The following is a 144,179-nucleotide window of genomic DNA, read 5'->3' as shown; positions in this document are numbered from 1 at the left end:
ATTACGTTATATGGTGTAACATTCCAACGTATTACTTTATATGGTATAACGTTATAACGTATTACGTAATATAGTATAACGTTATGTCGTATTACGTTATCTGGTATAACGTTATAACGTATTACGTTATATGGTATAACGTTATTACGTATTACGTTATATGGTATAACGTTATAACGTATTACGTTATATGGTATAACGTTATAACGTATTACGTTATATGGTATAACGTTAAATGGTATGCCGTTATAACGTATTAAGTTATATGGTAGAACGTTATAACGTATTACGTTATAACGTATTACGTTATATGGTATAACGTTATAACGTATTACGTTATATGGTATAACGTTATAACGTATTACGTTATATGGTATAACGTTATAACGTATTACGTTATATGGTATAACGTTATAACGTATTACGTTATATGGTATGACGTTATATGGTAAGCCGTTATAACGTATTACGTTATATGGTATAACGTTATAACGTATTACGTTATATGGTATAACGTTATAACGTATTACGTTATATGGTATAACGTTATAACGTATTACGTAATATAGTATAACGTTGTAACGTATTACGTTATATGGTGTAACATTCCAACGTATTACTTTATATGGTAGAACGTTATAACGTATTACGCAATATAGTATAATGTTATAACGTATTACGTTATATGGTGTAACGTTATAACGTATTACGTTATATGGTATAACGTTATAACGTATTGCGTTATATGGTGTAACATTATAACGTATTACGTTATATGGTATAACGTTATAACGTATTACGTAATATAGTATAACGTTATGTCGTATTACGTTATCTGGTATAACGTTATAACGTATTACGTTATATGGTATAACGTTATAACGTATTACGTTATATGGTATAACGTTATAACGTATTACGTAATATAGTATAACGTTGTAACGTATTACGTTATATGGTGTAACATTCCAACGTATTACGTTATATGGTATAACGTTATAACGTAATACGTAATATAGTATAACGTTATGTCGTATTACGTTATCTGGTATAACGTTATAACGTATTACGTTATATGGTATAACGTTATTACGCATTACGTTATATGGTATAACGTTATAACGTATTACGTTATATGGTATAACGTTATAACGTATTACGTTATATGGTATAACGTTATATGGTATGCCGTTATAACGTATTACGTTATATGGTATAACGTTATAACGTATTACGTAATATAGTATAACGTTATAACGTATTACGTTATATGGTATAACGTTATGTCGTATTACGTTATCTGGTATAACGTTATAACGTATTACGTTATGTGGTATAACGTTATATGGTATGCCATTATAACGTATTACGTTATATGGTATAACGTTATAACGTATTACGTAATATAGTATAACGTTATAACGTATTACGTTATATGGTATAACGTTATAACGTATTACGTTATATGGTATAACGTTATAACGTATTACGTTATATGGTGTAACATTATAACGTATTATGTTATATGGTATAACGTTATAACGTATTACGTAATATAGTATAACGTTATGTCGTATTACGTTATCTGGTATAACGTTATAACGTATTACGTTATATGGTATAACGTTATTACGTATTACGATATATGGTATAACGTTATAACGTATTACGTTATATGGTATAACGTTATAACGTATTACGTTATATGGTATAACGTTATATGGTATGCCGTTATAACGTATTACGTTATATGGTTTAACGTTACAACGTATTACGTAATATAGTATAACGTTATAACGTATTACGTTATATGGTATAACGTTATAACGTATTACGTTATATGGTATTACGTTATAAAGTATTACGTTATATGGTATAACGTTATAACGTATTACTTTATATGGTATAACGTTATAACGTATTACGTAATATAGTATAACGTTATAACGTATTACGTTATATGGTGTAACGCTATAACGTATTACGTTATATGGTATAACGTTATAACGTATTACGTTATATGGTATAACGTTATAACGTATTACGTTATATGGTGTAACATTATAACGCATTACGTTATATGGTATAACGTTATAACGTATTACGTAATATAGTATAACGTTATGTCGTACTACGTTATCTGGTATAACGTTATAACGTATTACTTTATATGGAATAACGTTATAACGTATTACGTTATATGGTATAACGTTATAACGTATTACGTAATATAGTATAACGTTATGTCGTATTACGTTATCTGGTATAACGTTATAACGTATTACGTTATATGGTATAACGTTATTACGTATTACGTTATATGGTATAACGTTATAACGTATTACGTTATATGGTATAACGTTATAACGTATTACGTTATATGGTATAACGTTATAACGTATTACGTTATATGGTATAACGCTATAACGTATTACGTTATATGGTATAACGTTATAAGGTATGCCATTATAACGTATTACTTTATATGGTATAACGTTATAACGTATTACGTTACATGGTATAACGTTATAACGTATTACGTTATATGGTGTAACATTCCAACGTATTACTTTATATGGTATAACGTTATAACGTATTACGTAATATAGTATAATGTTATAACGAATTACGTTATATGGAGTAACGTTATAACGTATTACGTTATATGGTATAACGTTATAACGTATTACGTTATATGGTATAACGTTATAACGTATTACGTAATATAGTACAACGTTGTAACGTATTACGTTATATGGTATAACGTTATAACGTATTACGTTATATGGTATGACGTTATATGGTAAGCCGTTATAACGTATTACGTTATATGGTATAACGTTATAACGTATTACGTTATATGGTATAACGTTATAACGTATTACGTTATATGGTATAACGTTATAACGTATTACGTAATATAGTATAACGTTGTAACGTATTACGTTATATGGTGTAACATTCCAACGTATTACTTTATATGGTAGAACGTTATAACGTATTACGTAATATAGTATAATGTTATAACGTATTACGTTATATGGTGTAACGTTATAACGTATTACGTTATATGGTATAACGTTATAACGTATTGCGTTATATGGTGTAACATTATAACGTATTACGTTATATGGTATAACGTTATAACGTATTACGTAATATAGTATAACGTTATGTCGTATTACGTTATCTGGTATAACGTTATAACGTATTACGTTATATGGTATAACGTTATTACGTATTACGTTATATGGTATAACGTTATAACGTAATACGTAATATAGTATAACGTTATGTCGTATTACGTTATCTGGTATAACGTTATAACGTATTACGTTATATGGTATAACGTTATTACGTATTACGTTATATGGTATAACGTTATAACGTATTACGTTATATGGTATAACGTTATAACGTATTACGTTATATGGTATAACGTTATATGGTATGCCGTTATAACGTATTACGTTATATGGTATAACGTTATAACGTATTACGTAATATAGTATAACGTTATAACGTATTACGTTATATGGTATAACGTTATAACGTATTACGTTATATGGTATAACGTTATAACGTATTACGTTATGTGGTATAACGTTATATGGTATGCCATTATAACGTATTACGTTATATGGTATAACGTTATAACGTATTACGTAATATAGTATAACGTTATAACGTATTACGTTATATGGTATAACGTTATAACGTATTACGTTATATGGTATAACGTTATAACGTATTACGTTATATGGTGTAACATTATAACGTATTATGTTATATGGTATAACGTTATAACGTATTACGTAATATAGTATAACGTTATGTCGTATTACGTTATCTGGTATAACGTTATAACGTATTACGTTATATGGTATAACGTTATTACGTATTACGATATATGGTATAACGTTATAACGTATTACGTTATATGGTATAACGTTATAACGTATTACGTTATATGGTATAACGTTATATGGTATGCCGTTATAACGTATTACGTTATATGGTTTAACGTTACAACGTATTACGTAATATAGTATAACGTTATAACGTATTACGTTATATGGTATAACGTTATAACGTATTACGTTATATGGTGTAACATTCCAACGTATTACTTTATATGGTATAACGTTATAACGTATTACTTTATATGGTATAACGTTATAACGTATTACGTTACATGGTATAACGTTATAACGTATTACGTTATATGGTGTAACATTCCAACGTATTACTTTATATGATATAACGTTATAACGTATTACGTAATATAGTATAACGTTCTAACGTATTACGTTATATGGTGTAACGTTATAACGTATTACGTTATATGGTATAACGTTATAACGTATTACGTTATATGGTATAACGTTATAACGTATTACGTTATATGGTATAACGTTATAACGTATTACGTAATATAGTATAACGTTGTAACGTATTACGTTAAATGGTGTAACATTCCAACGTATTACTTTATATGGTATAACGTTATAACGTATTACGTAATATAGTATAATGTTATAACGTATTACGTTATATGGTGTAACGTTATAACGTATTACGTTATATGCTATAACGTTATAACGTATTACGTTATATGGTGTAACATTATAACGTATTACGTTATATGGTATAAGGTTATAACGTATTACGTAATATAGTATAACGTTATGTCGTATTACGTTATCTGGTATAACGTTATAACGTATTACGTTATATGGTATAACGTTATTACGTAAAACGTTATATGATATAACGTTATAACGTATTACGTAATATAGTATAACGTTATGTCGTATTACGTTATCTGGTATAACGTTATAACGTATTACGTTATATGGTATAACGTTATTACGTATTACGTTATATGGTATAACGTTATAACGTATTACGTTATATGGTATAACGTTATATGGTATGCCGTTATAACGTATTAAGTTATATGGTAGAACGTTATAACGTATTACGTTATAACGTATTACGTTATATGGTATAACGTTATAACGTATTACGTTATATGGTATAACGTTATAACGTATTACGTTATATGGTATAACGTTATAACGTATTACGTTATATGGTATAACGTTATAACGTATTACGTTATATGGTATAACGTTATAACGTATTACGTTATGTGGTATAACGTTATATGGTATGCCATTATAACGTATTACGTTATATGGTATAACGTTATAACGTATTACGTTATATGGTATAACGTTATAACGTATTACGTAATATAGTATAACGTTATAACGTATTACGTTATATGGTATAACGTTATAACGTATTACGTTATATGGTATAACGTTATAACGTATTACGTTATATGGTGTAACATTATAACGTATTACGTTATATGGTATAACGTTATAACGTATTACGTAATATAGTATAACGTTATGCCGTATTACGTTATCTGGTATAACGTTATAACGTATCACGCTATATGGTATAACGTTATTACGTATTACGTTATATGGTATAACGTTATAACGTATTACGTTATATGGTATAACGTTATAACGTATTACGTTATATGGTATAACGTTATATGGTATGCCGTTATAACGTATTACGTTATATGGTTTAACGTTACAACGTATTACGTAATATAGTATAACGTTATAACGTATTACGTTATATGGTATAACGTTATAACGTATTACTTTATATGGTATAACGTTATAACGTATTACGTTACATGGTATAACGTTATAACGTATTACGTTATATGGTGTAACATTCCAACGTATTACTTTATATGGTATAACGTTATAACGTATTACGTAATATAGTATAATGTTATAACGTATTACGTTATATGGTGTAACGTTATAACGTATTACGTTATATGGTATAACGTTATAACGTATTACGTTATATGGTATGACGTTATATGGTATGCCGTTATAACGTATTACGTTATATGTTATAACGTTATAACGTATTACGTTATATGGTATAACGTTATAACGTATTACTTTATATGGTATAACGTTATAACGTATTACGTTACATGGTATAACGTTATAACGTATTACGTTATATGGTGTAACATTCCAACGTATTACTTTATATGGTATAACGTTATAACGTATTACGTAATATAGTATAACGTTCTAACGTATTACGTTATATGGTGTAACGTTATAACGTATTACGTTATATGGTATAACGTTATAACGTATTACGTTATATGGTATAACGTTATAACGTATTACGTTATATGGTATGACGTTATAACGTATTACGTTATATGGTATGACGTTATAACGTATTACGTTATATGGTATGACGTATATGGTATAACGTTATAACGTATTACGTTATATGGTATAACGTTATAACGTATTACGTTATATGGTATAACGTTATAACGTATTACGTTATATGGTATAACGTTATAACGTATTACGTTATATGGTATAACGTTATAACGTATTACGTTATATGGTATAACGTTATAACGTATTACGTTATATGGTATAACGCTATAACGTATTACGTTATATGGTATAACGTTATAAGGTATGCCATTATAACGTATTACGTTATATGGTATAACGTTATAACGTATTACGCTATATGGTATAACGTTATATCGCGTTACGTTATATGGTATAACGTTATAACTTATTACGTTATATGGAATAACGTTATAACGTATTACGTTACATGGTATAACGTTATAACGTATTACGTTATATGGTAAAACGTTATATGGTATGCCATTATAACGTATTACGTTATATGGTATAACGTTATAACGTATTACGATATATGGTGTAACATTATAACGTATTACGTTATATAGTATAACGTTATAACGTATTACGTAATATAGTATAACGTTATGTCGTATTACGTTATCTGGTATAACGTTATAACGTATTACTTTATATGGTATAACGTTATAACGTATTACGTTATATGGTATAACTTTATAAGGTATGCCGTTATAACGTATTACGTTATATGGTATAACGTTATAACGTATTACGTTATATGGTATAACGCTATAACGTATTACGTTATATGGTTTAACGTTATAAGGTATGCCGTTATAACGTATTACGTTATATGGTATAACGTTATAACGTATTACGTAATATAGTATAACGTTATAACGTATTACGTTATATGGTATAACGTTATGTCGTATTACGATATATGGTATAACGTTATAACGTATTACGTTATATGGTATAACGTTATAACGTATTACGTTATATGGTATAACGTTATAACGTATTACGTTATATGGTATAACGTTATAACGTATTACGTTATATGGTATAACGTTATAACGTATTACGTTATATGGTATAACGTTATAACGTATTACGTTATATGGTATAACGCTATAACGTATTACGTTATATGGTATAACGTTATAAGGCATGCCATTATAACGTATTACGTTATATGGTATAACGTTATAACGTATTACGTTATATGGTATAACGTTATAACGTATTACGTTATATGGTGTAACATTATAACGTATTACGTTATATGGTATAACGTTATAACGTATTACGTAATATAGTATAACGTTATGTCGTATTACGTTATCTGGTATAACGTTATAACGTATCACGTTATATGGTATAACGTTATTACGTATTACGTTATATGGTATAACGTTATAACGTATTACGTTATATGGTATAACGTTATAACGTATTACGTTATATGGTATAACGTTATATGGTATGCCGTTATAACGTATTACGTTATATGGTTTAACGTTACAACGTATTACGTAATATAGTATAACGTTATAACGTATTACGTTATATGGTATAACGTTATAACGTATTACTTTATATGGTATAACGTTATAACGTATTACGTTACATGGTATAACGTTATAACGTATTACGTTATATGGTGTAACATTCCAACGTATTACTTTATATGGTATAACGTTATAACGTATTACGTAATATAGTATAATGTTATAACGTATTACGTTATATGGTGTAACGTTATAACGTATTACGTTATATGGTATAACGTTATAACGTATTACGTTATATGGTATGACGTTATATGGTATGCCGTTATAACGTATTACGTTATATGGTATAACGTTATAACGTATTACGTTATATGGTATAACGTTATAACGTATTACTTTATATGGTATAACGTTATAACGTATTACGTTACATGGTATAACGTTATAACGTATTACGTTATATGGTGTAACATTCCAACGTATTACTTTATATGGTATAACGTTATAACGTATTACGTAATATAGTATAACGTTCTAACGTATTACGTTACCTGGTGTAACGTTATAACGTATTACGTTATATGGTATAACGTTATAACGTATTACGTTATATGGTATAACGTTATAACGTATTACGTTATATGGTATAACGTTATAACGTATTACGTATTATGGTATGACGTTATAACGTATTACGTTATATGGTATGACGTATATGGTATAACGTTATAACGTATTACGTTATATGGTATAACGTTATAACGTATTACGTTATATGGTATAACGTTATAACGTATTACGTTATATGGTATAACGTTATAACGTATTACGTTATATGGTATAACGTTATAACGTATTACGTTATATGGTATAACGTTATAACGTATTACGTTATATGGTATAACGTTATAACGTATTACGTTATATGGTATAACGCTATAACGTATTACGTTATATGGTATAACGTTATAAGGTATGCCATTATAACGTATTACGTTATATGGTATGCCGTTATAACGTATTACGTTATATGGTATAACGTTATAACGTATTACGTTATATGGTATAACGTTATAACGTATTACTTTATATGGTATAACGTTATAACGTATTACGTTACATGGTATAACGTTATAACGTATTACGTTATATGGTGTAACATTCCAACGTATTACTTTATATGGTATAACGTTATAACGTATTACGTAATATAGTATAACGTTCTAACGTATTACGTTATATGGTGTAACGTTATAACGTATTACGTTATATGGTATAACGTTATAACGTATTACGTTATATGGTATAACGTTATAACGTATTACGTTATATGGTATAACGTTATAACGTATTACGTATTATGGTATGACGTTATAACGTATTACGTTATATGGTATGACGTATATGGTATAACGTTATAACGTATTACGTTATATGGTATAACGTTATAACGTATTACGTTATATGGTATAACGTTATAACGTATTACGTTATATGGTATAACGTTATAACGTATTACGTTATATGGTATAACGTTATAACGTATTACGTTATATGGTATAACGTTATAACGTATTACGTTATATGGTATAACGCTATAACGTATTACGTTATATGGTATAACGTTATAAGGTATGCCATTATAACGTATTACGTTATATGGTATAACGTTATAACGTATTACGCTATATGGTATAACGTTATATCGCATTACGTTATATGGTATAACGTTATAACTTATTACGTTATATGGAATAACGTTATAACGTATTACGTTACATGGTATAACGTTATAACGTATTACGTTATATGGTAAAACGTTATATGGTATGCCATTATAACGTATTATGTTATATGGTATAACGTTATAACGTATTACGATATATGGTGTAACATTATAACGTATTACGTTATATGGTATAACGTTATAACGTATTACGTAATATAGTATAACGTTATGTCGTATTACGTTATCTGGTATAACGTTATAACGTATTACTTTATATGGTATAACGTTATAACGTATTACGTTATATGGTATAACTTTATAAGGTATGCCGTTATAACGTATTACGTTATATGGTATAACGTTATAACGTATTACGTTATATGGTATAACGCTGTAACGTATTACGTTATATGGTATAACGTTATATGGTATGCCGTTACAACGTATTACGTTATATGGTATAACGTTATAACGTATTACGTTATATGGTATAACGCTATAACGTATTACGTTATATGGTATAACGTTATATGGTATGCCGTTACAACGTATTACGTTATATGGTTTAACGTTACAACGTATTACGTAATATAGTATAACGTTATAACGTATTACGTAATATAGTATAACGTTATAACGTATTACGTTATATGGTATAACGTTATGTCGTATTACGTTATATGGTATAACGTTATAACGTATTACGTTATATGGTATAACGTTATAACGTATTACGTTATATGGTATAACGTTATAACGTATTACGTTATATGGTATAACGTTATAACGTATTACGTTATATGGTATAACGTTATAACGTATTACGTTATATGGTATAACGTTATAACGTATTACGTTATATGGTATAACGTTATAACGTATTACGTTATATGGTATAACGTTATAACGTATTACGTTATATGGTATAACGTTATAACGTATTACGTTATATGGTATAACGTTATAACGTATTACGTTATATGGTATAACGTTATAACGTATTACGTTATATGGTATAACGTTATAACGTATTACGTTATATGGTATAACGCTATAACGTATTACGTTATATGGTATAACGTTATAAGGCATGCCATTATAACGTATTACGTTATATGGTATAACGTTATAACGTATTACGTTACATGGTATAACGTTATAACGTATTACGTTATATGGTAAAACGTTATATGGTATGCCATTATAACGTATTACGTTATATGGTATAACGTTATAACGTATTACGTTATATGGTGTAACATTATAACGTATTACGTTATATGGTATAACGTTATAACGTATTACGTATTATAGTATAACGTTATGTCGTATTACGTTATCTGGTATAACGTTATAACGTATTACATTATATGGTATAACGTTATAACGTATTACGTTATATGGTATAACTTTATAAGGTATGCCGTTATAACGTATTACGTTATATGGTATAACGTTATAACTTATTACGTTATATGGTATAACCTTATAACGTATTACGTTATATGGTATAACGTTATAACGTATTACGTTATATGGTATAACGTTATAACGTATTACGTTATATGGTATAACGTTATAACGTATTACGTTATATGGTATAACGTTATAACGTATTACGTTATATGGTATAACGTTATAACGTATTACGTTATATGGTATAACGCTATAACGTATTACGTTATATGGTATAACGTTATAAGGTATGCCGTTATAACGTATTACGTTATATGGTATAACGTTATAACGTATTACGCTATATGGTATAACGTTATAACGTATTACGCTATATGGTATAACGTTATATCGTATTACGTTACATGGTATAACGTTATAACGTATTACGTTATATGGTATAACGTTATAACGTATTACGTTATATGGTATAACGTTATAACGTATTACGTTATATGGTATAACGTTATAACGTATTACGTTATATGGTATAACGTTATAACTTATTACGTTATATGGTATAACCTTATAACGTATTACGTTATATGGTATAACGTTATAACGTATTACGTTATATGGTATAACGTTATATGGTATGCCATTATAACGTATTACGTTATATGGTATAACGTTATAATGTATTACGTAATATAGTATAACGTTATAACGTATTACGTTATATGGTATAACGTTATAACGTATTACGTTATATGGTATAATGTTATAACGTATTACGTTATATGGTGTAACATTATAACGTATTACGTTATATGGTATAACCTTATAACGTATTACGTAATATAGTATAACGTTATGTCGTATTACGTTATCTGGTATAACGTTATAGCGTATTACGTTATATGGTATTACGTTATAACGTATTACGTTATACGGTATAACGTTATAACGTATTACGTTATATGGTATAACGTTATAACGTATTACGTTATATGGTATAACGTTATATGGTATGCCGTTATAACGTATTACGTTATATGGTTTAACGTTACAACGTATTACGTAATATAGTATAACGTTATAACGTATTACGTTATATGGTATAACGTTATAACGTATTACTTTATATGGTGTAACGTTATAACGTATTACGTTACATGGTATAACGTTATAACGTATTACGTTATATGGTGTAACATTCCAACGTATTACTTTATATGGTATAACGTTATAACGTATTACGTAATATAGTATAACGTTATAACGTATTACGTTATATGGTGTAACGTTATAACGTATTACGTTATATGGTATAACGTTATAACGTATTACGTTACATGGTATAACGTTATAACGTATTACTTTATATGGTATAACGTTATAACGTATTACTTTATATGGTATAACGTTATAACGTATTACGTTATATGGTATAACTTTATAAGGTATGCCGTTATAACGTATTACGTTATATGGTATAACGTTATAACGTATTACGTTATATGGTATAACGTTATAACGTATTACGTTATATAGTAAAACGTTATATGGTATGCCATTATAACGTATTACGTTATATGGTATAACGTTATAACGTATTACGTTATATGGTGTAACATTATAACGTATTACGTTATATGGTATAACGTTATAACGTATTACGTAATATAGTATAACGTTATGTCGTATTACGTTATCTGGTATAACGTTATAACGTATTACTTCATATGATATAACGTTATAACGTATTACGTAATATAGTATAACGTTGTAACGTATTACGTTATATGGTATAACGTTATAACGTATTACGTTATATGGTATAACGTTATAACGTATTACGTTATAAGGTGTAACATTATAACGTATTACGTTATATGGTATAACGTTATAACGTATTACGTAATATAGTATAACGTTATGTCGTATTACGTTATCTGGTATAACATTATAACGTATTACGTTATGTGGTATAACGTTATTACGTATTACGTTATATGGTATAACGTTATAACGTATTACGTTATATGGTATAACGTTATAAGGTATGCCGTTATAACGTATTACGTTATATGGTATAACGTTATAACGTATTACGTTATACGGTATAACGTTATAACGTATTACGTTATATGGTATAACGCTATAACGTATTACGTTATATGGTTTAACGTTATAACGTATTACGCTATATGGTATAACGTTATATCGTATTACGGTATATGGTATAACGTTATAACTTATTACGTTATATGGTATAACCTTATAACGTATTACGTTATATGGTATAACGTTATAACGTATTACGTTATATGGTATAACGTTATAACGTATTACGTTATATGGTATAACGTTATAACGTATTGCGTTATATGGTATAACGTTATAACGTATTACGTTATATGGTATAACGTTATAACGTATTACGTTATATGGTATAACGTTATAACGTATTACGTTATATGGTATAACGCTATAACGTATTACGTTATATGGTATAACGTTATAAGGTATGCCGTTATAACGTATTACGTTATATGGTATAACGTTATAACGTATTACGCTATATGGTATAACGTTATAACGTATTACGCTATATGGTATAACGTTATATCGTATTACGTTACATGGTATAACGTTATAACGTATTACGTTATATGGTATAACGTTATAACGTATTACGTTATATGGTATAACGTTATAACGTATTACGTTATATGGTATAACGTTATAACGTATTACGTTATATGGTATAACGTTATAACTTATTACGTTATATGGTATAACCTTATAACGTATTACGTTATATGGTATAACGTTATAACGTATTACGTTATATGGTATAACGTTATATGGTATGCCATTATAACGTATTACGTTATATGGTATAACGTTATAACGTATTACGTAATATAGTATAACGTTATAACGTATTACGTTATATGGTATAACGTTATAACGTATTACGTTATATGGTATAACGTTATAACGTATTACGTTATATGGTGTAACATTATAACGTATTACGTTATATGGTATAACGTTATAACGTATTACGTAATATAGTATAACGTTATGTCGTATTACGTTATCTGGTATAACGTTATAGCGTATTACGTTATATGGTATAACGTTATAACGTATTACGTTATACGGTATAACGTTATAACGTATTACGTTATATGGTATAACGTTATAACGTATTACGTTATATGGTATAACGTTATATGGTATGCCGTTATAACGTATTACGTTATATGGTTTAACGTTACAACGTATTACGTAATATAGTATAACGTTATAACGTATTACGTTATATGGTATAACGTTATAACGTATTACTTTATATGGTATAACGTTATAACGTATTACGTTACATGGTATAACGTTATAACGTATTACGTTATATGGTGTAACATTCCAACGTATTACTTTATATGGCATAACGTTATAACGTATTACGTAATATAGTATAACGTTATAACGTATTACGTTATATGGTGTAACGTTATAACGTATTACGTTATATGGTATAACGTTATAACGTATTACGTTACATGGTATAACGTTATAACGTATTACGTTATATGGTATAACGTTATAACGTATTACGTTATATGGTATGACGTTATATGGTATAAAGTTATAACGTATTACGTTATATGGTATAACGTTATAACGTATTACGTTATATGGTATAACGTTATAACGTATTACGTAATATAGTATAACGTTATGTCGTATTACGTTATCTGGTATAACGTTATAACGTATTACTTTATATGGTATAACGTTATAACATATTACTTTATATGGTATAACGTTATAACGTATTACGTTATATGGTATAACTTTATAAGGTATGCCGTTATAACGTATTACGTTATATGGTATAACGTTATAACGTATTACGTTATATGGTATAACGTTATAACGTATTACGTTATATAGTAAAACGTTATATGGTATGCCATTATAACGTATTACGTTATATGGTATAACGTTATAACGTATTACGTTATATGGTGTAACATTATAACGCATTACGTTATATGGTATAACGTTATAACGTATTACGTAATATAGTATAACGTTATGTCGTATTACGTTATCTGGTATAACGTTATAACGTATTACTTCATATGGTATAACGTTATAACGTATTACGTAATATAGTATAACGTTGTAACGTATTACGTTATATGGTATATCGTTATAACGTATTACGTTACATGGTATAACGTTATAACGTATTACGTTATATGGTGTAACATTCTAATGTATTACTTTATATGGTATAACGTTATAACGTATTACGTAATATAGTATAACGTTATAACGTATTACGTAATATAGTATAACGTTATAACGTATAACGTTATAACGTATTACGTAATATAGTATAACGTTATAACGTATAACGTTATATGGTGTAACGTTATAACGTATTACGTTATATGGTATAACGTATTACGTTATATGGTATAACGTTATATGGTATGCCGTTATAACGTATTACGTTATATGGTGTAACGTTATAACGTATTACGTTATATGGTATAACGTTATAACGTATTACGTTATATGGTATAACGTTATAACGTAACACGTTATATGGTATTACGTTATAAAGTATTACGTTATATGGTATAACGTTATAACGTATTACTTTATATGGTATAACATTATAACGTATTACGTAATATAGTATAACGTTATAACGTATTACGTTATATGGTGTAACGTTATAACGTATTACGTTATATGGTATAACGTTATAACGTATTACGTTATATGGTATAACGTTATAACGTATTACGTTATATGGTGTAACATTATAACGTATTACGTTATATGGTATAACGTTATAACGTATTACGTAATATAGTATAACGTTATGTCGTACTACGTTATCTGGTATAACGTTATAACGTATTACTTTATATGGTATAACGTTATAACGTATTACGTTATATGGTATAACGTTATAACGTATTACGTAATATAGTATAACGTTATGTCGTATTACGTTATCTGGTATAACGTTATAACGTATTACGTTATATGGTATAACGTTATTACGTATTACGTTATATGGTATAACGTTATAACGTATTACGTTATATGGTATAACGTTATAACGTATTACGTTATATGGTATAACGTTATATGGTGTGCCGTTATAACGTATTACGTTATATGGTTTAACGTTACAACGTATTACGTAATATCGTATAACGTTATAACGTATTACGTTATATGGTATAACGTTATAACGTATTACTTTATATGGTATAACGTTATAACGTATTACGTTACATGGTATAACGTTATAACGTATTACGTTATATGGTGTAACATTCCAACGTATTACTTTATATGGTATAACGTTATAACGTATTACGTAATATAGTATAATGTTATAACGTATTACGTTATATGGAGTAACGTTATAACGTATTACGTTATATGGTATAACGTTATAACGTATTACGTTATATGGTATAACGTTATAACGTATTACGTAATATAGTACAACGTTGTAACGTATTACGTTATATGGTATAACGTTATAACGTATTACGTTATATGGTATGACGTTATATGGTAAGCCGTTATAACGTATTACGTTATATGGTATAACGTTATAACGTATTACGTTATATGGTATAACGTTATAACGTATTACGTTATATGGTATAACGTTATAACGTATTACGTAATATAGTATAACGTTGTAACGTATTACGCTATATGGTGTAACATTCCAACGTATTACTTTATATGGTAGAACGTTATAACGTATTACGTAATATAGTATAATGTTATAACGTATTACGTTATATGGTGTAACGTTATAACGTATTACGTTATATGGTATAACGTTATAACGTATTGCGTTATATGGTGTAACATTATAACGTATTACGTTATATGGTATAACGTTATAACGTATTACGTAATATAGTATAACGTTATGTCGTATTACGTTATCTGGTATAACGTTATAACGTATTACGTTATATGGTATAACGTTATTACGTATTACGTTATATGGTATAACGTTATAACGTAATACGTAATATAGTATAACGTTATATCGTATTACGTTATCTGGTATAACGTTATAACGTATTACGTTATATGGTATAACGTTATTACGTATTACGTTATATGGTATAACGTTATAACGTATTACGTTATATGGTATAACGTTATAACGTATTACGTTATATGGTATAACGTTATATGGTATGCCGTTATAACGTATTACGTTATATGGTATAACGTTATAACGTATTACGTAATATAGTATAACGTTATAACGTATTACGTTATATGGTATAACGTTATGTCGTATTACGTTATCTGGTATAACGTTATAACGTATTACGTTATATGGTATAACGTTATTACGTATTACGTTATATGGTATAACGTTATAACGTATTACGTTATATGGTATAACGTTATAACGTATTACGTTATGTGGTATAACGTTATATGGTATGCCATTATAACGTATTACGTTATATGGTATAACGTTATAACGTATTACGTAATATAGTATAACGTTATAACGTATTACGTTATATGGTATAACGTTATGTCGTATTACGTTATATGGTGTAACATTCCAACGTATTACTTTATATGGTATAACGTTATAACGTATTACGTAATATAGTACAACGTTGTAACGTATTACGTTATATGGTATAACGTTATAACGTATTACGTTATATGGTATGACGTTATATGGTAAGCCGTTATAACGTATTACGTTATATGGTATAACGTTATAACGTATTACGTTATATGGTATAACGTTATAACGTATTACGTTATATGGTATAACGTTATAACGTATTACGTAATATAGTATAACGTTGTAACGTATTACGTTATATGGTGTAACATTCCAACGTATTACTTTATATGGTAGAACGTTATAACGTATTACGTAATATAGTATAATGTTATAACGTATTACGTTATATGGTGTAACGTTATAACGTATTACGTTATATGGTATAACGTTATAACGTATTGCGTTATATGGTGTAACATTATAACGTATTACGTTATATGGTATAACGTTATAACGTATTACGTAATATAGTATAACGTTATGTCGTATTACGTTATCTGGTATAACGTTATAACGTATTACGTTATATGGTATAACGTTATTACGTATTACGTTATATGGTATAACGTTATAACGTAATACGTAATATAGTATAACGTTATATCGTATTACGTTATCTGGTATAACGTTATAACGTATTACGTTATATGGTATAACGTTATTACGTATTACGTTATATGGTATAACGTTATAACGTATTACGTTATATGGTATAACGTTATAACGTATTACGTTATATGGTATAACGTTATATGGTATGCCGTTATAACGTATTACGTTATATGGTATAACGTTATAACGTATTACGTAATATAGTATAACGTTATAACGTATTACGTTATATGGTATAACGTTATGTCGTATTACGTTATCTGGTATAACGTTATAACGTATTACGTTATATGGTATAACGTTATTACGTATTACGTTATATGGTATAACGTTATAACGTATTACGTTATATGGTATAACGTTATAACGTATTACGTTATGTGGTATAACGTTATATGGTATGCCATTATAACGTATTACGTTATATGGTATAACGTTATAACGTATTACGTAATATAGTATAACGTTATAACGTATTACGTTATATGGTATAACGTTATGTCGTATTACGTTATATGGTGTAACATTCCAACGTATTACTTTATATGGTATAACGTTATAACGTATTACGTAATATAGTATAATGTTATAACGTATTACGTTATATGGAGTAACGTTATAACGTATTACGTTATATGGTATAACGTTATAACGTATTACGTTATATGGTATAACGTTATAACGTATTACGTAATATAGTACAACGTTGTAACGTATTACGTTATATGGTATAACGTTATAACGTATTACGTTATATGGTATGACGTTATATGGTAAGCCGTTATAACGTATTACGTTATATGGTATAACGTTACAACGTATTACGTTATATGGTATAACGTTATAACGTATTACGTTATATGGTATAACGTTATAACGTATTACGTAATATAGTATAACGTTGTAACGTATTACGTTATATGGTGTAACATTCCAACGTATTACTTTATATGGTAGAACGTTATAACGTATTACGTAATATAGTATAATGTTATAACGTATTACGTTATATGGTGTAACGTTATAACGTATTACGTTATATGGTATAACGTTATAACGTATTGCGTTATATGGTGTAACATTATAACGTATTACGTTATATGGTATAACGTTATAACGTATTACGTAATATAGTATAACGTTATGTCGTATTACGTTATCTGGTATAACGTTATAACGTATTACGTTATATGGTATAACGTTATTACGTATTACGTTATATGGTATAACGTTATAACGTAATACGTAATATAGTATAACGTTATGTCGTATTACGTTATCTGGTATAACGTTATAACGTATTACGTTATATGGTATAACGTTATTACGTATTACGTTATATGGTATAACGTTATAACGTATTACGTTATATGGTATAACGTTATAACGTATTACGTTATATGGTATAACGTTATATGGTATGCCGTTATAACGTATTACGTTATATGGTATAACGTTATAACGTATTACGTAATATAGTATAACGTTATAACGTATTACGTTATATGGTATAACGTTATGTCGTATTACGTTATCTGGTATAACGTTATAACGTATTACGTTATATGGTATAACGTTATTACGTATTACGTTATATGGTATAACGTTATAACGTATTACGTTATATGGTATAACGTTATAACGTATTACGTTATGTGGTATAACGTTATATGGTATGCCATTATAACGTATTACGTTATATGGTATAACGTTATAACGTATTACGTAATATAGTATAACGTTATAACGTATTACGTTATATGGTATAACGTTATGTCGTATTACGTTATATGGTATAACGTTATAACGTATTACGTTATATGGTATAACGTTATGTCGTATTACGTTATCTGGTATAACGTTATAACGTATTACTTTATATGGTATAACGTTATAACGTATTACGTTATATGGTATAACGCTATAACGTATTACGTTATATGGTATAACGTTATAAGGTATGCCGTTATAACGTATTACGTTATATGGTATAACGTTATAACGTATTACGCTATATGGTATAACGTTATAACGTATTACGCTATATGGTATAACGTTATATCGTATTACGTTACATGGTATAACGTTATAACGTATTACGTTATATGGTATAACGTTATAACGTATTACGTTATATGGTATAACGTTATAACGTATTACGTTATATGGTATAACGTTATAACGTATTACGTTATATGGTATAACGTTATAACTTATTACGTTATATGGTATAACCTTATAACGTATTACGTTATATGGTATAACGTTATAACGTATTACGTTATATGGTATAACGTTATAACGTATTACGTTATATGGTATAACGTTATAACGTATTACGTTATATGGTATAACGTTATAACGTATTACGTTATATGGTGTAACATTATAACGTATTACGTTATATGGTATAACGTTATAACGTATTACGTTATATGGTATAACGTTATAACGTATTACGTTATAAGGTGTAACATTATAACGTATTACGTTATATGGTATAACGTTATAACGTATTACGTAATATAGTATAACGTTATGTCGTATTACGTTATCTGGTATAACATTATAACGTATTACGTTATATGGTATAACGTTATTACGTATTACGTTATATGGTATAACGTTATAACGTATTACGTTATATGGTATAACGTTATGTCGTATTACGTTATATGGTATAACGTTATAACGTATTACGTTATATGGTATAACGTTATAACGTATTACGTAATATAGTATAACGTTGTAACGTATTACGTTATATGGTGTAACATTCCAACGTATTACTTTATATGGTAGAACGTTATAACGTATTACGTAATATAGTATAATGTTATAACGTATTACGTTATATGGTGTAACGTTATAACGTATTACGTTATATGGTATAACGTTATAACGTATTGCGTTATATGGTGTAACATTATAACGTATTACGTTATATGGTATAACGTTATAACGTATTACGTAATATAGTATAACGTTATGTCGTATTACGTTATCTGGTATAACGTTATAACGTATTACGTTATATGGTATAACGTTATATGGTATGCCATTATAACGTATTACGTTATATGGTATAACGTTATAACGTATTACGTAATATAGTATAACGTTATAACGTATTACGTTATATGGTATAACGTTATAACGTATTACGTTATATGGTATAACGTTATAACGTATTACGTTATATGGTGTAACATTATAACGTATTACGTTATATGGTATAACGTTATAACGTATTACGTAATATAGTATAACGTTATGTCGTATTACGTTATCTGGTATAACGTTATAGCGTATTACGTTATATGGTATAACGTTATAACGTATTACGTTATACGGTATAACGTTATAACGTATTACGTTATATGGTATAACGTTATAACGTATTACGTTATATGGTATAACGTTATATGGTATGCCGTTATAACGTATTACGTTATATGGTTTAACGTTACAACGTATTACGTAATATAGTATAACGTTATAACGTATTACGTTATATGGTATAACGTTATAACGTATTACTTTATATGGTATAACGTTATAACGTATTACGTTACATGGTATAACGTTATAACGTATTACGTTATATGGTGTAACATTCCAACGTATTACTTTATATGGTATAACGTTATAACGTATTACGTAATATAGTATAACGTTATAACGTATTACGTTATATGGTGTAACGTTATAACGTATTACGTTATATGGTATAACGTTATAACGTATTACGTTACATGGTATAACGTTATAACGTATTACGTTATATGGTATAACGTTATAACGTATTACGTTATATGGTATGACGTTATATGGTATAAAGTTATAACGTATTACGTTATATGGTATAACGTTATAACGTATTACGTTATATGGTATAACGTTATAACGTATTACGTAATATGGTATAACGTTATGTCGTATTACGTTATCTGGTATAACGTTATAACGTATTACGTAATATAGTATAACGTTATAACGTATTACGTTATATGGTATAACGCTATAACGTATTACGTTATATGGTATAACGTTATAAGGTATGCCGTTATAACGTATTACGTTATATGGTTTAACGTTACAACGTATTACGTAATATCGTATAACGTTATAACGTATTACGTTATATGGTATAACGTTATAACGTATTACTTTATATGGTATAACGTTATAACGTATTACGTTATATGGTATAACGTTATAACGTATTACGTTATATGGTATAACGTTATATGGTATGCCGTTATAACGTATTACGTTATATGGTTTAACGTTACAACGTATTACGTAATATCGTATAACGTTATAACGTATTACGTTATATGGTATAACGTTATAACGTATTACTTTATATGGTATAACGTTATAACGTATTACGTTACATGGTATAACGTTATAACGTATTACGTTATATGGTGTAACATTCCAACGTATTACTTTATATGGTATAACGTTATAACGTATTACGTAATATAGTATAATGTTATAACGTATTACGTTATATGGTATAACGTTATAACGTATTACGTTATATGGTATAACGTTATAACGTATTACGTTATATGGTGTAACATTATAACGTATTATGTTATATGGTATAACGTTATAACGTATTACGTAATATAGTATAACGTTATGTCGTATTACGTTATATGGTATAACGTTATAACGTATTACGTTATATGGTATAACGTTATATGGTATGCCGTTATAACGTATTACGTTATATGGTATAACGTTATAACGTATTACGTTATATGGTATAACGTTATGTCGTATTTCGTTATCTGGTATAACGTTATAACGTATTACGTTATATGGTATAACGTTATTACGTATTACGTTATATGGTATAACGTTATAACGTATTACGTTATATGGTATAACGTTATAACGTATTACGTTATGTGGTATAACGTTATATGGTATGCCATTATAACGTATTACGTTATATGGTATAACGTTATAACGTATTACGTAATATAGTATAACGTTATAACGTATTACGTTATATGGTGTAACGTTATAACGTATTACGTTATATGGTATAACGTTATAACGTATTGCGTTATATGGTGTAACGTTATAACGTATTACGTTATATGGTGTAACATTATAACGTATTATGTTATATGGTATAACGTTATAACGTATTACGTAATATAGTATAACGTTATGTCGTATTACGTTATATGGTATAACGTTATAACGTATTACGTTATATGGTATAACGTTATATGGTATGCCGTTATAACGTATTACGTTATATGGTATAACGTTATAACGTATTACGTTATATGGTATAACGTTATGTCGTATTTCGTTATCTGGTATAACGTTATAACGTATTACGTTATATGGTATAACGTTATTACGTATTACGTTATATGGTATAACGTTATAACGTATTACGTTATATGGTATAACGTTATAACGTATTACGTTATGTGGTATAACGTTATATGGTATGCCATTATAACGTATTACGTTATATGGTATAACGTTATAACGTATTACGTAATATAGTATAACGTTATAACGTATTACGTTATATGGTGTAACGTTATAACGTATTACGTTATATGGTATAACGTTATAACGTATTGCGTTATATGGTGTAACATTATAACGTATTACGTTATATGGTATAACGTTATAACGTATTACGTAATATAGTATGACGTTATAACGTATTACGTTATATGGTGTAACGTTATAACGTATTACGTTATATGGTATAACGTTATAACGTATTGCGTTATATGGTGTAACATTATAACGTATTACGTTATATGGTATAACGTTATAACGTATTACGTAATATAGTATAACGTTATGTCGTATTACGTTATCTGGTATAACGTTATAACGTATTACGTTATATGGTATAACGTTATTACGTATTACGTTATATGGTATAACGTTATAACGTAATACGTAATATAGTATAACGTTATGTCGTATTACGTTATCTGGTATAACGTTATAACGTATTACGTTATATGGTATAACGTTATTACGTATTACGTTACATGGTATAACGTTATAACGTATTACGTTATATGGTATAACGTTATAACGTATTACGTTATATGGTATAACGTTATATGGTATGCCGTTATAACGTATTACGTTATATGGTATAACGTTATAACGTATTACGTAATATAGTATAACGTTATAACGTATTACGTTATATGGTATAACGTTATGTCGTATTACGTTATATGGTATAACGTTATAACGTATTACGTTATATGGTATAACGTTATAACGTATTACGTAATATAGTATAACGTTGTAACGTATTACGTTATATGGTGTAACATTCCAACGTATTACTTTATATGGTAGAACGTTATAACGTATTACGTAATATAGTATAATGTTATAACGTATTACGTTATATGGTGTAACGTTATAACGTATTACGTTATATGGTATAACGTTATAACGTATTGCGTTATATGGTGTAACATTATAACGTATTACGTTATATGGTATAACGTTATAACGTATTACGTAATATAGTATAACGTTATGTCGTATTAGGTTATCTGGTATAACGTTATAACGTATTACGTTATATGGTATAACGTTATTACGTATTACGTTATATGGTATAACGTTATAACGTAATACGTAATATAGTATAACGTTATGTCGTATTACGTTATCTGGTATAACGTTATAACGTATTACGTTATATGGTATAACGTTATAACGTATTACGTTATATGGTATAACGTTATAACGTATTACGTTATATGGTATAACGTTATAACGTATTACGTTATATGGTATAACGTTATATGGTATGCCGTTATAACGTATTACGTTATATGGTGTAACGTTATAACGTATTACGTTATATGGTATAACGTTATAACGTATTACTTTATATGGTATAACGTTATAACGTATTACGTTATATGGTATTACGTTATAAAGTATTACTTTATATGGTATAACGTTATAACGTATTACGTTATATGGTATAACGTTATAACGTATTACGTAATATAGTATAACGTTATGTCGTATTACGTTATCTGGTATAACGTTATAACGTATTACGTTATATGGTATAACGTTATTACGTATTACGTTATATGGTATAACGTTATAACGTATTACGTTATATGGTATAACGTTATAACGTATTACGTTATATGGTATAACGTTATAACGTATTACGTTATATGGTATAACGCTATAACGTATTACGTTATATGGTATAACGTTATAAGGTATGCCATTATAACGTATTACTTTATATGGTATAACGTTATAACGTATTACGTTACATGGTATAACGTTATAACGTATTACGTTATATGGTGTAACATTCCAACGTATTACTTTATATGGTATAACGTTATAACGTATTACGTAATATAGTATAATGTTATAACGTATTACGTTATATGGAGTAACGTTATAACGTATTACGTTATATGGTATAACGTTATAACGTATTACGTTATATGGTATAACGTTATAACGTATTACGTAATATAGTACAACGTTGTAACGTATTACGTTATATGGTATAACGTTATAACGTATTACGTTATATGGTATGACGTTATATGGTAAGCCGTTATAACGTATTACGTTATATGGTATAACGTTATAACGTATTACGTTATATGGTATAACGTTATAACGTATTACGTTATATGGTATAACGTTATAACGTATTACGTAATATAGTATAACGTTGTAACGTATTACGTTATATGGTGTAACATTCCAACGTATTACTTTATATGGTAGAACGTTATAACGTATTACGTAATATAGTATAATGTTATAACGTATTACGTTATATGGTGTAACGTTATAACGTATTACGTTATATGGTATAACGTTATAACGTATTGCGTTATATGGTGTAACATTATAACGTATTACGTTATATGGTATAACGTTATAACGTATTACGTAATATAGTATAACGTTATGTCGTATTACGTTATCTGGTATAACGTTATAACGTATTACGTTATATGGTATAACGTTATTACGTATTACGTTATATGGTATAACGTTATAACGTAATACGTAATATAGTATAACGTTATGTCGTATTACGTTATCTGGTATAACGTTATAACGTATTACGTTATATGGTATAACGTTATTACGTATTACGTTATATGGTATAACGTTATAACGTATTACGTTATATGGTATAACGTTACAACGTATTACGTTATATGGTATAACGTTATATGGTATGCCGTTATAACGTATTACGTTATATGGTATAACGTTATAACGTATTACGTAATATAGTATAACGTTATAACGTATTACGTTATATGGTATAACGTTATGTCGTATTACGTTATCTGGTATAACGTTATAACGTATTACGTTATATGGTATAACGTTATTACGTATTACGTTACATGGTATAACGTTATAACGTATTACGTTATATGGTATAACGTTATAACGTATTACGTTATGTGGTATAACGTTATATGGTATGCCATTATAACGTATTACGTTATATGGTATAACGTTATAACGTATTACGTAATATAGTATAACGTTATAACGTATTACGTTATATGGTATAACGTTATAACGTATTACGTTATATGGTATAACGTTATAACGTATTACGTTATATGGTGTAACATTATAACGTATTATGTTATATGGTATAACGTTATAACGTATTACGTAATATAGTATAACGTTATGTCGTATTACGTTATCTGGTATAACGTTATAACGTATTACGTTATATGGTATAACGTTATTACGTATTACGATATATGGTATAACGTTATAACGTATTACGTTATATGGTATAACGTTATAACGTATTACGTTATATGGTATAACGTTATATGGTATGCCGTTATAACGTATTACGTTATATGGTTTAACGTTACAACGTATTACGTAATATAGTATAACGTTATAACGTATTACGTTATATGGTATAACGTTATAACGTATTACGTTATATGGTATTACGTTATAAAGTATTACGTTATATGGTATAACGTTATAACGTATTACTTTATATGGTATAACGTTATAACGTATTACGTAATATAGTATAACGTTATAACGTATTACGTTATATGGTGTAACGTTATAACGTATTACGTTATATGGTATAACGTTATAACGTATTACGTTATATGGTATAACGTTATAACGTATTACGTTATATGGTGTAACATTATAACGTATTACGTTATATGGTATAACGTTATAACGTATTACGTAATATAGTATAACGTTATGTCGTACTACGTTATCTGGTATAACGTTATAACGTATTACTTTATATGGTATAACGTTATAACGTATTACGTTATATGGTATAACGTTATAACGTATTACGTTATATGGTATAACGTTATAACGTATTACGTAATATAGTATAACGTTGTAACGTATTACGTTATATGGTGTAACATTCCAACGTATTACTTTATATGGTAGAACGTTATAACGTATTACGTAATATAGTATAATGTTATAACGTATTACGTTGTATGGTGTAACGTTATAACGTATTACGTTATATGGTATAACGTTATAACGTATTGCGTTATATGGTGTAACATTATAACGTATTACGTTATATGGTATAACGTTATAACGTATTACGTAATATAGTATAACGTTATGTCGTATTACGTTATCTGGTATAACGTTATAACGTATTACGTTATATGGTATAACGTTATTACGTATTACGTTATATGGTATAACGTTATAACGTAATACGTAATATAGTATAACGTTATGTCGTATTACGTTATCTGGTATAACGTTATAACGTATTACGTTATATGGTATAACGTTATTACGTATTACGTTATATGGTATAACGTTATAACGTATTACGTTATATGGTATAACGTTATAACGTATTACGTTATATGGTATAACGTTATATGGTATGTCGTTATAACGTATTACGTTATATGGTATAACGTTATAACGTATTACGTAATATAGTATAACGTTATAACGTATTACGTTATATGGTATAACGTTATGTCGTATTACGTTATCTGGTATAACGTTATAACGTATTACGTTATATGGTATAACGTTATTACGTATTACGTTATATGGTATAACGTTATAACGTATTACGTTATATGGTATAACGTTATAACGTATTACGTTATGTGGTATAACGTTATATGGTATGCCATTATAACGTATTACGTTATATGGTATAACGTTATAACGTATTACGTAATATAGTATAACGTTATAACGTATTACGTTATATGGTATAACGTTATAACGTATTACGTTATATGGTATAACGTTATAACGTATTACGTTATATGGTGTAACATTATAACGTATTATGTTATATGGTATAACGTTATAACGTATTACGTAATATAGTATAACGTTATGTCGTATTACGTTATCTGGTATAACGTTATAACGTATTACGTTATATGGTATAACGTTATTACGTATTACGATATATGGTATAACGTTATAACGTATTACGTTATATGGTATAACGTTATAACGTATTACGTTATATGGTATAACGTTATATGGTATGCCGTTATAACGTATTACGTTATATGGTTTAACGTTACAACGTATTACGTAATATAGTATAACGTTATAACGTATTACGTTATATGGTATAACGTTATAACGTATTACGTTATATGGTATTACGTTATAAAGTATTACGTTATATGGTATAACGTTATAACGTATTACTTTATATGGTATAACGTTATAACGTATTACGTAATATAGTATAACGTTATAACGTATTACGTTATATGGTGTAACGTTATAACGTATTACGTTATATGGTATAACGTTATAACGTATTACGTTATATGGTATAACGTTATAACGTATTACGTTATATGGTGTAACATTATAACGTATTACGTTATATGGTATAACGTTATAACGTATTACGTAATATAGTATAACGTTATGTCGTACTACGTTATCTGGTATAACGTTATAACGTATTACTTTATATGGTATAACGTTATAACGTATTACGTTATATGGTATAACGTTATAACGTATTACGTAATATAGTATAACGTTATGTCGTATTACGTTATCTGGTATAACGTTATAACGTATTACGTTATATGGTATAACGTTATTACGTATTACGTTATATGGTATAACGTTATAACGTATTACGTTATATGGTATAACGTTATAACGTATTACGTTATATGGTATAACGTTATAACGTATTACGTTATATGGTATAACGCTATAACGTATTACGTTATATGGTATAACGTTATAAGGTATGCCATTATAACGTATTACTTTATATGGTATAACGTTATAACGTATTACGTTACATGGTATAACGTTATAACGTATTACGTTATATGGTGTAACATTCCAACGTATTACTTTATATGGTATAACGTTATAACGTATTACGTTATATGGTATAACGTTATAACGTATTACGTAATATAGTATAACGTTATGTCGTATTACGTTATCTGGTATAACGTTATAACGTATTACGTTATATGGTATAACGTTATAACGTATTACGTAATATAGTATAACGTTATGTCGTATTACGTTATCTGGTATAACGTTATAACGTATTACGTTATATGGTATAACGTTATTACGTATTACGTTATATGGTATAACGTTATAACGTATTACGTTATATGGTATAACGTTATAACGTATTACGTTATATGGTATAACGTTATAACGTATTACGTTATATGGTATAACGTTATAACGTATTACGTTATATGGTATGACGTTATATGGTAAGCCGTTATAACGTATTACGTTATATGGTATAACGTTATAACGTATTACGTTATATGGTATAACGTTATAACGTATTACGTTATATGGTATAACGTTATAACGTATTACGTAATATAATATAACGTTGTAACGTATTTCGTTATATGGTGTAACATTCCAACGTATTACTTTATATGGTAGAACGTTATAACGTATTACGTAATATAGTATAATGTTATAACGTATTACGTTATATGGTGTAACGTTATAACGTATTACGTTATATGGTATAACGTTATAACGTATTGCGTTATATGGTGTAACATTATAACGTATTACGTTATATGGTATAACGTTATAACGTATTACGTAATATAGTATAACGTTATGTCGTACTACGTTATCTGGTATAACGTTATAACGTATTACGTTATATGGTATAACGTTATTACGTATTACGTTATATGGTATAACGTTATAACGTAATACGTAATATAGTATAACGTTATGTCGTATTACGTTATCTGGTATAACGTTATAACGTATTACGTTATATGGTATAACGTTATTACGTATTACGTTATATGGTATAACGTTATAACGTATTACGTTATATGGTATAACGTTATAACGTATTACGTTATATGGTATAACGTTATATGGTATGCCGTTATAACGTATTACGTTATATGGTATAACGTTATAACGTATTACGTAATATAGTATAACGTTATAACGTATTACGTTATATGGTATAACGTTATGTCGTATTACGTTATCTGGTATAACGTTATAACGTATTACGTTATATGGTATAACGTTATTACGTATTACGTTATATGGTATAACGTTATAACGTATTACGTTATATGGTATAACGTTATAACGTATTACGTTATGTGGTATAACGTTATATGGTATGCCATTATAAGGTATTACGTTATATGGTATAACGTTATAACGTATTACGTAATATAGTATAACGTTATAACGTATTACGTTATATGGTATAACGTTATAACGTATTACGTTATATGGTATAACGTTATAACGTATTACGTTATATGGTGTAACATTATAACGTATTATGTTATATGGTATAACGTTATAACGTATTACGTAATATAGTATAACGTTATGTCGTATTACGTTATCTGGTATAACGTTATAACGTATTACGTTATATGGTATAACGTTATTACGTATTACGATATATGGTATAACGTTATAACGTATTACGTTATATGGTATAACGTTATAACGTATTACGTTATATGGTATAACGTTATATGGTATGCCGTTATAACGTATTACGTTATATGGTTTAACGTTACAACGTATTACGTAATATAGTATAACGTTATAACGTATTACGTTATATGGTATAACGTTATAACGTATTACGTTATATGGTGTAACATTCCAACGTATTACTTTATATGGTATAACGTTATAACGTATTACGTAATATAGTATAATGTTATAACGTATTACGTTATATGGTGTAACGTTATAACGTATTACGTTATATGGTATAACGTTATAACGTATTACGTTATATGGTATAACGTTATAACGTATTACGTTATATGGTATAACGTTATAACGTATTACGTTATATGGTATGACGTTATATGGTATGCCGTTATAACGTATTACGTTATATGGTATAACGTTATAACGTATTACGTTATATGGTATAACGTTATAACGTATTACTTTATATGGTATAACGTTATAACGTATTACGTTACATGGTATAACGTTATAACGTATTACGTTATATGGTGTAACATTCCAACGTATTACTTTATATGATATAACGTTATAACGTATTACGTAATATAGTATAACGTTATAACGTATTACGTTATATGGTATAACGTTATAACGTATTACGTTATATGGTATAACGTTATAACGTATTACGTTATATGGTGTAACATTATAACGTATTATGTTATATGGTATAACGTTATAACGTATTACGTAATATAGTATAACGTTATGTCGTATTACGTTATCTGGTATAACGTTATAACGTATTACGTTATATGGTATAACGTTATTACGTATTACGATATATGGTATAACGTTATAACGTATTACGTTATATGGTATAACGTTATAACGTATTACGTTATATGGTATAACGTTATATGGTATGCCGTTATAACGTATTACGTTATATGGTTTAACGTTACAACGTATTACGTAATATAGTATAACGTTATAACGTATTACGTTATATGGTATAACGTTATAACGTATTACGTTATATGGTATTACGTTATAAAGTATTACGTTATATGGTATAACGTTATAACGTATTACTTTATATGGTATAACGTTATAACGTATTACGTAATATAGTATAACGTTATAACGTATTACGTTATATGGTGTAACGTTATAACGTATTACGTTATATGGTATAACGTTATAACGTATTACGTTATATGGTATAACGTTATAACGTATTACGTTATATGGTGTAACATTATAACGTATTACGTTATATGGTATAACGTTATAACGTATTACGTAATATAGTATAACGTTATGTCGTACTACGTTATCTGGTATAACGTTATAACGTATTACTTTATATGGTATAACGTTATAACGTATTACGGTATATGGTATAACGTTATAACGTATTACGTTATATGGTATAACGTTATAACGTATTACGTAATATAGTATAACGTTGTAACGTATTACGTTATATGGTGTAACATTCCAACGTATTACTTTATATGGTAGAACGTTATAACGTATTACGTAATATAGTATAATGTTATAACGTATTACGTTATATGGTGTAACGTTATAACGTATTACGTTATATGGTATAACGTTATAACGTATTGCGTTATATGGTGTAACATTATAACGTATTACGTTATATGGTATAACGTTATAACGTATTACGTAATATAGTATAACGTTATGTCGTATTACGTTATCTGGTATAACGTTATAACGTATTACGTTATATGGTATAACGTTATTACGTATTACGTTATATGGTATAACGTTATAACGTAATACGTAATATAGTATAACGTTATGTCGTATTACGTTATCTGGTATAACGTTATAACGTATTACGTTATATGGTATAACGTTATTACGTATTACGTTATATGGTATAACGTTATAACGTATTACGTTATATGGTATAACGTTATAACGTGTTACGTTATATGGTATAACGTTATATGGTATGCCGTTATAACGTATTACGTTATATGGTATAACGTTATAACGTATTACGTAATATAGTATAACGTTATAACGTATTACGTTATATGGTATAACGTTATGTCGTATTACGTTATCTGGTATAACGTTATAACGTATTACGTTATATGGTATAACGTTATTACGTATTACGTTATATGGTATAACGTTATAACGTATTACGTTATATGGTATAACGTTATAACGTATTACGTTATGTGGTATAACGTTATATGGTATGCCATTATAACGTATTACGTTATATGGTATAACGTTATAACGTATTACGTAATATAGTATAACGTTATAACGTATTACGTTATATGGTATAACGTTATAACGTATTACGTTATATGGTATAACGTTATAACGTATTACGTTATATGGTGTAACATTATAACGTATTATGTTATATGGTATAACGTTATAACGTATTACGTAATATAGTATAACGTTATGTCGTATTACGTTATCTGGTATAACGTTATAACGTATTACGTTATATGGTATAACGTTATTACGTATTACGATATATGGTATAACGTTATAACGTATTACGTTATATGGTATAACGTTATAACGTATTACGTTATATGGTATAACGTTATATGGTATGCCGTTATAACGTATTACGTTATATGGTTTAACGTTACAACGTATTACGTAATATAGTATAACGTTATAACGTATTACGTTATATGGTATAACGTTATAACGTATTACGTTATATGGTATTACGTTATAAAGTATTACGTTATATGGTATAACGTTATAACGTATTACTTTATATGGTATAACGTTATAACGTATTACGTAATATAGTATAACGTTATAACGTATTACGTTATATGGTGTAACGTTATAACGTATTACGTTATATGGTATAACGTTATAACGTATTACGTTATATGGTATAACGTTATAACGTATTACGTTATATGGTGTAACATTATAACGTATTACGTTATATGGTATAACGTTATAACGTATTACGTAATATAGTATAACGTTATGTCGTACTACGTTATCTGGTATAACGTTATAACGTATTACTTTATATGGTATAACGTTATAACGTATTACGTTATATGGTATAACGTTATAACGTATTACGTAATATAGTATAACGTTATGTCGTATTACGTTATCTGGTATAACGTTATAACGTATTACGTTATATGGTATAACGTTATAACGTATTACGTAATATAGTATAACGTTATGTCGTATTACGTTATCTGGTATAACGTTATAACGTATTACGTTATATGGTATAACGTTATAAGGTATTACGTTATATGGTGTAACATTATAACGTATTACGTTATATGGTATAACGTTATAACGTATTACGTAATATAGTATAACGTTATGTCGTACTACGTTATCTGGTATAACGTTATAACGTATTACTTTATATGGTATAACGTTATAACGTATTACGTTATATGGTATAACGTTATAACGTATTACGTAATATAGTATAACGTTATGTCGTATTACGTTATCTGGTATAACGTTATAACGTATTACGTTATATGGTATAACGTTATAACGTATTACGTAATATAGTATAACGTTATGTCGTATTACGTTATCTGGTATAACGTTATAACGTATTACGTTATATGGTATAACGTTATTACGTATTACGTTATATGGTATAACGTTATAACGTATTACGTTATATGGTATAACGTTATAACGTATTACGTTATATGGTATAACGTTATAACGTATTACGTTATATGGTATAACGTTATAACGTATTACGTTATATGGTATGACGTTATATGGTAAGCCGTTATAACGTATTACGTTATATGGTATAACGTTATAACGTATTACGTTATATGGTATAACGTTATAACGTATTACGTTATATGGTATAACGTTATAACGTATTACGTAATATAATATAACGTTGCAACGTATTTCGTTATATGGTGTAACATTCCAACGTATTACTTTATATGGTAGAACGTTATAACGTATTACGTAATATAGTATAATGTTATAACGTATTACGTTATATGGTGTAACGTTATAACGTATTACGTTATATGGTATAACGTTATAACGTATTGCGTTATATGGTGTAACATTATAACGTATTACGTTATATGGTATAACGTTATAACGTATTACGTAATATAGTATAACGTTATGTCGTACTACGTTATCTGGTATAACGTTATAACGTATTACGTTATATGGTATAACGTTATTACGTATTACGTTATATGGTATAACGTTATAACGTAATACGTAATATAGTATAACGTTATGTCGTATTACGTTATCTGGTATAACGTTATAACGTATTACGTTATATGGTATAACGTTATTACGTATTACGTTATATGGTATAACGTTATAACGTATTACGTTATATGGTATAACGTTATAACGTATTACGTTATATGGTATAACGTTATATGGTATGCCGTTATAACGTATTACGTTATATGGTATAACGTTATAACGTATTACGTAATATAGTATAACGTTATAACGTATTACGTTATATGGTATAACGTTATGTCGTATTACGTTATCTGGTATAACGTTATAACGTATTACGTTATATGGTATAACGTTATTACGTATTACGTTATATGGTATAACGTTATAACGTATTACGTTATATGGTATAACGTTATAACGTATTACGTTATGTGGTATAACGTTATATGGTATGCCATTATAACGTATTACGTTATATGGTATAACGTTATAACGTATTACGTAATATAGTATAACGTTATAACGTATTACGTTATATGGTATAACGTTATAACGTATTACGTTATATGGTATAACGTTATAACGTATTACGTTATATGGTGTAACATTATAACGTATTATGTTATATGGTATAACGTTATAACGTATTACGTAATATAGTATAACGTTATGTCGTATTACGTTATCTGGTATAACGTTATAACGTATTACGTTATATGGTATAACGTTATTACGTATTACGATATATGGTATAACGTTATAACGTATTACGTTATATGGTATAACGTTATAACGTATTACGTTATATGGTATAACGTTATATGGTATGCCGTTATAACGTATTACGTTATATGATTTAACGTTACAACGTATTACGTAATATAGTATAACGTTATAACGTATTACGTTATATGGTATAACGTTATAACGTATTACGTTATATGGTGTAACATTCCAACGTATTACTTTATATGGTATAACGTTATAACGTATTACGTAATATAGTATAATGTTATAACGTATTACGTTATATGGTGTAACGTTATAACGTATTACGTTATATGGTATAACGTTATAACGTATTACGTTATATGGTATAACGTTATAACGTATTACGTTATATGGTATAACGTTATAACGTATTACGTTATATGGTATGACGTTATATGGTATGCCGTTATAACGTATTACGTTATATGGTATAACGTTATAACGTATTACGTTATATGGTATAACGTTATAACGTATTACTTTATATGGTATAACGTTATAACGTATTACGTTACATGGTATAACGTTATAACGTATTACGTTATATGGTGTAACATTCCAACGTATTACTTTATATGATATAACGTTATAACGTATTACGTAATATAGTATAACGTTCTAACGTATTACGTTATATGGTGTAACGTTATAACGTATTACGTTATATGGTATAACGTTATAACGTATTACGTTATATGGTATAACGTTATAACGTATTACGTTATATGGTATAACGTTATAACGTATTACGTAATATAGTATAACGTTGTAACGTATTACGTTAAATGGTGTAACATTCCAACGTATTACTTTATATGGTATAACGTTATAACGTATTACGTAATATAGTATAATGTTATAACGTATTACGTTATATGGTGTAACGTTATAACGTATTACGTTATATGGTATAACGTTATAACGTATTGCGTTATATGGTGTAACATTATAACGTATTACGTTATATGGTATAACGTTATAACGTATTACGTAATATAGTATAACGTTATGTCGTATTACGTTATCTGGTATAACGTTATAACGTATTACGTTATATGGTATAACGTTATTACGTATTACGTTATATGGTATAACGTTATAACGTAATACGTAATATAGTATAACGTTATGTCGTATTACGTTATCTGGTATAACGTTATAACGCATTACGTTATATGGTATAACGTTATTACGTATTACGTTATATGGTATAACGTTATAACGTATTACGTTATATGGTATAACGTTATAACGTATTACGTTATATGGTATAACGTTATATGGTATGCCGTTATAACGTATTACGTTATATGGTATAACGTTATAACGTATTACGTAATATAGTATAACGTTATAACGTATTACGTTATATGGTATAACGTTATGTCGTATTACGTTATCTGGTATAACGTTATAACGTATTACGTTATATGGTATAACGTTATTACGTATTACGTTATATGGTATAACGTTATAACGTATTACGTTATATGGTATAACGTTATAACGTATTACGTTATGTGGTATAACGTTATATGGTATGCCATTATAACGTATTACGTTATATGGTATAACGTTATAACGTATTACGTAATATAGTATAACGTTATAACGTATTACGTTATATGGTATAACGTTATAACGTATTACGTTATATGGTATAACGTTATAACGTATTACGTTATATGGTGTAACATTATAACGTATTATGTTATATGGTATAACGTTATAACGTATTACGTAATATAGTATAACGTTATGTCGTATTACGTTATCTGGTATAACGTTATAACGTATTACGTTATATGGTATAACGTTATTACGTATTACGATATATGGTATAACGTTATAACGTATTACGTTGTATGGTATAACGTTATAACGTATTACGTTATATGGTATAACGTTATATGGTATGCCGTTATAACGTATTACGTTATATGGTTTAACGTTACAACGTATTACGTAATATAGTATAACGTTATAACGTATTACGTTATATGGTATAACGTTATAACGTATTACGTTATATGGTGTAACATTCCAACGTATTACTTTATATGGTATAACGTTATAACGTATTACGTAATATAGTATAATGTTATAACGTATTACGTTATATGGTGTAACGTTATAACGTATTACGTTATATGGTATAACGTTATAACGTATTACGTTATATGGTATAACGTTATAACGTATTACGTTATATGGTATAACGTTATAACGTATTACGTTATATGGTATGACGTTATATGGTATGCCGTTATAACGTATTACGTTATATGGTATAACGTTATAACGTATTACGTTATATGGTATAACGTTATAACGTATTACTTTATATGGTATAACGTTATAACGTATTACGTTACATGGTATAACGTTATAACGTATTACGTTATATGGTGTAACATTCCAACGTATTACTTTATATGATATAACGTTATAACGTATTACGTAACATAGTATAACGTTCTAACGTATTACGTTATATGGTGTAACGTTATAACGTATTACGTTATATGGTATAACGTTATAACGTATTACGTTATATGGTATAACGTTATAACGTATTACGTTATATGGTATAACGTTATAACGTATTACGTAATATAGTATAACGTTGTAACGTATTACGTTAAATGGTGTAACATTCCAACGTATTACTTTATATGGTATAACGTTATAACGTATTACGTAATATAGTATAATGTTATAACGTATTACGTTATATGGTGTAACGTTATAACGTATTACGTTATATGCTATAACGTTATAACGTATTACGTTATATGGTGTAACATTATAACGTATTACGTTATATGGTATAACGTTATAACGTATTACGTAATATAGTATAACGTTATGTCGTATTACGTTATCTGGTATAACGTTATAACGTATTACGTTATATGGTATAACGTTATTACGTAAAACGTTATATGATATAACGTTATAACGTATTACGTAATATAGTATAACGTTATGTCGTATTACGTTATCTGGTATAACGTTATAACGTATTACGTTATATGGTATAACGTTATTACGTATTACGTTATATGGTATAACGTTATAACGTATTACGTTATATGGTATAACGTTATAACGTATTACGTTATATGGTATAACGTTATATGGTATGCCGTTATAACGTATTAAGTTATATGGTAGAACGTTATAACGTATTACGTTATAACGTATTACGTTATATGGTATAACGTTATAACGTATTACGTTATATGGTATAACGTTATAACGTATTACGTTATATGGTATAACGTTATAACGTATTACGTTATATGGTATAACGTTATAACGTATTACGTTATATGGTATAACGTTATATGGTATGCCGTTATAACGTATTACGTTATATGGTATAACGTTATAACGTATTACGTAATATAGTATAACGTTATAACGTATTACGTTATATGGTATAACGTTATGTCGTATTACGTTATCTGGTATAACGTTATAACGTATTACGTTATATGGTATAACGTTATTACGTATTACGTTATATGGTATAACGTTATAACGTATTACGTTATGTGGTATAACGTTATATGGTATGCCATTATAACGTATTACGTTATATGGTATAACGTTATAACGTATTACGTAATATAGTATAACGTTATAACGTATTACGTTATATGGTATAACGTTATAACGTATTACGTTATATGGTATAACGTTATAACGTATTACGTTATATGGTGTAACATTATAACGTATTATGTTATATGGTATAACGTTATAACGTATTACGTAATATAGTATAACGTTATGTCGTATTACGTTATCTGGTATAACGTTATAACGTATTACGTTATATGGTATAACGTTATTACGTATTACGATATATGGTATAACGTTATAACGTATTACGTTATATGGTATAACGTTATAACGTATTACGTTATATGGTATAACGTTATATGGTATGCCGTTATAACGTATTACGTTATATGGTTTAACGTTACAACGTATTACGTAATATAGTATAACGTTATAACGTATTACGTTATATGGTATAACGTTATAACGTATTACGTTATATGGTGTAACATTCCAACGTATTACTTTATATGGTATAACGTTATAACGTATTACGTAATATAGTATAATGTTATAACGTATTACGTTATATGGTGTAACGTTATAACGTATTACGTTATATGGTATAACGTTATAACGTATTACGTTATATGGTATAACGTTATAACGTATTACGTTATATGGTATAACGTTATAACGTATTACGTTATATGGTATGACGTTATATGGTATGCCGTTATAACGTATTACGTTATATGGTATAACGTTATAACGTATTACGTTATATGGTATAACGTTATAACGTATTACTTTATATGGTATAACGTTATAACGTATTACGTTACATGGTATAACGTTATAACGTATTACGTTATATGGTGTAACATTCCAACGTATTACTTTATATGATATAACGTTATAACGTATTACGTAATATAGTATAACGTTCTAACGTATTACGTTATATGGTGTAACGTTATAACGTATTACGTTATATGGTATAACGTTATAACGTATTACGTTATATGGTATAACGTTATAACGTATTACGTTATATGGTATAACGTTATAACGTATTACGTAATATAGTATAACGTTGTAACGTATTACGTTAAATGGTGTAACATTCCAACGTATTACGTTATATGGTGTAACGTTATAACGTATTACGTTATATGCTATAACGTTATAACGTATTACGTTATATGGTGTAACATTATAACGTATTACGTTATATGGTATAACGTTATAACGTATTACGTAATATAGTATAACGTTATGTCGTATTACGTTATCTGGTATAACGTTATAACGTATTACGTTATATGGTATAACGTTATTACGTAAAACGTTATATGATATAACGTTATAACGTATTACGTAATATAGTATAACGTTATGTCGTATTACGTTATCTGGTATAACGTTATAACGTATTACGTTATATGGTATAACGTTATTACGTATTACGTTATATGGTATAACGTTATAACGTATTACGTTATATGGTATAACGTTATAACGTATTACGTTATATGGTATAACGTTAAATGGTATGCCGTTATAACGTATTAAGTTATATGGTAGAACGTTATAACGTATTACGTTATAACGTATTACGTTATATGGTATAACGTTATAACGTATTACGTTATATGGTATAACGTTATAACGTATTACGTTATATGGTATAACGTTATAACGTATTACGTTATATGGTATAACGTTATAACGTATTACGTTATATGGTATAACGTTATAACGTATTACGTTATGTGGTATAACGTTATATGGTATGCCATTCTAACGTATTACGTTATATGGTATAACGTTATAACGTATTACGTTATATGGTATAACGTTATAACGTATTACGTAATATAGTATAACGTTATAACGTATTACGTTATATGGTATAACGTTATAACGTATTACGTTATATGGTATAACGTTATAACGTATTACGTTATATGGTGTAACATTATAACGTATTACGTTATATGGTATAACGTTATAACGTATTACGTAATATAGTATAACGTTATGTCGTATTACGTTATCTGGTATAACGTTATAACGTATCACGTTATATGGTATAACGTTATTACGTATTACGTTATATGGTATAACGTTATAACGTATTACGTTATATGGTATAACGTTATAACGTATTACGTTATATGGTATAACGTTATATGGTATGCCGTTATAACGTATTACGTTATATGGTTTAACGTTACAACGTATTACGTAATATAGTATAACGTTATAACGTATTACGTTATATGGTATAACGTTATAACGTATTACTTTATATGGTATAACGTTATAACGTATTACGTTACATGGTATAACGTTATAACGTATTACGTTATATGGTGTAACATTCCAACGTATTACTTTATATGGTATAACGTTATAACGTATTACGTAATATAGTATAATGTTATAACGTATTACGTTATATGGTGTAACGTTATAACGTATTACGTTATATGGTATAACGTTATAACGTATTACGTTATATGGTATGACGTTATATGGTATGCCGTTATAACGTATTACGTTATATGGTATAACGTTATAACGTATTACGTTATATGGTATAACGTTATAACGTATTACTTTATATGGTATAACGTTATAACGTATTACGTTACATGGTATAACGTTATAACGTATTACGTTATATGGTGTAACATTCCAACGTATTACTTTATATGGTATAACGTTATAACGTATTACGTAATATAGTATAACGTTCTAACGTATTACGTTATATGGTGTAACGTTATAACGTATTACGTTATATGGTATAACGTTATAACGTATTACGTTATATGGTATAACGTTATAACGTATTACGTTATATGGTATGACGTTATAACGTATTACGTTATATGGTATGACGTTATAACGTATTACGTTATATGGTATGACGTATATGGTATAACGTTATAACGTATTACGTTATATGGTATAACGTTATAACGTATTACGTTATATGGTATAACGTTATAACGTATTACGTTATATGGTATAACGTTATAACGTATTACGTTATATGGTATAACGTTATAACGTATTACGTTATATGGTATAACGTTATAACGTATTACGTTATATGGTATAACGCTATAACGTATTACGTTATATGGTATAACGTTATAAGGTATGCCATTATAACGTATTACGTTATATGGTATAACGTTATAACGTATTACGCTATATGGTATAACGTTATATCGCATTACGTTATATGGTATAACGTTATAACTTATTACGTTATATGGAATAACGTTATAACGTATTACTTTATATGGTATAACGTTATAACGTATTACGTTATATGGTATGACGTTATAACGTATTACGTTATATGGTATGACGTATATGGTATAACGTTATAACGTATTACGTTATATGGTGTAACATTATAACGTATTACGTTATATAGTATAACGTTATAACGTATTACGTAATATAGTATAACGTTATGTCGTATTACGTTATCTGGTATAACGTTATAACGTATTACTTTATATGGTATAACGTTATAACGTATTACGTTATATGGTATAACTTTATAAGGTATGCCGTTATAACGTATTACGTTATATGGTATAACGTTATAACGTATTACGTTATATGGTATAACGCTATAACGTATTACGTTATATGGTTTAACGTTATAAGGTATGCCGTTATAACGTATTACGTTATATGGTATAACGTTATAACGTATTACGTAATATAGTATAACGTTATAACGTATTACGTTATATGGTATAACGTTATGTCGTATTACGATATATGGTATAACGTTATAACGTATTACGTTATATGGTATAACGTTATAACGTATTACGTTATATGGTATAACGTTATAACGTATTACGTTATATGGTATAACGTTATAACGTATTACGTTATATGGTATAACGTTATAACGTATTACGTTATATGGTATAACGTTATAACGTATTACGTTATATGGTATAACGCTATAACGTATTACGTTATATGGTATAACGTTATAAGGCATGCCATTATAACGTATTACGTTATATGGTATAACGTTATAACGTATTACGTTATATGGTATAACGTTATAACGTATTACGTTATATGGTGTAACATTATAACGTATTACGTTATATGGTATAACGTTATAACGTATTACGTAATATAGTATAACGTTATGTCGTATTACGTTATCTGGTATAACGTTATAACGTATCACGTTATATGGTATAACGTTATTACGTATTACGTTATATGGTATAACGTTATAACGTATTACGTTATATGGTATAACGTTATAACGTATTACGTTATATGGTATAACGTTATATGGTATGCCGTTATAACGTATTACGTTATATGGTTTAACGTTACAACGTATTACGTAATATAGTATAACGTTATAACGTATTACGTTATATGGTATAACGTTATAACGTATTACTTTATATGGTATAACGTTATAACGTATTACGTTACATGGTATAACGTTATAACGTATTACGTTATATGGTGTAACATTCCAACGTATTACTTTATATGGTATAACGTTATAACGTATTACGTAATATAGTATAATGTTATAACGTATTACGTTATATGGTGTAACGTTATAACGTATTACGTTATATGGTATAACGTTATAACGTATTACGTTATATGGTATGACGTTATATGGTATGCCGTTATAACGTATTACGTTATATGGTATAACGTTATAACGTATTACGATATATGGTATAACGTTATAACGTATTACTTTATATGGTATAACGTTATAACGTATTACGTTACATGGTATAACGTTATAACGTATTACGTTATATGGTGTAACATTCCAACGTATTACTTTATATGGTATAACGTTATAACGTATTACGTAATATAGTATAACGTTCTAACGTATTACGTTACCTGGTGTAACGTTATAACGTATTACGTTATATGGTATAACGTTATAACGTATTACGTTATATGGTATAACGTTATAACGTATTACGTTATATGGTATAACGTTATAACGTATTACGTATTATGGTATGACGTTATAACGTATTACGTTATATGGTATGACGTATATGGTATAACGTTATAACGTATTACGTTATATGGTATAACGTTATAACGTATTACGTTATATGGTATAACGTTATAACGTATTACGTTATATGGTATAACGTTATAACGTATTACGTTATATGGTATAACGTTATAACGTATTACGTTATATGGTATAACGTTATAACGTATTACGTTATATGGTATAACGTTATAACGTATTACGTTATATGGTATAACGCTATAACGTATTACGTTATATGGTATAACGTTATAAGGTATGCCATTATAACGTATTACGTTATATGGTATGCCGTTATAACGTATTACGTTATATGGTATAACGTTATAACGTATTACGTTATATGGTATAACGTTATAACGTATTACTTTATATGGTATAACGTTATAACGTATTACGTTACATGGTATAACGTTATAACGTATTACGTTATATGGTGTAACATTCCAACGTATTACTTTATATGGTATAACGTTATAACGTATTACGTAATATAGTATAACGTTCTAACGTATTACGTTATATGGTGTAACGTTATAACGTATTACGTTATATGGTATAACGTTATAACGTATTACGTTATATGGTATAACGTTATAACGTATTACGTTATATGGTATAACGTTATAACGTATTACGTATTATGGTATGACGTTATAACGTATTACGTTATATGGTATGACGTATATGGTATAACGTTATAACGTATTACGTTATATGGTATAACGTTATAACGTATTACGTTATATGGTATAACGTTATAACGTATTACGTTATATGGTATAACGTTATAACGTATTACGTTATATGGTATAACGTTATAACGTATTACGTTATATGGTATAACGTTATAACGTATTACGTTATATGGTATAACGCTATAACGTATTACGTTATATGGTATAACGTTATAAGGTATGCCATTATAACGTATTACGTTATATGGTATAACGTTATAACGTATTACGCTATATGGTATAACGTTATATCGCATTACGTTATATGGTATAACGTTATAACTTATTACGTTATATGGAATAACGTTATAACGTATTACGTTACATGGTATAACGTTATAACGTATTACGTTATATGGTAAAACGTTATATGGTATGCCATTATAACGTATTACGTTATATGGTATAACGTTATAACGTATTACGATATATGGTGTAACATTATAACGTATTACGTTATATGGTATAACGTTATAACGTATTACGTAATATAGTATAACGTTATGTCGTATTACGTTATCTGGTATAACGTTATAACGTATTACTTTATATGGTATAACGTTATAACGTATTACGTTATATGGTATAACTTTATAAGGTATGCCGTTATAACGTATTACGTTATATGGTATAACGTTATAACGTATTACGTTATATGGTATAACGCTATAACGTATTACGTTATATGGTATAACGTTATATGGTATGCCGTTACAACGTATTACGTTATATGGTATAACGTTATAACGTATTACGTTATATGGTATAACGCTATAACGTATTACGTTATATGGTATAACGTTATATGGTATGCCGTTACAACGTATTACGTTATATGGTTTAACGTTACAACGTATTACGTAATATAGTATAACGTTATAACGTATTACGTAATATAGTATAACGTTATAACGTATTACGTTATATGGTATAACGTTATGTCGTATTACGTTATATGGTATAACGTTATAACGTATTACGTTATATGGTATAACGTTATAACGTATTACGTTATATGGTATAACGTTATAACGTATTACGTTATATGGTATAACGTTATAACGTATTACGTTATATGGTATAACGTTATGTCGTATTACGTTATATGGTATAACGTTATAACGTATTACGTTATATGGTATAACGTTATAACGTATTACGTTATATGGTATAACGTTATAACGTATTACGTTATATGGTATAACGTTATAACGTATTACGTTATATGGTATAACGTTATAACGTATTACGTTATATGGTATAACGTTATAACGTATTACGTTATATGGTATAACGTTATAACGTATTACGTTATATGGTATAACGTTATAACGTATTACGTTATATGGTATAACGTTATAACGTATTACGTTATATGGTATAACGCTATAACGTATTACGTTATATGGTATAACGTTATAAGGCATGCCATTATAACGTATTACGTTATATGGTATAACGTTATAACGTATTACGTTACATGGTATAACGTTATAACGTATTACGTTATATGGTAAAACGTTATATGGTATGCCATTATAACGTATTACGTTATATGGTATAACGTTATAACGTATTACGTTATATGGTGTAACATTATAACGTATTACGTTATATGGTATAACGTTATAACGTATTACGTATTATAGTATAACGTTATGTCGTATTACGTTATCTGGTATAACGTTATAACGTATTACATTATATGGTATAACGTTATAACGTATTACGTTATATGGTATAACTTTATAAGGTATGCCGTTATAACGTATTACGTTATATGGTATAACGTTATAACGTATTACGTTATATGGTATAACGCTATAACGTATTACGTTATATGGTTTAACGTTATAACGTATTACGCTATATGGTATAACGTTATATCGTATTACGGTATATGGTATAACGTTATAACTTATTACGTTATATGGTATAACCTTATAACGTATTACGTTATATGGTATAACGTTATAACGTATTACGTTATATGGTATAACGTTATAACGTATTACGTTATATGGTATAACGTTATAACGTATTACGTTATATGGTATAACGTTATAACGTATTACGTTATATGGTATAACGTTATAACGTATTACGTTATATGGTATAACGCTATAACGTATTACGTTATATGGTATAACGTTATAAGGTATGCCGTTATAACGTATTACGTTATATGGTATAACGTTATAACGTATTACGCTATATGGTATAACGTTATAACGTATTACGCTATATGGTATAACGTTATATCGTATTACGTTACATGGTATAACGTTATAACGTATTACGTTATATGGTATAACGTTATAACGTATTACGTTATATGGTATAACGTTATAACGTATTACGTTATATGGTATAACGTTATAACGTATTACGTTATATGGTATAACGTTATAACTTATTACGTTATATGGTATAACCTTATAACGTATTACGTTATATGGTATAACGTTATAACGTATTACGTTATATGGTATAACGTTATATGGTATGCCATTATAACGTATTACGTTATATGGTATAACGTTATAATGTATTACGTAATATAGTATAACGTTATAACGTATTACGTTATCTGGTATAACGTTATAACGTATTACGTTATATGGTATAATGTTATAACGTATTACGTTATATGGTGTAACATTATAACGTATTACTTTATATGGTATAACCTTATAACGTATTACGTAATATAGTATAACGTTATGTCGTATTACGTTATCTGGTATAACGTTATAGCGTATTACGTTATATGGTATTACGTTATAACGTATTACGTTATACGGTATAACGTTATAACGTATTACGTTATATGGTATAACGTTATAACGTATTACGTTATATGGTATAACGTTATATGGTATGCCGTTATAACGTATTACGTTATATGGTTTAACGTTACAACGTATTACGTAATATAGTATAACGTTATAACGTATTACGTTATATGGTATAACGTTATAACGTATTACTTTATATGGTATAACGTTATAACGTATTACGTTACATGGTATAACGTTATAACGTATTACGTTATATGGTGTAACATTCCAACGTATTACTTTATATGGTATAACGTTATAACGTATTACGTAATATAGTATAACGTTATAACGTATTACGTTATATGGTGTAACGTTATAACGTATTACGTTATATGGTATAACGTTATAACGTATTACGTTACATGGTATAACGTTATAACGTATTACTTTATATGGTATAACGTTATAACGTATTACTTTATATGGTATAACGTTATAACGTATTACGTTATATGGTATAACTTTATAAGGTATGCCGTTATAACGTATTACGTTATATGGTATAACGTTATAACGTATTACGTTATATGGTATAACGTTATAACGTATTACGTTATATAGTAAAACGTTATATGGTATGCCATTATAACGTATTACGTTATATGGTATAACGTTATAACGTATTACGTTATATGGTGTAACATTATAACGTATTACGTTATATGGTATAACGTTATAACGTATTACGTAATATAGTATAACGTTATGTCGTATTACGTTATCTGGTATAACGTTATAACGTATTACTTCATATGATATAACGTTATAACGTATTACGTAATATAGTATAACGTTGTAACGTATTACGTTATATGGTATAACGTTATAACGTATTACGTTATATGGTATAACGTTATAACGTATTACGTTATAAGGTGTAACATTATAACGTATTACGTTATATGGTATAACGTTATAACGTATTACGTAATATAGTATAACGTTATGTCGTATTACGTTATCTGGTATAACATTATAACGTATTACGTTATATGGTATAACGTTATTACGTATTACGTTATATGGTATAACGTTATAACGTATTACGTTATATGGTATAACGTTATAAGGTATGCCGTTATAACGTATTACGTTATATGGTATAACGTTATAACGTATTACGTTATATGGTATAACGTTATAACGTATTACGTTATATGGTATAACGCTATAACGTATTACGTTATATGGTTTAACGTTATAACGTATTACGCTATATGGTATAACGTTATATCGTATTACGGTATATGGTATAACGTTATAACTTATTACGTTATATGGTATAACCTTATAACGTATTACGTTATATGGTATAACGTTATAACGTATTACGTTATATGGTATAACGTTATAACGTATTACGTTATATGGTATAACGTTATAACGTATTACGTTATATGGTATAACGTTATAACGTATTACGTTATATGGTATAACGTTATAACGTATTACGTTATATGGTATAACGTTATAACGTATTACGTTATATGGTATAACGCTATAACGTATTACGTTATATGGTATAACGTTATAAGGTATGCCGTTATAACGTATTACGTTATATGGTATAACGTTATAACGTATTACGCTATATGGTATAACGTTATAACGTATTACGCTATATGGTATAACGTTATATCGTATTACGTTACATGGTATAACGTTATAACGTATTACGTTATATGGTATAACGTTATAACGTATTACGTTATATGGTATAACGTTATAACGTATTACGTTATATGGTATAACGTTATAACGTATTACGTTATATGGTATAACGTTATAACTTATTACGTTATATGGTATAACCTTATAACGTATTACGTTATATGGTATAACGTTATAACGTATTACGTTATATGGTATAACGTTATATGGTATGCCATTATAACGTATTACGTTATATGGTATAACGTTATAACGTATTACGTAATATAGTATAACGTTATAGCGTATTACGTTATATGGTATAACGTTATAACGTATTACGTTATACGGTATAACGTTATAACGTATTACGTTATATGGTATAACGTTATAACGTATTACGTTATATGGTATAACGTTATATGGTATGCCGTTATAACGTATTACGTTATATGGTTTAACGTTACAACGTATTACGTAATATAGTATAACGTTATAACGTATTACGTTATATGGTATAACGTTATAACGTATTACTTTATATGGTATAACGTTATAACGTATTACGTTACATGGTATAACGTTATAACGTATTACGTTATATGGTGTAACATTCCAACGTATTACTTTATATGGTATAACGTTATAACGTATTACGTAATATAGTATAACGTTATAACGTATTACGTTATATGGTGTAACGTTATAACGTATTACGTTATATGGTATAACGTTATAACGTATTACGTTACATGGTATAACGTTATAACGTATTACGTTATATGGTATAACGTTATAACGTATTACGTTATATGGTATGACGTTATATGGTATAAAGTTATAACGTATTACGTTATATGGTATAACGTTATAACGTATTACGTTATATGGTATAACGTTATAACGTATTACGTTATATGGTATAACGTTATAACGTATTACGTTATATAGTAAAACGTTATATGGTATGCCATTATAACGTATTACGTTATATGGTATAACGTTATAACGTATTACGTTATATGGTGTAACATTATAACGCATTACGTTATATGGTATAACGTTATAACGTATTACGTAATATAGTATAACGTTATAACGTATTACGTAATATAGTATAACGTTATAACGTATAACGTTATAACGTATTACGTAATATAGTATAACGTTATAACGTATAACGTTATATGGTGTAACGTTATAACGTATTACGTTATATGGTATAACGTATTACGTTATATGGTATAACGTTATATGGTATGCCGTTATAACGTATTACGTTATATGGTGTAACGTTATAACGTATTACGTTATATGGTATAACGTTATAACGTATTACGTTATATGGTATAACGTTATAACGTAACACGTTATATGGTATTACGTTATAAAGTATTACGTTATATGGTATAACGTTATAACGTATTACTTTATATGGTATAACGTTATAACGTATTACGTTATATGGTATAACTTTATAAGGTATGCCGTTATAACGTATTACGTTATATGGTATAACGTTATAACGTATTACGTTATATGGTATAACGTTATAACGTATTACGTTATATAGTAAAACGTTATATGGTATGCCATTATAACGTATTACGTTATATGGTATAACGTTATAACGTATTACGTTATATGGTGTAACATTATAACGCATTACGTTATATGGTATAACGTTATAACGTATTACGTAATATAGTATAACGTTATAACGTATTACGTAATATAGTATAACGTTATAACGTATAACGTTATAACGTATTACGTAATATAGTATAACGTTATAACGTATAACGTTATATGGTGTAACGTTATAACGTATTACGTTATATGGTATAACGTTATATGGTATGCCGTTATAACGTATTACGTTATATGGTGTAACGTTATAACGTATTACGTTATATGGTATAACGTTATAACGTATTACGTTATATGGTATAACGTTATAACGTAACACGTTATATGGTATTACGTTATAAAGTATTACGTTATATGGTATAACGTTATAACGTATTACTTTATATGGTATAACGTTATAACGTATTACGTAATATAGTATAACGTTATAACGTATTACGTTATATGGTGTAACGTTATAACGTATTACGTTATATGGTATAACGTTATAACGTATTACGTTATATGGTATAACGTTATAACGTATTACGTTATATGGTGTAACATTATAACGTATTACGTTATATGGTATAACGTTATAACGTAATACGTAATATAGTATAACGTTATGTCGTATTACGTTATCTGGTATAACGTTATAACGTATTACGTTATATGGTATAACGTTATTACGTATTACGTTATATGGTATAACGTTATAACGTATTACGTTATATGGTATAACGTTATATGGTATGCCGTTATAACGTATTACGTTATATGGTATAACGTTATAACGTATTACGTTATATGGTATAACGTTATAACGTATTACGTTATATGGTATAACGTTATATGGTATGCCGTTATAACGTATTACGTTATATGGTATAACGTTATAACGTATTACGTAATATAGTATAACGTTATAACGTATTACGTTATATGGTATAACGTTATGTCGTATTACGTTATATGGTATAACGTTATAACGTATTACGTTATATGGTATAACGTTATAACGTATTACGTAATATAGTATAACGTTGTAACGTATTACGTTATATGGTGTAACATTCCAACGTATTACTTTATATGGTAGAACGTTATAACGTATTACGTAATATAGTATAATGTTATAACGTATTACGTTATATGGTGTAACGTTATAACGTATTACGTTATATGGTATAACGTTATAACGTATTGCGTTATATGGTGTAACATTATAACGTATTACGTTATATGGTATAACGTTATAACGTATTACGTAATATAGTATAACGTTATGTCGTATTACGTTATCTGGTATAACGTTATAACGTATTACGTTATATGGTATAACGTTATTACGTATTACGTTATATGGTATAACGTTATAACGTAATACGTAATATAGTATAACGTTATGTCGTATTACGTTATCTGGTATAACGTTATAACGTATTACGCTATATGGTATAACGTTATATCGTATTACGTTACATGGTATAACGTTATAACGTATTACGTTATATGGTATAACGTTATAACGTATTACGTTATATGGTATAACGTTATAACGTATTACGTTATATGGTATAACGTTATAACGTATTACGTTATATGGTATAACGTTATAACTTATTACGTTATATGGTATAACCTTATAACGTATTACGTTATATGGTATAACGTTATAACGTATTACGTTATATGGTATAACGTTATATGGTATGCCATTATAACGTATTACGTTATATGGTATAACGTTATAACGTATTACGTAATATAGTATAACGTTATAACGTATTACGTTATATGGTATAACGTTATAACGTATTACGTTATATGGTATAACGTTATAACGTATTACGTTATATGGTGTAACATTATAACGTATTACGTTATATGGTATAACGTTATAACGTATTACGTAATATAGTATAACGTTATGTCGTATTACGTTATCTGGTATAACGTTATAGCGTATTACGTTATATGGTATAACGTTATAACGTATTACGTTATACGGTATAACGTTATAACGTATTACGTTATATGGTATAACGTTATAACGTATTACGTTATATGGTATAACGTTATATGGTATGCCGTTATAACGTATTACGTTATATGGTTTAACGTTACAACGTATTACGTAATATAGTATAACGTTATAACGTATTACGTTATATGGTATAACGTTATAACGTATTACTTTATATGGTATAACGTTATAACGTATTACGTTACATGGTATAACGTTATAACGTATTACGTTATATGGTGTAACATTCCAACGTATTACTTTATATGGTATAACGTTATAACGTATTACGTAATATAGTATAACGTTATAACGTATTACGTTATATGGTGTAACGTTATAACGTATTACGTTATATGGTATAACGTTATAACGTATTACGTTACATGGTATAACGTTATAACGTATTACGTTATATGGTATAACGTTATAACGTATTACGTTATATGGTATAACGTTATAACGTATTACGTTATATGGTATGACGTTATAACGTATTACGTTATATGGTGTAACGTTATAACGTATTACGTTATATGGTATAACGTTATAACGTATTGCGTTATATGGTGTAACATTATAACGTATTACGTTATATGGTATAACGTTATAACGTATTACGTAATATAGTATAACGTTATGTCGTATTACGTTATCTGGTATAACGTTATAACGTATTACGTTATATGGTATAACGTTATTACGTATTACGTTATATGGTATAACGTTATAACGTAATACGTAATATAGTATAACGTTATGTCGTATTACGTTATCTGGTATAACGTTATAACGTATTACGTTATATGGTATAACGTTATTACGTATTACGTTATATGGTATAACGTTATAACGTATTACGTTATATGGTATAACGTTATAACGTATTACGTTATATGGTATAACGTTATATGGTATGCCGTTATAACGTATTACGTTATATGGTATAACGTTATAACGTATTACGTAATATAGTATAACGTTATAACGTATTACGTTATATGGTATAACGTTATGTCGTATTACGTTATATGGTATAACGTTATAACGTATTACGTTATATGGTATAACGTTATAACGTATTACGTAATATAGTATAACGTTGTAACGTATTACGTTATATGGTGTAACATTCCAACGTATTACTTTATATGGTAGAACGTTATAACGTATTACGTAATATAGTATAATGTTATAACGTATTACGTTATATGGTGTAACGTTATAACGTATTACGTTATATGGTATAACGTTATAACGTATTGCGTTATATGGTGTAACATTATAACGTATTACGTTATATGGTATAACGTTATAACGTATTACGTAATATAGTATAACGTTATGTCGTATTACGTTATCTGGTATAACGTTATAACGTATTACGTTATATGGTATAACGTTATTACGTATTACGTTATATGGTATAACGTTATAACGTAATACGTAATATAGTATAACGTTATGTCGTATTACGTTATCTGGTATAACGTTATAACGTATTACGCTATATGGTATAACGTTATATCGTATTACGTTACATGGTATAACGTTATAACGTATTACGTTATATGGTATAACGTTATAACGTATTACGTTACATGGTATAACGTTATAACGTATTACGTTATATGGTATAACGTTATAACGTATTACGTTATATGGTATAACGTTATAACGTATTACGTTATATGGTATAACGTTATAACGTATTACGTTATATGGTATAACGTTATAACTTATTACGTTATATGGTATAACCTTATAACGTATTACGTTATATGGTATAACGTTATAACGTATTACGTTATATGGTATAACGTTATATGGTATGCCATTATAACGTATTACGTTATATGGTATAACGTTATAACGTATTACGTAATATAGTATAACGTTATAACGTATTACGTTATATGGTATAACGTTATAACGTATTACGTTATATGGTATAACGTTATAACGTATTACGTTATATGGTGTAACATTATAACGTATTACGTTATATGGTATAACGTTATAACGTATTACGTAATATAGTATAACGTTATGTCGTATTACGTTATCTGGTATAACGTTATAGCGTATTACGTTATATGGTATAACGTTATAACGTATTACGTTATACGGTATAACGTTATAACGTATTACGTTATATGGTATAACGTTATAACGTATTACGTTATATGGTATAACGTTATATGGTATGCCGTTATAACGTATTACGTTATATGGTTTAACGTTACAACGTATTACGTAATATAGTATAACGTTATAACGTATTACGTTATATGGTATAACGTTATAACGTATTACTTTATATGGTATAACGTTATAACGTATTACGTTACATGGTATAACGTTATAACGTATTACGTTATATGGTGTAACATTCCAACGTATTACTTTATATGGTATAACGTTATAACGTATTACGTAATATAGTATAACGTTATAACGTATTACGTTATATGGTGTAACGTTATAACGTATTACGTTATATGGTATAACGTTATAACGTATTACGTTACATGGTATAACGTTATAACGTATTACGTTATATGGTATAACGTTATAACGTATTACGTTATATGGTATGACGTTATATGGTATAAAGTTATAACGTATTACGTTATATGGTATAACGTTATAACGTATTACGTTATATGGTATAACGTTATAACGTATTACGTAATATGGTATAACGTTATGTCGTATTGCGTTATCTGGTATAACGTTATAACGTATTACTTTATATGGTATAACGTTATAACGTATTACGTTATATGGTATAACGCTATAACGTATTACGTTATATGGTATAACGTTATAAGGTATGCCGTTATAACGTATTACGTTATATGGTATAACGTTATAACGTATTACGCTATATGGTATAACGTTATAACGTATTACGCTATATGGTATAACGTTATATCGTATTACGTTACATGGTATAACGTTATAACGTATTACGTTATATGGTATAACGTTATAACGTATTACGTTATATGGTATAACGTTATAACGTATTACGTTATATGGTATAACGTTATAACTTATTACGTTATATGGTATAACCTTATAACGTATTACGTTATATGGTATAACGTTATAACGTATTACGTTATATGGTATAACGTTATAACGTATTACGTTATATGGTGTAACGTTATAACGTATTACGTTATATGGTATAACGTTATAACGTATTACGTTATATGGTGTAACGTTATAACGTATTACGTTATATGGTATAACGTTATAACGTATTACGTTATATGGTATAACGTTATAACGTATTACGTTATAAGGTGTAACATTATAACGTATTACGTTATATGGTATAACGTTATAACGTATTACGTAATATAGTATAACGTTATGTCGTATTACGTTATCTGGTATAACATTATAACGTATTACGTTATATGGTATAACGTTATTACGTATTACGTTATATGATATAACGTTATAACGTATTACGTTATATGGTATAACGTTATGTCGTATTACGTTATATGGTATAACGTTATAACGTATTACGTTATATGGTATAACGTTATAACGTATTACGTAATATAGTATAACGTTGTAACGTATTACGTTATACGGTGTAACATTCCAACGTATTACTTTATATGGTAGAACGTTATAACGTATTACGTAATATAGTATAATGTTATAACGTATTACGTTATATGGTGTAACGTTATAACGTATTACGTTATATGGTATAACGTTATAACGTATTGCGTTATATGGTGTAACATTATAACGTATTACGTTATATGGTATAACGTTATAACGTATTACGTAATATAGTATAACGTTATGTCGTATTACGTTATCTGGTATAACGTTATAACGTATTACGTTATATGGTATAACGTTATTACGTATTACGTTATATGGTATAACGTTATAACGTAATACGTAATATAGTATAACGTTATAACGTAATACGTAATATAGTATAACGTTATGTCGTATTACGTTATCTGGTATAACGTTATAACGTATTACGCTATATGGTATAACGTTATATCGTATTACGTTACATGGTATAACGTTATAACGTATTACGTTATATGGTATAACGTTATAACGTATTACGTTATATGGTATAACGTTATAACGTATTACGTTATATGGTATAACGTTATAACGTATTACGTTATATGGTATAACGTTATAACTTATTACGTTATATGGTATAACCTTATAACGTATTACGTTATATGGTATAACGTTATAACGTATTACGTTATATGGTATAACGTTATATGGTATGCCATTATAACGTATTACGTTATATGGTATAACGTTATAACGTATTACGTAATATAGTATAACGTTATAACGTATTACGTTATATGGTATAACGTTATAACGTATTACGTTATATGGTATAACGTTATAACGTATTACGTTATATGGTGTAACATTATAACGTATTACGTTATATGGTATAACGTTATAACGTATTACGTAATATAGTATAACGTTATGTCGTATTACGTTATCTGGTATAACGTTATAGCGTATTACGTTATATGGTATAACGTTATAACGTATTACGTTATACGGTATAACGTTATAACGTATTACGTTATATGGTATAACGTTATAACGTATTACGTTATATGGTATAACGTTATATGGTATGCCGTTATAACGTATTACGTTATATGGTTTAACGTTACAACGTATTACGTAATATAGTATAACGTTATAACGTATTACGTTATATGGTATAACGTTATAACGTATTACTTTATATGGTATAACGTTATAACGTATTACGTTACATGGTATAACGTTATAACGTATTACGTTATATGGTGTAACATTCCAACGTATTACTTTATATGGTATAACGTTATAACGTATTACGTAATATAGTATAACGTTATAACGTATTACGTTATATGGTGTAACGTTATAACGTATTACGTTATATGGTATAACGTTATAACGTATTACGTTACATGGTATAACGTTATAACGTATTACGTTATATGGTATAACGTTATAACGTATTACGTTATATGGTATGACGTTATATGGTATAAAGTTATAACGTATTACGTTATATGGTATAACGTTATAACGTATTACGTTATATGGTATAACGTTATAACGTATTACGTAATATGGTATAACGTTATGTCGTATTACGTTATCTGGTATAACGTTATAACGTATTACTTTATATGGTATAACGTTATAACGTATTACGTTATATGGTATAACGCTATAACGTATTACGTTATATGGTATAACGTTATAAGGTATGCCGTTATAACGTATTACGTTATATGGTATAACGTTATAACGTATTACGCTATATGGTATAACGTTATAACGTATTACGCTATATGGTATAACGTTATATCGTATTACGTTACATGGTATAACGTTATAACGTATTACATTATATGGTATAACGTTATAACGTATTACGTTATATGGTATAACGTTATAACGTATTACGTTATATGGTATAACGTTATAACGTATTACGTTATATGGTATAACGTTATAACTTATTACGTTATATGGTATAACCTTATAACGTATTACGTTATATGGTATAACGTTATAACGTATTACGTTATATGGTATAACGTTATAACGTATTACGTTATATGGTATAACGTTATAACGTATTACGTTATATGGTGTAACGTTATAACGTATTACGTTATATGGTGTAACATTATAACGTATTACGTTATATGGTATAACGTTATAACGTATTACGTTATATGGTATAACGTTATAACGTATTACGTTATAAGGTGTAACATTATAACGTATTACGTTATATGGTATAACGTTATAACGTATTACGTAATATAGTATAACGTTATGTCGTATTACGTTATCTGGTATAACATTATAACGTATTACGTTATATGATATAACGTTATTACGTATTACGTTATATGGTATAACGTTATAACGTATTACGTTATATGGTATAACGTTATAACGTATTACGTTATATGGTATAACGTTATATGGTATGCCGTTACAACGTATTACGTTATATGGTTTAACGTTACAACGTATTACGTAATATAGTATAACGTTATAACGTATTACGTTATATGGTATAACGTTATAACGTATTACTTTATATGGTATAACGTTATAACGTATTACGTTACATAGTATAACGTTATAACGTATTACGTTATATGGTGTAACATTCCAACGTATTACTTTATATGGTATAACGTTATAACGTATTACGTAATATAGTATAATGTTATAACGTATTACGTTATATGGTGTAACGTTATAACGTATTACGTTATATGGTATAACGTTATAACGTATTACGTTATATGGTATAACGTTATAACGTATTACGTTATATGGTATAACGTTATAACGTATTACGTTATATGGTATGACGTTATATGGTATGCCGTTATAACGTATTACGTTATATGGTATAACGTTATAACGTATTACGTTATATGGTATAACGTTATAACGTATTACGTTATATGGTATAACGTTATAACGTATTACGTTATATGGTATAACGTTATAACGTATTACGTTATATGGTATATCGTTATAACGTATTACGTAATATAGTATAACGTTATAACGTATTATGTTATATGGTGTAACGTTATAACGTATTACGTTATATGGTATGACGTTATAACGTATTACGTTATATGGTGTAACATTATAACGTATTACGTTATATGGTATAACGTTATAACGTATTACGTAATATAGTATAACGTTATAACGTATTATGTTATATGGTGTAACGTTATAACGTATTACGTTATATGGTATGACGTTATAACGTATTACGTTATATGGTGTAACATTATAACGTATTACGTTATATGGTATAACGTTATAACGTATTACGTAATATAGTATAACGTTATGTCGTATTACGTTATATGGTATAACGTTATAACGTATTACGTTATATGGTATAACGTTATAACGTATTACGTAATATAGTATAACGTTATAACGTATTACGTAATATGGTATAACGTTATAACGTATTACGTTATATGGTATAACGTTATAACGTATTACGTTATATGGTGTAACGTTATAACGTATTACTTTATATCGTATATCGTCATATGGTATACCGCCATGACGCATTACATTATATGGTATAACGTTATATCCTATTACGTTATATGGTATAACATTATGACGTATTACGTAATATGGTATTACATTATGTGGTATAACGTTATAACGTATTACGTTATATGGTATAACGTTATAACGTATTACGTTATATGGTATAACGTCCTAACGTATTACGTGATATGGTATAACGTTATAACGTATTACGTTATATGGGATAACGTTATAACGTATTACGTTATATGGTATAACGTTATAACGTATTACGTTATATGGTATGACGTTATAACGTATTACGTTATATGGTGTGACGTTATAACGTATTACGTTATATGGTACAACGTTATAATGTATTACGTTATATGGTATAACGTTATAACGTATTACGTTATATGGTATAACGCTATAACGTATTACGTTATATGGTTTAACGTTATATGGTATAACCTTATAACGTATTACGTTATATGGTATAACGTTATAACGTATTACGTTATATGGTGTAACATTCCAACGTATTACTTTATATGGTATAACGTTATAACGTATTACGTAATATAGTATAATGTTATAACGTATTACGTTATATGGTGTAACGTTATAACGTATTACGTTATATGGTATAACGTTGTAACGTATTACGTTATATGGTATAACGTTATAACGTATTACGTTATATGGTATAACGTTATAACGTATTACGTTATATGGTATGACGTTATATGGTATGCCGTTATAACGTATTACGTTATATGGTATAACGTTATAACGTATTACGTTATATGGTATAACGTTATAACGTATTACGTTATATGGTATAACGTTATAACGTATTACGTTATATGGTATATCGTTATAACGTATTACGTAATATAGTATAACGTTATAACGTATTATGTTATATGGTGTAACGTTATAACGTATTACGTTATATGGTATAACGTTATAACGTATTACGTTATATGGTGTAACATTATAACGTATTACGTTATATGGTATAACGTTATAACGTATTACGTAATATAGTATAACGTTATGTCGTATTACGTTATATGGTATAACGTTATAACGTATTACGTTATATGGTATAACGTTATAACGTATTACGTAATATAGTATAACGTTATAACGTATTACGTAATATGGTATAACGTTATAACGTATTACGTTATATGGTATAACGTTATAACGTATTACGTTATATGGTGTAACGTTATAACGTATTACTTTATATCGTATATCGTCATATGGTATACCGCCATGACGCATTACATTATATGGTATAACGTTATATCCTATTACGTTATATGGTATAACATTATGACGTATTACGTAATATGGTATTACATTATGTGGTATAACGTTATAACGTATTACGTTATATGGTATAACGTTATAACGTATTACGTTATATGGTATAACGTCCTAACGTATTACGTGATATGGTATAACGTTATAACGTATTACGTTATATGGGATAACGTTATAACGTATTACGTTATATGGTATAACGTTATAACGTATTACGTTATATGGTATGACGTTATAACGTATTACGTTATATGGTATAACGTTATATGGTATAACGTTATATGGTATAACGTTATAACGTATTACGTTTTATGGTATAACGTTATAACGTATTACGTAATATAGTATAATGTTATAACGTATTACGTTATATGGTGTAACGTTATAACGTATTACGTTATATGGTATAACGTTGTAACGTATTACGTTATATGGTATAACGTTATAACGTATTACGTTATATGGTATAACGTTATAACGTATTACGTTATATGGTATGACGTTATATGGTATGCCGTTATAACGTATTACGTTATATGGTATAACGTTATAACGTATTACGTTATATGGTATAACGTTATAACGTATTACGTTATATGGTATAACGTTATAACGTATTACGTTATATGGTATATCGTTATAACGTATTACGTAATATAGTATAACGTTATAACGTATTATGTTATATGGTGTAACGTTATAACGTATTACGTTATATGGTATAACGTTATAACGTATTACGTTATATGGTGTAACATTATAACGTATTACGTTATATGGTATAACGTTATAACGTATTACGTAATATAGTATAACGTTATGTCGTATTACGTTATATGGTATAACGTTATAACGTATTACGTTATATGGTATAACGTTATAACGTATTACGTAATATAGTATAACGTTATAACGTATTACGTAATATGGTATAACGTTATAACGTATTACGTTATATGGTATAACGTTATAACGTATTACGTTATATGGTGTAACGTTATAACGTATTACTTTATATCGTATATCGTCATATGGTATACCGCCATGACGCATTACATTATATGGTATAACGTTATATCCTATTACGTTATATGGTATAACATTATGACGTATTACGTAATATGGTATTACATTATGTGGTATAACGTTATAACGTATTACGTTATATGGTATAACGTTATAACGTATTACGTTATATGGTATAACGTCCTAACGTATTACGTGATATGGTATAACGTTATAACGTATTACGTTATATGGGATAACGTTATAACGTATTACGTTATATGGTATAACGTTATAACGTATTACGTTATATGGTATGACGTTATAACGTATTACGTTATATGGTATAACGTTATATGGTATAACGTTATATGGTATAACGTTATAACGTATTACGTTTTATGGTATAACGTTATAACGTATTACGTTATATGGTATATCGTTATAACGTATTACGTTACATGGTATAACGTTATAACGTATTACGTTATATGGTATAACGTTATAACGTATTACGTTATATGGTATAACGTTATAACGTATTACGTTATATGGTATAACGTTATAACGTATTGCGTTATATGGTATAACGTCATATGGTATAACGCTATGAAGCATTACGTTATATGGTATAACGTCATAACGTATTACGTTATATGGTATAACGCTATAACGTTTTATGTTACGATTCTATGGATAAAGTGTACGATCCTAATAATCAACGCCGCGAATTAGTCGTTCCCCTGTTTCGATTAAGACAACAGAGGTGGTTCAAATGAGTTTAACACTGAATTGACAGGGTTAATATAAACTTGTATCTTTAACAATATTTAATATTATAATGAGCTCGTCACAAATGATGTAACGATGAATACAATTATTTTATTACAATAATTCGAATCGACTGTATGATATTTGTCGATGTATTTGTTAGGCTAAGCGATTTTAATTTTATTCGTCAGAACCTCGCGGTGCAATCCGTTTGAGTCCCTAAGTGATACTGATTGCACCGCTACCGTTCGCGCCTATGATCGCGTATACCACCTTCTTTGTAATAACAGACCGAAGGCGAATCGACGTTTCTAGAACTCGCAGCTTGATGACAATTATGCGCTTGTCGTTACATTGTTACGTCGCGTGAAGTAGGTCCGTGCGATGTCCTTCATTGTGTGACCGTCAACGCCCGAGCGCCATTAGACAGACCCTCAATAAACCAAAGGCCCCACCATAAACCGAATCTTATTAGCTTGCAGGGACCTTTAATCCTGCAAGTATTTTCGGTTTATAGCTGGTACTTAAAACAGTCCTTAAGTCTATTGCACGTTCTTACAAATTACGGAGAAAGCAGGTAGTTATCTAACGGAAAAGGTGGATATTTGTCTAACGGAAAAGCCGGTTTTTGCCATGAACAAGGTCACCCCTGAGCCACGTCGGTAGGAGGCTTCCTTCTCTAATCTTCATTTATTAACATTGGCTATAACCAATGGGCATTGCGGATCGTTATTCTCACTGTTCTAACGAAAAGTGTGAACAACGAATCCACGTTCTTAGTTCAAAAGACACACCCACTCCGAGCTTTCCTCCGTAATCACACAAGAACGAACTTCACTTGTTCTCATCACGACAGAACAGTCAAGTGACAATCAAATCTCATCAGCGAATCTATCAACTCGAGTCAGAGGACAGTGCAAAGAACAGCACGAATCTACAAGTCGAAAACAGTCATCATCATCGTCAGCACGAAAGGAGACTCAGGTCGTACTCGTTCGTAGTTATCATTTCAAATACTCAATCTTGTATCACACTAAAGTTGTTGGATCATTAAAATATATAGTAACCTGTTAATAGCAGCGTTATCTTCAATCAACTACCCTTATTATCCCACAAGAAATAAGGGATCGAACAATTCGTAGCATCGATTAGTCAAATCGTAACGGGAATTTACGACTCCCGTTGGCGTGCTCCTTCGAAATCGTGTCTCCCATTGAACGTCCGAAAGTTCATCTATACTTTATTTTACTTTATTACTTTAATAAACAATTAAACTGAATGAAGATAATTAATGAAGAATATACATATTTATTAAACATAAACCAAGATTCAATGCAAGTAATATTTATATCAATGAATAACAATGGACTCTAAATGAACTCTATTACTCGAAATATCCTCAGGCGATATCTTTATCAAAACACATCTTTGAAAACACAAAAAAACGTTCGAAATTTGTTTTGATTCAGAAACCAGCCTGTCGCGAAGTATTTTCTTGCACGTGAAATTTGATAATATTTATCATAACGGACAGACAAAGTTAGACTTTCATATTTTCATATTCCATATCCCGAATTTTACTGAAATTATACTATTAAGTATACCGTGTATACTCAAATGATACAACTGCTCCATACCATCGTAATCATAATTCAATTTTCATATTAACGAAGTTTGAGGGTATCAGACTTCTTCACTACGAAATATGTAAACGAAGTCATTTCGTCGTTTATTACAACACTCATACATATGCTCACATGGATACTCGGTCTTTATAAACATATAGTAATATTGAATATAATTTGATTTTATAAATGATTATAATTAATATGTTACGCCGCCTAAAACATCTGCACGCCAGCCCGCGCGACCGGACAACAACCGGCCTGCGTAACGTCACTTCGACCCTCAATAAACCTAAGGACCCACCATAACTTTCACTTCCCTGTATTGTTTCGCCATGTGTCTTCAATCCGTTTGTCTTGAAGAATTTCTAAAGCTTAAAAATATTCTCGAAACACCGTCGGTTTTTAGAGAGGTCCTTGGGTTTATTAGGCGCACTTAAAACACGGAGAAAGCGGGTATGCACCCATTAGGAAAATCCGAATAGCCCACTAATAAAACAAGCTAGGTTTTCCTCACGCACACGGTCATCTATACACCACGATGGTAGGAGACTTCCTACTCATCCCTTCGAGCAGTAGCGCAGGTCATGACCAATCAACACCGCGGTTCGTTACTCTCACTTTTCCTAACGAAAGTGGGAACAACGAATCCGCGTTCTTTAGACACAGGGGCACACCCACACCGAACTTTTCTTCCGTATTAGAAAAAGAGCGACAGTCAGTCTAAAAACTAACGCCTAACGCGGCAGTCTACACATAGCGCGAGAGTCGCATACTTCAGGCAAACCTTTTGTTGGTTCTCGGTGTTGTCGAACATACATCTCCTCTCCTAAATATATTATAGTGCTACGTCCATCAATACATTAACTTCCATTATAAGAGCCCTGCTCGCGTACATATCTATCGCATCTTCGTGCGACAAGTTGTTATCTATTTATTTCTCTTCGACAGTGTAATCTAAGTGTTGGAAATATATAATTTATAATTCTGTGAATCACAGTGTTATACAAACTCAATCACCCCTATTATCTCACCGGAAATCAGGGGATCGGTCAATTCGTGGTGTCGATTGTTATAATCGTAACGGGAATTTACGACTCCTGTTGACGTCTCTCCTCGCGATTACGTCTCCCCGCAATTGGTCGAATTAACATAATATATTGTGTAATTTTCAATCATATGCATATATACATTAGTTATATCTAATAATATAATATATAATTATATTATTATCAACATTATATTACTTACACAAAATACTTTATATTGTAATATGTAAATACCATACTTATATATATTATATATGTCGGGTTCAGATTATGATTAAGGTTAGGGGCGTGAAGCGAATTTTCATTTGGATTAGACGTTGTTATGCAATAGAGAAGATATTTACTAGCGCAAATACGATTATTACAGAATTTGACAAGTGGTAATTAGATAATCGAGATGCTAATAACAATGATCTTAGGTTCAATAGCGAATCCGCAGTCAACGGGATAACCAAATGCGCTTTCTTCCAAAATCCAAGTTGTACTCCACTTGCTTGTCTACGGTACAAGTATTACTGAACTAAGTCTTTGTTAAAACGTAGAATATCCACAGAGCCTAAAGACGCTATGTATCTCGCTAATGCGACCTCACGAGAGAATGACTTTCCGTCACAATGATGCTGCAGAGGAGAACTATAATAGGGCGTGTCTAAGGACACGAGATCGTCGGATTCGTCGAGGAAAGCCTTCGTTCGAAAAGTGAGGGAAATGGACGTTTCTGTTAATTGGTTAATTTCTAGGTTGGTGGTTGAAGAAGGATGCTAACCACCCTTGAGAGAAAGTTGCTAGCGGGAAGCGTCATTCGTGAGAAAAGCAGATTTCCCGTATCTCCCTGTAGTAGGTGGTAGATTTAGGGACTGTTAGGATAAAGACTGTTTGTTTGTTTGAAGGACTTTAGTTAACGAAATCCTAAGATTTATAGCGGCTCCTCGGGCTAGCTGAACATGTACTGTGAAGATGCATCGACATCTTGCCCGAAGAATAGGGTCTGTGTGTGACGAGCCACGGGACAGAAACCGTTGGAATGTTTATTGTCCCGTGCTGCTACAACTATTTCTTTTTAAAGAGAGCTATACTATTACTTCATACCTTTGTTAGGCAAAACGTTCATCCCTTGAACGCGACTACGTTCGACGACTGGTTGTCACCTCGAGCCCAAGCTCATTATCACAAATCTCGAACAAATACAATCGGATTGAATGACGACAACTGCTTAATAACGGCTATGGTAGAATCTAGATTACAGTATTAAGGGGTTTTCCCGAAGTTCCAAAGGGAAGGCTCCGGTGTCCTTTCATCTCCGACATATATATTTGTCGGAGATGAAAGAACACTGGAGCCTTTGGAATTTTGGATAACCCCGCAACATTGTAACCTAGAGTCTACTATAGCTGTAATTGAACAATTGTAGTTATTCAACCCGATTGTAATTATTCGAGGATTGTGATAATGAGCTTGGGCTCGAGGCGACAGTCAGTCGCCGAACGTAGCCGCGGTCACGGGATGAACGCTTCGCCTAACAAAGGTATGAAGTAATTCTATAGCTCTCCTTAAAAGAAATATTTGTGGCGACACGCGACAGTAAACATTCCAACGGTTTCTGTCCCGTGGCTCGCCACGTGCAGACCCTATTCTTCGAGTAAGATGATTGCCAGATGTCGATGCGTCTCCGCAGTACATGTTCGGCTAGCCCGAGGGCCCGTTATAAATCTTAAGGTTTAGTTAACTAAAGTCCTTCAAACAGACAAACAGTCTTTGTCCCAACTACGGGAAGATAGGGGAGACATATTTTTCAACGAGCGGCGTCTCCCACTAGCAACTTTCCCTCGAGGGCGGCTAGCATCCTTTTCTAACCACCGATATGGAGATTAACCAATTAGCAGCAACACTTTCTGAACGAAGGCTTTTCTCGACGAATCCGATGATCTCGTATCCTTAGACACACCCCGTTATAGTTTTCCTGTGTGGCATCATCGGGACGGGAAAGGCATTCTCGCTCGCGATCTCATCGATCCAAGAGTAACGCCTTCGCGATCAGTGATCATTCTCAGACTTAGACTTTGTGACTACGTTCTGTTGTCATCCCGTTGACCGCGGATTCGTTATTGAGCCCGAGAGCATCGTCACTAGTGTCGCGAGTGCCGAACCGCCGTGATCAATTGTTAAGACTGTAATAATTCTATCATTGTAATAAACTACGCCTGTGTGTACCGTATCAATGGCTAATCCTCGAGAAGATTCATTTGACGCCCACAACCCCATTCCCAGTGCTGACCCGACATATTCATCATCATTTAAAAACGCGGTGTGCAAGAAAACCTATCCTAAACTAATAAATACAATATAGACAAAAATGTTACTACTCACGGGTATAATAAATAACCGCGGTCACTATGCTCGTCAAAAATTCTACGTATATAACAAATTGCCCGTGTCGATTCGGACCTTTCATCCTTCGATATAATTGAGTAACTTGAAGAACAAAAACGCATGCGACTCACGATTAGATGTAAAGAATGTCGTGTTCGATATTGTTCTGATCCAAGGGATTCGTTATCAAGTCGTCATCAAATTGAAATCATCGAATTCGATGGAAGAAAACTTTAATAAAGCATAGAATATTTTAATTTACTCGTAATGACGGTGTTAATTACTTTAAAAGTTTGAATCAATAAAAGACTAATTTCTATTAAATAAAAATTTTTAATAATAACATTCAATTTAAGAATGAAAACTTTACAAGTTGTCAAATTTTCAATCAAATTTTATTTTTTAAATTATCTAATTATTATTTAATTAAATTATTAAATGAAATATAAGGAATCGACTTAAATAAAATAAAAAATACATAGTTATTTACATTTTTGGCTTTTGAAACACCACTAGGTCCTCTCCAGAGAACAGGAAGAAGGGGAAGAAGTGACATACCTTTAACGAAATATGAATCGTTATAATTTGTTTTGAAAAATGTGATGGTTGATCAAAAAATTTAACATAATAAAATATGAAACACTATGAGGACTTAAAACGAAATTAAAAAGAAAAAGAAATTAAAATTATAATAAACTCTAATTAGAATTGAAATTGAGATTCTAATATAAAAATTTAAAACCAGATATTAGTTTTTAATTAATAATAATTACAGCGAAAGACAAGGAATAAAGTTAATACAATACAAAGTGTGAAGATTCTTACATGCTTAAATTTAAAACACCGCTACATCCTTCCCAAAGAAGAATAAAAAAATGGAAGTTATGAAAAACCTGTAACAAAACATGTTAAATATTATGATCTGTTCTTGAAAACGTACTTGTGATGGTTAGAAAACTTAAAACAATGAAGAATAAAACTCTAATCAAACTTGAAATTTTAATAATAAAAAGAATTGAAATTCTAATAAAGTTTAATTACTACATAAAAAGTGGAACTTTAACATAATAATGACTTAGAAATTGAGACTCTATCGATTTCCGAACGTTGTCAAACATTTTTATTGCGTATTTCAAGAGCAAAATTTTAAGATTTTAGTTCGATAAATTAATTAAAATACAACGTACGACAATAGTTACATTTTTGAGTTCCAGGAAAGGCTTTATCCTCCTTGCGTGACCTGCGACTCTACTATCGAAAACGAATGTTTAACAAAAAAAAAAAAAAAAAAAAAAAAAAGAATAATAGACTAACGCGTCCGTTATGTCAACTGACAATCGGCGAACACACTGACCCTAATTTCGCGTCTGATTATTATAATTACATTTAATGAAAGTTATTATGCTCTAAATCAATATTAAATGTGATTTAACGCAGCAAACACTGATTCTACCGACCGCATTGCGCGCGGACATAAAAATATTCTGAAAGAAAACTTTATTAGAGGTAGGGGATAGGAAAAGGAAATTTTTTTCTTTTTTCTGTCGAGTGTTTGTTTACGAAAATACTGCTTTCTTAGAACTACGAATTAATTATTATTTATTTACCATAGGTAGAATCATATATCATATCAAGAGCACGAAAATATACACATAAATATTATACCAAAAATGCGAAAGAAAATATATCGTTAGTATATTTAAAATATTTTCAAAGTATTTTTTATTATTGTCAAATATATGTATGAATATTCCATAATACGATTGATTTGTAAAAGTTATCCGCCAAATAGAATGTCCGCCATTACAATTTCAAATATTTTATGCATTACTTGACTTCGTTCTAATGCAACATGGCGCACTTTTTCTGCCCGTTAAACAAAGCTGCGCAATACGAAAATAACGCGATATGCAGAAACTGTTTTAACTAGTCTGTGATAACGTAATTTCTCAAATGTAATAAAAGTTATTGAGAAAAACGAAATTAATAGTCCATATTATATTACAGACAATTTACAAATAATGAAGCAAAATGAGAAAGTTATTTGAATTTCTTACTCAAATGAAACAGAATCGAGAGAATCTATGTTAAATTTATGTTAAACAATCTATTCAATTTCTTCGGAAATATAATTTAATATATTCGAAAGAAAAAAATAATTTCTTTAATCTTGCATTTTTCATCTTGGTGTTCTAATAAACCGTGAATTTAGAATTTGTTATATTAGATATTAATTACGATAATATCACGAAATATTTATAAGAAATGGAGTTAATCTAAAAGTGAACAAATATTATCACATTTCGACGAAAAGTTATCAAATTTATCGTTAATCACCATGGTGTCCTCTTGACTTTCATCCCGTCCTTTCGAATTTTACAGCATCCTTCTAATACATCAAAGTTCCCCTCGGTATCATATAATAGTAATCTGCACAAAAAAAGAGCGAAATATTAAAACAAATGTATAAAAAGAATAAATCATTTGAAAATGAAACAATGATCAGGGTCAAATTGTTTTTCGAAAACATATTGCACGAGCTACCGGCAAATGGGACAACCAAAAAGACAGTCGGAAAAACAAGGGTAATTAAATAATAGATTACAACGAAGTATTGAAGAAAAACGTACAATTAAATGAAAATAACAATAGTGTGAGTTTGAACGGTAGAAAAATGTCTACCAAAGTACCAAAGCCACCTGTCGCGAAATGACACGGATGGATATACGTCTGATTCCTCTGATTGTCTACGCTAAACTGACATCCCATACTGCGATTTACCCGACGAGTTTGGGTTAGGGAGGAGTAGGGGGCTAGAGTTGTCGGCTATCCATACATACACGAATAGGATTCGTCAAATTCCTGGAACACTCAAGGATACGTTTTGTATATGTGTTTACACGTGTCTGGTATTGTAGAGCTCTCGTGAAAACAAAAAGTTGTTGACAAAGATTTAGTGACGCTACGATGTTCTCGTCAAGAATTTACAATTCATATAATATATGAGATATTTCAATTTTTATTTTAATTTCAATTGATAATATATTAATTATTTTATCGAATTGTTCAAAACTTTATTTTGTAGTACAGCTCGAGGAAAAAATTATTTAAAATAAAAAAACGTTGAAGATATTTGAACTCTCATAAAAGTAATGATTTCTTATTTCATTACGTCTAGTTCCACTTTGGTATTTTTTAGAGAAATTATAGAATTACGTATAATTTCGTCATATTAAGTTAAATATTGCATTTCTATATATATAGAATTTATAGACATGACAATCATATATACTATATATATATATATATATATATATATATATATATATATATATATATATATATATATATATATATATATATATATATATATATATATATATATATATATATATATATATATATATATATATATATATATATATATATAGTATATATGATTGTCATGTCTATAAATTTATTATTATTTATATATATAAATTATTATTTAAATTATATATATATATAAAGTATATATGATTGTCATATCATAAATGTGTATATCATAAATGAAACGTTACTAAACATTACTGTATGAAAAAGCATGGAATAGAATGCTAATTATTTCATTATTCAGTCCTGCAATTAATGAACTGTACGAAACAAAATCAAAGATTTAAATAAACTTATATCGAACTTATGTTTCAAAAGTTTATGATATAAGCCACCGGTAATAAAAACGATCAAATAGTCTACCAATGGAAAGAAACAGAAAAAAGTCTCGCTCTTCGACGGTAGAATGGTGGTATCCCGCTAAAAGTGAGCCTAGCCGATTCTTGATTGGCTGAGGCGACGAGGCTTCGTTTGTATGCAATGCGCGCGAGAAACTGAAATACCAAACGCCGCAAAAATTTTCTTACATTTTACGAACTTATGAACTGAATATTTTCAAACCAGATAACTATAAGAATTTGAACACTAAAGTGCACACGTATATATGCGTACATCAACAAACATGATTTCTTTAACAAAATCTTGTATTTTAACAAATATTTTCAGAATGAATATATTGTTCATTATGATTTTAAAATGCGAATTTTAAGTATTATGTGAAGACAGATAATTACAGAATTACAGATTGCTGTTACAAGCGAAATATAAAAAATTGTATGCTTATTCGTACTATGTAACAGTGCATATACGTAACCTTTCTACTTACTGTTCTACTAATAGTAATATAAAATAAAATTAAGATATAGTCCATCAAATCTAATATATCCACCATGAAATAAGATTATGATCATATAGATAATTTCTAAAATTTTCTGACAAAGAGAGGTTATTGTATAATGCATTAAATCCATATATTAAGATTAATCTTTGGAAAGCGAAGGTAATGTAACCCAAGAACTATACACTAAATTTGAAACGTATGCGATGTGTTGAAAGTTTTAAAAGTTTCTTTCAAGTTTCAGATATTTAATCTAAATTAGAGATATATTAGTAAAACATGAAATGAAATATATATATTTACATTATAATTTTTAAACATATTCGTATTTTTAAACATCATTAAGTAAATTTCTAAATAATTAAGAATATACTGCTTCTTATTAAATAGTTACGAAATGTTTTTATTAGCGAGAAGCTATTAAAAGTGATGGTTGACAAATTGTATCGATATACCACACATTGACGAAGTATACCAGTAATAATTTAACAAAGCAAATTCTTCACTGCGATCTTCGAGAGAAATTCCTTGGAATTGAAATTGTTGTAACGAACGCAGCTGCATTTATAACATGCGACACAAGTACACTCTTTTATATACTAAGCTATTTGATTAATGCTAAGTATGTAAGAAATTTAAAAAGTTTTTAAAATATATTTATCATTGTACTATTGATTTTCTTACCATTTCGAAATGTACAATTTTGAGAATAATTGCTATATCTTCGTTCTTAAATAATGGAGCAACTAGCGAAAAAATAAAAGAAAAGGCGAAGAAACGATGCAGAATATTAATGATGTGCGTGTGATTCATCTACATGTTTCAGTTTTGTTGTATATTTCACGATCGAACATTTTCTTTTCTCTTCTATCGTACTCTTGTATCTTGTGACGTGACTGTTTCTCGTGGGAGATAAGAGCAAGACGATATGCGGTTTCTAGCATTTCGAAAACAAAAAAGGACGAAACTGTTCGCTTTTCTTCTGTTTTCTTGTTTTTAAATAGAGGTGAAAGATAAAAAGACATATATCTACAGAATTTGTTCTATTTCCATTACACATTCTGCCGATTGATTATTTTCATCTAAATCAATTGACTTACTTAATAAATTCTTCTTGTTTACAGGCATAGCTAACAGAGATTTGGATAGTCTAATATGGCTTATTTTCATTCTTTGTCTTAGCTCTAATACTTTCTTTAAATCTTTCTCGCCAAACCTTATAAATTTAAAATTATTCACACACTATAATTCATTATTCCAATTCAATAACATTTCACACTGAGTTGCATTTAAAATATCAGAAATTTCTGAAAAATAAAGGAGAGTTTGTACATCAGGATATATTGAAAATAAATTTGGCTGTAATTCTTTACCTATTCCACGTGTATGATATTCTCCTAGTTCTTTCTACTCTAATTATATGTTCCCTCCTAGCATGCTGTCTACTCCTGTTGCTACCTATAGATCTTTTAATAGTAATTTCTTCCATTGCTTCATCATTTCTTGCTACATACCTTTGGATCAAATATAGAACTATAACTAATCACATCTTTAATGTACAATCTCTGTATCATCATGTGTATACATTTTTGTTTTACCTCCGTTTCTAACAAACTTGCAGTTAACTCTGGAGTATAGGGACACACGCCTGGAATCATATTGTTTCTGATCCATGATATTTTCTCTCCTATTGAATTCTGTTTTATCAAGCGGGACATTTCTGCCTTCTGTCTATTTGATATTCTGAAACAAAACACATTGTCCATTTCCTTCTTTAGTACACAAAAGTATTATATAATCATATAAAATAAATGAAATGTACATAACAAAATCACACAATTTAATAGTAATTGTATTTACTTTTTGGCTTTTTTCGTAATAGCGATAGACTTTCTGCTATTTGGATGTATCATTTTTTTTTGGCTTCAGGAATTCCTTTCTCATTGCAGTGGCCTATAAAAGACAACAAAATAAATTAGTTAAAATATTACCATGGCTATGAATTATTTCGATTATCCTAATCATCAAAACTCCAACTCAGACTATACGTTTACTCAATGTATAATCATGCACAGGCGAATCGTCGACAGTATCACACGCTTAGAAGCACTAATGGAGTAGACAAAATATACCTCTTTGTTATGACACTCTGAACCGTCACTCTGTTGGATTCATGCAATAAATTTTACCACTATATCTAAAGTTCAATTCTTTAACTTATTTGTGAAACGTTCGAACTGCGACTCGAGGAGATCACCGGTGATTTGTCAATTTCGTGATTTGTTGTGTCTCATATGTGACAACAGCAACGACAGCGACGCCTATCGAGAGTAAAAATAATATCGAAGTATACCTTCTTACCATGACATTTCCGGGCCAACAAACTTCAAAATTGGTTTCTTCAGTTTCAAAATATTTTTAGCTATTTTTTTTAATCTTATAATGATAACCTATTTTAAAATGTGCAATGTTTGATAAATGTACATTAGTAAAATTGCATACGAAGAAAGTTTTTGGGAATCCGTATTATATCCAGCGAGCAGAAAACGAAGACTTGACGGAAGTTGACGACAATGGAGATAAAAGTCTTTATCGTAATATTGTTTTTATTGGTTTTAACGTCAGATGGAACGGGTTTCGACAGAAAACGATCCTCCAAATGTCAAAGAGGTAACGAGCAGACTTCAAGTAAAAACGAGCAGAAGTCAACACCCGATTATTATTATTACTGCGACTCAACAGAATTTGGAGTAGTATTATACAAAAGATTCCGTATTTGCGTTCTTGTTCACCGTGCGACATGATAGGAATTGATTTCTCTTCCGCTTGTATCAGATGCGGGATGTGCCTTGCCATTGCTGAAAAGGTTGATCCTTTTTCACCAGTCTCGATTATCCTATTTCTCTTTATTCGCCTATTTTTTAAACACAAATATACATTTTTTACGATTATTTATATTGTTGATGACATCATTTGACGAATTCTTCGAGAACTTCGCAAGGGAACCAAGACATAATGATATTTAAAATGTTTATAGCAGTTCTGAAGTAAAGAGAAGCGATATTAGTTTGAAATGATGGATCATTTCAATGACTTTATTATTTCCATTTTAGACATAACACAGGAGAACTTTATAATTTCAAAATCTCTTTGATTTTATGTATCTTTCCACATTTATTATTCTTTTTGCATATCTGCATGTTGCCTTAATAGCTATCTACATATTATTTTATTTGCGTTTTTCTTTTGGATCGGAAATGACTATCCTGTGTTTCGTCAATAATTTGTCTTGCTTCTCTTGGTGCATTTCTAAAAGTAGTATTGATATAAATGAATTTTTTACTCCAAGAGTCAACATCACATTTTTTCGATTTCTTTTTTAGTTTACAAGAGTATAAAGCTATATATAGGCCAAAACATGTATGTATTTTTCGACAAAAGATAAATTTTTATTCAAAATCTACGAGACTGCACGCAGATATTTCAAATTGCAACGAATATTATCACGAATACTTCGCGTTAAACATGTTATATCTTTTAACATTTTCAGAGACGCGTAAACATCCGCAAGCTATTTATCACTTTATTCGATTGCATATTGTAGCGGTATATGAATCATAGGACGATGCGAATCGAGAGTAACTCATGTTGTTGTTTTCCCTCGGGGCATTGATACCGTCTTGAGGTACGAAACTTGATAATAAACAAACTCCGGACAGAACAATAACGCCGCTAAGCGCAACCGTCAACCGAAGTCGAATTTAAATTCGTTAGAAGGAGATCGTTAGAAGAGTACTGCCGATAGTTTTAAATACATTTGACTACACCAAATATCAACTCGTCTCATCACTATATACACCAACGTGTTTAATCAACCTCCACATAACCGAGAAGTGATTTCAAATTTGACCCACGTTTCTATCGACTTCGCTTTCTTCTTTATTTTGGAAGAAATGCACATTCACTATTTATCAGCTAAGCGAACTCGAAACGAATGAAAATTCCCAACCACCACGTAGACCAAAGCCTATCAGCCTTTTTCGAACCTGTAGGTTACAACGAGATTCTTAATTAATTAATTCGTTTCTTACAGGCTACAGAGTCTGAGAATAAAGAATTTTTTCTGACCGTTTTGTTACGACCTTTGTTAAACCCACATCATAGGAATAAGATAATAATACAGATCGTAATTATTATATATCGGCACGTACTGTCAATTTGATTGTGCAATTAAATAACATAATATCAAAAGTAATCAAATGTTGGGATACTTTTGAGCGATAGTGTATATGTGTAAAACAATATGATTCTATAAATTCATTAACAATAAATCAAAAACAATGCTGTGTTGCTTATTCTAGTAAACAATCCAACCATTTAACTGTACGATATTTGGAAAGTTCATGTAACAAGCATACAATATGCCACCCGGAAGGTACCAACTACGTTCCTCTATGAAATTAGTACAAATATTTCAAGACTTATATACGATTAACATTTCACGCAACGTTTTTATAAGATACGTTGATCCGTAGAAATGACCCGTCGCGGTAAATTTATACATAGATCAGAGTTAGAAAATACAAAAGAACGATATTTTCTCTGAGTATACGAAGTTAAAATGGTGTTGGACGCAAATTAATTGGTTGAACAGAGGCGCCTTGAAGCGTACTAAAAGAGGTAGCTTACCTCGTTGAAATACCATGGAACGAAACCCTGTTGGGCAATGGGCATTCTGCTGTAGCCTGGAATTCCTTTTGCTCCCGTATTCTTCTTCTGTTTTCCGTGGTTTTTGTTACAACAACGCGTGACGCGAATCACTGACGCTACATTTGTACGTTGGAAACAGGAACGAAACCAATGCGGGTGCAACACGGGGCCCGTGAAATGTAAACTATCGAACTACGTATAATAGCACACGAAAGTATTTCTATTGTATTTTGTGTGTGTGTGTGTGTGTGTGTGTGTGTGTGTGTGTGTGTGTGTGTGTGTGTGTGTGTGTGTGTGTGTGTGTGTGTGTGTGTGTGTGTGTGTGTGTGTGTGTGTGTGTGTGTGTGTGTGTGTGTGTGTGTGTGTGTGTGTGTGTGTGTGTGTGTGTGTGTGTGTGTGTGTGTGTGTGTGTGTGTGTGTGTGTGTGTGTGTGTGTGTGTGTGTGTGTGTGTGTGTGTGTGTGTGTATTCATTGGTGTGTATTCACCAATTTATAATATATATATATATGAATACACACATATATGATTACACACATATATATAAGATTTATAAAATGAATCCTCGGTAAAATGTCTGTGATAAATAATTCCAATTAAAATAGAAAAATTTTTAATTGCATTGCTTCGACTATACATATACACATACTTAATGTGACTCACTTTCTATGAGAAAAATTCTGTTTGTCAATTCGATACCGAGAGCTGATAATGCTAACACACGATGAAACGATAACAGAAGAATCCGAATATTCAGAACTTTTCACGATATATGTTAAATAATATTATGAAATAAATTAAATAATTACCCCGCATTGCTTCCGGCGTACGTGTTCACGATTCTCGGCGAAACCGAATATGGCAGCAGGAAATCAACCAATCACAACTTCGGAGAAAAGTAAAGCGCGGGAAGAAATCGCGGCATCCAGCTTCCTGCGAATCTATTCTCGATCTCGATGTAAGCAGTAATCTTTCGATAATCGTTTTGCAAAATGGCGTGCCTTAAACGAAGTGTATAGTAAAATTCGTATTTGAGAGACGCATAAATAAACGATATCAGGCTATTTCCCGCGAGAAATTCACGTTCGGTTGCAACATAACATGTCACGTATATATTTTCGTCGAAAACTGATTTCGAGGGACGTGTATATGTACGTATCAAGCTACTTGGCGAAAGTTCAACGACAGACTGTGACTTTAAAACAGTAAGTGTGTAAGCCTGTGTTTGTTGTCCGAGAATTTGAAGAATCTGTCATCTTTTGTTTACGTCGGCTGTAATAGAGTGGTGTTTTTGTTTTGTGGTAACTGAATGTCTCAAACAACAAACTCGAGATTTCAATGGATCTTCGAAAAGAAGTCATAACCATTGGCCTTGGATGAGTTGTGATTTCATTAACTTTTTAATTCATAATTGATAACATAAGGTTATTGTAAGACCGATGAAAATATGGATAGCAACCAATTGCAATTGAATATCTGGCCTGTTTTGCACTATTGAAATTTTGCAAGTCACTAAAGTTACCAGCATTAATATGTTCCCTTGCACAAGTTTGACGATAAAACAAATGAAATTTTACTAATTGCAAGTTATTTGATTATTCTATTTAACGAAAAATTATAAAATCATAAAATAGAATTCTATATAATCTGTAAATCGTAACTTGTCAATCTACTAGTACATATATTATAAATTGGTAAACTTTTGTGTGTGGGGGAGGGGGTGCTAGATGTAACACTGATACGACATTTTGAAAAAATATTTAATTATAATCATGAAAGGCGTTATTGAAATATTGAATTTTTATTAATGTTCCTTGCAACTTCGAGTTTGCGTACTATATTTAAAATGTACATAAGATATAAAGTATATTGACAAGTAACAGTCACAAAATTGTTTCAAATGAGGATAATCATCCTAATATCAACTTATCAATTGTGATCTGATAAACAAGAATTCAAAATACAGTTAAACTGTGTTCTACATACAATAATCTTTTTCGGATGAGATTTAAATATATGAACATATTGTGATATTTTGTCCATAATAACATGAATAATATAAAGTTTCGTATTACATATACTCTATTTTTTAATATATTCTGTATATCTCATTTTATGACAACAGACAAGCAAACTATATTCCCATTATAAGCTTCGCTCTAATTTCGCATCGTTTCACCTGAATATATCGTGAAATTTCATCCCGTCAAAATTTTGCGTCAATCTTTTTTATCTTAAAGGATTAAAGACAGTTGCAAAACGCCACGTGTTTCGGGGTTTGTTTAAATTTCCGCCAAATGAAAAAGAAGTTTCGCGAAAAATGGTGGTTACTAACGGCACGTCTGGTTACAATTTTCGTTTACAATACTTTTGGCGAGTAAATATGACGTACTGGGTCGATACTAAGTAGTCGGTCGTCCCTGAAATTTGAACTGTTGAGAACGAGGTAATAAAAGGGCGACTGGTTTGTTGCTGTGTAACGTATACACGTTTCTGAATAGTTTTTTACTTCAAATGAAATTAACTGCTACCCGACGGAGTTTCGACGTAGCGATAAACACGCCACTGAAAAAAGCGACGAATGGGAATGGAACATACGTAAAGATTTTTTTGACAAAATAAAGAATCATTTTGTCAGATTTCAAGAAGAGTTTGGGTAAATTCAATTTATGCTATTTGCTACTTGACTTACGTTTATAACACTAAAAGTTATCTTTACAAGCTGCGAAGTGATTCAGTTTCATTCGTAGTTCGGTTGCTTCCAATTTTTTCATTTCACATTGCGTATTACAATATTGATGTTAAAATATTATTATAGAAAAACATGTTAGCAATTTAATTTTCTATTTATTCTTTTCTCTGTTTTCCTTGTTCTGTTTTTGGATTTGTGGTGGATGATTTAAATAATGACGTGCGAGTTGATACTTGATATTGTCAAATATATTTAAAATTATTCTAAATACAGAATTAATCGCGCGGGAGACAAAGATTTTATAACGAATCCTAGCGGCTGCCATTTGTCGTTCACGCGCTGTTGCCAATACCGGATGCGCTAATGTCACGTAAAATAACAAAATAAAAAAAGAAATTTGAGGTAAAAAATAAAAAAAAGAAACTTTTTTTTTCTAACAACAATCCACTTTACAATCCACTTCCGAACTCTAGGAGTGACTTTCCAAGACTGAAGCTCTTATGATTTGACTTTCGATCGGATCCGATTACTTTCTTTTGTCATTCCTCAACATCCCCACCGTCAATGCATTTGCTAGGCGTCCGCGGCCGTTGCCACGTGCTCTTTCTTCTAGACCCTTCGGTGGAAGGACCGTTGGGATGTTGATGATTCATTAGACACTTTAGCGATATACATTGTCGCCGAGTGCCGCCACATCTTTATCTCCATCGTCAGTCCATCGGATTTGAAGTATGCCGGTCGTAACACTAACATTGTGGCGTCAGAGAGGACGCGTTTCGACTCGCAAAAGGCGTTTTCGGTTTGCTTCGACCATTCGAATCGCCGCGAACAGCTCGTACGTATCTTTATTCGCGGATCCGCGTAGTTTGTTGCACGGGTATACGTTTATATTGACACCGGTGTTCACGAGGAAAGAGATCCTTGGTGCCCTGTCCGTCACGAAAATGCGACGGGATACTAAAGCCATCGCCACATGCCGCGTTTACGGACGGCTGGTCTCGTTTCACTGGGTCCAGTTGCAAGGGGCCCGGCACTTCCTTGCGCGGTCTCAAAAGGTCTCGTGGTAATAGCAGAGACCAGATTTCTGCGGTCTGTCTTTCGAACTCGATGTCAATCTTGCCTTCCGTATGTAGAATAACGATGTGAAGTGGATAGTGGGTGAAGGTGGCCACAAGAAATACTCTTGATGTTCAACAAAAAAGTTAATTAAACTATTAACAATCAACAGTCAATAATTTATGATCAACAATTAACGACTAACGATTAACTGTCAACAACAATTAACGATTAACAATGAACGATCGACAACAATTAACGATTAACGATTAACGATTAACTATCAAGAATCAATAATCACGTATCTCTAATTGTGTTTACTTCGCTATGACGCTTAACCTTTCGCACTCCGCAGCTCGGGGCAGAATGAATCTTTGATTCGAAACCAAATGGATTCTTTATTTTGTTGCCCCTCGATATCCCCACTACGTACGCGTTTATTAGATGCCCGCAACGGTTGCCGCGTATGCATTCTTCCGAATATTCGGCGAAAGAACTGTAGGTATATCGATGGTACATTAGGCATGTCGGCCTTACGCTTTGAAGGTATAGCGCTTTGTGTCGCGAAGCCGTTGGAAAGTTCCATGGTCGAGTGCCATCACAGATGCATGACGATTAGATACAAATGCTTCAAGTATTACAATTAATAGTTGATACAATTGCAACAAAACAGATGTCCTTTATGCAATACTACTGAAATTACACAGCTACAATAATATAAGGAATACGTCTGTACTATGGGAAACATAAATAAATATACACATAGTAGCTTATACAACATGTATGTGAAGGACGATTAAACGTGTTGTTAATTAATGACTAGACGAGTTGATACTTAGTGTAGTCAAATGTATTTAAAATTATTTGCAGTACAGAGTTAGTCGTCGTTCGCTTAGTGTTGCTCGATATGTGTTTACAAGGTAATGCTTACGTTCGTTCGATATTAATTCGCTATAAGAATGTTCGATACTAACTGTCTTAACGATCGTGTTCTTTTATTTATACTCGGGGGAGTACCGGAAACTTTAAATTCAACCTCGGTTGACGATTGCACGTAGCGGCAACATTGTTTTGCCCGGAATTTGTTTATCGTTACGCTTTGCGTGTCACGTAAAAGTAATGGGAAAATAATAATAAAAAAATGTTGGGTTCTTGAACCAGAGTTCGAGATACCTTTATTCTATAATAGGATTACAAGTGTGCGATTAGATTAGATCAATATAACTAATAATTTATAAGACACTTAGTTCCTATTTCTTAAGACTTCTAATTCTATGTTCATAATTAAGAGAGTTTACTTCGTTGGAAATTTGATTGAGGTGCATTCTATACGATTATACATTATTAATGATTTTTGGAGCGTTCTTAATTTTTGTCAGGATTTCTTCTAGACTGTCAGTTAAGGGTAAAGTTATAGTTTTGAGATTTATTTTGTAAGTTATATTGGTTTTTAAGTTATTGTTTTCATCAAAAAGTTTATCTATATTTTTATTCATTAATTCTAAATCATCGTCATCCAGAGTTACAAATAGACTTCTAGAAATGGATCCAAGAAAATTCAATGACCCTCTTCGGTAACAAGTGTGTGTCATAAGTTTAATATGCATTATTAAATTGTCTAAATTTCTTTCGCGAGCGCGTGTAATCATTTCATTGGAATGCGGGCATTCACTTTTATAATGCTCTGTTAACATTAGTCTACATCTCTTAATTTCGCTGAGTTTTGCATATATATCCTTAATGTCTAAACCTATAATTACGTTTACAGATTCGCTATATAGTTATGCATGAGCTAATTTTCCTTGATATATAGAACTACCGTTAAGAGGTATAACGTTTAGCTTAGCTAACTATGTAGAAGGTGAAGATCGTCCTGGAAAGTAAGGTTTAATACGGTTACCATGTATTTTCCTAATCGAGTCATTTACTATTATTTCATAATAAGGGGCTTTTCACTTTTTCAATGGTGTATGGCTCTGGCCATTCAGTATCTAACTTGTGTTATTTATGATCGTTATGAACTAATACTAAATGTCCTTCTTTAAAAATAGAGTGAGGTTTGGCAATTTTAGAGAAGTTTCTAATAAATTTTCTATAGTATCCAGCTAGCCCAAGGAATGATTTTACATCTGTAGGATTTTTTGGTAGTTTAAAATTCTTTACTGCTTCCATCTTTTTAGGGTTAGGTTTTACTCCATCTGCTGTCACTACATGTCCTAGATATTCTAATTCGGGCTTTAAGAATTCACATTTATCTGGTTGTATTCTTAGACCTACTCCCCTGAGTCTTTGGAATATAATGGCTAAGTTTTTATTATGTTCTTCTATCGATTGCCCGAATATAATGATATCATCGAGATAAACGAAACAATGATTGTTAATCAAACCTCTTAACGTGGTATCCACCATTCTTTGAAAGGTAGCAGGTGCGTTCTCGAGCCCGAGTGGCATTCTATTATAGTGGAAGTGTTCTTGTGGTGTGCTAAATGCAGTGTATTTCTTTGAATTCTCGTCCATGGGTATTTGATGGAACCCTGAAGATAAGTCTAAAGCGGAGAAATATTTCGCATTTCCTACTTGTGATAGTATATCGTCAATGTCAGGTAGTCGATACGCGTCTTGGTCTGTTAGTTCGTTTAACTTCCTAAAGTCAATCACTACTCGCCACTTTTGTTTCCCTGGTGCGTCGATTGTCTTTGGAACGACCCAGACAGGAGAGTTATAGGGGGAGTCGGAGGATTCTATAATCTTTTTGTTTAACATTTCAGTCATCAGTTTATTTATTTCGGTTTTATGATGTTCGGGAGGACGGTAGGATTTTACGTTGATGATCTTGTTAGGTAGATGATACATTTACACTGTACATGTGAATGTGTGTGTCAGAGGGCATCCAGGTCTCAGTTGAGACAAAAGACGATTGGAGGCTGTTAGGAGAACCTAGAAGAGTTGCTTGACAACAAGCGTGCGTGCAAGAAGGTTATCGAAGTCTTCAGAGTGTAATATATATATGTATAGCTGTTGTGTGCGAAATAAAGTAAACTATTTGTATTTTCGAATCCTCTCTATACCTTAACATGGTAGCAGAGCGTGGTTACTAGTTTTGCAAGCTATTTAGTGCGTGGTTTTTAGTCTTGCGAGTTTAGTAAGGGAAGAAACGTTCAAAGAATATAAAATAAAAGAAAAAATACTTCAAGCACGTAGGAACGCTTGAGTAAAGAGTAGGAAATCAATTAAAATGGAGAGATCGGAAATTATGATATCGATATTTGATGGTGAGGGTTATGGTACGTGGAAGAAAAGAATAACAATGTTTCTGAGGTATAAAGAATGTGATATTGTTATAACTAGAGTGAAGACTGAAACAGACAATCCAGACTGGGATAAAAAGGATCTGAAGGAGATAAATATAATTTACAGTGCCTTCTCAAATAGACAATTAGAATATATTAGGGGAGAAAAAACAGCGTATGAAATAATGAAAAAGTTCGACGAAGTGTACTTGAAAGAGTCGACGGCACTAGATCGTGTGCAGAAGGAGATTAGAGAAGATAAATCTTGATAAATACAGTGATTCAGCATCGTTCTTTAGCGATTTTGAAAAATTAATAAATGAATTAAAAGGTGCAGGCGCACAAGTGAGTGAGAGGGAAAAGCTGAATTACATGCTAAATACGTTACCCGAAGAGTATAGCTACATAGCGGATATAATAGATGCAGTGAAAGAAGAGAAACAAACGGTAGCGTGCGTGAAGAATAAAATAGAAATAGCGGAAAAGAAAGATAAGTCTAATCGAGGAGAAATGAAAACTAATGCCTTTGCTGTAAAAAAGGAAGGATGCTTCAAATGTGGAAGAGTGGGACATTTTGCAAGAGAGTGTCAAAATGGCGTCCAAGGGGAAGCAGTAACAGTCATCGGTGTGAGTCAACACGCGGTCGCAGCAGAGGAAGAGGAAACAAAGGCAATACGAGCAAGGGGCGTGGAAACTTCCATCGTCAATCAGCAGCCGGCACGAGCGAATATGGCGAATATGGCAACTCAGGAGCAGGCACATGTATGGCAACAGCGCACGCAGCACACAGCAGCGAGATGAATGAGATAAGTGGTAACGAAATAAAATGCCTATTAGATAGCGGTTCTACCGATCACATTATTAACGATGTAAATTATTTTGATAAATCTATCGACCTTAAAGAACCGGTAAATATATATTTGGGCGATAATAGATCGATAAAGGCAACAAAAGTATGAAATGTTATTAGCTATTTTGAAGCATTTGGAAAGCGAAATAAAATAAATATGAATAAAGTTTTTTATGTGAAAGAAATGTCCGCAAACTTGATTAGTTTAGGCAAGTTAACGGATAATAATAATATGGTTATTTCAAAAGGAAATATTGCAAAAATAATAGATGAGAACAATAAACTTACAGCTTTAGCGGTCAAAGAGAATGGTACATATAAAATGAAAAGTATATTGAAAGGAAGAAGCACTTAGTAAACAGTGCCGAACGTAGTGGTATGAGTAAAAAGGAAAGATGGCATAGGATGCTAGGACGCGTAAATTTTAGATACTTAAATATTTTGGGCAAGTAAAGAGCAGCTAGTGACAGGTATACCGAATAAATTTGAAAAGGAATTGTTCAAATGTAATGTGTATATAGAAAGTAAAATTCATAATTTATCTTTCAAAAATAATCGAACTAAGGCTAGGGAGATAATGGAAATTATTCATACGGACGTGTGCGGTATCTTTAAGACTACCGGATTAAATGGAGAGAAATATTTTATTTCATTTATCGATGATTATAGTAAAATAGCTAGGATCTATTGTATAAAATCAAAAGATAAAGTCTTTCATTCTCTCGTACAGTTTGTAAATGAAGTTGAGAACTTAAGGGGTAAGAGGTTAAAAATATTAAATGCGGTAATGGAAGAGAATACTTAAACAATCGAATTTATAAATTTGCTAGGGATAAAGGTATCATAATAAATAATTGTCCAACCTACGTACATGAATTAAGCGGGACAGCGGAAAGGTATAATAGAACAGTGATGGACATGGCGCGTTGCTTGTTAACGGAAGCGAAAGTACATAAAAAGTACTGGCCGGAAATAATATGTACAGCGGCGTACTTGAAAAATCGAATACTAGCAAACACTGTGGAGAGAAAGACACCTTTTGAAATATTCTTCGAGAGAAAACCAAGTGTTGAAAATTTGTATCTATATGGAAGTAAAGTTTTTGTAAGAAGGCCAGAACAAAAAAGAGTTTCTAAATGGGATAAGAAGGCAGATATGGGAATTCTGTTAGGATGTAGTGAAGTAGGTTACAGAGTCCTATTAGGTGGAAAAATAACAGTAGCGACATGTAGAGGTCGTAGAAACAGACAAAAAATGTATCGGTTTTGAGGAGAATTCATTCGATGCAGTTAGCGATGATAGTAAAGATAATTATTTATTGGGGTAGCATGAATAAGGAAGAGTTAGAAAGTAGAGAAGATGAAAATGATAATAGTTCTGAAAGATTAAAGATTCCTAGGAGATCTACACGTAATAAGAAAATTCCAGTATGGTATCCAGAAAAGGAAAACAGTAGTGAGATTCACGCAAATTATTGTAGAGTAGATATCCTTTGTACATTTGAGGAGGCGATTTGTTGTGAAAATAGTGAAGATTGGAAACAGGCTATGGATAAAGAAATAGAATGTCTCTATAAAAATAAAACTTGGAAATTGGTAGAAAGGGTAAAAAGCAAAGAAGTATTAGATGTAAAATGGGTTTACACGAGAAAATCAGATGACAGGTATAAGGCTAGATTAGTGGTAAGAGGATTTCAACAAAGAAACGTAGTCGATGACATATATTCTCCAGTAGCGAGTAATCAGACCTTTAAGATATTGCTATCATATTGTTGTCAAAATGGATTAATCATTGAGCAAATGGATGTAAAAACTGCCTTTTTAAATGGTGAAATAAGTTCGGAGGTATATGTAAATCAACCAAAGGGATATGCAGACGGAACGAATGGAGTTTGTAAATTATCGAAAGCGCCTTATGGGTTAAAAGAAAGTCCGAGGAACTGGTATGAGTGTTTTGATAGGTATGTGACGAGATTGGGTTTTAAGAAGAATAACATAGAGTTGTGCCTATATACTCATGGAAAGGGGGAAAATATTGTTTATTCGCTAATATATGACGATTGTATTGGCGATAATATTCGCTAATAGACGATTTGTTAATCCGTAGTAAAAACAAAAAAAGGATACAAAATGTAAAGAAGCTATTAACTGATAAATTTAAAATGAAAGATTTAAGTAAAGTAAAAGAATATCTTGGAATAAATATAGAGTATGATTATATAAAAAATGAAATGAAACTAAGCCAAACGAAATACATTGAATCATTAGCGAACAAATATAAATTACAAAACAGCAAATTGTACTGTGCACCAATGGAAACAAATTTAAAAATTGAAAAAGCTGAAATAAATAGAAATGACATTGGATACAAGAACTTAATTGGTGCATTGCTGTATATTAGTACAAATATCAGATCCGATATAAGTTATAGTGTGAATTATCTTAAGTAGATTTCAAGATTGTTGTAGCGAGACACATTTTAAATATGCTTTGCGAATATTGAAATATTTGTACCGGAATATTGAAATATTTAATATTAAAGTTTTAAGGTTACATTAGAAAAGGAATGAAAAGTGTGAAGCGATAAATTGTTATGTGGACGCTGATTGGGCAGGAGATCATTTAGATAGGAAATCTACTTCTGGATATGTAATTAAATTGTATGGAAATGTAATCGGTTGGAAATCTAAAAAACAAAGGTGTGTGACAAAAGCCTGGACGTATGCAGAGTATGTAGCTCTATCGGAAGCGGTGAGTGAATTAATGTCTATTGGAGAAATTATGAAGGTCTTCAATGTAAATCTAGACAATAACCCTGTAAAAATTTATGACGATAACTTTGGAGTGATAAGTATAGCAAAGTACGGAAATTTCACAAAAAATTCTAAACACATTGAAGTTCATTACCACTACGTTCATGAATGCTTAAAGGAAAATAAGATAAATATAATTAAAGTAGGTACAGACGAAAATACTACATAGGTTCTCTAAGAGGTTTTTCTATGTGCGGAAGTCGAATGAAAGATTTGAATTTTTCGATTTGATCTACAGTGTTTATATTTTCAATAACGTTAGAAATTTGGACTGAAAACTTACCACCATTGATAAAGCATACTGGCGTTGGCTTTCCTTCGAAGTATACAATTTTTTGAACGATTTCTCCTGATGCGAGGGTTGGTTCTTGCTGCAGCAGAAGGGTATTATTATCTAATTTTAATGTTTTATTGGAGAGTTCGAATCGATATTGATTTAAAGCGGGTAAGCCTAATATGCCGTCTTCTATGATAGGGAAATTATCATCTACTAAGGCAAATTCTATCTCTTTGTTCAATAAATTTAGTTTAATTTTGGAATTGGATTCGTATTTGGAATGTCCCATGGAGAATTTTTATGTGTCTGGTATTATTGTTCCTCCTGGGTAGCATCCTCGTTTAAGCAAGTTGATTCCTGCTCCCGAGTCAACGAAAAATCGCAATCCTGGTCGTCCTGGTAATTGTAGTCGTATTGTGGATAATCTTCCTGAGGTAGCATTGTTAATTCTGATTGTTCTTGAATGTGGTTTATTCCTGGAGGGGCTTTTGTTTGAGGCGGTATTCGAAAATTTTGGCATTGATTGGCAAGGTGTCCCAATCGATTGCATTTGAAACATTTCGTTTGTGGCCTTTCGTTTAATGGTCGATTTTCAAGCTTTGTAAAATTATTCATTCTTGGTTGAATGTTTTGTGTGGGTGGAGTTTTGTTATTCATGTTACTTGTAATCGTGAAGCGGTTACCTACTGGACGAGACGTCTGGTTACGATAAGATGGTGGAGTGGTTGTTTGTCGTGTCATCCGTCTGCGAGCGTTGTCTTCGCGAAAGTATTTTTCCACGTCCATTGCCTTTTTTTCTGCATCGATGATGTTTGGGGGGGGGGCGGGAATTAACCAATAGCACTTATCCTATTTCTGAACGAAGGCCTCTTACATAGTCTATCACAGAGACCATGTATAGTCGATCGTTCATCGCTCATCGAGTTAGTTCGTCTTTATATTCATTGGTAATGCTGTATTGAAGTTTGTTGAAAACACGTCGAAATCTAATGTTATAATTTTGCACGCTTTCGGTCACTCTTTATCACTCTTAACTGATCTTGGTGTTCTCTTACTGATGCTTGAGTAGCTATGTTACGTCTTAATCCTTCGTACAGAGTTCCGAATTCGTTAATATGGATATTGCGAATTGTCATTGCGGCTTTTCCTACAATTTTCTCTATTTTGATCATTTTTAATAATAACGTTTGTTCGCTACACATCATTCTCATTTCTTTTATTTCACGAATAAAATCTTCTACGCCTATATCGTCTTCTCCGGTTAGTATCGGAGATACTAAACAGCTTTTAGATTTCCAGAGTTTGCAGCTGTTGGATTGGATGGTTGGACATATGTTGGTGGTTTTTGTGGCATAGGTGGAGGTGGATTAGTATCGTCATCGTCAGTCATCATAGAACCGAATTCAGTTGATTTTACGTTTATTTGTGGTAGTTTAACACAAGAGAGGTTTCTACCTAATATTTCCATTTCGTTAGCGCGTTTTCTATTTTCCTTCGTTCGCTAATTTTAAAGCATTCTTTATTTCGTTAAATTGTTGTCGAAATTCTTCGTTCTGTCTCTGTATTAAGTCTAATAAAATTGCTCTGGTAGAGGAATCGAGTGATCCCGTTTTATTTTGGACTCCACTTGTAGAGGGTAAACTTGTCTCGGCTTTTGAGTCTTTCTTGTTGTTCATAGTGAATATTGTCACTTCGCTAGAGTTACTAGAGAAACTAACTTTTCGCGTTCTATATTGTTTAAAAGAATCCAGACTTTTCTCACCTTGATACGTAAGTTCGTAGAATGAGGTTCCCTTGCGGTGTTTTCCTCTGTGGCGCGTTCAAAGGTGTTGTTTGAGTGTCAAACTCGTTCTGTTGATTTGTTCTATGCTGACAGTGGTCCCGTTGATTTTGTCCACTGTGGTAAATTATTGGCAGCAAAGTTCATAACACAAGTAGTTCGAATCCTTCGATCTTCAATAATGTTCGTAGACCGAAATCGTAATTTCGTTTACACTGAAGCGAATGGATCCTGGCAGGATCGCCAAAATGTCACGTAAAAATAATGGGAAAATAAGAATAAAAAAATGTTGGGTTCTTGAACCAGAGTTCGAGGTACCTTTATTTTATAATAGGATTACAAGTGTGCGATTAGACCGTTACCGAAAGACTGAAGCCTCGATCAAGACTCAACCCTTCTAGATGTTCGTTTATCTTATGCCTATGGACCGAATTCATATTCCTTTGTTTTGGGAGTCGGTGTCGTGTGCAAGGCGGTTCAGGTTTCCTGAGTCTGTTGGAGATATTTGTTGACGTTACATGTACGTCAAGATTGTGTCAGTGTCACGAGGCAAAACAATAATATGAGTCGCTCTCGATTTGCATCGTCCTCTGACTCATGTGCCGCTACATACGTATATAGCTATTATTTCTTACAACCTAGCGTATGCAGTTGTGTATGGGGCCTTAAGTTCACTGTTTATAGATACTGCTAGGAAGTAATCGAACGAATTCAACGCAGTCGCGTTTACAGTGTTCCGTATTATCGGAAATGCCGAATTCGCGTGGTTTCGCTTTGACGTTCGTCCACGTTGACGATTGTTCAAAGAACAACCGAGTGGCCTCCGCGTCGCAGCTGCGAAAGACATCGAAGCCGCGACACCCTTGAGTGACTTCCCTATCTTTTCCTGAAACCAAGGATGACGCAACTCAGGCAATCGTTACAAGCGTTCGAACTTGACATTTTCTTACTATACTATCAACAAAAAATGAAAGCTGGTTTTCAATGAGTCATTATATAATTATATGATATGTAATTTATAAACAGAATTCATTGTAATGATATAGATAGATTTCTTAGATAGTTAAAGAAGGAAGTTGTTCGCAATCATGTACTTGACAACATATTCAAAAGTCATTGAAATCGGAAAAGACGTTACGGTTCTATAGTTTCACCCAATCAATATTTATTAATCATAAACGAAGTAGCTATCAATCTTGACAATTCCCAGTTAAACTTAAAATAATTATTGCATTTTTAAAAATAATGAAAATTTATTATTTGCATAAGCGATCTAATGACTAATCTTGCGTTCTTCATTGTAAATTAAAATAAATAAATTATACACTTTACTTTGTACCGCTTAGGACTGAATTATAACTTTACCGAAACAGTGTAAAGCATTCTTTAAAATTCTCTAAAATTCATTTACATTCATTTCATCTATATACATATATTTATACATATGCTGAGTTGATAGTAAAAAGTATTTCAATGGAAATTATTTAATAATAATAATTATCTACTGTGCCCTGTTCTTTAAGGATTAAGTTTGTAGTAGTTCCTGTGCTCACAGTTAGAAAATAAACTATCTATCTTGTCTTGTGCGTTCGGTTCCTCATTGTGTCTTTTGATGCCGTTGATGACACATATCACTTCATAGTGAAAAAAGCAATATTCAATCACGGACCAGCAACATACTCGAGATCTTATAAGGAAATTCAAGAAATTCAAAATAAAATAGAGTCGAACTCAATCCTAAAATCAAATGGAGTTATTATTACCCGACCGAACTATTTTCAACTCTCATTGAGAATTATAAGTAAATTCTTTTGGCGTGGTACTGTAACAAGCAAAATGTAACATAATTTTGAGACGAAACGCGAAAGTAAATCGATAAAAAGGAGGGAGACATGGCGTTGGTTACATTTCCCCTTTCCTTCTTGAAAATAGGCCGAAATCACATTGAAGCGGATCAAATAGTACATATATAAAATTACATAGTCAAATAAATACTAACAAAAGGGAAGCCAGCACCAATACCTTGGGCCTTGGTATATGTTGACAAGGACACACTTCTGATTAACTTCCAGAAGATTTTAGCCATCACTCGTTAGTCCTTAAAAATTTATTAACAGAAGCATATTGCTACTACTATGTACAGCGTGTTAAAATATTTATTTGTCAAAAAAGTGGAACGCCAAATTTCCTGAATGTTGAAATGGTTACCACTTCTAAGAAAACTCTACATCTGGTCTTTTTAGTTTTCTCAAGCACTGAAGCCATTGACAGCGCGTAGACAAAAAACTGCGACAAAGTCAGGCCATAAACAGTAGACAGGCGATGTTGGCTTTGGGGTTTTCAGTTATTGGGTAACACAGCTAGCGTGCGGACCTGGACCAGCTCAAATTGTATTCTTACTTATAATTACACTTCTATGTAAATATATTTTTTACCTTACAATTTATCTACGTGTTTTCTCTGTTTACATATCGAATAACCTCTACACTGAACATGATTAACAAGGTCAAATTTTTTGCTGTTGCAAAAATCTGTTCTCTTAGAAACAGGTATTTAAAGTGTCCTGAATTTTTAAACTGATTTTGTTCATATTTTAAAGTCAGATATGTAGTATCGTGGACAGATTGCCTAAGAAATATCGGTTTTTTTTCTATTTAATTCTTTTCATTCACAATTCGTCCAATTTGGACATTTGGTAGAATTTTTTAACTGTTTGATTATCATGTGGGTGGCTACCCCCAGCGGGATACCATTTTCGTGTTTGTTAGGTTGTGTCGTTTGTGAGGTCTGTTGGGTGTTTCCTTTTCAGTCTTCTTTCCGTGATTGAAGTGTTGATCGTTTCCGCAGCTAGCAGCTAGTTTGTGTGTGTTTCTATTCTTTGTTTGTATTATCGTCGTATGTTGTCGTCCTTCCGTATGTCCTCGTTTCTAACGTACCATGGGGCGTTTACTATTGTTCTAAGAATTTTAGCTTGTACTATCTCTATTTTGCTTATATGGCTCATTGCTGCCGTTCCCGAAAGTGGTATTCCGTACGTCCAAATTGGTTTTATGATCGTTTTGTATATTTTTAGTTTGTTTTCTATGCTTAGTTTGGATTTTCGACTTGTTAACCAATACATTTGTCGCCTTGCTAATTGTATTTTGTCTATTATAGATTTAATATGCTGTTTCCATGTGAATCGTGTATCTAAGTGGAGTCCTAGGTATTTGACTTGCCTTGTTTGTATTATGTGCGTGCCGCTCAATATAATGTTTGGAGGTATCTGTTTTCGGAGTGTGAATGTAATGTGGTTGCATTTATCGGGGTTTGCTTTAATATGATTAACTTGAAGCCACTTTTCTATTTTTGTGATATGTCCTTGTAGTGATGTGACTCCTGCTGCAGGGTCAGTGTGCCTGAACAGTACCGCTGTGTCTTCCGCGAATGTCAGTATCTTGCTATTAGAAGTTGTTGGTATGTTGGCCGTGTATAGTGTGTATAGAATTGCTCCTAAGACGCTTCCTTGCTGAACCCCTGCCTTGATGTCTTTAACTTCAGAGTATGTGTCTTTAATTTTTACTGCGAAGGTTCTGCTGCTTAAGTAAGATTTAATTAAATGGTATATCTGCTCCCGGAATTGTTTTCTGATTGATTGAAGTAGACATTCGTGGTTTATTATATCAAATGCTTTCTCGATGTCCATAAAGAGGGCTGTGCAGTATTGTTTGTTTTCTAATGCTAGAATTATTTCATTTGTATAACGTTATAACGTATATAGTAACGTATATTAAAATGCTAGTATTTAACTCAGTACACAAATAGAGACATTAAAGTTCGACTATGAGTTTCAGTCAAAAAATATTTTGAAAGGTATTTCATGTTAGCTTTCACTCTATTTCGAGGGATTTTACAGAGAAACGATTAAAATGTATAAAAGTTAATGGAAGAAATGTAATATTCTGGGCGGGGGGGGAGGGTATGAATATACGAATACATCTGCATATTACTACCGAAACTTGAAAATCCATGTCAAGTATCTTTGAAAGATCATGGTTGAAAATCGTCTTTTACGCTCCGCTTCCGCTTGAAGTTTGCGTATGTTCACTTGGAACATGTAGAAAAAATGACACACGCGGGCAATAAAAAAACGTATTGAATGAGCATTGTATACTGTTGAATATTGTATATAACGAAAGAATAAACCAAATAAGACCAAATACGACAAATTATAGGAAACAAATAAAAAGGAGTAGAAGAAGAGTAGCAAGAAAGGAAAGAAAATGAAGAGAAAGAAAGAAAATGAGAAATAATTTGAAAAAATGAAAAATTGTCAACCAACCAAAAATAAAATAAGACTACAAACTGAAATCACAGAAAAGCGATAGATGTACATTTTACACCGATTTATAGAATTTGAAAGCTTGATCGTAGCTGTACGATAAAATTCTTTACACTTTCTATAATTATCATTATGCTATAAAACCACGTGCTCTTTTTTTTCTCATTCAACATCCATACATACGTGCACACTTTGCAACATATGCACACACTTACATAGTAATCGCATAATCGCACACGTGCGCATATACACACAATACGTACATACATAATAAGTTATTGATTAATATTTCACGATGGAGAAGAAATAACAAAATATCTACTTAACGATTATTATAGATATAATGCGTGCGGATTTAAGATTTACAGATTTTCCGTTGCTCGAGTTATTGCATTGTCTACTACTACTACTACTACTACTACTACTACTACTACTACTACTACTATTACTACTACCACTACTACTACTACTACTACTACTACCACTACTACTATTACTACTACCACTACTACTACTACTACTACCACTACTACTACTGTTACATTATTACACTATCACACTGCTACACTATACTACTATTACTACTACTACTACTATTACTGCTGCTACTACTGTTGCTACTCCTACTACTACTTCTATTACCACTCCCACCTCTCCCCTTCCTCTTACTACTACTACTATTACTAATCCTATTACTACTATTACTATTACTACTACTGCTGCTTCTGCTATTACTACTGCTACTACTACTACCGCTACTACTGCAATTGCTGCTACTACTGCTGCTACTGCTGCTACTACTACTACATACACACAACATATTAAAATATGTAACACACAAATTTTATTATATAAATTTTACCGAGATACGTTTCCGAACAAAAGTTGATATTTCCTTTTTTCTCGATCTGCATGACATCCTGTTTATCCTACACAAGATAAATTGAGATTCCTTCTTTAAATTGTAATTCATTTGGAATTAACATCGATACAGAATGAGTTAGAATCGTGATAGGAGTAATTGGTCCAATAATAAATATTACTTTTTCGTAATTTTTCAGAGTATTAAATCGGTTTGTTATATATGAAATACTTTATCCATCAAACATAAAAACCTAGTGATAAGGTTTTTAGTGTTTAATATTCCATTCAGTAGATCGTATTACGCCTACATACATACATTCATATTTATATGACAATCAATGGAAATCTTAGATTAATTATTTTTTCTGTTTCAAAAGAAGGAAAACTGGTACAACGAAAAATGAGAATTATAATTATTATAATCACGTTAGCAGTATTAATAAAGAAAAGTATCGATAATATTGTTAATAATAAGAATGAGAAGAAATCGGAAATTTGAAGAGCGATAAAGCGAAAAAATAATTAAGATCAAAGTATTTTGTGTGTTTAGCTTGTGAGAAATTAGGCCGTTGGTGCGTGATAACGGATCCTAAAAATGTTAGGAGTATCGTAAAGTTCCTGAAGATTGAATAAACACGCAACGCAGGCAATGAGAAAAATGGCAAATGGTCGCAACACTGTAGCTCGGAGACGTATCTTGGTACATAGTTGGCCTAGTAACAAGTTTCATATTTTTCGCCCCAATCGAAGTGAATCGTCAAGTACTTATCATCTATTATACTATATTATTGACATTATCCAGAAATTTTATTGAAATAAACTTTATCGATACCGTTGAACATAATGTACTTAAATTGTGACGACGACAATTTCGATATTGTTACGGGCACTGAGTATACAGAGTGAAAGGAGAAAACAAAAATGAGGGAGAAGAGACAGGATGCGAGAAAAAGGGGAAAAGTAAGTAAATGAGTGAGTGAATGAATAAGAGTGAAGACGGTAAACGTGGCTCCGTGATGTGTGTACGTTTGATTGTATGTATGTGTGTATGTATATGGAGGAATGAGAGAAGAAAATTGGAAAAATGAGAGAAGAAGGAAGTGGGAAGCAAAAAATAAACGGACATCAGCCTTTGAATGGTTGTGAATCCGAATATTTGAAATGAGAGAGATCGATAGAATTATTATTGTATAATTATATAAACGGAAATATAAGAGATACAAATATGAGTAGGAATACGAATATAAATGTGAATATGAATATGAATACGAATATGAATATGAATATGAATATGAATACGAATATGAATATGAATATGAATATTAATATGAATACAAAACAAATTGGAACAGGGTGGGCCGGTCGTGTTAAAATAAAACAAGTATAGAATACAATGACGATATAACGAATCTTTCTACGTATATTATTTCCCTGTCATTAATACATATGCACACTTGTGTGATGAATCAGAAATTGAGAAACCTTGTACCTTACGTATAAATACGCAAAGGCAGTGCAAACATGTTGTTTATGTTTTGTGTAATTATACATTAGTAATGAACATTATATAATTATGATAATTCCTGTATTTATTGTTACTGTTCCTCGGTTACACGGAAATGTTCAAGAATGATCCATTTGTACAATCATTAAGTTATTAAAATATGATTATTCAGTATCAAAGATGCGTATCTTTTCTACCTCCTTTTCTACTCCATTCATCGTTCTTACATATTACTCTTTCTTTTTTTGCGATTCTATCTGATTTTATTATATATACATATATACAAGAGTAAAATTTAAAAATAATATTGTAGAGTAAGAATGATTCGGTAACTGTGACAAAGTACATAACACAGGTGTATTATTATCTCCAATTAAAACTAGATAGAACGCAGGTGTGCACAACTTGATACTGAGGCCAGGTACGGATTAAGTGTCTTCACGGGAGAATTCCCATTTTTTAAGTCCCTGAAAATAATTGTCTAAGTTGGAACAAAAATTTGAAAATGCTTTGAAAAAAGTTTTGTAACGGTAGCTTGTTTTATAAGTTTTAAATTTTATTAATAAGCTACTTTACATAGTTTCTTCTTTCTTCTATCAAGTATATATACTTGATAAATTTTCAATTTTGATTTTCTCTGAAACGGAGCGTTATATGAAAATATTTTACTCTATAGTTTTTTCTTGTTTCTTCATAAGGAATTATTCGACCAAAAGCTGTATATACAATATATTTATATTACTTATATTATTCTTTTAAAAACTTTTGTAAAAATGAAACAATTACAAAAGAAACTGGATTTTATAAAAATATTTCAATATGATTTATTGCAAAATAAGTCTTATTTTATATTTATGGAAATTTATTTCATTTCAACACGCCTCTCCCTTTCTCATTTTTGTATGAAGAATCACCGTTAAGTCATTTTCCAAACGTTCCAGGCCTGAAAAACTTTAAATCGGCCCTGCATGAACCGATCATTATCAATGATTTATTGAGTATATCGATATTAATCTACGATGTACTCTGCTCCGATAAGTTTTTATATTTCCATTACTGCTTACGAGAAGTTTAATTTCATTGTAAATGTTCATCTCTTTCTAACAGCTCCTTTATTAATATATTCAATCACACGATAAGATGTTCGATAAATTCGATATGAAGACGAAAAGTCAGTATTAGTTTAAGGTATTCCAGACTGATTCTTCGATTGAGTAACAAAACAAACGATTCATAGGTGACATTAATGACAAAATAGTTATCAATTCATTTGTTGGTAGTGATTGTGAAGGAAGGAAGTTAAGAGGTATCGAAGAAGAAAAGAACCAAACTCTGTGAAGTTAACATAATCTACGGGTGAAATCCGAAATTCACGCTTGAGTTTTGAATTATTCGCAATATGAGTCGAAACAGAATATTTGTTTTACTACTATTCTGTTATATGTTACAATTAACGCAATGCACAGATAAATACCACTGTGTATGGTACGGAAAGTGTGGTACCCGGAAAAATTTGCAGCTTGCGTGTGCGGCAAACAATACTGCAAAACCAATCAATAACACATCAGCCTCAGAACTTCTCCGTGGAAAATGTCCACAATATTTCGAAAATATAGGTATTAATTTCATTTTCATTTTCATTTTCATTTTCATTTTCATTTTCATTTTCATTTTCATTTTCATTTTCATTTTCATTTTCATTTTCATTTTCATTTTCATTTTCATTTTCATTTTCATTTTCATTTTCATTTTCATTTTCATTTTCATTTTCATTTTCATTTTCATTTTCATTTTCATTTTCATTTTTACTTTGAACATTACTTGTATCTTTCCTTATTGCTTATTCGTTTCTCATGCATCAGGTCTTGTACATATATATATATTTAAATATGTAGTTACGTGTAAATGTTTTAGGTTCGAATGAACCAGAATTATGTTGCGACTCTGATAATATTGAAACGTTGGTTACACAGCTGTCTATGGCCGAAACCATCTTTGGCCGATGTCCAACTTGTATAAAAAATGTATATAAGTTACTATGCGATTTAAGTTGTAGTCCTGAACAAAGTAGATTTCTCAATGTCACGAAAACAAATAAAACTTCAGAAGGCAAAGAATACGTCGAAGAATTGGAAGTGAGTGAATCAGACGCGCTTTAATATCATTCTATGACATAACAAGTTCGTTAAATGTAAAAAATTTAATGTCTCTCGAAAAATCTACTCTACTTATTCTTCAATCTTTCGCATGAATAAATAAATTATATCCATTTTCAATCGTTTTAGGTTTATATTGATGAAAAATACATGAACGATACCTATGATTCCTGTAAGAATGTCGTGTATCCAGCATCTGGAAATTTAGCTATGGATCTCGCTTGTGGAGTTCACGGTGCTAGTAGATGCAATGCAAAATTGTAAGCAATTATAAAATTTAAACCATCCTACCGTAACTTTATATGAAGCAATAGATATTTACGTAAATTTACGTAAGTTATCTATTTACATACTTATATCAAAATTTCAAAAAAGTATAATTGTAGATGGTACGAGTTTCAAGGTGATCCGATTGCAAATGGTTTTATAGCCTTTCGAATGACTTTTATAACAGATAAGCCATATTGGAACGAACCTACGAAGACATGTGACGAACAGTATGATGTGAGTCCAAAGACGAATACACATTGAAATGATTCATATTGTGATTCACATGTGTATCAAATGATACACATTGAATACACATACAAAGAGTAGACCAATACACATATAATTAAATACATACATATGTCTATGTTTTAAAGAGTACATAAACTGTTACTATAACTATAAAAAATGATTTATATTTGCGTTCTTTTTTGACAGGGTTTATCGGCATGTAGTTGCGTTGACTGTCCAAAATCCTGTCCTCTCATCAAATTAGACGAAAGCAATAATGTTCCCTTCATTCTTTTTGGAATAAACGCCTATGGTATCATAATAGCAGTTGGAATCAGTTGCATCGCCTTATTAATCACACTTGTATATCAATTCGTACGGAGAATATTTCGCTTAGGTATTTATAATATTTAATATAAGCAGCTTGCATAAGTGCTTATACGTACTTGTATGCTATGTACATTGTAAATACATATGTACATAGCGTTAGATCAAACGTGATCGTTTGCAGCCACGTAAAAAGAACATGTTTTGAACCAAATTTATTAGTATCTAGCGTACAACAAATGACCATGATAAAAATGTTGAAAACATTCTTTTCATATAGTGTTTTTTAAATAAGGGTTTTACGATATCTAATAATCGCCAACGAATAATATTGAAAAATCATTGTAGTACTATGTAGTACAAGTACATATATAGGCACTTATGTGCATTAGTGAATATAAGCGAATTTATATCTGTTCTATATCTGTTTGATATGTTGTGAATGATGAAGACGGAAAAAACCTGATTATTTGTAGAGGATATCATAAAATATTTCATGTGGCTTTCACTGCTTGGGGCAAAGGTACGTTTTTCTAATTACTTTATCTATTTATGTATTTATATAATTACAATACGTGTGTTGTATTGGATGTTAATCAAAATACTCTATTATTAATCATAGTACTGAATTACGTTTATCACTATACGTTTATACATATATCTTTATATATTATATATATTCATATATCGTTAGTGACTATCCTGTTATTTTTACTGATGTGAATAATACGATTACACTAACTATACTTATGTTCGATAGCATTCGCAAAATATCCATTCATCACGTTAATCATCTGTTCGTGCGTAATATTGGGATTAAGTTACGGAATGACGTATCTTTCTATAACAAGTAACCCGATAGAAATTTGGGCAGCACCTACTAGCAGAGCTAGACTTGAGAAAAATTACTTCGATTCTCATTTTCAACCGTTCTACAGAACTGAGCAGATTTATATTAAGTCCGTGGGCCTTGGTAAGGTAAAGTTGTTCAGTTATCCGAAATTTTAAACATAAACGTAGTAGGCATGTTAAGTATTCGAATACGTAAACGTATGTTTCAAATTATATTTAGATAATCCACAACACAACAAATGGTAATCTTGAATTCGGTCCTGTGTTCAACAAGGAGTTTTTGCTCTCTGTATATGATCTCCAAAAGAAAATATTGCAAGTAAGATAAGAGATAAAAAAAAAATGTTGAATGGAAAGAAAAAATACATGTAATATGAACGAGACCGCGTTGATATTGAAATTTTCAGCTTGGACAAAACGACGGAGAAGGTTTGGAACATATCTGTTATGCTCCTGTTCAAAGCGAATTTTTTGGCCCCGTTACTTTAGATCTTTGTACAGTGCAAAGTGTATGGGGGTATTTTCAAAATAATCTCACTTCGTTTAATAAGACAGATACATCAGATACGTACGAAGTAAATTATTTGGATGAATTGTACAAGTGTGTTCAGTAAGTAAGGAGTATTTATTGTGCCTTGCTATTGTTATTGCCAATTTCTTTTATCATATCTCTTTTGAAGAAATCCATACAATCCTGAATGCCTGGCACCGTACAAGGGGCCGGTTTTACCCGCGCTAGCCTTTGGAGGATTTCTTCGTGAGGACGAATTCAATTACGATGCGACAGATTACATCAAATCGACCGGATTGATTTTATCGTTTCTTGTAAAAAACTCACTAAACAAAACTGTACTTGATGCAACTCGCAAGTGGGAACAGCGGTAAAATTGATTCACAAAAATAGGATTGACACTTTTCTATTGAAATATTCAATCATTCGACTTAATCTTTTAGATTCATTGACTTTATGAAAGAATGGGATGTCAAAGAGAGACCAGAATTTATGGATGTCGCCTATACTACGGAGAAATCAATTGAGGATGAATTAGAGCGATCGTCGAAAGCAGAAGCAGTAACAGTAATATTCAGTTACGTGTTGATGTTCCTTTACGTAGCTTTTGCCTTAAGCGAAATAAAATGTTCCGTTAAAAAATATTTCGTAAGTTTTTCTTTTTGATATATATGTAGTTAATAATCACGTTCGTCTGCGTCCATATTTTCGCATTCGTTCTCCTTTTTCATGTTTCTGTCGTTTTAGGCAAACAGTAAAATAATATTAAGTATCGGTGGAGTTATCACCGTAATAGCGTCAGTAGCTTCTTCCCTTGGTATATTTGGCTATATCGGAGTACCCACGACACTACTCACGATCGAGGTAAATGAGTGGATATAAAGGAATTCGCAAATAACAGAATAACCGCTTTTTTCATCTACAATACATAGACGTTTCCTGTACAATACATAAATACTTATGTATTAGGAATATATATACATATATTATCTATATAAACAGGTAATTCCGTTTCTGGTACTAGCTGTGGGCGTAGATAATATTTTTATTTTGATTAATACGCATCAAAGAAATCCAAGACGTAGCGGAGAATCGGTGCCTGATCATATCGGCAGAATCATGGCCGAAGTTGGACCATCAATGTTACTCACTAGTACGTCAGAATGCTTCTGCTTCCTGATCGGTTAGTATCGATATTTTCGACGTTTAACGTTTATTCTTTATCAAACATTTAACTATTATTCTTACACTGAACATTTTCATTTGCAGGGACATTATCGACAATGCCTGCAGTAAATACTTTTGCACTCTATGCATTTGTGTCTATCTGGATCAATTTTTTGCTGCAAATAACTGCGTTTGTTAGCCTTTTATCGTTGGACGAGCAACGATTCGAGGTAAATGATATTATATCTACATACATACGTACATACATACGTACATACATACATATATACCTATTAAACTAATTTTTTAATTCTTTAATACTCTAGAATAATTATTTGGATGTATTATGTTGCATAAAAACGAAAAAAGAAAATTTTATAGTCGGGGAAAACTTCAGTTTCGCACATACGATCTTCAAACGTTTTTACACACCTTTTCTTATGAAAACGCCGATCAGAATAATTGTATTAATCATATTCATCGTAGTACTACTTACACACGTCATAGTATTGCCAGATATTAGTATCGGATTGGATCAAAAACTTTCGATGCCTGCAGATTCTTATGTTTTAAAATATTTTCAGGTAATGTCTTTATTGTATGGATTATATGTACCGTTATGCGATAATTTAATAGTAATGATAACTGTGTTGAAAATGGTGGTGATAATGACCTCGTATATCATAACGCGACTGAATATTCGGAATTTTTCAGTTTATGGAAGATCTTTTATCAATGGGCCCACCTGTTTATTTCGTGGTAACTCCTGGACTTGATTACAGTAGGAGAATGGTACAAAATATAATTTGTGGTGGTCAAGGATGTAATAGCGATTCTCTATACACGCAAATTTATTCGGCTGCTAAGCAACCTCAAAAGTTTGTATAATGCAATTCCATTGCATTCGAATTGCTCTTAATGATATGCATCCTCCACTCGAAACCTTGCTAATAGGATTATTCGTTATTCAATCGTAGATCGTATTTGTCAAAATCAGCTTCATCTTGGATAGACGATTATATGGATTGGTCACAAATTAGCGACTGCTGCAAATACTTTCAACATAATCAATCCTTTTGTCCACACACAGACTGTAATTATCACAAGATTTCATATTTTTACGAACCGGTTATTATTTTATTATAACCAACATTTCTATTATAGATTCGTGTGAGGAGTGCAATATTCATATCGATGCGGACCATCGACCAGATCCGTACAGTTTCCGAAAATATATATCCTACTTTATACAAGATATTCCAGACCCAAGCTGCGCAAAATCTGGTCGTGCTGCATACTTTGATGTAAGATTATTTCTATATTTTTCTTCCCTGCGCCTCCTGCTTCTTCTCCTCTTACATCTACAATTACATCTGATTTTTTATGTTCTACTAACATTCTAGCATCATTATTTACATATTTGTAGGCAATAAATTATCATACAGACAAATACGGTTTAACGGATGTTAAGGATAGTTATTTTATGGGATATCATATCCCGTTAAAAAAGTCATCTGATTGGTACGAAGCATTGAGATCTGCTAGAACTATCGCGGATAATATTACAACTATGATAAATAGTAAAAATCTAACCAACGAGAACATAACTATATTTCCATACAGGTTTGTCTCTTTCATTTTTATTTACTTTTATAGATTTTAAACTCAAATGCACCACTTTCTCAAAATCGAATTTTTATAAATTTCCCAGATTATATACGTATATGCATATGTACCTACACAAATATCATCATTATACCATTATATCATTGTCATCGTTAGCGCTATTGTTAATGAAAAATTGTGCGTATGAAAAATTTGATAAATTATTTCTTACAGCATATTCTATGTGTATTACGAGCAGTATCTCACAATTTGGAAAGAAACGCTATCGTCATTGGGTTACTCTCTTTGTGTCATCTTCATAGTGACTCTAATCCTAACAGGATTGTCGTTATTTTCGGCGATAATAGTAATACTGACAGTACTCATGATCATCGTAAATATAGGCGGTCTTATGTATTGGTGGCATATTCAATTAAACGCAGTTTCTCTCGTCAATTTAGTAGTGGTATGGTAACAAAATGGCACACATATAATTGCATACTAACAACGAATCACACGAATCTATACTATTTATGTATATGTACATATTTGAATAATGTATAACAGAGCGTTGAAATCCGTAGAAATCTTATGAAGATCAACTATGATCACAGAGGGCAAATACGTAAAAATAATTAAATATGTATATACATAGATTGTGACAAATACATATACATATTTGTATATTTCGTTCTTCACATATTTTATTCGACAGAACACACATCCATTGTAACCAAAGCCTAAAGACACATAGCAGCAATGAAAACCTATATTCGATTAAATTTCGACTTCTTACAGGCCGCTGGTATATCCGTAGAATTTTGCAGTCATATCATACATTCGTATTTAAAATCTACGAAGAAAACAAAAATTGATCGTGCATCTGACGCACTTAACAACATGGGAAGCTCGGTATGTATAAATACTCTTTGTCTATCAATATTCTAATTAATATGTTTTCTTTCGTTTTGTTCCGTTGCAGGTATTCTCAGGAATCACATTAACGAAAATCGTAGGTATCATTATACTGGCGTTTTCGAAAACTCAAATCTTCCAAATATTCTTCTTTCGAATGTATTTGAGTATAGTAGTTTTTGGTGCTGCGCACGGTCTAATATTTTTACCGGTGCTACTAAGTTTTATAGGTAGGGGAAATAAAGTTGCACATCGTACAACTCTTTTAAAACTATATCGTATACATTTTGTATTATAAAATACATAAAGTAGTTGAATATACATAACTGTAATGCCGATACATTGTTTTTGTGAGTATATAACAATTATGAATCAATTTTAGGTCCATCAAGAACGTTAACAAATGTAGCAGAGAATGAAAACAAAAATGGACAATATATAACCAATATCACATTCAACAAATACTAACAACGTGTACTGTACAATGTACAAGGGGTTTTCATCCATGAATTATTATTACGTTTTAAGAGCGCGAAAACAAATTAATTTTCCACTTAGTTTTGAAACACATTAAAATCATATATACAATAGAATATATATTAAATTATTATTTCTAAAAATATATTTCTATCGAATAAAAATAATTAATAATATCACATATCTGCCTAAATATTAGAGAAGCTGTACATATTACATCTCAACATCGAATCATTTTAATCTCCACGGAAGAAATCCCGGTTCTGTACTTCAAATTATTGAATATCGGACAGAAGGTTAGACAGAAAAAATAAAATAATTTTCATTCTTTGGCCATTGTTTCCCGATAACATTTTTTAAATTTCGATGTGTAATGTCTCATTTTAGATATTTTTAGTTATATATAATGTTTGCATCTCATTATGTGTTTATATTTTATGTTATTAAGAAATGGTGTCCTTTTTATAAATTTGAAACAATTAATAATTGTAATGTATAAAAAATGTAATATCAAAAATTTTATTTAAAATTTTATAACAATTTCATATTAAATTTTATTTATTTCTCGAAATCAAGTATTTTATTTAGTGAGAAGTACAAGTTACGTTTCAAGATAGAGAAAGATGAAGAAAGTGATTCTTTTTTTTCATCGAGTCTCTTTCTCCTAACACCCTTCTCCATGCTCCACTGTCTAGAACTGCATACTTAGGTCAGACCACGTGGATCAGGCTCTGTCCAATCAAGGATTCTCCCGCCAGTTCCACTTCAATGGTTCTCGAATCATAATGATGCTTCCATTCCGCCATTGTACCCGAAATGCACGTGTATTGTATAATATATGTACAGAGTCCAAGTTAAGAAAATGATTGCCAAAGTACAATTTATAACTTTTCTTATAGTTAAAACACGAGTCGATTAATTATAAGATTAAGTACATTTTTTAGAAAATAGAAACTATTAATGTATAAATATTATCCTTTAATAACTAATTCAGAGTTTTTCAATAGGGTATTTGTATTTTTCTCCTTGCCATCATTATATATAGATATATGTATAAATGTGTCTAACTAAATGATTTCGAATTTCATTCTTAATTTATACATTCATATCCATTTTGGAATTTTGTTTATTTGAATTTGGATTTGAATTTACCGCCATATCACTACTATCAGCGTCATCATATCATAGACATCTACTGTCAACTAAAGACAGTTTCAGTAATAAAAGAAATCCAAGTACTCATACACCATTTTGTAGTATTCGGAATAAAGCTTTCGTTGCAATGTCAAAAGCAAAGGTATCTGCAGAATGGAAAAAGCGGGTAAAATCGGAATATATGCGTTTGAGACAAATGAAACGCTATAAACGGGCAGACGAGGTAAAAATTGCTTGGAATCAAAACCGTAAGATTATGTCCGGTTAGTATCTTCTTTATTTCTCACTATCGTTAAAGCAAATTTTGTCTTGAATTTTTACTACTTCTTAGATCTTTTAATAGTTGAACAAAAACGATGGGCAGACGGGAAAGCAATGTGGCTTGCAATGCAAGATATACCACCACATGTATCCTGTATGAAAAAGGCAGAAGTAACCAGTTCTGACAATGATGTACAATCATGTCCTGTTAAGATCATTAATGCAGTCACTCCTATACCAACCATGTATACATGGGCTCCAATACAACAGAATTTTATGGTTGAAGATGAAACAGTGTTGCATAACATACCTTATATGGGGGATGAAATTTTAGACCAAGATGGTACATTTATCGAAGAGTTAATAAAAAATTATGATGGAAAAGTATGTGCGATATGAGAATAAAAACTATGATTTATCATTATGGAAAGTAAGTTTAATCGATTGATTCTAGGTACATGGAGACAGAGAATCGGGCTTCATGGATGATTCAATTTTTGTGGATTTAGTAAATGCTTTAATACAGTATGAAAAAGAGGACAGGGATAGAGAACAAGTAAAGAAAGGAAAAGAAAAAGATGATGATAAAGATAAAGATAAGAAGGATATTCTTATCAAAACAGAAATTAAAGCAGAAAAATTGTTGGAAGAAGTTAGAACTGATAAAAATCCATTTCCATCTATGCATATATTTAATGTAAGTGGTATATATAGAAACTAATTTTCCCTTATTATTTATAACAGTTATAGTATCATTATATTAATTCTTTAGGCAATATCTAGTATGTTCCCTGACAAAGGTAGGCCAGAAGAATTAAAAGAAAAATATATAGAATTAACGGAGAGATCGGATCCCAATATCTTACCTCCAGAATGTACACCGAATATTGATGGAGTAAACGCAAAGAGTGTACCTAGAGAACAAACAATGCATTCCTTCCATACGTTATTTTGTAGAAGATGCTTCAAATACGACTGTTTCCTCCATCGTGAGTATAAAAATAAGACATAAATGTTTCACTCTTCTTAAATTGATTATATCATTTAATTATAAAGATCAGTATTGAGATACAACCTAATGGCTATACACCATGCTGTATCCCTGCCTTAAATTGATCATCTGTTAATTACAATCATTTATGATTCCTGATTTATTGTAGCAGCCAGGGGAGCGTCGCCGTCAGGTAAAGAACAACACTGCATACAAACGATCATATTTGAACAAACGCTTCTTTCTCTTTTTACTTTTATCTTCTCTTTCTTTCTCCCATTTCTTTCTTCTTCGTTCTTTATTCGGTTTATTTTTTTCGTTTAGCATGGAGAAGCCATCAAGGATACATCTGCAATCATATTTCGTTGGTCGTTCGACGCTGTGAACACATACTAAATTCTACATCGTCTGTGATACTTTCCTTTAGAAATAGCTTCACACTGAATTTACATTGTTACTTATAGGACTTCAAGTCTGTCATCCAGGACCAAATTTGCAAAAACGAAAGGGACCTGATTTGAAACCTTTTTCTGAACCTTGTGGAACAGAATGTTACATGCATTTGGTAAAAACAAGAATGATAATAACAGTAACAAGAAAAGCAGGCAACTAAAACGCGAATTTTGTTTCATAGGAAGGCATGAAAGAAAAACTTGCTGCACAAGCGGCAGATATAAAAGACGAGGAAAGCGATGAGAAACGCGGTGGTCCCAGAAAGGTACGGAAACAAGCAAGCGTAGATTCCGGAAACGAAGCGAGTAGTGAAGATAGCAATGATAGCAATAAGTATAGTCAGGCAGGTGGTTGTCAAGGTAATATACAGAATAACTGATTTTTTCTAAATAAGGTACATAGTGTCTACATTGATTCATATGTTGTTATCATATCGCTGTTATAGATTTTAAACAAAACGTTAATAAAGAAACAAAATCGGAAGAATTGATGGAAGATCAAGCTCAACCGGAAAATCAAACTCCATTTACTCTTCTGGGTCTCGATAAACGAATAAAAACAGAAAGCGAACCTTCGTGGACAGGTTCAGAGCAAAGTTTGTTTCGAGCTCTTCATAAAGCTTTCCCTGGTAATCCGTGCGCATTAGCACAAATAATGCTGACTAAAACATGTCAGGAAGTGTATCAGTTTGCACAGAAAGAAGCGTCAGATATTCCAGCAGTCGAAAATTTGAAGGACTTTACGCCACCACGAAAGAAAAAAAAGAAACACCGTCTTTGGTCAATGCATTGTAGAAAAATACAGCTAAAAAAGGATTCTGGTGAATATTCTAAAATAAATAATATTACTTTCTATAAATTCATAATTTATGTTATATTCTTGCTTTCAAGGTGCCAATCATGTTCATAATTTTGCTCCATGTGATCACCCGGGAAGACAGTGCGATAACTCGTGTCCATGTATACAAGCTCAGAATTTCTGCGAGAAGTTTTGCCAATGCAGTAGCGAATGTCAGAATCGTTTCCCAGGATGTAGATGTAAAGCTCAATGTAATACAAAACAGTGCCCCTGTTACCTAGCCGTTAGGGAATGTGACCCAGATCTATGCCAAACATGTGGTGCAGATCAGTTTCATATTACTAAAATATCGTGCAAAAACGTTAGCGTTCAACGCGGTCTCCGTATGTATATACATCTTTATATTTTTGAAATCATAACATTAACTTTCACTTCATATAAAGCATAATGTAATTTCAGACAAACATCTTTTAATGGCACCATCTGATGTGGCTGGCTGGGGAATATTTCTTAAGGAATCTGCGGCGAAGAATGAATTTATATCGGAATATTGTGGTGAAATTATAAGTCAAGATGAAGCTGACAGACGAGGCAAAGTGTATGATAAGTACATGTGTAGTTTCCTCTTTAACCTTAATAACGGTAAGAAAAATAGTAACAAGTCTTAAAATTTCCTACCAATGTTTGAAAAACAATCAAATTTCTATTAATTTTGCTGTTTTAACATTTAGACTTTGTCGTGGATGCCACTCGAAAGGGCAATAAAATAAGATTCGCGAATCATTCAATAAATCCTAATTGCTATGCGAAAGTAATGATGGTAAATGGCGACCATAGGATAGGTATTTTTGCAAAAAGAGCTATTCAGCCTGGCGAGGAATTATTTTTTGATTACAGGTAAAATTGCTAACATTATTATGTATCACATTATTTTCGCATTATATTTATATATTTCTCCTACAGATATGGACCAACAGAACAATTAAAATTCGTGGGCATTGAACGTGAAATGGAATTTTTATAATGTAAAATAAAGTTCATTAGACAGTAACATATTTGATAAAGATTGAAGAGAGATAAAGAAAAAGAAAGAAATAATAATACAGTTTTTGTTACAAAACAAATGAAAGCAAAAAAGAGAGAAATTTAATCAATAAATTATACATGTATTTTGGAAAATACCGATTTAATGTCTATAATATTGTTCATGGTCCTTTATCATCTAATTTAGTTTTATGTCTAAATCGAAAGTGGTTAAATTAAATATTACTTTTTCGTTTCACAAACAAAGATTAATAGTAATAAAGAAAGTTATAGTATGTACAAATACTTAATATAAATCTGACTAAATAAACGGTGTTAATTTAAAACAATATATATTGGAAAAGCTCTGTGATAAACTTGTTTGATAAACAATTGAGCTGTTAATAGCGATCTTCGTATTTTCAAGATAGTAATCGCTATGAATAGTTTGTATACATATCTGTCATTGTAATCATTAAATCTTGTACTTACAACAAAATGTCGTTCCAAAATGAATTATAATTGAATTTCATTAACATAATTAAACATGCTAATGTTAAAAATGTTGCTTGTATCGATCGGATAATCTGTTTATTACTTTTGTTTCTCTTTCTCTCTTTCCTTTTTCCGCTTGTTCTTCTCCTTCTTCCTACTTCTCCTTCTCCCCACCATCGCGGTAAGGGATCCAAAAGTGCAAGAACTACGAATAGGTTGCAGTGTATAATAGTTATATTTTTTCCTTGTGATCCACTTACACTTTCTAATTGTACAATTATCGGAGCAACGCTCAAAAATTGTTTTGTGTGATTGATCGATTAAAAATTGAAAGAAGTGGGAAATATTGAATATTCAATGACTGAGAAAAATAAGCAGTCGAAAGAATTAAAACACGAAATAGAAACGGAGTATTTTACCAGTGTTATGCCAGCAGAAGGTAATGATCTAAGCTTACATGATGTCATGTTCAATAGAGGCGAATACAAGTAGGAAACTAGATACATATACAAATAGTTCTTTACTGAGATAAAAATGTGCATGTACTGACATTAATGATGTTCATCCTATCAATCTACATTCATATATTCATATATTCATAAAAATAAAGTAGAATAAAAAAACCGAGCCTGTTAATGCATCATAAAACAATAGAAAAAGATTTGCGATTTAAGATAGATATATATTTTGCTCGAACTGTACGTGAACTATACTTTTAATAACATTTATTGTTAAGCTATTCGCGAACATGATTCTTTGCGAGGGTAACATTACGCATGACTAACAATAAAGAAAAAAGTCAACTAAATTTCCGTTGAGTTACATAGATCGGAAATAGCTCGTACTGGCAATCAGCCAACTCTTAAAGCTAGAAGCATATTGAGAGAAAGAACCGTGAATTCGTTAGATGTTCTGTTTTTCCTTCTTATTGAGTAATTTTTGTCGATTTGGTTTGTTTCAAATGAAACAGACAATTAAAAATTGTAAGATCGTAAAAAATGTAATGGGGAGAGGGATTAGATATCTTACACCTCTTACATCGCTTAGCAGTGTGTACTTGCATACATACATACCACTTGCTTGCATTATGCATGTATTGTACCTATACATATTATTCCTATGTATATACCTATGTATACATTGTATATGTTCGTACATGCATGCAATACTATATACACACATGCGATACTATTGCTCTCGATTCTCGATGCTTATAGAGATGCTTTTAATGCGAGTTAGAGATTTTTCAATTGTCTAACTTTCTTGGATATTACTATTTCTCAACCTTAGTAGTAATAGTAATTAATATATGCAATATATGGACATATTGTAGAAAAATCAGAGAAACATGTGGCAAAAGAAGCCGACATTGAGGATTTAAAACAACTGCGAAGCAAATACGAGGGGAAATTAACAGCCTCCCTCTATGCTGGAACTCTCCTCGTTGCTGTCGTTGCCTTGATTCCCGCTCTAGGAATTCTCTGCGTTCCTAACTATCAGGTAAATTTAATGCGTCCCTACGAAACATTAAAATAGCGCTAAACCGTTAGTTTCGTAACTCAACTGAGTACTCTTTTTATCGCTCATAAACTATTTAGCGTAACAAGGGGAAATAAATATGTATACACGAGTACGTACGTAAAATACATAGTTATTGTATATTTAGCTTACAATACTTGGTTTTGTTACTATATACCCACAAGTAATCGTATGTATACATATTATGTATCCAAAGTCTAAAATAGAAAGAAAAAACTTAAAATTATTCTTAGCCCACTTGTTTCGTTTTGTTACAGGATTTAACTGAAGCGACTGTCCCTATATCGACTTTGACGATATTATTATTCTCTTCATTAAGTTTACTACTAATAACGCAACTACCGTCCACGTTAGCATCCGCTAAAGCTAGACTTCTCATTGGCTTTATTGCGTCTGCTACTTTAGGTGTTGGAATTATAATCGTGCGTGCTTCGGTACCCTTGTTTATCGCAGTTCACGCAATGATCGCTGTACTACCGAGAGGTAGTCGACAAACACCAACGATTCTTGCAATTACGCTAATTGTTATTCATTTAGGCATGCGATTCGTGCTTCTCGATCACTCGAGCTACTATCAAATAGTCGAGGTATGGCGGTATACCTGTTTGCCTGTTTAAATTAGCATATCCTCTACTACTATTATACTACTTTATTTTTTGTATCTTCATTTACTTTGTTTCCATATTCGGGCCTACTTATTTGATCATTCTCCTTGCCATTTAATTTAGACATGCAGCGAGATCGTCTTTCTGTTTGCTGCAGTTTTGTCGGGATCGTATTATAGCATCCTAACTACAAAAGCGCACAATAGAACGTTTTCTAGAACAAAAACAGTCATCGAATCCAGAATAAAGTTAGAATGTGAAAGAGAACAACAAGAACAGTTATTGTTGAGTGTTATTCCGGCTTATATTGCAGCTGAGGTAAGCTTTGTATTTTCCTCTGATAAAACATTACTATTGTTGATTGTCCGTTCAAGTATATTGGACATTGTTAAATAAAATTGAGACAGGTGAAAAGAAGCATTATGTTGAAAATGGCGGATGCGTGTCAAGAGGCTCGTAAACATACGCAAACTAGATTCCATGAAATGTACGTGCAACGATATAACAATGTTAGGTAAGTTAAAGGATGGAACCAAATACTATTTTCATTAGTACTAGTATTAGTATTAGTCAAACGTAAAATAGGTAGAAAGAATAATGATATCTCTTTCAGTATTTTATATGCGGACATTGTTAATTTTACACCGCTCTCAGAACAATTGTCAGCCTCGAATTTGGTAAAGATATTGAACGAACTATTCGGAAGATTCGATCAAATCGCTCAGGTAAAGTCGCGATCATTTTTTATTGGATCATCTCCTATTATTCAGTATCGCACAAAATGAGTCTGCTATCTTACTGAAATATCGTAACTTAAATTCGTAATCTAATAATGTTTGAGTAAAAAACACAAACTTCCATTTTTAGGAAAATCAATGCATGAGAATCAAAATCCTGGGTGACTGTTACTACTGCGTTTCAGGATTACCCATTTCTCGACCGAATCATGCGTACAATTGCGTGACTATGGGATTACAAATGATAGATGCTATCAGGTAGAAGAAAAGATAAGCTGGTCTTTCTCCGCAATGCTAGAATGATACAAATATAACCGATCGTTCCTCTTTTTAGATTCGTTCGCGAAGCAACGGGATTCAACGTGGATATGCGAATAGGAATACACACCGGAAACGTGCTATGCGGTGTACTTGGTTTACGAAAATGGCAATTTGACGTTTGGAGTGATGATGTTACACTGGCAAATCATATGGAGAGCGGTGGTTTACCGGGGTAATTTATTCTAGTTATCATATACTTCGCTTGTTGGAACGAGGGAAATGTCTTTACTTTCGAATTTTTTTTTTTTTTTTTTTTATTTATTTGTTGAAATTACAATCAATTCTCGCGTTGAGAATTTTCAGTAATTTTTCTGGCGTGGCGCAGTGACATGGCTGTTTATTTACAATAAGTTAATACTTATTATAGATAGGTATAATTTATAAGTATTATAAGTTACTTTCGAATAGCTTTCCTTTTTTCAAGGAGAGTGCATATAACTAAAGCTACCCTGCTTCATCTTGGAAATCACTTCGAAGTGGAACCTGGCAATGGAGGGTCGCGAGAGAGCTATCTTGCCCAGCACAATATTGAAACTTTTTTGATAGTACCACCAAAGGTGAGATTAAATCCTCTTCTTCCATCAGTATCATTATTAATAGACATTTTAATCACAAATTAGAATTTTCCATTGATATTCGTGATACAAAAATTAATGCTCTGTGCATAAGATTTAAATTAATTTCAATAGATTAAATTAAACTAAAAATTAAGGTAAAAATGTCGTGTATGTATCAAAATCGGTAAAACAATCGAGTATTGAGAAAAAATAATTATTCAATTACCATCGATTACTGCAGTAGAATATTCAATTACAATCTGATTGATTGATTTTATTTTAATAATGATACTTCGAACATTGGTTCGAGTTATTGAATTTGTTAACCAAATCTGATGCATAATGATTTATTTTGTATTATGGTAGAAAGCCAACCAAGAAAATCACACGGATGATGAGCGCGAACGCAGTGCTGTCTCCATACCGTCCAGGTGAACACGGCACATCGTTCAGTTTCGATATTTCGGTCTATTCACGTATGGAAACTGTGTCAATGCTGTAACAATGCCACCTTCCCGCATTTAAATTTGGCTTTAAATGTAATTATAATTCTCTAACCCGAATGAAATTAGTGCACTGTCAATAGATAGCTAATGTCGTAACAGGATCGTTCATTTTTAGCTTTTAAAATGATGATCACATTCTTCTTCTTCATACCTTCTGTATTAACCACTAATGAGTAATGTTTAACTGAGTTCAAAAGGCTAAGAAAGTATCATTTGTATACGTCTTCTTTTGATATTTCGATAATTGTCACTCAAAAAAAAAAAAAAAAGAAAAAAAAGAAACAGAGAAAGGAAAACGGAAGAAAAGAAGAAAACAAGCTATAAATACACATAGTAAAATAATTTTCATCTCTATATTTGAGCAGATCAAGACCAAGCAGTAAAATGACAAAATATGTTGAAAGTTGGGGTGCTGATAAACCTTTCGCCAACGTTGTAGAAGCTACGCTTGCTAAGAATATTGGCCTAACGGTAAGCAAATAACTGATTGTCGTTCAATTTATTGTTTTTAATTAGTTAGTAATTAGTTAGTAATCTAAAGAAGGAAAATTAGTCCTTTCTTGTATTAATGCAATGAGATATGATTAAATCAAGAATTTGAACTATAGGAATTAACGCATTATGTGTCTCTTTGTCTCTTATAGAGCATCGCTATGATTGAATCGAATCTTTTCGTAAATAGTAATTCTAATTGTTTTCTCGATATAAGGTGAGTTTATCTTTTTCTTTATTTTTCGTTTTTATAAATATCATGCACTATACCCATACATACATACATATATGGCATAAATTAACCATCACTACATATATACATATCCAATATTCAATATTCATATGCGTGTTCATCACAATAGAAAATGGTGTCAGAGCAACGAAGGCATGTCATCCTTCACTTATCGATTTTATGATCAAAACCAAGAACTTCAATACCGCCAACAGATTGATGAACAATATCCGTGGTATCTCCTCGCTTCAACTATTATTTATGCTATGATCTTCGCCATTCAAATTATGTATTTACCGAGGTAAGCACCTACTAACCGACTAATTTATTATTCGATTTTCCTCGTATTGATAAAAGAATATATATGATTAAAAAAATTCAAAAAACGCGCGATGTACTTGGAATGTTTGAGCTTAATTTAGGATGTATGTTGATTCATTGTTGTACAAAATGTTCACGGCAACCTTCCCATTTGGCTTTGGCGTGTTTTATCCTAATAAAGGTGGGACGATACTAGAATTGATGTGAAGTGCTCATTGTTTCTAAATTATTCTTCGGAATTTAAATACCGAGATAACACGTCTTCGGCTATTAAGCGTGACAAAAAATAAAAATTTTGAAAAAATTAATACTTGTTACTCCTAATATGCTTTAATACTGCATCCAGACTGACAGACTGTTCACGAACAGCTGCATATTTTTCGCCGATAGTCTGGTCGCTCTAGCGAAAAACGAATCCTATTTGCTCAGGAGAGTGCTCACTCGCGAATAATGGCTTATAACTGCTCTTAAGCAGCCTGAATACAACATGAGATCTCTATTTAAAAGTAGTCTTCCTTTGTGATTGTGTTATAAGCTTTGTCAAGAGGACTTAACACATTCTTTTGCTTGTTCCGTTCCGGGATGAAACAAATACATATATACAAGTCGACAATAAGTATCATAAAGGATGATTCTCCCGTTAGTTGACTCAAGAGAAATGTCATCGATTATATACATACATCCTATATTGTAGCAGTATCGCCGTAGTAATTTAGACGATCGGAAATGTACGTATCTCCTCTATGTCATTGACGGTTACCGTACCAAAAACGACCACGTGTGTATATACCTGCAAAAGGGAAATAAGAATATACTTACTGTGTACCAGGAAAATTTTCAGTTACTTTTCTCAAAAAGCAAATCCTTATACAAAAAGACTTTATTCTTCGTTTTCAATTTATTTTTTCGCTATGAGTTTCGGCAATTGTATCACGATTCCGGACGCGCCCTGTATAGATCGTTACACATAGAAATTTTTATTACAGGAGCATCACAGTTTACAGTTGTTTTCTACCTGTTTTATCATGTTTATCCATTTTTTCCATATTATGTTGGTCAAATATTAAAACCAGAATCGATGGGAACAATATACGAAGTTGGTTATCCTTGAACAGGGAAGTCAGAATAGCAGTATACTTAATTACGGTCGTTTTAACGATCACGTCATGCGTTCTTAGTATATTGTTGAACGATATCGAACAGGCAAACAAATACGATGTCATCGTACCAGTACGTATCAATATTTATACATAAATATGTACATGAAAAAAGTTAACTTTAACATACTTTTTTACGATTAGACTAACTAGGTGTATTAACTTCCCATTGTAATAGTTCTTGATTAAATAACATCAAAATTCGAGATTATGTAATACTAACTGTGTATACAGATACAGTACAAAAAAGCGTTATTTTATTCACAAAGGATATTTTCTTCTTCCTTTTTCAGTTATATATATATACTGCGGTGATGTCCTTAATCGTAGGTTGGACACATTTACGTGTTGATTTTTTGCTAAAATTCTGCACAATGTTTCTCTCTCTAACAACAATCGTATTTGTGTTTTCGCAAGCACCAGTCGCACGATTGTATAATGCGATCGAGACCGTCGAGTAAGTAGAAATAATTATACTATTTAAAAATTATATAAAAAATATTGAAATCTCAATGTCGGTGTTTATTTATTTATATGTATACATATGTGTATGTATACAACAAATTGTAATGTTTATACCTATATACCTGACTTATTTCGCAGACATTATCGCATTCATTATTTATTCACAATTTGTTATTTACTTGCACTTGTATGCCTCGTGCTGCACATTTTGGATAGACAGATTGAATATACTTCGAGAACTGATTTTCTATGGCAAAATAAACTGAAAATAGAACAGGATGAGGTAGAAACTATGAGAGGTATTAACAAGATTCTTCTCGAAAACATACTACCTGCTCATGTAGCAGAGCATTTTTTAACGAACGTCAGAGCAACTCAGGTGAACATTTAACATCTCGCTACTTAAACAGCAACAACAGTAAACGAGTAAAAATGTTTCTCAAGCTTAGAAATTCTCCCATAGGATCTTTATCATGAAAGATACAGCAGTATTGCCGTAATGTTTGCATCCATTCCAAATTATAAGGAATTCTATGATGAAACCGACATAAATAAACAAGGATTGGAATGTCTGAGGCTTCTAAATGAAATTATATGTGATTTTGACAAATTGTTGCTTAAGCCAAAATTTTCTGGAATCGAAAAAATTAAAACTATCGGTAGCACCTATATGTTGGCTTCTGGTCTTAGTCCAGGGAAAGAAGATATTGATGAAAAGGTAAAAATGCACATCGATTGTTACGACCGTTCGCGGAGAGACGCAGTCGCTAGGAAAATGCGTCAGCGGGAGGCGTAAATTCTCGCTACGATTCGGTTAATCGACGCCGCGTTTATTCTAACAACTTGTAAAGAAAATAGTTACGCTGGTGCGTATGTATAAGATGAGTGAGTGACTGATCTACGGGTGTATTCCCGGTCAAAGGATGTTGACTGTTCGAAGGATGGAAAATCAGTGCTGTTCGGAGACGATGCTGTGTTGGGTGTTTCCTTTTTAGTCTTCTCTTTATGTTTGTTGCGCCGACCGTTTCCGCTGCCAGCTGGTTCGGGTGCGTTGCTATTTTTTCTCTGTACCTTCTTGCACTTCTGTTAATCTCCTCCTTGACCGTTGGTATTCCCAGGTCTTTCCGAATGTCCTCGTTTCTAACTTACCATGGCGCGTTTGCTATTGTTCCTATTGAAATGTCCCGAACCTTTCGACCTGTCGGCACTTACGCTTTATCGCAACACTGTATATATTTCGTCGGGTCTTTCTGAAACAGTCTTTCCGCGATACTACAATAAGGAGCTAAGATTTTTTTTTATTTATTTATTAAAATTACAATCAATTCTGGCGTTGAGAATTTTCAGTAATTTTTTTGGCGTGGCGCAGTGACATGGCTGGTTATTCATAATAAGTTAATACTTTTTTTTTTTTTTTTTTTTTTTATTTATTTGTTGAAATTACAATCAATTCTCGCGTTGAGAATTTTCAGTAATTTTTCTGGCGTGGCGCAGTGACATGGCTGTTTATTTACAATAAGTTAATACTTATTATAGATAGATATAATTTATAATCTATGAGTATTATAAGTAAGTGCATATGCTTGATTTGGATAATTAAATGAATCTAACGTTTAGGTCTAGCGGGTAGTGCCTCTTCAGCCTGCGAATCTGGTCCGTCGTATCGAGTAGTCCAGTGATTAGGGGGTTTTGGTGTTTGTTGATTCTTTTGCTGTATCTGTTGCTATATTTTGCTATTTCCTCTTTGACGGTGGGTATCTTGAGGTCGCGGTGTATTGTTTCATTGGTTACATACCAAAGTGCGTCAATTAGGGATCTTAGCGTTTTCGATTGAAAGCGTTGGAGTATTTCGATGTTGGAGTTGCTTGCTGTTCCCCATAGTTGGATTCCGTAGGTCCAGACAGGTTTTATTACGGTCTTGTAGAGGGTAATTTTATTCTGTAAATTTAGTTTGGAGCGTCGGCCCGTGAGCCAGTAGAGTTTTTTTAGTTTGTCCTTTAGTTGCTTCCTTTTATCTGAGATGTGTGTCTTCCACGTTAGTCGCCTGTCCAGGGTCATGCCCAGGTATCGGACTGTGTCCCTGCTAGGAACTGTTGCATTGTTGATGGTGACCTGGGGGCAGGTTTGTTTTCGGAGCGTGAAGGTTACATGTGAGGATTTCTTTTCGTTGACTTTGAAGCCCCATTTGTGAAACCACTTTTCCATGGAGTCGAGACTTCGCTGGAGAGTGGATGAGGCTATTACCGAAGTTAATACTTGTTATAGATAAGTATAATTTATAAGTAAGTGTTATAAATAAGTGAATATTACTTAATTTAGATAACTAATTGAATCTAGCGTTTAGGTCTAGCGGGTAGTGCCTCTTCAGTCTGCGAATCTGGTCCGTCGTATCAAGTAGTCCAGTGATTAGGGGGTTTCGGTGTTTCTTGACTCTTGTGCTATATCTGTCGCTGTATTTTGCTATTTCCTCTTTGACTGTGGGTATCTTGAGGTCGCGATGGATGGTTTCGTTGGTAACATACCAAGGTGCGTCTATTAAGGATCTTAGCGTTTTCGATTGGAATCGTTGTAGTATTTCGATGTTGGAGTTACTTGCTGTTCCCCATAGTTGGATTCCGTAGGTCCAGACAGGTTTTATTACGGTCTTGTACAGGGTAATTTTATTCTGTATGTTTAGTTTGGAGCGTCGGCCCGTGAGCCAATAGAGCTTTTTTAGTTTGTCCTTTAGTTGCTTCGTTTTATCTGAGATGTGTGTCTTTCACGTTAGTCTCCTGTCCAGGGTCATGCCCAGGTATCGGACTGTGTCCCTGCTAGGAACTGTTGCATTGTTGATGGTGACCTGGGGGCAGGTTTGTTTTCGGAGCGTGAAGGTTACATGTGAGGATTTCTTTTCGTTGACTTTGAAGCCCCATTTGTGAAACCACTTTTCCATGGAGTCGAGACTTCGCTGGAGAGTGGATGAGGCTATTACCGGGTCTGCGTGGGTTGCTAAGAGCGCTGTGTCGTCTGCAAATGTCGCTATTGTTATATCGTTTGATATAGGTAGGTCGGCAGTGTAGATGGAGTACAGTAGGGGTCCGAGGACACTACCTTGGGGTATGCCGGCTTCTATTGGGAATGTTGCGGAGGTGGCGTCTAGGCATTTAACCATGAATTGTCTATTGGATTGGAAGCGTTGAAGTATTTCAATGTTGGAGTTACTTGCTGTTCCCCATAGTTGGATTCCGTAGGTCCAGACAAGTTTTATTACGGTCTTGTAGAGGGTAATTTTGTTCTGTGTGCTTAAGTTGGAGCGTCGGGCAGTGAGCCAATAGAATTTCTTGAGTTTGTCCTTGAGTTGCTTTGTTTTGTCTGTGATGTGATTTTTCTAAGTTAGCCTCCTGTCCAGAGTCATGCCCAGGTATCTGACTGAGTCTTTGCTAGGAATTATTGTATTGTTAATGGTGACCTGGGGGCAGGTTATAAAGCGTAAGTGCCGACAGATCGAAAGGTTCGGGACACTTCAATAGGCCCATCAAAATGCCTTCGGTCTTTCAGTCAAATAGAATACATTTCCTTTTCATTTTGACGTTACAAAAGAAAAAATATTGCTCAGCGGTTTTCCTAGACATCCAACAGGCATTCGACAAAGTATGGCATGAAGGGCTACTATACAAGCTTAAAAAGATCCTACCTCACCCCTACTACTCCATCCTAAAATCCTATCTAACCAATAGACAATTCATGGTTAAATGCCTAGACGCCACTTCCGCAACATTCCCAATAGAATCCGGCATACCCCAAGGTAGTGTCCTCGGACCCCTACTGTACTCCATCTACACTGCCGACTTACTTATACCAAACGAGATAGCAATAGCGACATTTGCAGACGACACAGCGCTGTTAGCTACCCACGCAGACCCGGTAATAGCCTCATCCATTCTCCAGCGAAGTCTGGACTCCATGGAAAAGTGGTTTCACAAATGGGGCTTCAAAATCAACGAAAAGAAATCCTCACATGTAACCTTCACGCTCCGAAAACAAACCTGCCCCCAGGTCACCATCAACAATGCAACAGTTCCTAGAAGGGACTCAGTCCGATACCTGGGCATGACCCTGGACAGGAGACTAACGTGGAAGACACACATCTCAGATAAAAGGAAGCAACTAAAGGACAAACTAAAAAAACTCTATTGGCTCACGGGCCGACGCTCCAAACTAAACATACAGAATAAAATTACCCTGTACAAGACCGTAATAAAACCTGTCTGGACCTACGGAATCCAACTATGGGGAACAGCAAGTAACTCCAACATCGAAATACTACAACGATTCCAATTGAAAACGCTAAGATCCTTAATAGACGCACCTTGGTATGTTACCAACGAAACCATCCATCGCGACCTCAAGATACCCACAGTCAAAGAGGAAATAGCAAAATACAGCGACAGATATAGCAAAAGAGTCAACAAACACCGAAACCCCCTAATCACTGGACTACTTGACACGACGGACCAGATTCGCAGGCTGAAGAGGCACTACCCGCTAGACCTAAACGCTAGATTCATTTAGTTATCCAAATTAAGCATATGCACTTACTTATAATACCTACAAATTATACCTATCTATAACAAGTATTAACTTATTGTAAATAAACAGCCATGTCACTGCGCCACGCCAGAAAAATTACTGAAAATTGTCAACGCGAGAATTGATTGTAATTTCAACAAATAAATAAAAATAAATTTTGACGTTACGATAGTACAATATGAACGGTATTTTTCGAAATTTCAATTAAACAATTACACAAAATTAGACATTTTCTACTTTCAGGAACTTTCAAAACAAGATCATAATATAATCATTCTCGTTGAATTTGCTCTTGCTTTGATGACAATCCTCGATCAAATCAACAAGGAATCTTTTCAAAGATTTAAATTAAGAATGGGTAAGTTTCCTTCAAAAATATAAATACGAACCTATATTGTGTGTATGTAACGTTGATCTGCCAGAAGTATACAAAAAAAGAGATTTGATAAATAATTTATTGTAAAATAAACAAGAAAATATTGTAGAAATCATTGGTTGCTGATCTTTATGGATTTATTTATTATGATTTAAACAGAAACGATGGTTATTTAACGTGAACTTAATGCAGTAATGTGATATAACTAAGACAGCTAAATTGATAATTCGCAACTCAACTCACAACTTGCTTTATATACCACAGTTTTGGTATTCCTAGCACGCACATGTGTTCCACAGACGTGGATGACCTTTTAATTACCCAATGTCATAAAGCAGCACGGGTATATGGCCCATCGGGATTCCCATTGTTCCGGGCCCGTCAACACTTTTATTTTTTTCTACCTGTAGTTCATCGGAATTTTCCCCAGAGTTTTTCTCCGATACTACAATATAATAGAGAGGGAGGACGACATTTAATAAATACAAAAATATATTACATTTTTCAAAAAGTTTACCTCAAGAGAGAAAGGAGGAAAAAACTTATTATTAAGGAAGAAAAAACTATTAGTATACATGTATAATCTAGTTGGTTTTATAACAAAATTTCTTTCGTTATAGGTTTAAATCATGGACCTGTAATAGCAGGGGTGATCGGAGCACAAAAACCTCAATACGATATTTGGGGAAATACCGTAAACGTAGCATCAAGAATGGATAGTTGCGGAGAAATGGGAAAACTTCAAGTTACTGAAGATACAGCCAAGATTCTAATCGCCGCTGGTTATGAATTGACGTGTCGAGGCCCTACTTATGTCAAAGGAAAAGGAACTTTAATAACATATTTCGTAAAAACACCATTCGACGACAAAGAAGAAACTTAATTTAGGAATGTTTGACTTAGGTCAGACAAAATCTAAAGATGCAAATGAAACGGAAAATGTAATGAAAGAAAAGAGATAGAGGAACAGTCACTTTGTTCATTCTAAAAGCCGAGCCAAAAAAAGTAAGAGTATAACGTAAGTTTATACTTGTTACTTAGTAATGTCATTAGTGAATAAATTATGAATACACGTGATAAAATTATGAATTATTTAATGTTATACTGTTATATAAACAAACAATTATATGTTTATATATATTCACATATAAGCAAATACACATTATGCATATATAATTGAAGTGTTAATCAAAATCGATAGGATCAGAAAAAGAGAAAAAAAGAAAGGAAAGAAAGAAGTAAACGATTTTGTTCATTAATTTTTTAAGGACAGATTATGCGTAACAGTGTCCTTGATTTCGCAAACACCATTCAGGTTGTAAGGTCTCAGCAGAGATTCCTCTTTTTACGAATCGTTCTCGATGTCTCAGCATTCTATATTCAGCATGAATCCAAGTTGAATTGGGCTCTGCCCACAATCTCTCAGCAAATGCTGCGGACCTAGGCCAAATTTTCGTATCAGTTGACGCGCTATCGGCTTGTTCCGTCCAAAGAGCTACTTCACCTCCTGTTACAACACAAAGATATGCCTATACTATATATGTATATAATTGTTGTGTGACATCACCATGGCTAAATTTTTCTCTTTAATAAGCCGCTTACTTCTTAAATGTACAAAAGAAGCCCAATCGGACATTGTAGGTATAATAATATAATCTTTGCATTTCAAAGTAAAAAGAAATATTTACCTAATATAAGATGTTTTTTATTCTCGAGATGTTGCAATTTGATCATTTTCAGAGGAGAGTTGTCATAAACGATCTGCCATCCTTTGTAAGGAGAACACCAATTATTACCCTCGCCTACCCAAGCTGAGAAACTAAAAGAAAAAGCATAAGCAAAATAGAAAGTGGAGGATGCCAAAATCTAATATTAAATTGTTAATTACGAGTATATTAATAATTTATAATACTACTAATAATATAATAACTTGAAAATACTTATTTACCTACCCACAATCTAGATAGAGAGCGTCATAATTAGAAATAATTAATTTAAAATTATTTCGTAACAATCTACCAATACTAAGATCATCTTTGGTTGTCCATACTTGAATGATATACTTCTTAGGATCCAAATATTTAATATTTTCTTCGTTGGTTAAGCCACTAGTCCACAAAATGATAGGTATCTCCTTTCCATCGTTAGCGATTTTCAGCTTGTCCATTGCCTTTTTTTGAAAATAATCCCAAAGCTTGTAAAAACTTGATTCTGATAGATCCCAATTTTGTACAGTTTGCATCCAATTTCTAATAACGGCTGAAGAATTCCAACAGTTTATATTCACTTCATCTCCACCCATATGAAACAGGTCTGGTTGAAAATCCCGTATCATGTCTTTATATATTCCTTCGAGAATTTCGTATACTTTCTCATTAATCGGGTTCAATTGACCGCAAGGTGGCTCAACGCAGTAATTTCTCCAGGATTCTGCTTTGAAACAAACAACTGTATCATTTCCAATCTGAAAGCGATAGAATCATCAAAATTTCATTTGCTTTTCATTCTTCATCTGCTTCTTGTTCTTTTATTTTAACTTCTGCTTTTAATTCCTTTTTCTTCGTTAAAGCGCATAAAATAAAAGATAATAAAGAATTTCAATTACCCATTGCCACCCTTCTCCCACGTGGGCGGGAGCATCAAATTCCGGTAGTACTCTAACACCGCGAATAAGGCCGTATTCAATAATTTCCTTCACATCTTCTTGATTGTAAATCTTGTCAGCTGCATAAGAGCCAAATTTTGAAAATTCCGGCCATGTTTTGCTAACATAGGGAAAACTTTGAGAATCGATAATGTGCCAATGCAACGTATTTAATTTGGACATGCCCATGCCGTCGATCGTTCGCAATATCGTTGCCTTGTCAATGAAATTTCGGCTAGTATCCAATAACACGCCACGGTAAGGATACACAGGGCCATCAACGATCACTATTTCATTCGGAATTTGAATCTGATTCCGTAAATCGTCGAAAACGATCAACTGACTCAATGTTTCCAGAGCATGTCGTACACCAAAATATGATTTCGCTATAATCGTTACTTCCAATAGCTATATATTATAAAATAAGAAAAAGAAAAAACAAGAGTAATTATATGTTTTATATTACATATATATTTGAGTACTTATTTAGCAGGATATATAAATTATTTTGTTAAGTATAAAATTATGTTAATAATTCAAGTTCGTCGACAAAGAAAATCGAAAACCTGTTCCGAAGTACTGGACTATCTTCACGTATAAAACCATAAATATGTATTAGTAATATGTTATGGAAATAACGTTCTGGATACGATCTTTCCTTCTCTGATTATCTCACTTCATCTCCCTCCTACTATATTACAGTTAATTTTTAGTGTTATTTAAATTCCTCTTTCTCTTTCTGTTATTAATTACGAACGTATGAAATATATATAAATTATACTGAACGACAAACAAAGCTTTTTGTGGAAGGATTACCACGCGCTCACCGTTTTATCCGTTTGTGTTACAGTTAAATTGTAGCTTTCGTCCGTGTTCAAGGTCAATTTAATGTCGTTATCTTCGAGATAACCTTTACATTGAATAAGCATGCCCACCCCGCCATCATTTGCTAATTTGCCGCCAATGTTCTTTACGATATTTCTTAATAAAAGTATATTCTTTTTAAAAAGATATTCAATTTGTGTCCCAGTTTGTACATCGCCTAATAAAATCTTATCTGGATTAAGCTGAACCATATTCTTGCTCAAAGACAGGTGACCAGTTGGTTTTGGCCACAGAGAACTGGATGCACCACAAAACAGTTCGCATACTTCCAATGAAATGGGTTCAGTTACATCCTTTGTGATTAACTCCTTCTTACAGAGACCACCCTCGCACTTATAATGCCATAGTGAACTGTGATCAAAATTAATCGATTTCTTCTTTTCTCCTTCTTCAGATATATTCAAAGATATATAACTTTAACATTTTTCTTTTCAGAAAAAAAGGTCAGAATACTATTTCTGCCATTAACTGATAAACCAAATAGATAAAATAAAACATTTTTCTTTTCAGAAAAAAATCAGAATACTGTTTCTGCCATTAACTGATAAACCAAATAAATAAAATAAAATAAAAATGAAGATATATATTATATATCTATTCATGTGTAAAAATATACATGTATAACAAAAATTAACAATTATTATAACGTGAATTTATTAATAACTTTTAAACTATAATATTTAGAAAATTTACGATTTACGATTCGAGATAATAGTACATTTTTTTCGTGTTCAATTTCATTTAATTTTCTGTTTAATATCACCTATGATGTAGATGAATAAGGTGCCACGTACGCGTATGTATCTACCTGCTGCTTTCACTATACAAGTTAAAATGGAACAAATCTCTCTTTCTCTTGCCGTCTGTTTGTCAATTTTCAAAGAAAACTGTTTGCATTGAATTATAATCGTTCAAATTTAAAACGCTAATTCCACACGTCTCCTTATTTTATTTTTTTATAAATTGCTTAAAAATTATTTATAAATTTTATCTAAAAAATAGAAAGAATTACTTACCTATATTCTCCAATACTATCACTCGTATTAACTCCAATAATAAATACGATAAGTAACAAAGTGAGTATATTAATACTTCGCATGTTTCATCCGTGCATAGATACGTCTTTCGAATGACTGAATACTGCAGATATCTCTTCATTCGAATGATTTTATTCGCTTAGCGACATAGATCAAATCCATTTTGATTGGATAAAGAATCACGAAGTGGGGTAACGACATTACTGTTTAATAAATTTGAATTTTAACGAATTCGATGAAAAAAGAGTTTCGTTTTTATACCATCCAAGTTAATTGCTGATAATAAACGATTACTTTAAAATTATTACTTAACCGTACACAATCTAAATGCCATAATTATATCGCAGTAATGTATGTTCATGGGACATGTTTCATAAAAATAAAATCTACTACAACATACGTATTTTTTTTTAATAAATATTTATTATATATGTAATTAGGATATTATAAAAAAATTAACAAAAAAGCATTATGTTGTTTGGTTTACTTTCTGTTCATTCATCACCACGTATAGCTCTATATTTAGCCAACTCATGTGGGAAAACTCTAGTTAGCTCTACAAGCATGTTTGCTTTAAATTTCCTATAAGCATCGATTTTTCCTTTCACTTGTTCATTTTTAGTTAATGCCTTTTCTATGCAATCCTTAGTATATAATTGTGGATTTCTGCCTTGATCAATGTAACTAAAACCATGTAGATATGATAAATTGTAGACATGAATTCTTTGTTATAAGAATCAACAACATAGCCCGCTGATTTTGACATACTTACTCGAAAACCTCCAAAGGTACATGAACATCTTGAACTTGAGACTTAAGTTTGTCTATTTCTTGTAACCCGTTTACTAAACCTTGACTAAAACATAAAAAATTCATATATTATAACATATATAAAAACAATAGTTGTACATCCGAGATACCCACATTAGGGGTATTCGCAGAGGTCAGCTCAACCGTAGTGCAATGGAAGAGCCTCACCCTGGAGGAACCGCCTTCTTGATCACGGTAACCTCTACACCAGGTAAGTATAATGGAATATTCCGTTACAAGTAATAATAATTCTAAATCACGGTTATAATTTATCTTTTTCCTGATCACATGGATAAAAATTTTATGAAATATTTATTTGGTTGATTCAACAATAATATTAAATATGTACGTAATGAAATGAATTGTATCATATATACACAACTCACATTTTTTGATTCAGTACATTTTGTCCTTGCGGTTGAAAATCACTCACTATAATACGTATTTGCCTAACATTCTCAATAAAAAGCTCCAACTGTGTTTCCAAATTTTCTAACGTAGACGCCATATTTACACCATACATATACATATACATATACATATACATATACATATACATATACAACTAGTACCTAGCTCCTATTCCACGGTCGCAAATACTGGCGACCGAAACTTCCGTAGGTCCGAAAACTTCCGTAGTAGGGATAAGATTCTTAACATCGGGAGATATGTTTTCGGCCGCTAACCATAGCGGTAGGATTAATTTGTTAAACTTCAGCATTTAACGCCACCTTCGCCGTCCTTACCATTGAGGATAAAGAATATAAACTAAATTATTTTTCATAATTTCTTTCAACTTATTTAGAGTAACCGTACGATATTTTATGTAGTATAAAAGAATGTTTTTTTTAAATAAATGTAGATTCACATAATAGAGTACAGTTCAGTTGCAGACACGGTCCTGTTTCAGATTGCAGACAAAAGGCGCGCTGACAACAAAGACCATCAAATCGATTGGCGCAATTTACTTCAGAAACATTTTCTGACCGCTAACAGCCTTTCCCCTTCCATTACAATTTTCAGACCTGTGTATACAATCATATATATACATACATATGTAACAAATATACGGCCACAAGCTCACATAGTCATGTTTTATACATCTGATACTACCAGACTTCGGGGCTACATAATTGAATTCCAAGTTGTATAAGAGAAATAAGCTTCGTAGTTTTCTAATAACATTTTCAAAAAATAAATAATTCATCAAAAATATAAAATATAAATAAGTATAAACAATAAAATATCTAAAATATCGTATTGTGCCTGTGCGTGTATATGTGTGTATATAGATATGAAAAAGATATTTTAAATTTACCTTGTAATCGATTATAATTTAATAAAGCTAGTATATTGTATTAATTAAATATATTAAAACTTGCGCTTATACAATCCATAATATATTCATATCAAACATCTAAATACTATAATACATTTCCATTTTTACATTAACTTTTATGATGATGCTAAAACACGTAGTCATAGGCAAGTTTATTCTTTTCATTCAGCAAACTTAAGATAAATTTTCGAAATAACATCAATTAATAGGTTACGTTACGGATGAGGTTATGTAATTCTCCCAGGTGGTGGTACAGGTTTTATTGGAACACAGATAATAAGTTCATTATCTCGTAAAGGAGTTCCTTATACATGTATTTCTCGCATGCCTGGGCCAAATCGAATTTCATGGGTAAGACGAACTAAATAATATAAGCATATAATAATAATAAATATAATAAAATTTTTAGCATGATTTGGAATGTTATGGTTTACCTGAAAATACAACTGCTGTAATCAACGTTGCTGGTCAGAATATACTTGATCCAAAACAGCGATGGTCAGAAGGATTTAAACAAAATGTTATAAGTAGTCGAGTAGAGACAACAAAATCTTTAGCTAAAGCTATAATACATACTAAAGCTAATGCTTTTGTAACAATTTCTGGAGTTTCTTGCTATAAACCAAGTGATACAGAATACACTGAAGAAAGCAAATGTGAAAAATATGACTTCCTATCAGGTAAATCGTCATTTTGATGTTAATACAGTACAAATAATATAATTATATCATTTCAAACCTATACCAGAACTCTGTCATGAATGGGAAGAAGCTGCACAACTTCCGAAAGATAGCAATATCAGACAGATCACAATTAGGTCAGGAGTTGTATTAGGAAAAAATGGCGGTATGATTAAAGAAATATATTTACCGTTTTTTTTTGGATTGGGTGGCCCTATTAGTAGTGGAAATCAATATATGCCATGGATACATATAACGGACTTAGTAAATTTATTTTTGTTCTCAATTGAGAATGAGAGCGTATATGGTATACTAAATGGTGTTGCCCCCCAGGTAATTAACTGAAATCTAAGTTAATTTCAATAATAATAAATAAGCATAATTAACAGAATTATTATTTACAGATTGTAACAAATAAAGAATTTACTAAGGCATTTGCATCTGCAATGCAAAGACCTGCATTTATTCCTGTACCACGCATTGTTTTGAATAGCTTGTTCAATAAAGAACGGGCAAAAGTGAGTACAAATCATATGTTGTGTTATGTTCTATTGTAGTTAATAATTATATCAATCCTTTCTCAGATTATGTTGGAGGGACAAAAAGTTATTCCTAAACGTGTCAAAGAATTAGGATTTCAATACCAATATCCTGATATTAATTGTGCTTGCGCTGAAGTACTTGGCAAAAATAAATAATTATAAATCGAGATTAGAGAGCTAATTGAAGTAATATGTATGTCGGAGAGGGAAGGACAGCGGGATTTTCTGTCGGAAATGCTGGGAAAAACCCCAATACTATAGTCAAGACTTTTATGATAGCTACGTTTAAGCAATAAAAATAAGAAATAACTTTTAATATTCCAACCTATCTTTATGACGATGGGTTCGGGTTTAAGGTGACATAGCGGGTCACTAGATGTAGCCACGGTCAGGGACGTGTACCTGACAGAGGTATGGAATGATTATATGACTCTCCTTAAGAACAAGGATTGCCCCGAGAAGTGGGGATAGGAATATATAAGGGCAGTTTCATTTGGACTGAGAGTTAGAGAGTTTGTTAGTTAGTCGTTGGACGAATCGTCGATTGAGTTATCGAGAAGTTACCCGACTCGAGTATTACGCTGATACTTGTCATCCTATGGACCGTGAATTCGTCGACAAATCTGAAGTCATCGTCACTAGCGTCCCGAGTGTCTAACTGATCCCGTCCCGTGATCAACTGTTAAGGTAGTAACCATCCCTTTGTTGTAATAAACTACATCTGTGCTGTACCGCCGCAATGGCTAATTCCCGCGAAGACAAATCCGACGCCCCCAACCTTACTCCTACTGCGGATCCGACATATAAATATCAATATTTTAATACTGATTCTTGATTGTATTAACTTGTACAATACAATATTAATTTATATATTTACATTCATATATTACTATGTATGTATATAGAAACAAGAAATAATTAATTTATTATTAAGTCTCTTTTATTAAAAAGAAAACAAATAGATTGTGGTAAAAATCCCAATGTATTTAATAACATGAATTTCCAAAATAATGTGACTATATCAATGTGCACTGCATTTTTCCAACTGCGTTTCTTATTAACCCTTTCGTTGCGAACAGCGCTTATAGGCAATCCGCCAGAGTAGCTCTTCTCTCAGAGCATCGTACCATCCGCGCAACCGATCTCTCATTGTCACGCCGGCTACTCAGAGAACAATTCGTTTTTGAGCGCTCCGCAGCGAAAGTATTAATATAATTTTATTTTTGTTTTTGTCTACATATTAAGAAGCGTCTTCTGAATACATTCAAATTAAATATGTTCTCATATGAAAGTAAATATAATCAAATTTTATAATAATTGATAATCATGTTATTGTAATATTTTAGTTTTTTACGAACGTAAATTTTCTGATCATTGGAACCGTAATTTAAAATTTTAAGAAACATTCTCATAATAAATATGCATATGTCGATAAATAACTTCTACTTTCTGAACTATTATAGCAATTCTTTCATAAACTAATTGTGTTTTTCTGTAATTTATTGTTGCATTAAAAATTAAGTACTATATACCGATGTTACATATATACGTACATGTAAGTAAGTACGTACGGTTGCATATTGCAGAGTCAAATAAGATTAAAGAAAATAGAAAATGGCGTGATACCGCGAGGACAGCTGTTATTTATCGGAGAAAGAAAACAGAAGTAATTTGGTTTAATTCAAGTGATTTTGTGAAATTTTACATATATACGAATTTCTTTATAAAGAGATTTGAAAGCGAATAATATCTAGTGAAGCATAAAAGTTGAAAATATAGTAACCACTCGAATTAAATGATAAAAATTTATAGAATGATGGCAGTGATAATGTTGGTGGAAGTGATTGTGTGAACATTGAAGAAAACTAGTTCCAGGAATTTATATATATTAGGAATATTGGTTTGTTTCGTTTTATTATGTGTAATTGACTATCATTAATGATAATGACCTGCAATTAAATTTTTCTAAGAGAATTCCTCCATAGAGAAGAAAATTTAGAGAAAAGAAATAAAGCGAAAAATATGAAGAAAGAAATAAGTTAAAGTTGTGGTCAAAAGTTCATGTAATTCTTGTTTCTCGAATGTCTAAAAATAAGAGTAAAATATTTAAAGAAGCGAGACAATTCCATAAGTTGTAATTTTACTTCGATGTATCTACATATATGTTGGATATTTCGTATATAAAATTTTTAAAGACTCGGAGGACTTACTTCCATGCATTTTTTCAACGATTATTTAATTACATTTTCGACGTATTGGATATTTCTCTACAATTAAAAGATGACCAAATATCATCCAATATCACAACAAGTATCCAGTGATAATCATCGTTTTTACCACTGTTCTTACGAGGTTAGGATTAATCGACACAATCATATTTGCTTTATTTTTATCCATATTTTTTACGCTAGATATTCAGATACGTATATGTGTAATTTAATTTCACATTGATCTAAGCAGAATTCAATCTAATTCACATATTTCATACGATTTTATCTTCGTTGATTTAATAAGCAATTAATAATAAATTAATATTAATAATTTTAGCATAAATACTATAATAATGAAATATATGAAGAAAAAATATTATGTTATTTTAACATTGCTTAATTTACTGTAATTTGTGAAAATTTTTATACATTTGTACTGATATTTTGTTGAATAGGAATCACCATGAATGCCAGAACTCAGTTATTTGAATTAAGTATGGAGGGCAGACAAGTGGATGAAGCAGTAGCAAGTATATTCCATAGTGTTCTGTTCCATCGAAGTCTTGGTAAATTTAAGTACAAGCAAGAAGGTAGTTACTCAGTAGGCACTGTTGGATATCAGGATGTTGACTGCGACTTCATTGATTTTACTTATGTCTGTTGTTCATCGGTACACCTGGATCAAACTTTGAAACGTGAAATATCAGGTTTTTCTGAAGCTTTGCGTTCTAATGATAGTCCAGGTTCTGGCCAAATATCCCTGGAATTCTTTCAGAAGAAGAAAAATCGTTGGCCTTTTCAACCAGAATGTATACCATGGGAAGTATGGACAGTACGCTTAGAACTTATTAAATTAGCAACAGAACATGAACGACAGATATGCAGAGAAAAAGTTGGAGATTTATTAACAGATAAGATTCTTTATATAACAGAAGTAATGAATCGGCATGATTATTTACCAAAAATGCCAAATCAAGCTGAACTGGATTTGATCTTTGACACATCGTACCCTGATATACAACCTTATCTGTTTAAATTATCATTTACCACCTCTGGCCCATCGAGTACAACAATGGGTAATACAATGAAAAAATTGATCAAAGAGACATTATCCATTTAGTTGTTTATTAGTTTCCATGAGAATGTTTTTAGTGTAATGTACATATAATGCAAATTCATTCCTGGATAAATTAACATTATGAACTTTCCTTCATTAACAAAGGAATTCTGTTTGTCATATGAAATGGTGTGCATTCATATATACTCAAATCATACCTTACTCATACTCTTTTAGTTTCTTTTACTTGTAGTTTATAAACATTTGTCACATTACATGTTTTTATATGTATTGACTTGCATAGAGGATTGAAACCTAGAAGGATAGAGTTAATTGTATGCAATATTTGAAATAAAGTGGGATAAAGAGATCAATCCCATACATCAAAATGCTATTTCTGACCGATGTCTACGCAAATTCTGTGCCGACAATATTTGTCAGAAAGAAAACGGAAAAAAAATATATATTATAATTGTATAAACTTAAAATATTTGTAAAATTTCTATAGTACAAAGGAACCAATTGTGTATAGCAGTTACTTTTTTGCGTATACATATATTATTCCATGAATATCGTCCATTGCATAAGTCTTCTAGGTAATCAGTTATAGATTAAATATGAAATATTTACTTTTCATTATTTTAAATTCGAATTTGTTGAAATGTGAATATTGTTAATAGGCGAATAATGACATCTCATTAATAGAGAACATTTTTTGTTTTATTTATCTCTGAAAATATATGACGATTGTAAGGAAATAAAACAGTGTATGTGTTTATTTAGCAAAATTTAAAGGTAATAAATTTGTTCTAATATATAAAGCTGTTATTTCTCTCTCTCTCACTCTTTTTTTCTATGTTTGAAAAATCTCGTGCACATATTTAATGTTTAATATATGACTGAAACCTAGACTTACTATTGTGAATAAACATATAGTACAAGTGCTTGTCTCTACATTTGTTATTCACATATTAATGTAAATGTGAAAATATGTAGTATGTATATGTGATTGAAAAATAGACTTTAAGTAATTTTTATAGTTTGCTCTTGTTAAAACATCCTTGTTAAAAGAACAATTTATAACGATCGTATTGATTAAGTAAAAGATATAAAGAGCGAAATAGTAGTAATAATATAATTCGTTGTATATATTACAGATAAGTCGAAAGATTCTAAAAAGTTTTAGTAAATATACTTACTTGAATGTCAATGAATCTTTTGTCCTAAAATTAATATTGTTTGAGTGGAAAATTATTTGTGAAATAAAAACGTATCAAGCTGACATAGATCACTCCTATAAGTAAAAACTATGTAATGGTCTTGATTAAATTTTTTAAAGTTCATTCTTTTGTATGAATCTTTTATATAAAAAAACAAGAGATGAAAAGTTTTAACGTGTGTAATTGCAACGTGAAATAATTTAAAAAATGAAATACTTTCGTGAAATATTAGATTTATCGTAAATATACCTACATTTTTCGATAATGTATAATAGTAACATGGTACTACTTTCGCTATATTAAATTAAGCTTCTGCAAGAGTGTGCAAGTATTTAAGGAAGGATCTAGGCCTAGAGGAAATATATTGAATTTACTATAACAGCAAAGTTCCGAATAAAGTGATTCTTTGATATTTTTTAATATTACTAATTTTGTATATGTTAGAAAATGTTCGAATATCATGATACAAGTACTGATTTTCAAATTACATTTTGGCTATAGTACTCTCAGTTATTATTGAACTGAAAGTCGACATGTTGTTACAGATACCAGATACGAACATTGCAAGTTATAGGTAAAAAGACGGTAGGAAGAGAATACAGATGGTAACGCGGACGCCTGCGCGAGAAAACGGCGGCTTGTCTAGTTAGGTTTAGCCAACAATTTTCCATTTTCAGTTATCGGTGGAAAAGGCTAGCCGTCACTTCGAAAGCGTTTCATCGTTGAAAATTATAACACGTTGTTAAATGTTGTGGTGCTCGCTTTATATTATTTAGAAACAAACCGTAATATAAGAAATACTGAAACGTCTTTCATCTTTATAATAAAAAGAGAAGAAAAAAGCAAAATTATAAGTACTTGTCAAAGAAAGGTATAATCGACATTTATAACAATTGTGTGTAAAGTGATTTCGAAAGATTACTATCTACATGTTTTTTATTTGACTTTTTATTCGGTGACGGTGAATACCTGCCATTGCCAACGTAAAATATTTTTAATTTACATATTTTGGTTACTTTATGTAATAAGTACGTGGTACTGTTATAATTGTGAAGCATCAATTACGATTGATTTTCTAAATAATTCTCCACGATCGGCCTGAAAAATTAATTTTTAATTTAATTTCAGTTATTTTATAATTAGTCTTTGTTCTCTCGTGTTTAACTATTTGCTTTGTTTCCATTTTATATACGTATATTTTTGCGTAATAACGAAAAAGACATGTACATGTACATAAAGATTAACGGTCGAAATTATCAACAGGTGGTTGGAGAAAATAATAAATTTTAACTTTGATTTCAACTACTATACATTTCTTAATAGCAAAGTATTTTTTAAACACTTCTGCCGATACTGCTTCTAATTAAAATACTTTGAACAGATTGCGATAATTAAGAGCAGGTGATTTAACACGTATAACACGAAGTATTACTCAAAGTTTGACTCATTGTCAGAGAAAGATTGTGTGCGTGATAGCAAACTAAATGTTATGTATGTATATGTAAATAAGTAACTATGTAAACAATAAGAATGGCGATGAGTTGAAAAACTTTTCGATTCCTTTTTTTCTAATCGAATAATTCGAACATATTTTTTTATTTCGACTGAACGTTTTGAGTGTAAAAAATTTTATATAACTGGCATCGATCGAAGGACGATTCGTGATCACGCAATATCGTTCTATTTTTGGGGAATGTTTTAAACTCGGTAACCTCGAGAAACACCAGATTTTACCACCTTTGAGATCGGTTATACGATTTGACTAAAGTGAATGGAATAAAACGAAGAACTTTTTCAAATGAAGAACAATCCAGATGTATCAACATTATATATATTAGTTTCAGTAATACGTGTTATTGTGTCGACGATATTTTCATTCGGTCAGTAACGCATATGAATATCTACGAGCAATCAAAGTAAAACAAATTCGATCATCTTTGACAAATCGATTAATTATTTCTCATTGACTGTTAATAATTGGCTTAGCTCGTAATTATTCAAATATAATTATTTAATTATAATCAAGACGATATTACTGTAAATTATAAACGATGGAATAGTCGGCATATGTTTTCAGTTGCGGCTTCATCTTATTCTGTCTTATTCTAATCGTACTGAAAAAGCTCTCGAGGAAAAAGATTCGAAACGAAGAGAAACAGAAGAGGAAAACAAGACAATTTTGGAAAAAAAGAAGACAGAAATCAGGTTGGAATAAAAAAAAAGACAAAGAACAAGATAGGGAAAGTGGAATAATAACTGCTCGGTCCCCGGAGACAGATCGATCGAGAAATGAATGATTCGCCGATTTTATCAAACGGGACCGCCGTAGAAGGATGGTCGACTACTAACCGTCCGACTATAGAGAACGATGTAACCTCGAATAGTTTAGTGCAATTAATCTTTTACATATTTTATGCAAATATTTTTGCGTTTGGTGTGTTTGGTAATGTGCTCGTATGTTTCGTCGTGGCACGAAATCGACAAATGCAGACAGTTACGAATCTGTTTATCACGAATCTAGCATTGAGCGATGTGCTACTTTGTGCTCTGGCGGTTCCGTTTACTCCTTTATATACATTTCTCGGGGGATGGATATTTGGCAGAACCCTGTGCCACTTGGTACCGTACGCTCAAGGTGTCAGCGTATACATCAGCACATTCACTTTGACGAGTATCGCGATCGATAGATTCATGGTGATCATATATCCTTTCCATCCTCGTATGAAGATCGAAGTTTGTTTAGCCGTGATAGTCGGTATTTGGATAATCGCATTGTTGTTCACTCTACCTTACGGGCTTTACATGCATCTCGAGGAGCCGTACACTTATTGCGAGGAACACTGGCCGAACGAACGATTTCGAAAAATCTTTAGTTCCATTACTTCGATACTACAATTTGTCTTACCCTTCTTCATCATCGCTTTTTGTTATATTTGCGTTTCGATCAAGTTGAACGATCGAGCTAAAACGAAACCTGGCACAAAGACTAGTCAAAGAGAAGAGGTTGACAGAGAAAGAAAGAAACGAACGAATCGGATGTTGATCGCTATGGTTGCCGTATTCGGCATATCTTGGCTGCCGCTCAATATCATCAACGTTATCGACGATTTTTATTCACCTGCCAATGATTGGGCTTATTACAGAATCTGCTTTTTCATGACGCATTGCCTCGCTATGAGTAGCACCTGCTACAATCCTTTCCTTTACGCTTGGCTCAACGATAACTTTCGCAAAGAATTTAAGCAAGTACGAACTTACTTTTTATACTTTTATTTCTTGTTATATGTGTGTCTACTTACTCGTAGAAAGTTTCCTTCGTTTCTCAATTTTCTTGCTCTCGGTTCTTACCATGTTTTCTCCTCTTCCAATTCTTGTTTTTTAATCAACTCAATACATGGTTGATTAAAATACTTGTAAGTAGGTAATTGTAATGTACGGATCTCGTATCATATTTCATCTCCGAGTAAATTCTCTTTTCGTTATGCGTGCTTATACGTGTCTCTGTATCGTGCGTGTATCCTCACTATCCACCTGTAAATGGACTCGTATAAACGACACTAAATTATTCGTTGAAAGATCTCTTCCCTCCTCAAATTCCACTTACCGTGGTTATAAGAGAAAAGCTTTTAAAGAAAAGTTCTCTCATTTACATTGCAATACGATTTATAACTTTGATCGAACGAACGTTCCTTACTTTCTAACATAAGCCGACAACGTTCTCTCGAGCCCATTATCGCGCTAAACCATTTCAAGTTGTTGTTAAATATGTTTCGTTATTAAACACAAATGAAAGATGCACGAACTCAAGCTGCAAATTCATACGTACATTATCAAAATTCGATGAACAAGTAAAGAAATAAACGCACACGCTGTGTCTAATATAATTAACGTTGTAGATTCTTATCGATTTCAAACTAAATGTAAAATAGAAGAACCTATAATAAGATAATAATGTACGAAGCAGCCGTGTGTTCCTTATCTTAGCCTATGGCTTCAAACTTTCAATACTATCATACTATCGATATATTTTTAATACCGTCAAAATTTCACGATAAAACCCATCTGAATTCTTTTGAAGGTGCTTCCATGTTTTCCAAAAGCAATCAACGGTTACACTCCAAGAACTACCGAAGAATTTCAAAATAATAAAGAATGTAGCGGAAATAACACTATCCAGGAATCTTTATTACTGAATGAAACACATATAAGAACTTCAAATCCCGAAGCTCGCGAACTGATCGTCCACGAAACGACCACCAACAATATGTCGAGAAACTTGGAAGAAATGGAAACTTTTTGATTCGATCAAATTCGAACGCGAGTCAACCATCGTAAGTAAGTATGCATTCACATCGTTTCTCTGTGAGGAAGAGAATAATATAATATTTACTGTATTTATCGTATAGATGTCTTTCTTCGCTAAAAACAAATATTTATAAATTGATCGCATTATCCATTAATTGCATTAGACCTCTATCTCTATGTATACATATGTACAGGTAGATAGGCAAAGGGAAACCGAGATCCGGTATAATACAACGTTCTATTCATCTAATTCGTACGTCTAATTTATTTAAGAGGTAAATGGATACGTGCAATAAAGTCGGGAACAAAGATTTATCTTCGTTTATCGTCTTTATTTATAGTTAACAGGATCGTTGAAATCCTTGCTGTTTTCTCAAGATCTACATAGGTAGAAGTTAAATCGTCACATACACGATTGGCTAATGACGTAGTCGCTCTGAACATGTATATTTATTGCTTTTCCATCGTCTTCGGTCTTTCCTTTCTGTGATAAATTGACCGTGCTTAGGATAAATTGCTCGAAATGAGGAAAAATCATTGCCTATCGAGCATTCGTTGAATAATGAGGAAAAGTCTAAAGCAGAAGTTGAGCATCTTTCACGTTCTTGAAAATGAGAGAAACGAGAGAGAATCGACTTTTAAGCGGGCACGTTTCCTAGTTTCAGTTTTTCGCATTGATCAGCGCACCGATTTCCATACATTTCTTTACTGTTTTACGTATCCGATAAATATATTTATCTCGAGACCTACCTTAAGAACATATTTACCTATTGTTCTAATTCTATTTATTTCAAGATCCACCAATTGAAGGACACTTTCTCTAATAAAAGCTATTTTTCTTCTCTAACAGCTTCAGCTACAGAACACTTACAAAATTGACTTCACTGAATGATAGTTCATATTTTTATTCTTTTCATATGCTCTTTAGCGTTTTCTTTTTTCAAAATTGTAAAAAATATTGATTGGTTGGGAAAGATTATAAAATGTTATTACAAGCAATTCATTGGACTATAAACGAATAGAAGTAGAAATAGAAGCAAAAATAACGGTAGAAATTCTACGAATACAAAAAGCTGTACGAATGCTAACATAATTGATCGTGATATTGTGGGAGGAACAAATCGAAGATACTGTTATAGTTAAAACATATACGCTTGTCCATTGGATTCATATACACCGCGGTACATAAGTACATACATTTTCAATAGATTGCCGTGTTATTTCCTGCCGTATTGGTTCGGGATTCAGGACAGAGGACAGCCATTCTTCTATCGTTATCGTGCACTTTTTTACTAGCGCTCCAGTGTTTCCGTGTCATATCCTATCCTGAAATTTATATATGTATATATTTTGTTTCATCGATAACAATTTTTTCCTCAACTTTTTCCTTTGCATTGTCATAACTATATACGGTCGCTGTACTCTTCTTCTCTCCTCTTCACGTTTTTCCTCTTTTTTATTACTATTTTATTATTTATAGACATATTTGGTGTATCCTTCTATGATGTTTATTGTCAGCAATGTAAAGAGAAAAAACAATATAAAGTACCAACGTTGCAATAACAGAAGGAGGAAGGAAGCAGGAGAAAGGAATGAAGATTGTTCTCTTATATGTATATATGAAATGTTTCTCTATTTCACAGACATCTCTGTGTTACAGAAACAGCTGCATTTTCTCTGGAGGCTGAAATCTACTTGTATCATTCTTCAATCAAGTACTACGTTTTGCATTACTTGTTGTATAAAAGAAACAAGCAACAATGGTGGCGGTATATTTACAGAAAAAGAGACACGCGATTCTGCACAATCATATTACGATAGAATTAAGAATTGATTCGTCAATCTAAGTTTGTTATAAACCATGGTGCGTCAAGTACAAAGAAAATTACGAAGGGAAAAATAAAAAAAAGGAACTTGCTCAACTTCATTGTCAGTTTCTTTATTATGTTTATCCAAACTATTTTTCTGTATCTTAACACTTTGCGATTGGTATATCTTTCTCTTCGCATTATTAACTAGTCAACACTCGAGCAAATTTGACATAATAAATATTTAACATGCCATTCGACTTTAAAAACAAATTTTAAATACCGTTATCCGATTGCAAAGGGTTCAATGTTAATTTCTCAATATTTTTGTACAAACCAATACGCATTTTATGAAAAAATTCGTCGTTAAATTTCACATCGATCGTTAACAAACCATGATTACAAATGAGACACAAATGCGTAATTAAGTGATATAGTAGTCATAGTATAATACTATGTCATTGTAGTACGTATAGTACATGTGTACGTATATTATTACATCTATTTGATTCAGATTAAGTATCCTTGGACTCTTGTCATTAAACGTGGTTTGAAATTTTATTCGAAAACTTGCTCGATCGAATATCCTAGAGATAAGAGAGTACGTTGCAGGGGTATGTTTACTGATAAAAGCTGATAACGACATCGTTTCGATCGACTATTCTCGAGAACGTGTTCTCCCCTTTCGTCCATCTCCGATTTCAATTCCGCAATAACACCTCATTATCCTACACAATGATTGCGGTAATCCGAGCACGCCTTGTGAAAAACGATGCTTGTCAAGATACATCGCGTATATCTACACTTCTATATCTTTATCTATGTATATGCAAGTAATTTTCAATTGTATTGTCATATGAATATGTTAAAAATTCTATTTTTATTTCCCATAAATTATCGTTCACTTTACATTCTCGGATCTTTAATAAAAAGGAAATGATCTATTCATACATAAAAATGTTCATCGTGATTATACAGACGTAGACTGTGGCTTCTTATGCACTTATAGGAAACTTGAAATTGCGAATTGTGTTCGAAATGCATATATTATGAAAAAATGAATTAAATATCCAAACTATAGCGCATCCTATAATACTTGGTAGGTAAACGATGATTTTCTATCAAAATTCTACTTTTCTAATTATATACTTAAAAATATGAATTTTCATCAAAATCCGCAGTCTAATCGTAATTATTTATTATATTTTTATTGTTATCGTAATTATTTATTTATTATATATATTTCAATGAAATTTATATCGTAATATTTCAAAGAAAAAAAATCACATTACAAAATAAATTATACAACAATTGTGTATAGAGTATCTTACAGTTATAGTAGAATGTGCCAGCTTCAGAATGATCATCTTTTTCTAATAGCTATAAAAATATTTTTACAAAAATGCTTTTGTAGTATTGTATTTTCCTGCTAATATACTATACATATAAATAAGATTTGTAATCAGGTTCGCTAGATTATATCTATTAGAATTCATGTAATGTCTTTAAGAAATGAGTCAGATAAAGACAATGTCAATCTACTTCATCAATACCATATTCCTTCAAATGTTTAATCTCATTAGTATTGATAATATCCTTTATGAAAAAGCATAAAAATTGCTCAAAAATTTAATTATGTATTAGAAATAAATTGCATTTTTTGTATTGATTACAGAAAAGTCACTTTAGGATCGAAAACAATACTCAGGATATCATAAGCAGCCAGCAGTAACCAGCAACAACGATCTTTTTACAAATGATTATATAATACAATAAAAAATGAGATTATTTATTGTAAAATAATTATACAGAATGTATTTAGGAACAGTTTCAATAAATCAGAATAATTTAATGACATTTTATAATTTTATAAAATATTGGGCGAAATCTCGAAAATCTCGGTTCCAAAAAATTCCTGAAATATGATGTCAAGTTCTAAAAATTATCGAAATTGTGGTGCTACACTATCATGTTCCCCTGATACAAAATCGCAAAATCGGCCGAAAATTTTTTTAAGAAGCCGAAAATTTCGGTTTCGAGAACTTCTTGGAATGTGATGTCATATTCTAAGAATCGCCGAAATTATGCCGATCTCTTATGCTGTCACGTTCTCCTGATGCAAAATCGCTATTTCAGCTGATACATTTCTCGTTCCAACGACAATTTTTTGCTCTCAGGAAGAATTTGAGAATTCACTAAATTGTGGATATTGAAAGAATTTTAAATGATCAAACGTTTTATTCATTTGCAAAATAAGCTGATTTTATTCAGTTTAATTTGCAAGTTTACAATGATTGTACAATTTTACAATTTCATAATTTCTGTATAATAATTTGTGTAATTTTGTAATGGTACAATAATTTGATCGCGTTGTTCGACCGATGGAACTAAACAACTCTTCTCATACGAAAATAATGACAAAAAACTTAAGTGGTCGTGGTATAGTGCGGCGTTTTGTCACTTATTTTCGAATCGCTACTAAGCGCGCTTGCTTTCGGTTAATTCCGTACGGTGTCGCCAATATTCGGCAGCAAATGATTCTGATTGGTTGGGCTGTCTGCCCATGTCTCATTATAAAGAATTTGAAAAGATTTATTTAAACAGTTCCTTTTTCTACATATATTAACTTTAATTAAAATGT

The 144,179-nt window shown here is 30.9% G+C and overlaps 8 protein-coding genes, 5 long non-coding RNA genes, 1 other non-coding gene and 1 pseudogene across 30 annotated transcripts; 7 read left to right on the top strand and 8 right to left on the bottom strand.

Annotated features, from left to right (window-relative positions):
* Positions 1–69,292: 69,292 nt before the first annotated feature.
* LOC126865992 (uncharacterized) lies at positions 69,293–70,377 on the bottom strand. Its single transcript, XR_007689747.1, has 2 exons — positions 69,902–70,377; positions 69,293–69,634 (listed from the first exon to the last, which is right to left on the bottom strand). It is a non-coding gene; the product is annotated as an uncharacterized LOC126865992 (long non-coding RNA).
* Positions 70,378–70,658: 281 nt separating this feature from the next.
* On the bottom strand, positions 70,659–72,297 carry LOC126865991 (uncharacterized). The gene is made up of 2 exons (XR_007689746.1): positions 71,707–72,297; positions 70,659–71,506 (listed from the first exon to the last, which is right to left on the bottom strand). It is a non-coding gene; the product is annotated as an uncharacterized LOC126865991 (long non-coding RNA).
* A 2,013-nt stretch (positions 72,298–74,310) lies between these two features.
* Positions 74,311–78,088, bottom strand: LOC126865990 (translation machinery-associated protein 16 homolog; annotated as a pseudogene).
* A 2,824-nt stretch (positions 78,089–80,912) lies between these two features.
* On the bottom strand, positions 80,913–94,501 carry LOC126865993 (uncharacterized). Its single transcript, XR_007689748.1, has 2 exons — positions 88,978–94,501; positions 80,913–81,868 (listed from the first exon to the last, which is right to left on the bottom strand). It is a non-coding gene; the product is annotated as an uncharacterized LOC126865993 (long non-coding RNA).
* A 3,254-nt stretch (positions 94,502–97,755) lies between these two features.
* Positions 97,756–106,519, top strand: LOC126865902 (NPC intracellular cholesterol transporter 1 homolog 1b-like). Of its 4 annotated transcripts, XM_050618855.1 has the most exons (23): positions 97,760–99,056; positions 99,355–99,575; positions 99,726–99,856; positions 99,983–100,100; positions 100,302–100,491; positions 100,873–100,944; positions 101,182–101,399; positions 101,494–101,592; positions 101,681–101,883; positions 101,954–102,154; positions 102,228–102,432; positions 102,532–102,648; positions 102,787–102,967; positions 103,054–103,181; positions 103,278–103,535; positions 103,666–103,829; positions 103,929–104,044; positions 104,116–104,255; positions 104,378–104,574; positions 104,791–105,022; positions 105,355–105,468; positions 105,539–105,701; positions 105,854–106,519. In XM_050618855.1, the coding sequence occupies exons 1-23, from the start codon at positions 98,840–98,842 to the stop codon at positions 105,937–105,939; spliced, it is 3,771 nt and encodes a 1,256-aa protein (XP_050474812.1). In that variant the 5' UTR covers positions 97,760–98,839; the 3' UTR covers positions 105,940–106,519. The 4 variants fall into 4 exon arrangements, 3 of the variants coding, with proteins under 3 accessions (XP_050474813.1, XP_050474812.1, XP_050474814.1); XM_050618857.1 differs by lacking the exon at positions 97,760–99,056 and having other exon boundaries at positions 99,449–99,620; XR_007689722.1 differs by lacking the exons at positions 104,791–105,022; positions 105,854–106,519 and having other exon boundaries at positions 97,756–99,056; positions 105,539–105,685.
* A 135-nt stretch (positions 106,520–106,654) lies between these two features.
* Positions 106,655–110,994, top strand: LOC126865905 (histone-lysine N-methyltransferase E(z)). Of its 4 annotated transcripts, none has more exons than XM_050618863.1 (12): positions 106,655–107,366; positions 107,447–107,748; positions 107,819–108,061; positions 108,137–108,353; positions 108,525–108,548; positions 108,820–108,920; positions 108,990–109,167; positions 109,254–109,628; positions 109,699–109,989; positions 110,066–110,248; positions 110,338–110,503; positions 110,570–110,994. In XM_050618863.1, exons 1-12 carry the CDS (start codon positions 107,231–107,233, stop codon positions 110,628–110,630), a joined length of 2,277 nt encoding a protein of 758 aa, XP_050474820.1. In that variant the 5' UTR covers positions 106,655–107,230; the 3' UTR covers positions 110,631–110,994. The 4 variants fall into 4 exon arrangements, with proteins under 4 accessions (XP_050474820.1, XP_050474819.1, XP_050474818.1 ...); XM_050618862.1 differs by having other exon boundaries at positions 107,435–107,748; positions 108,528–108,548; XM_050618861.1 differs by having other exon boundaries at positions 107,435–107,748.
* On the bottom strand, positions 108,650–111,270 carry LOC126865915 (uncharacterized). Its single transcript, XR_007689726.1, has 2 exons — positions 111,122–111,270; positions 108,650–108,704 (listed from the first exon to the last, which is right to left on the bottom strand). It is a non-coding gene; the product is annotated as an uncharacterized LOC126865915 (long non-coding RNA).
* A 144-nt stretch (positions 111,271–111,414) lies between these two features.
* LOC126865903 (adenylate cyclase type 2) lies at positions 111,415–124,177 on the top strand. Of its 3 annotated transcripts, none has more exons than XM_050618859.1 (19): positions 111,415–111,563; positions 112,458–112,624; positions 112,921–113,250; positions 113,392–113,586; positions 113,676–113,782; positions 113,882–113,993; positions 114,136–114,263; positions 114,340–114,498; positions 114,751–114,883; positions 115,250–115,314; positions 115,755–115,860; positions 116,034–116,098; positions 116,244–116,414; positions 117,421–117,664; positions 117,885–118,048; positions 118,195–118,435; positions 118,520–118,774; positions 122,869–122,983; positions 123,622–124,177. In XM_050618859.1, exons 1-19 carry the CDS (start codon positions 111,482–111,484, stop codon positions 123,882–123,884), a joined length of 3,102 nt encoding a protein of 1,033 aa, XP_050474816.1. In that variant the 5' UTR covers positions 111,415–111,481; the 3' UTR covers positions 123,885–124,177. The 3 variants fall into 3 exon arrangements, with proteins under 3 accessions (XP_050474816.1, XP_050474815.1, XP_050474817.1); XM_050618858.1 differs by having other exon boundaries at positions 123,301–123,732; XM_050618860.1 differs by lacking the exon at positions 123,622–124,177 and adding an exon at positions 123,161–123,294.
* Positions 124,079–127,824, bottom strand: LOC126865906 (chitooligosaccharidolytic beta-N-acetylglucosaminidase). The gene is made up of 6 exons (XM_050618865.1): positions 127,547–127,824; positions 126,473–126,881; positions 125,607–126,053; positions 124,954–125,465; positions 124,690–124,820; positions 124,079–124,508 (listed from the first exon to the last, which is right to left on the bottom strand). Exons 1-6 carry the CDS (start codon positions 127,627–127,629, stop codon positions 124,276–124,278), a joined length of 1,815 nt encoding a protein of 604 aa, XP_050474822.1. The 5' UTR covers positions 127,630–127,824; the 3' UTR covers positions 124,079–124,275.
* On the top strand, positions 124,490–124,930 carry LOC126865916 (uncharacterized). The gene is made up of 2 exons (XR_007689727.1): positions 124,490–124,638; positions 124,742–124,930. It is a non-coding gene; the product is annotated as an uncharacterized LOC126865916 (long non-coding RNA).
* A 144-nt stretch (positions 127,825–127,968) lies between the features above and the next one.
* LOC126865914 (mediator of RNA polymerase II transcription subunit 10) lies at positions 127,969–129,347 on the bottom strand. Its single transcript, XM_050618879.1, has 3 exons — positions 128,764–129,347; positions 128,340–128,423; positions 127,969–128,251 (listed from the first exon to the last, which is right to left on the bottom strand). Exons 1-3 carry the CDS (start codon positions 128,934–128,936, stop codon positions 128,062–128,064), a joined length of 447 nt encoding a protein of 148 aa, XP_050474836.1. The 5' UTR covers positions 128,937–129,347; the 3' UTR covers positions 127,969–128,061.
* Positions 128,433–128,596, bottom strand: LOC126866235 (U1 spliceosomal RNA). The gene has a single exon (XR_007689822.1). It is a non-coding gene; the product is annotated as a U1 spliceosomal RNA (small nuclear RNA).
* An 85-nt stretch (positions 129,348–129,432) lies between the features above and the next one.
* LOC126865909 (epimerase family protein SDR39U1) lies at positions 129,433–131,867 on the top strand. Of its 2 annotated transcripts, none has more exons than XM_050618870.1 (6): positions 129,433–129,862; positions 129,961–130,067; positions 130,126–130,396; positions 130,464–130,729; positions 130,801–130,914; positions 130,981–131,867. In XM_050618870.1, the coding sequence occupies exons 1-6, from the start codon at positions 129,835–129,837 to the stop codon at positions 131,092–131,094; spliced, it is 900 nt and encodes a 299-aa protein (XP_050474827.1). In that variant the 5' UTR covers positions 129,433–129,834; the 3' UTR covers positions 131,095–131,867. The 2 variants fall into 2 exon arrangements, with proteins under 2 accessions (XP_050474827.1, XP_050474828.1); XM_050618871.1 differs by having other exon boundaries at positions 129,434–129,645; positions 129,926–130,067.
* A 214-nt stretch (positions 131,868–132,081) lies between these two features.
* On the top strand, positions 132,082–135,548 carry LOC126865911 (autophagy-related protein 101). 5 transcript variants are annotated; one of them, XM_050618877.1, is made up of 3 exons: positions 132,082–132,229; positions 133,604–133,738; positions 133,856–135,548. In XM_050618877.1, exons 1-3 carry the CDS (start codon positions 132,214–132,216, stop codon positions 134,266–134,268), a joined length of 564 nt encoding a protein of 187 aa, XP_050474834.1. In that variant the 5' UTR covers positions 132,082–132,213; the 3' UTR covers positions 134,269–135,548. The 5 variants fall into 5 exon arrangements, with proteins under 5 accessions (XP_050474834.1, XP_050474830.1, XP_050474832.1 ...); XM_050618873.1 differs by having other exon boundaries at positions 133,604–135,548; XM_050618875.1 differs by lacking the exon at positions 132,082–132,229 and adding an exon at positions 132,305–132,838 and having other exon boundaries at positions 133,604–135,548.
* Positions 135,549–135,696: 148 nt separating this feature from the next.
* On the top strand, positions 135,697–143,395 carry LOC126865907 (prolactin-releasing peptide receptor-like). 4 transcript variants are annotated; one of them, XM_050618869.1, is made up of 4 exons: positions 135,697–136,296; positions 137,503–138,671; positions 139,504–139,760; positions 143,214–143,395. In XM_050618869.1, the coding sequence occupies exons 2-3, from the start codon at positions 137,715–137,717 to the stop codon at positions 139,723–139,725; spliced, it is 1,179 nt and encodes a 392-aa protein (XP_050474826.1). In that variant the 5' UTR covers positions 135,697–136,296; positions 137,503–137,714; the 3' UTR covers positions 139,726–139,760; positions 143,214–143,395. The 4 variants fall into 4 exon arrangements, with proteins under 4 accessions (XP_050474826.1, XP_050474823.1, XP_050474825.1 ...); XM_050618866.1 differs by lacking the exon at positions 143,214–143,395 and adding an exon at positions 141,391–141,657; XM_050618868.1 differs by lacking the exon at positions 143,214–143,395 and adding an exon at positions 141,211–141,657.
* Positions 143,396–144,179: the final 784 nt, after the last annotated feature.

The sequence above is a fragment of the Bombus huntii genome, chromosome 5, assembly GCF_024542735.1.
Source record: "Bombus huntii isolate Logan2020A chromosome 5, iyBomHunt1.1, whole genome shotgun sequence".
NCBI classification, from domain to species: domain Eukaryota; kingdom Metazoa; phylum Arthropoda; class Insecta; order Hymenoptera; family Apidae; genus Bombus; species Bombus huntii.
The sequence above is the reverse complement of the archived record's forward strand: the minus strand, read 5'-3'. Positions and strand labels throughout refer to the sequence as shown.

Coding starts and splice junctions, on each gene's coding strand:
- LOC126865903 (XM_050618858.1), top strand. CDS start 111,482: ATGACTGAGAAAAATAAGCAGTCGAAAGAATTAAAACACGAAATAGAA. Junction 113,783..113,881: donor CAACGATATAACAATGTTAG/GTAAGTTAAAGG, acceptor TATCTCTTTCAG/TATTTTATATGCGGACATTG. Junction 115,315..115,754: donor GCTGTCTCCATACCGTCCAG/GTGAACACGGCA, acceptor ATATTTGAGCAG/ATCAAGACCAAGCAGTAAAA.
- LOC126865914 (XM_050618879.1), bottom strand. CDS start 128,936: ATGTATATGTATATGTATATGTATATGTATATGTATATGTATGGTGTA. Junction 128,424..128,763: donor AATGTACTGAATCAAAAAAT/GTGAGTTGTGTA, acceptor TTTATGTTTTAG/TCAAGGTTTAGTAAACGGGT. Junction 128,252..128,339: donor GTACCTTTGGAGGTTTTCGA/GTAAGTATGTCA, acceptor ACATGGTTTTAG/TTACATTGATCAAGGCAGAA.
- LOC126865905 (XM_050618861.1), top strand. CDS start 107,231: ATGTCAAAAGCAAAGGTATCTGCAGAATGGAAAAAGCGGGTAAAATCG. Junction 107,367..107,434: donor AAACCGTAAGATTATGTCCG/GTTAGTATCTTC, acceptor ACTACTTCTTAG/ATCTTTTAATAGTTGAACAA. Junction 110,504..110,569: donor GAATTATTTTTTGATTACAG/GTAAAATTGCTA, acceptor TTTCTCCTACAG/ATATGGACCAACAGAACAAT.
- LOC126865902 (XM_050618855.1), top strand. CDS start 98,840: ATGAGTCGAAACAGAATATTTGTTTTACTACTATTCTGTTATATGTTA. Junction 100,101..100,301: donor CATGTGACGAACAGTATGAT/GTGAGTCCAAAG, acceptor CTTTTTTGACAG/GGTTTATCGGCATGTAGTTG. Junction 104,575..104,790: donor ATAACTATATTTCCATACAG/GTTTGTCTCTTT, acceptor TATTTCTTACAG/CATATTCTATGTGTATTACG.
- LOC126865906 (XM_050618865.1), bottom strand. CDS start 127,629: ATGCGAAGTATTAATATACTCACTTTGTTACTTATCGTATTTATTATT. Junction 124,821..124,953: donor GCTCTCTATCTAGATTGTGG/GTAGGTAAATAA, acceptor TTTTTCTTTTAG/TTTCTCAGCTTGGGTAGGCG. Junction 124,509..124,689: donor TAAAAAACATCTTATATTAG/GTAAATATTTCT, acceptor GTGTTGTAACAG/GAGGTGAAGTAGCTCTTTGG.
- LOC126865907 (XM_050618869.1), top strand. CDS start 137,715: ATGAATGATTCGCCGATTTTATCAAACGGGACCGCCGTAGAAGGATGG. Junction 138,672..139,503: donor TTCGCAAAGAATTTAAGCAA/GTACGAACTTAC, acceptor ATTCTTTTGAAG/GTGCTTCCATGTTTTCCAAA.
- LOC126865909 (XM_050618870.1), top strand. CDS start 129,835: ATGATGATGCTAAAACACGTAGTCATAG. Junction 130,068..130,125: donor GGCCAAATCGAATTTCATGG/GTAAGACGAACT, acceptor TAAAATTTTTAG/CATGATTTGGAATGTTATGG. Junction 130,915..130,980: donor TCAATAAAGAACGGGCAAAA/GTGAGTACAAAT, acceptor ATCCTTTCTCAG/ATTATGTTGGAGGGACAAAA.